Consider the following 144179-nt stretch of genomic DNA (forward strand, 5'->3'; position numbering starts at 1 on the left):
CTCTGGAAGTTTCATGCCGTTCGTATGCAATGTGGCAACACGATAATGACCCGTTTTCCCATTCCGAGGGATTTCTGTGCGACCCTAACAGCCCCGTGAAGCACAAGAGAGACATCCCCGCTAATTCCTAGTGTTTGACGGGGTATCTCCGTGAAAAATATTCGATTTTTTGAGTGCACATGCATTTCTGCTGCAAATGCCTCTGAAAGTTTCATGCGGTTCGTATGCAATGTGGCAACACGAAAATGACCCGTTTTACCATTCCGAGGGATATCTGTGCGACACTAACAGCCCCGTGACGCACAAGAGAGACATCCCCGCCAACTTATAGCGTTTGACGGGGTCTATCCGTGAAAAATATTAAATTTTTTGAGTGCACATGCATTTCTGCTGCAAATGCCTCTGGAAGTTTCATGCCGTTCGTATGCAATGTGGCAACACGAAAATGACCCGTTTTCCCATTCCGAGGGATTTCTGTGCGACCCTAACAGACCCGTGACCCAGAAGCGAGACATCCCCGCCAATTTCTAGCGTTTGACGGAGTCTATCCGTGAAAAATATTACATTTTTGAGTGCACATGCATTTCTGCTGCAAATGCCTCTGGAAGTTTCATGCCGTTCGTATGCAATGTGGCAACACGATAATGACCCGTTTTACCATTCCGAGGGATATCTGTGCGACACTAACAGCCCCGTGACGCACAAGAGAGACATCCCCGCCAACTTATAGCGTTTGACGGGGTCTATCCGTGAAAAATATTAAATTTTTTGAGTGCACATGCATTTCTGCTGCAAATGCCTCTGGAAGTTTCATGCCGTTCGTATGCAATGTGGCAACACGAAAATGACCCGTTTTCCCATTCCGAGGGATTTCTGTGCGACCCTAACAGACCCGTGACCCAGAAGCGAGACATCCCCGCCAATTTCTAGCGTTTGACGGGGTCTATCCGTGAAAAATATTACATTTTTGAGTGCACATGCATTTCTGCTGCAAATGCCTCTGGAAGTTTCATGCCGTTCGTATGCAATGTGGCAACACGATAATGACCCGTTTTCCCATTCCGAGGGATTTTTGTGCGACCCTAACAGCCCCGTGACCCACAAGAGAGACATCCCCGCCAATTTCTAGCGCTTGACGGGGTCTATCCGTGAAAAATATTCAATTTTTTTAGTGCACATGCATTTCTGCTGCAAATGCCTCTGGAAGTTTCATGCCGTTCGTATGCAATGTGTCAACATGAAAATGACCCGTTTTCCCATTCCGAGGGATTTCTGTGCGACCCTAACAGCCCCGTGAAGCACAAGAGAGACATCCCCGCTAATTCCTAGCGTTTGACGGGGTATCTCCATGAAAAATATTCAATTTTTTGAGTGCACATGCATTTCTGCTGCAAATGCCTCTGAAAGTTTCATGCAGTTCGTATGCAATGTGGCAACACGAAAATGACCCGTTTTACCATTCCGAGGGATATCTGTGTGACACTAACAGCCCCGTGACGCACAAGAGAGACATCCCCGCCAACTTCTAGCGTTTGACGGGGTCTATCCGTGAAACATATTACATTTTTGAGTGCACATGCATTTCTGCTGCAAATGCCTCTGAAAGTTTCATGCGGTTCGTATGCAATGTGGCAACACGAAAATGACCCGTTTTACCATTCCGAGGGATATCTGTGCGACACTAACAGCCCCGTGACGCACAAGAGAGACATCCCCGCCAACTTCTAGCGTTTGACAGGGTCTATCCGTGAAAAATATTACATTTTTTGAGTGCACATGCATTTCTGCTGCAAATGCCTCTAGAAGTTTCATGCCGTTCGTATGCAATGTGGCAACACGAAAATGACCCGTTTTCCCATTCCGAGGGATTTCTGTGCGACCCTAACAGACCCGTGACCCACAAGAGAGACATCCCCGCCAATTTCTAGCGTTTGACCGGGCTATCCGTGAAAAATATAAAAAAAAAATTAGTGCACATGCATTTCTGCTGCAAATGCCTCTGGAAGTTTCATGCCGCTCGTATGCAATGTGGCAACACGAAAATGACCCGTTTTCCCATTCCGAGTGATTTCTGTGCGACCCTAACAGCCCCGTGACCCACAAGAGAGACATCCCCGCCAATTTCTAGCGTTTGACGGGGTCTATCCGTGAAAAATATTAATTTTTTGAGTGCACATGCATTTCTGCTGCAAATGCCTCTGGAAGTTTCATGCGGTTCGTATGCAATGTGGCAACACGAAAATGACCCGTTTTCCCATTCCGAGGGATTTCTGTGCGACCCTAACAGCCCTGTGACCCACAAGAGAGTCATCCCCTCCAATTTCTAGCGTTTGACGGGGTCTATCCGTGAAAAATATTAAAACATTTTAGTGCACATGCATTTCTGCTGCAAATGCCTCTGGAAGTTTCATGCCGTTCGTATGCAATGTGGCAACACGAAAATGACCCGTTTTACCATTCCGAGGGATATCTGTGTGACACTAACAGCCCCGTGACGCACAAGAGAGACATCCCCGCCAACTTCTAGCGTTTGACGGGGTCTATCCGTGAAAAATATTACATTTTTGAGTGCACATGCATTTCTGCTGCAAATGCCTCTGAAAGTTTCATGCGGTTCGTATGCAATGTGGCAACACGAAAATGACCCGTTTTACCATTCCGAGGGATATCTGTGCGACACTAACAGCCCCGTGACGCACAAGAGAGACATCCCCGCCAACTTCTAGCGTTTGACAGGGTCTATCCGTGAAAAATATTACATTTTTTGAGTGCACATGCATTTCTGCTGCAAATGCCTCTAGAAGTTTCATGCCGTTCGTATGCAATGTGGCAACACGAAAATGACCCGTTTTCCCATTCCGAGGGATTTCTGTGCGACCCTAACAGACCCGTGACCCACAAGAGAGACATCCCCGCCAATTTCTAGCGTTTGACCGGGCTATCCGTGAAAAATATAAAAAAAAAATTAGTGCACATGCATTTCTGCTGCAAATGCCTCTGGAAGTTTCATGCCGCTCGTATGCAATGTGGCAACACGAAAATGACCCGTTTTCCCATTCCGAGTGATTTCTGTGCGACCCTAACAGCCCCGTGACCCACAAGAGAGACATCCCCGCCAATTTCTAGCGTTTGACGGGGTCTATCCGTGAAAAATATTAAATTTTTTGAGTGCACATGCATTTCTGCTGCAAATGCCTCTGGAAGTTTCATGCGGTTCGTATGCAATGTGGCAACACGAAAATGACCCGTTTTCCCATTCCGAGGGATTTCTGTGCGACCCTAACAGCCCTGTGACCCACAAGAGAGACATCCCCTCCAATTTCTAGCGTTTGACGGGGTCTATCCGTGAAAAATATTAAAACATTTTAGTGCACATGCATTTCTGCTGCAAATGCCTCTGGAAGTTTCATGCCGTTCGTATGCAATGTGGCAACACGAAAATGACCCGTTTTCCCATTCCGAGGGATTTCTGTGCGACACTAACATCCCCGTGACCCGCAAGAGAGACATCCCCGCCAATTTCTAGCGTTTGACGGGGTCTATCCGTGAAAAATATTCAATTTATTGAGTGCACATGCATTTCTGCTGCAAATGCCTCTTGAAGTTTCATGTCGTTCGTATGCAATGTGGCAACACGAAAATGACCCGTTTTCCCATTCCGAATGATTTCTGTGCGACCCTAACAGCCCCGTGACCCACAAGAGAGACATCCCCGCGAATTTCTAGCGTTTGACGGGGTCTATCCGTGAAAAATATTCAATTTTTTGAGTGCACATGCATTTCTCCTGCAAATGCCTCTGGAAGTTTCATGCCGTTCGTATGCAATGTGGCAACACGAAAATGACCCGTTTTCCCATTCCGAGTGATTTCTGTGCGATCCTAACAGCCCCGTGACCCACAAGAGAGACATCCCCGCCAACTTCTAGCGTTTGACGGGGTCTATCCGAGAAATATATTCAATTTTTTGAGTGCACATGCATTTCTGCTGCAAATGCCTCTGGAAGTTTCATGCCGTTCCTATGCAATGTGGCAACACGATAATGACCCGTTTTCCCATTCCGAGGGATTTCTGTGCGACCCTAACAGCCCCGTGACCCACAAGAGAGACATCCCCGCCAATTTCTAGCGCTTGACGGGGTCTATCCGTGAAAAATATTAAATTTTTTTAGTGCACATGCATTTCTGCTGCGAATGCCTCTGGAAGTTTCATGCCGTTCGTATGCAATGTGGCAACATGAAAATGACCCATTTTCCCATTCCGAGGGATTTCTGTGCGACCCTAACAGCCCCGTGAAGCACAAGAGAGACATCCCCGCTAATTCCTAGCGTTTGACGGGGTATCTCCGTGAAAAATATTCAATTTTTTGAGTGCACATGCATTTCTGCTGCAAATGCCTCTGAAAGTTTCATGCGGTTCGTATGCAATGTGGCAACACGAAAATGACCCGTTTTACCATTCCGAGGGATATCTGTGCGACACTAACAGCCCCGTGACGCACAAGAGAGACATCCCCGCCAACTTATAGCGTTTGACGGGGTCTATCCGTGAAAAATATAAAAAAATTTGAGTGCACATGCATTTCTGCTGCAAATGCCTCTGGAAGTTTCATGCCGTTCGTATGCAATGTGGCAACACGAAAATGACCCGTTTTCCCATTCCGAGGGATTTCTGTGCGACCCTAACAGACCCGTGACCCAGAAGCGAGACATCCCCGCCAATTTCTAGCGTTTGACGGGGTCTATCCGTGAAAAATATTACATTTTTGAGTGCACATGCATTTCTGCTGCAAATGCCTCTGGAAGTTTCATGCCTTTCGTATGCAATGTGGCAACACGATAATGACCCGTTTTCCCATTCCGAGGGATTTTTGTGCGACCCTCACAGCCCCGTGACCCACATGAGAGACATCCCCGCCAACTTATAGCGTTTGACGGGGTCTATCCGTGAAAAATATTAAATTTTTTGAGTGCACATGCATTTCTGCTGCAAATGCCTCTGGAAGTTTCATGCCGTTCGTATGCAATGTGGCAACACGAAAATGACCCGTTTTCCCATTCCGAGGGATTTCTGTGCGACCCTAACAGACCCGTGACCCAGAAGCGAGACATCCCCGCCAATTTCTAGCGTTTGACGGGGTCTATCCGTGAAAAATATTACATTTTTGAGTGCACATGCATTTCTGCTGCAAATGCCTCTGGAAGTTTCATGCCGTTCGTATGCAATGTGGCAACACGATAATGACCCGTTTTCCCATTCCGAGGGATTTTTGTGCGACCCTACCAGCCCCGTGACCCACAAGAGAGACATCCCCGCCAATTTCTAGCGCTTGACGGGGTCTATCCGTGAAAAATATTCAATTTTTTTAGTGCACATGCATTTCTGCTGCAAATGCCTCTGGAAGTTTCATGCCGTTCGTATGCAATGTGTCAACATGAAAATGACCCGTTTTCCCATTCCGAGGGATTTCTGTGCGACCCTAACAGCCCCGTGAAGCACAAGAGAGACATCCCCGCTAATTCCTAGCGTTTGACGGGGTATCTCCATGAAAAATATTCAATTTTTTGAGTGCACATGCATTTCTGCTGCAAATGCCTCTGAAAGTTTCATGCAGTTCGTATGCAATGTGGCAACACGAAAATGACCCGTTTTACCATTCCGAGGGATATCTGTGTGACACTAACAGCCCCGTGACGCACAAGAGAGACATCCCCGCCAACTTCTAGCGTTTGACGGGGTCTATCCGTGAAAAATATTACATTTTTGAGTGCACATGCATTTCTGCTGCAAATGCCTCTGAAAGTTTCATGCGGTTCGTATGCAATGTGGCAACACGAAAATGACCCGTTTTACCATTCCGAGGGATATCTGTGCGACACTAACAGCCCCGTGACGCACAAGAGAGACATCCCCGCCAACTTCTAGCGTTTGACAGGGTCTATCCGTGAAAAATATTACATTTTTTGAGTGCACATGCATTTCTGCTGCAAATGCCTCTAGAAGTTTCATGCCGTTCGTATGCAATGTGGCAACACGAAAATGACCCGTTTTCCCATTCCGAGGGATTTCTGTGCGACCCTAACAGACCCGTGACCCACAAGAGAGACATCCCCGCCAATTTCTAGCGTTTGACCGGGCTATCCGTGAAAAATATAAAAAAAAAATTAGTGAGCATGCATTTCTGCTGCAAATGCCTCTGGAAGTTTCATGCCGCTCGTATGCAATGTGGCAACACGAAAATGACCCGTTTTCCCATTCCGAGTGATTTCTGTGCGACCCTAACAGCCCCGTGACCCACAAGAGAGACATCCCCGCCAATTTCTAGCGTTTGACGGGGTCTATCCGTGAAAAATATTAAATTTTTTGAGTGCACATGCATTTCTGCTGCAAATGCCTCTGGAAGTTTCATGCGGTTCGTATGCAATGTGGCAACACGAAAATGACCCGTTTTCCCATTCCGAGGGATTTCTGTGCGACCCTAACAGCCCTGTGACCCACAAGAGAGACATCCCCTCCAATTTCTAGCGTTTGACGGGGTCTATCCGTGAAAAATATTAAAACATTTTAGTGCACATGCATTTCTGCTGCAAATGCCTCTGGAAGTTTCATGCCGTTCGTATGCAATGTGGCAACACGAAAATGACCCGTTTTCCCATTCCGAGGGATTTCTGTGCGACACTAACATCCCCGTGACCCGCAAGAGAGACATCCCCGCCAATTTCTAGCGTTTGACGGGGTCTATCCGTGAAAAATATTCAATTTATTGAGTGCACATGCATTTCTGCTGCAAATGCCTCTTGAAGTTTCATGTCGTTCGTATGCAATGTGGCAACACGAAAATGACCCGTTTTCCCATTCCGAATGATTTCTGTGCGACCCTAACAGCCCCGTGTCCCACAAGAGAGACATCCCCGCGAATTTCTAGCATTTGACGGGGTCTATCCGTGAAAAATATTCAATTTTTTGAGTGCACATGCATTTCTCCTGCAAATGCCTCTGGAAGTTTCATGCCGTTCGTATGCAATGTGGCAACACGAAAATGACCCGTTTTCCCATTCCGAGTGATTTCTGTGCGATCCTAACAACCCCGTGACCCACAAGAGAGACATCCCCGCCAACTTCTAGCGTTTGACGGGGTCTATCCGAGAAATATATTCAATTTTTTGAGTGCACATGCATTTCTGCTGCAAATGCCTCTGGAAGTTTCATGCCGTTCGTATGCAATGTGGCAACACGATAATGACCCGTTTTCCCATTCCGAGGGATTTCTGTGCGACCCTAACAGCCCTGTGACCCACAAGAGAGACATCCCCGCCAATTTCTAGCGCTTGACGGGGTCTATCCGTGAAAAATATTAAATTTTTTTAGTGCACATGCATTTCTGCTGCGAATGCCTCTGGAAGTTTCATGCCGTTCGTATGCAATGTGGCAACATGAAAATGACCCATTTTCCCATTCCGAGGGATTTCTGTGCGACCCTAACAGCCCCGTGAAGCACAAGAGAGACATCCCCGCTAATTCCTAGCGTTTGACGTGGTATCTCCGTGAAAAATATTCAATTTTTTGAGTGCACATGCATTTCTGCTGCAAATGCCTCTGAAAGTTTCATGCGGTTCGTATGCAATGTGGCAACACGAAAATGACCCGTTTTACCATTCCGAGGGATATCTGTGCGACACTAACAGCCCCGTGACGCACAAGAGAGACATCCCCGCCAACTTATAGCGTTTGACGGGGTCTATCCGTGAAAAATATAAAAAATTTTGAGTGCACATGCATTTCTGCTGCAAATGCCTCTGGAAGTTTCATGCCGTTCGTATGCAATGTGGCAACACGAAAATGACCCGTTTTCCCATTCCGAGGGATTTCTGTGCGACCCTAACAGACCCGTGACCCAGAAGCGAGACATCCCCGCCAATTTCTAGCGTTTGACGGGGTCTATCCGTGAAAAATATTACATTTTTGAGTGCACATGCATTTCTGCTGCAAATGCCTCTGGAAGTTTCATGCCTTTCGTATGCAATGTGGCAACACGATAATGACCCGTTTTCCCATTCCGAGGGATTTTTGTGCGACCCTAACAGCCCCGTGACCCACAAGAGAGACATCCCTGCCAATTTCTAGCGCTTGACGGGGTCTATCCGTGAAAAATATTCAATTTTTTTAGTGCACATGCATTTCTGCTGCAAATGCCTCTGGAAGTTTCATGCCGTTCGTATGCAATGTGGCAACATGAAAATGACCCGTTTTCCCATTCCGAGGGATTTCTGTGCGACCCTAACAGCCCCGTGAAGCACAAGAGAGACATCCCCGCTAATTCCTAGCGTTTGACGGGGTATCTCCGTGAAAAATATTCAATTTTTTGAGTGCACATGCATTTCTGCTGCAAATGCCTCTGAAAGTTTTATGCAGTTCGTATGCAATGTGGCAACACGAAAATGACCCGTTTTACCATTCCGAGGGATATCTGTGCGACACTAACAGCCCCGTGACGCACAAGAGAGACATCCCCGCCAACTTCTAGCGTTTGACGGGGTCTATCCGTGAAAAATATTACATTTTTGAGTGCACATACATTTCTGCTGCAAATGCCTCTGAAAGTTTCATGCGGTTCGTATGCAATGTGGCAACACGAAAATGACCCGTTTTACCATTCCGAGGGATATCTGTGCGACACTAACAGCCCCGTGACGCACAAGAGAGACATCCCCGCCAACTTCTAGCGTTTGACAGGGTCTATCCGTGAAAAATATTACATTTTTTGAGTGCACATGCATTTCTGCTGCAAATGCCTCTAGAAGTTTCATGCCGTTCGTATGCAATGTGGCAACACGAAAATGACCCGTTTTCCCATTCCGAGGGATTTCTGTGCGACCCTAACAGACCCGTGACCCACAAGAGAGACATCGCCGCCAATTTCTAGCGTTTGACCGGGCTATCCGTGAAAAATATAAAAAAAAAATTAGTGCACATGCATTTCTGCTGCAAATGCCTCTGGAAGTTTCATGCCGCTCGTATGCAATGTGGCAACACGAAAATGACCCGTTTTCCCATTCCGAGTGATTTCTGTGCGACCCTAACAGCCCCGTGACCCACAAGAGAGACATCCCCGCCAATTTCTAGCGTTTGACGGGGTCTATCCGTGAAAAATATTAATTTTTTTGAGTGCACATGCATTTCTGCTGCAAACGCCTCTGGAAGTTTCATGCGGTTCGTATGCAATGTGGCAACACGAAAATGACCCGTTTTCCCATTCCGAGGGATTTCTGTGCGACCCTAACAGCCCTGTGACCCACAAGAGAGACATCCCCTCCAATTTCTAGCGTTTGACGGGGTCTATCCGTGAAAAATATTAAAACATTTTAGTGCACATGCATTTCTGCTGCAAATGCCTCTGGAAGTTTCATGCTGTTCGTATGCAATGTGGCAACACGAAAATGACCCGTTTTCCCATTCCGAGGGATTTCTGTGCGACACTAACATCCCCGTGACCCGCAAGAGAGACATCCCCGCCAATTTCTAGCGTTTGACGGGGTCTATCCGTGAAAAATATTCAATTTATTGAGTGCACATGCATTTCTCCTGCAAATGCCTCTGGAAGTTTCATGCCGTTCGTATGCAATGTGGCAACACGAAAATGACCCGTTTTCCCATTCCGAGTGATTTCTGTGCGATCCTAACAGCCCCGTGACCCACAAGAGAGACATCCCCGCCAACTTCTAGCGTTTGACGGGGTCTATCCGAGAAATATATTCAATTTTTTGAGTGCACAAGCATTTCTGTTGCAAATGCCTCTGGAAGTTTCATGCGGTTCGTATGCAATATGGCAACACGAAAATGACCCGTTTTCCCATTCCGAGGGATTTCTGTGCGACCCTAACAGCCCCGTGACCCACAAGAGAGACATCCCCGCCAATTTCTAGCGTTTGACGGGGTCTATCCGTGAAAAATATTTAAAAAATGTAGTGCACATGCATTTCTGCTGCAAATGCCTCTGGAAGTTTCATGCCGTTTGTATGCAATGTAGCAACACGAAAATGATCCGTTTTCCCATTCCAAGGGATTTTTGTGCGACCCAAACAGCCCCGTGACCCACAACAGAGACATCCCCTCCAATTTCTAGCGTTTGACGGGGTCTATCCGTGAAAAATATTATTTTTTTTTAGTGCACATGCATTTCTGCTGCAAATGCTTCTGGAAGTTTCTTGCGGTTCGAATGCAATGTGGCAACACGAAAATGACCCGTTTTCCCATTCCGAGGGATTTCTGTGCGACCCTAACAGCCCCGTGACCCACAAGAGAGACATCCCCGCCAATTTCTATCGTTTGACGGGGTCTATCCGTGAAAAATATTCAATTTTTTGAGTGCACATGCATTTCTTCTGCAAATGCCTCTGGAAGTTTCATGCGGTTTGTATGCAATGTGGCAACACGAAAATGACCCGTTTTCCCATTCCGAGGGATTTCTGTGCGACACTAACAGCCCCGTGACGCACAAGAGAGACATCCCCGCCAATTTCTAGGGTTTGACGGGGTCTATCCATGAAAAATATTACATTTTTTGAGTGCACATGCATTTCTGCTGCAAATGCCTCTGGAAGTTTCATGCCGTTCGTATGCAATGTGGCAACACGAAAATGACCCGTTTTCCCATTCCGAGGGATTTCTGTTCGACCCTAACAGCCCCATGACCCAAAAGAGAGACATCCCCGCCAATTTCTAGCGTTTGACTGGGTCTATCCGTGAAAAATATACAAAAAATTTAGTGCACATGCATTTCTGCTGTAAAAGCCTCTGGAAGTTTCATGCCGTTCGTATGCAATGTGGCAACACGAAAATGACCCGTTTTCCCATTCCGAGTGATTTCTGTGCGACCCTAACAGCCCCGTGACCCACAAGAGAGACATCCCCATCAATTTCTAGTGTTTGACGGGGTCTATCCGTGAAAAATATTACATTTTTTGAGTGCACATGCATTTCTGCTGCAAATGCCTCTGGAAGTTTCATGCGGTTCGTATGCAATGTGGCAACACGAAAATGACCCATTTCTGTGCGACCCTAACAGCCCCATGACGCACAAGAGACACATACCCGCCAATTTCTATCGTTTGACGGGGTCTATCCGTGAAAAATATTCAATTTTTTGAGTGCACATGCATTTCTGCTGCAAATGCCTCTGGAAGTTTCATGCCATTCGTCTGCAATGTGGCAACACGAAAATGACCCGTTTTCCCATTCCGAGGGATTTCTGTGCGACCCTAACAGCCCCGTGACCCACAAGAGAGACATCCCCGCCAATTTCTAGCATTTGACGGGGTCTATACGTGAAAAATATTACATTTTTTGAGTGCACATGCATTTCTGCTGCAAATGCCTCTGGAAGTTTCATGCCGTTCGTATGCAATATGGCAACACAAAAATGACCCGTTTTCCCATTCCGAGTGATTTCTGTGCGACCCTAACAGCCCCGTGACCCACAAGAGAGACATCCCCGCCAATTTCTAGCGTTTGACGGGGTCTATCCGTGAAAAATATTACATTTTTTGAGTGCACATGCATTTCTGCTGCAAATGCCTCTGGAAGTTTCATGCGGTTCGTATGCAATTAGGCAACACGAAAATGACCCATTTCTGTGCGACCCTAACAGCCCCGTGATGCACAAGAGACACATACCCGCCAATTTCTATCGTTTGACGGGGTCTATCCGTGAAAAATATTCAATTTTTTGAGTGCACATGCATTTCTGCTGCAAATGCCTCTGGAAGTTTCATGCCATTCGTATGCAATGTGGCAACACGAAAATGACCCGTTTTCCCATTCCGAGGGATTTCTGTGCGACCCTAACAGCCCCGTGACCCACAAGAGAGACATCCCCGCCAATTTCTAGCATTTGACGGGGTCTATACGTGAAAAATATTACATTTTTTGAGTGCACATGCATTTCTGCTGCAAATGCCTCTGGAAGTTTCATGCGGTTCGTATGCAATGTGGCAACACGAAAATGACCCGTTTTCCCATTCCAAGGGATTTCTGTGCGACCCTAACAGCCCCGTGACCCACAAGAGAGACATCCCCTCCAATTTCTAGCGTTTGACGGGGTCTATCTGTGAAAAATATTAAAACATTTTAGTGCACATGCATTTCTGCTGCAAATGCCTCTGGAAGTTTCATGCCGTTCGTATGCAATGTGGCAACACGAAAATGACCCGTTTTCCCATTCCGAGGGATTTCTGTGCGACACTAACATCCCCGTGACCCACAAGAGAGACATCCCCGCCAATTTCTAGCGTTTGACGGGGTCTATCCGTGAAAAATATTCAATTTATTGAGTGCACATGCATTTCTGCTGCAAATGCCTCTTGAAGTTTCATGTCGTTCGTATGCAATGTGGCAACACGAAAATGACCCGTTTTCCCATTCCGAATGATTTCTGTGCGACCCTAACAGCCCCATGACCCACAAGAGAGACATCCCCGCGAATTTCTAGCGTTTGACGGGGTCTATCCGTGAAAAATATTCAATTTTTTGAGTGCACATGCATTTCTCCTGCAAATGCCTCTGGAAGTTTCATGCCGTTCGTATGCAATGTGGCAACACGAAAATGACCCGTTTTCCCATTCCGAGTGATTTCTGTGCGATCCTAACAGCCCCGTGACCCACAAGAGAGACATCCCCGCCAACTTCTAGCGTTTGACGGGGTCTATCCGAGAAATATATTCAATTTTTTGAGTGCACATGCATTTCTGTTGCAAATGCCTCTGGAAGTTTCATGCGGTTCGTATGCAATATGGCAACACGAAAATGACCCGTTTTCCCATTCCGAGGGATTTCTGTGCGACCCTAACAGCCCCGTGACCCACAAGAGAGACATCCCCGCCAATTTCTAGCGTTTGACGGGGTCTATCCGAGAAATATATTCAATTTTTTGAGTGCACATGCATTTCTGTTGCAAATGCCTCTGGAAGTATCATGCCGTTTGTATGCAATGTAGCAACACGAAAATGATCCGTTTTCCCATTCCAAGGGATTTTTGTGCGACCCTAACAGCCCCGTGACCCAAAACAGAGACATCCCCTCCAATTTCTAGCGTTTGACGGGGTCTATCCGTGAAAAATATTAATTTTTTAGTGCACATGCATTTCTGCTGCAAATGCTTCTGGAAGTTTCTTGCGGTTCGAATGCAATGTGGCAACACGAAAATGACCCGTTTTCCCATTCCGAGGGATTTCTGTGCGACCCTAACAGCCCCGTGACCCACAAGAGAGACATCCCCGCCAATTTCTATCGTTTGACGGGGTCTATCCGTGAAAAATATTCAATTGTTTGAGTGCACATGCATTTCTTCTGCAAATGCCTCTGGAAGTTTCATGCGGTTTGTATGCAATGTGGCAACACGAAAATGACCCGTTTTCCCATTCCGAGGGATTTCTGTGCGACACTAACAGCCCCGTGACGCACAAGAGAGACATCCCCGCCAATTTCTAGGGTTTGACGGGGTCTATCCGTGAAAAATATTACATTTTTTGAGTGCACATGCATTTCTGCTGCAAATGCCTCTGGAAGTTTCATGCCGTTCGTATGCAATGTGGCAACACGAAAATGACCCGTTTTCCCATTCCGAGGGATTTCTGTTCGACCCTAACAGCCCCATGACCCAAAAGAGAGACATCCCCGCCAATTTCTAGCGTTTGACTGGGTCTATCCGTGAAAAATATACAAAAAATTTAGTGCACATGCATTTCTGCTGTAAAAGCCTCTGGAAGTTTCATGCCGTTCGTATGCAATGTGGCAACACGAAAATGACCCGTTTTCCCATTCCGAGTGATTTCTGTGCGACCCTAACAGCCCCGTGACCCACAAGAGAGACATCCCCGCCAATTTCTAGCATTTGAAGCGGTCTATACGTGAAAAATATTACATTTTTTGAGTGCACATGCATTTCTGCTGCAAATGCCTCTGGAAGTTTCATGCCGTTCGTATGCAATGTGGCAACACGAAAATGACCCGTTTTCCCATTCCAAGGGATTTCTGTGCGACCCTAACAGCCCCGTGACCCACAAGAGAGACATCCCCTCCAATTTCTAGCGTTTGACGGGGTCTATCCGTGAAAAATATTAAAACATTTTAGTGCACATGCATTTCTGCTGCAAATGCCTCTGGAAGTTTCATGCCGTTCGTATGCAATGTGGCAACACGAAAATGACCCGTTTTCCCATTCCGAGGGATTTCTGTGCGACACTAACATCCCCGTGACCCACAAGAGAGACATCCCCGCGAATTTCTAGCGTTTGACGGGGTCTATCCGTGAAAAATATTCAATTTATTGAGTGCACATGCATTTCTCCTGCAAATGCCTCTGGAAGTTTCATGCCGTTCGTATGCAATGTGGCAACACGAAAATGACCCGTTTTCCCATTCCGAATGATTTCTGTGCGACCCTAACAGCCCCGTGACCCACAAGAGAGACATCCCCGTCAATTTCTAGTGTTTGACGGGGTCTATCCGTGAAAAATATTACATTTTTTGAGTGCACATGCATTTCTGCTGCAAATGCCTCTGGAAGTTTCATGAGGTTCGTATGCAATTAGGCAACACGAAAATGACCCATTTCTGTGCGACCCTAACAGCCCCGTGACGCACAAGAGACACATACCCGCCAATTTCTATCGTTTGACGGGGTCTATCCGTGAAAAATATTCAATTTTTTGAGTGCACATGCATTTCTGCTGCAAATGCCTCTGGAAGTTTCATGCCGTTCGTATGCAATGTGGCAACACGAAAATGACCCGTTTTCCCATTCCGAGGGATTTCTGTGCGACCCTAACAGCCCCGTGACCCACAAGAGAGACATCCCCGCCAATTTCTAGCATTTGAAGCGGTCTATACGTGAAAAATATTACATTTTTTGAGTGCACATGCATTTCTGCTGCAAATGCCTCTGGAAGTTTCATGCCGTTCGTATGCAATGTGGCAACACGAAAATGACCCGTTTTCCCATTCCAAGGGATTTCTGTGCGACCCTAACAGCCCCGTGACCCACAAGAGAGACATCCCCTCCAATTTCTAGCGTTTGACGGGGTCTATCCGTGAAAAATATTAAAACATTTTAGTGCACATGCATTTCTGCTGCAAATGCCTCTGGAAGTTTCATGCCGTTCGTATGCAATGTGGCAACACGAAAATGACCCGTTTTCCCATTCCGAGGGATTTCTGTGCGACACTAACATCCCCGTGACCCACAAGAGAGACATCCCCGCGAATTTCTAGCGTTTGACGGGGTCTATCCGTGAAAAATATTCAATTTTTTGAGTGCACATGCATTTCTCCTGCAAATGCCTCTGGAAGTTTCATGCCGTTCGTATGCAATGTGGCAACACGAAAATGACCCGTTTTCCCATTCCGAGTGATTTCTGTGCGATCCTAACAACCCCGTGACCCACAAGAGAGACATCCCCGCCAACTTCTAGCGTTTGACGGGGTCTATCCGAGAAATATATTCAATTTTTTGAGTGCACATGCATTTCTGCTGCAAATGCCTCTGGAAGTTTCATGCCGTTCGTATGCAATGTGGCAACACGATAATGACCCGTTTTCCCATTCCGAGGGATTTCTGTGCGACCCTAACAGCCCTGTGACCCACAAGAGAGACATCCCCGCCAATTTCTAGCGCTTGACGGGGTCTATCCGTGAAAAATATTAAATTTTTTTAGTGCACATGCATTTCTGCTGCGAATGCCTCTGGAAGTTTCATGCCGTTCGTATGCAATGTGGCAACATGAAAATGACCCATTTTCCCATTCCGAGGGATTTCTGTGCGACCCTAACAGCCCCGTGAAGCACAAGAGAGACATCCCCGCTAATTCCTAGCGTTTGACGGGGTATCTCCGTGAAAAATATTCAATTTTTTGAGTGCACATGCATTTCTGCTGCAAATGCCTCTGAAAGTTTCATGCGGTTCGTATGCAATGTGGCAACACGAAAATGACCCGTTTTACCATTCCGAGGGATATCTGTGCGACACTAACAGCCCCGTGACGCACAAGAGAGACATCCCCGCCAACTTATAGCGTTTGACGGGGTCTATCCGTGAAAAATATAAAAAATTTTGAGTGCACATGCATTTCTGCTGCAAATGCCTCTGGAAGTTTCATGCCGTTCGTATGCAATGTGGCAACACGAAAATGACCCGTTTTCCCATTCCGAGGGATTTCTGTGCGACCCTAACAGACCCGTGACCCAGAAGCGAGACATCCCCGCCAATTTCTAGCGTTTGACGGGGTCTATCCGTGAAAAATATTACATTTTTGAGTGCACATGCATTTCTGCTGCAAATGCCTCTGGAAGTTTCATGCCTTTCGTATGCAATGTGGCAACACGATAATGACCCGTTTTCCCATTCCGAGGGATTTTTGTGCGACCCTAACAGCCCCGTGACCCACAAGAGAGACATCCCTGCCAATTTCTAGCGCTTGACGGGGTCTATCCGTGAAAAATATTCAATTTTTTTAGTGCACATGCATTTCTGCTGCAAATGCCTCTGGAAGTTTCATGCCGTTCGTATGCAATGTGGCAACATGAAAATGACCCGTTTTCCCATTCCGAGGGATTTCTGTGCGACCCTAACAGCCCCGTGAAGCACAAGAGAGACATCCCCGCTAATTCCTAGCGTTTGACGGGGTATCTCCGTGAAAAATATTCAATTTTTTGAGTGCACATGCATTTCTGCTGCAAATGCCTCTGAAAGTTTTATGCAGTTCGTATGCAATGTGGCAACACGAAAATGACCCGTTTTACCATTCCGAGGGATATCTGTGCGACACTAACAGCCCCGTGACGCACAAGAGAGACATCCCCGCCAACTTCTAGCGTTTGACGGGGTCTATCCGTGAAAAATATTACATTTTTGAGTGCACATACATTTCTGCTGCAAATGCCTCTGAAAGTTTCATGCGGTTCGTATGCAATGTGGCAACACGAAAATGACCCGTTTTACCATTCCGAGGGATATCTGTGCGACACTAACAGCCCCGTGACGCACAAGAGAGACATCCCCGCCAACTTCTAGCGTTTGACAGGGTCTATCCGTGAAAAATATTACATTTTTTGAGTGCACATGCATTTCTGCTGCAAATGCCTCTAGAAGTTTCATGCCGTTCGTATGCAATGTGGCAACACGAAAATGACCCGTTTTCCCATTCCGAGGGATTTCTGTGCGACCCTAACAGACCCGTGACCCACAAGAGAGACATCGCCGCCAATTTCTAGCGTTTGACCGGGCTATCCGTGAAAAATATTAAAAAAAAATTAGTGCACATGCATTTCTGCTGCAAATGCCTCTGGAAGTTTCATGCCGCTCGTATGCAATGTGGCAACACGAAAATGACCCGTTTTCCCATTCCGAGTGATTTCTGTGCGACCCTAACAGCCCCGTGACCCACAAGAGAGACATCCCCGCCAATTTCTAGCGTTTGACGGGGTCTATCCGTGAAAAATATTAATTTTTTTGAGTGCACATGCATTTCTGCTGCAAACGCCTCTGGAAGTTTCATGCGGTTCGTATGCAATGTGGCAACACGAAAATGACCCGTTTTCCCATTCCGAGGGATTTCTGTGCGACCCTAACAGCCCTGTGACCCACAAGAGAGACATCCCCTCCAATTTCTAGCGTTTGACGGGGTCTATCCGTGAAAAATATTAAAACATTTTAGTGCACATGCATTTCTGCTGCAAATGCCTCTGGAAGTTTCATGCCGTTCGTATGCAATGTGGCAACACGAAAATGACCCGTTTTCCCATTCCGAGGGATTTCTGTGCGACACTAACATCCCCGTGACCCGCAAGAGAGACATCCCCGCCAATTTCTAGCGTTTGACGGGGTCTATCCGTGAAAAATATTCAATTTATTGAGTGCACATGCATTTCTCCTGCAAATGCCTCTGGAAGTTTCATGCCGTTCGTATGCAATGTGGCAACACGAAAATGACCCGTTTTCCCATTCCGAGTGATTTCTGTGCGATCCTAACAGCCCCGTGACCCACAAGAGAGACATCCCCGCCAACTTCTAGCGTTTGACGGGGTCTATCCGAGAAATATATTCAATTTTTTGAGTGCACAAGCATTTCTGTTGCAAATGCCTCTGGAAGTTTCATGCGGTTCGTATGCAATATGGCAACACGAAAATGACCCGTTTTCCCATTCCGAGGGATTTCTGTGCGACCCTAACAGCCCCGTGACCCACAAGAGAGACATCCCCGCCAATTTCTAGCGTTTGACGGGGTCTATCCGTGAAAAATATTTAAAAAATGTAGTGCACATGCATTTCTGCTGCAAATGCCTCTGGAAGTTTCATGCCGTTTGTATGCAATGTAGCAACACGAAAATGATCCGTTTTCCCATTCCAAGGGATTTTTGTGCGACCCAAACAGCCCCGTGACCCACAACAGAGACATCCCCTCCAATTTCTAGCGTTTGACGGGGTCTATCCGTGAAAAATATTATTTTTTTTTAGTGCACATGCATTTCTGCTGCAAATGCTTCTGGAAGTTTCTTGCGGTTCGAATGCAATGTGGCAACACGAAAATGACCCGTTTTCCCATTCCGAGGGATTTCTGTGCGACCCTAACAGCCCCGTGACCCACAAGAGAGACATCCCCGCCAATTTCTATCGTTTGACGGGGTCTATCCGTGAAAAATATTCAATTTTTTGAGTGCACATGCATTTCTTCTGCAAATGCCTCTGGAAGTTTCATGCGGTTTGTATGCAATGTGGCAACACGAAAATGACCCGTTTTCCCATTCCGAGGGATTTCTGTGCGACACTAACAGCCCCGTGACGCACAAGAGAGACATCCCCGCCAATTTCTAGGGTTTGACGGGGTCTATCCATGAAAAATATTACATTTTTTGAGTGCACATGCATTTCTGCTGCAAATGCCTCTGGAAGTTTCATGCCGTTCGTATGCAATGTGGCAACACGAAAATGACCCGTTTTCCCATTCCGAGGGATTTCTGTTCGACCCTAACAGCCCCATGACCCAAAAGAGAGACATCCCCGCCAATTTCTAGCGTTTGACTGGGTCTATCCGTGAAAAATATACAAAAAATTTAGTGCACATGCATTTCTGCTGTAAAAGCCTCTGGAAGTTTCATGCCGTTCGTATGCAATGTGGCAACACGAAAATGACCCGTTTTCCCATTCCGAGTGATTTCTGTGCGACCCTAACAGCCCCGTGACCCACAAGAGAGACATCCCCATCAATTTCTAGTGTTTGACGGGGTCTATCCGTGAAAAATATTACATTTTTTGAGTGCACATGCATTTCTGCTGCAAATGCCTCTGGAAGTTTCATGCGGTTCGTATGCAATGTGGCAACACGAAAATGACCCATTTCTGTGCGACCCTAACAGCCCCATGACGCACAAGAGACACATACCCGCCAATTTCTATCGTTTGACGGGGTCTATCCGTGAAAAATATTCAATTTTTTGAGTGCACATGCATTTCTGCTGCAAATGCCTCTGGAAGTTTCATGCCATTCGTCTGCAATGTGGCAACACGAAAATGACCCGTTTTCCCATTCCGAGGGATTTCTGTGCGACCCTAACAGCCCCGTGACCCACAAGAGAGACATCCCCGCCAATTTCTAGCATTTGACGGGGTCTATACGTGAAAAATATTACATTTTTTGAGTGCACATGCATTTCTGCTGCAAATGCCTCTGGAAGTTTCATGCCGTTCGTATGCAATATGGCAACACAAAAATGACCCGTTTTCCCATTCCGAGTGATTTCTGTGCGACCCTAACAGCCCCGTGACCCACAAGAGAGACATCCCCGCCAATTTCTAGCGTTTGACGGGGTCTATCCGTGAAAAATATTACATTTTTTGAGTGCACATGCATTTCTGCTGCAAATGCCTCTGGAAGTTTCATGCGGTTCGTATGCAATTAGGCAACACGAAAATGACCCATTTCTGTGCGACCCTAACAGCCCCGTGATGCACAAGAGACACATACCCGCCAATTTCTATCGTTTGACGGGGTCTATCCGTGAAAAATATTCAATTTTTTGAGTGCACATGCATTTCTGCTGCAAATGCCTCTGGAAGTTTCATGCCATTCGTATGCAATGTGGCAACACGAAAATGACCCGTTTTCCCATTCCGAGGGATTTCTGTGCGACCCTAACAGCCCCGTGACCCACAAGAGAGACATCCCCGCCAATTTCTAGCATTTGACGGGGTCTATACGTGAAAAATATTACATTTTTTGAGTGCACATGCATTTCTGCTGCAAATGCCTCTGGAAGTTTCATGCGGTTCGTATGCATTGTGGCAACACGAAAATGACCCGTTTTCCCATTCCAAGGGATTTCTGTGCGACCCTAACAGCCCCGTGACCCACAAGAGAGACATCCCCTCCAATTTCTAGCGTTTGACGGGGTCTATCCGTGAAAAATATTAAAACATTTTAGTGCACATGCATTTCTGCTGCAAATGCCTCTGGAAGTTTCATGCCGTTCGTATGCAATGTGGCAACACGAAAATGACCCGTTTTCCCATTCCGAGGGATTTCTGTGCGACACTAACATCCCCGTGACCCACAAGAGAGACATCCCCGCCAATTTCTAGCGTTTGACGGGGTCTATCCGTGAAAAATATTCAATTTATTGAGTGCACATGCATTTCTGCTGCAAATGCCTCTTGAAGTTTCATGTCGTTCGTATGCAATGTGGCAACACGAAAATGACCCGTTTTCCCATTCCGAATGATTTCTGTGCGACCCTAACAGCCCCATGACCCACAAGAGAGACATCCCCGCGAATTTCTAGCGTTTGACGGGGTCTATCCGTGAAAAATATTCAATTTTTTGAGTGCACATGCATTTCTCCTGCAAATGCCTCTGGAAGTTTCATGCCGTTCGTATGCAATGTGGCAACACGAAAATGACCCGTTTTCCCATTCCGAGTGATTTCTGTGCGATCCTAACAGCCCCGTGACCCACAAGAGAGACATCCCCGCCAACTTCTAGCGTTTGACGGGGTCTATCCGAGAAATATATTCAATTTTTTGAGTGCACATGCATTTCTGTTGCAAATGCCTCTGGAAGTTTCATGCGGTTCGTATGCAATATGGCAACACGAAAATGACCCGTTTTCCCATTCCGAGGGATTTCTGTGCGACCCTAACAGCCCCGTGACCCACAAGAGAGACATCCCCGCCAATTTCTAGCGTTTGACGGGGTCTATCCGAGAAATATATTCAATTTTTTGAGTGCACATGCATTTCTGTTGCAAATGCCTCTGGAAGTATCATGCCGTTTGTATGCAATGTAGCAACACGAAAATGATCCGTTTTCCCATTCCAAGGGATTTTTGTGCGACCCTAACAGCCCCGTGACCCAAAACAGAGACATCCCCTCCAATTTCTAGCGTTTGACGGGGTCTATCCGTGAAAAATATTAATTTTTTAGTGCACATGCATTTCTGCTGCAAATGCTTCTGGAAGTTTCTTGCGGTTCGAATGCAATGTGGCAACACGAAAATGACCCGTTTTCCCATTCCGAGGGATTTCTGTGCGACCCTAACAGCCCCGTGACCCACAAGAGAGACATCCCTGCCAATTTCTAGCGCTTGACGGGGTCTATCCGTGAAAAATATTCAATTTTTTTAGTGCACATGCATTTCTGCTGCAAATGCCTCTGGAAGTTTCATGCCGTTCGTATGCAATGTGGCAACATGAAAATGACCCGTTTTCCCATTCCGAGGGATTTCTGTGCGACCCTAACAGCCCCGTGAAGCACAAGAGAGACATCCCCGCTAATTCCTAGCGTTTGACGGGGTATCTCCGTGAAAAATATTCAATTTTTTGAGTGCACATGCATTTCTGCTGCAAATGCCTCTGAAAGTTTTATGCAGTTCGTATGCAATGTGGCAACACGAAAATGACCCGTTTTACCATTCCGAGGGATATCTGTGCGACACTAACAGCCCCGTGACGCACAAGAGAGACATCCCCGCCAACTTCTAGCGTTTGACGGGGTCTATCCGTGAAAAATATTACATTTTTGAGTGCACATACATTTCTGCTGCAAATGCCTCTGAAAGTTTCATGCGGTTCGTATGCAATGTGGCAACACAAAAATGACCCGTTTTACCATTCCGAGGGATATCTGTGCGACACTAACAGCCCCGTGACGCACAAGAGAGACATCCCCGCCAACTTCTAGCGTTTGACAGGGTCTATCCGTGAAAAATATTACATTTTTTGAGTGCACATGCATTTCTGCTGCAAATGCCTCTAGAAGTTTCATGCCGTTCGTATGCAATGTGGCAACACGAAAATGACCCGTTTTCCCATTCCGAGGGATTTCTGTGCGACCCTAACAGACCCGTGACCCACAAGAGAGACATCGCCGCCAATTTCTAGCGTTTGACCGGGCTATCCGTGAAAAATATTAAAAAAAAATTAGTGCACATGCATTTCTGCTGCAAATGCCTCTGGAAGTTTCATGCCGCTCGTATGCAATGTGGCAACACGAAAATGACCCGTTTTCCCATTCCGAGTGATTTCTGTGCGACCCTAACAGCCCCGTGACCCACAAGAGAGACATCCCCGCCAATTTCTAGCGTTTGACGGGGTCTATCCGTGAAAAATATTAATTTTTTTGAGTGCACATGCATTTCTGCTGCAAACGCCTCTGGAAGTTTCATGCGGTTCGTATGCAATGTGGCAACACGAAAATGACCCGTTTTCCCATTCCGAGGGATTTCTGTGCGACCCTAACAGCCCTGTGACCCACAAGAGAGACATCCCCTCCAATTTCTAGCGTTTGACGGGGTCTATCCGTGAAAAATATTAAAACATTTTAGTGCACATGCATTTCTGCTGCAAATGCCTCTGGAAGTTTCATGCCGTTCGTATGCAATGTGGCAACACGAAAATGACCCGTTTTCCCATTCCGAGGGATTTCTGTGCGACACTAACATCCCCGTGACCCGCAAGAGAGACATCCCCGCCAATTTCTAGCGTTTGACGGGGTCTATCCGTGAAAAATATTCAATTTATTGAGTGCACATGCATTTCTCCTGCAAATGCCTCTGGAAGTTTCATGCCGTTCGTATGCAATGTGGCAACACGAAAATGACCCGTTTTCCCATTCCGAGTGATTTCTGTGCGATCCTAACAGCCCCGTGACCCACAAGAGAGACATCCCCGCCAACTTCTAGCGTTTGACGGGGTCTATCCGAGAAATATATTCAATTTTTTGAGTGCACAAGCATTTCTGTTGCAAATGCCTCTGGAAGTTTCATGCGGTTCGTATGCAATATGGCAACACGAAAATGACCCGTTTTCCCATTCCGAGGGATTTCTGTGCGACCCTAACAGCCCCGTGACCCACAAGAGAGACATCCCCGCCAATTTCTAGCGTTTGACGGGGTCTATCCGTGAAAAATATTTAAAAAATGTAGTGCACATGCATTTCTGCTGCAAATGCCTCTGGATGTTTCATGCCGTTTGTATGCAATGTAGCAACACGAAAATGATCCGTTTTCCCATTCCAAGGGATTTTTGTGCGACCCAAACAGCCCCGTGACCCACAACAGAGACATCCCCTCCAATTTCTAGCGTTTGACGGGGTCTATCCGTGAAAAATATTATTTTTTTTTAGTGCACATGCATTTCTGCTGCAAATGCTTCTGGAAGTTTCTTGCGGTTCGAATGCAATGTGGCAACACGAAAATGACCCGTTTTCCCATTCCGAGGGATTTCTGTGCGACCCTAACAGCCCCGTGACCCACAAGAGAGACATCCCCGCCAATTTCTATCGTTTGACGGGGTCTATCCGTGAAAAATATTCAATTTTTTGAGTGCACATGCATTTCTTCTGCAAATGCCTCTGGAAGTTTCATGCGGTTTGTATGCAATGTGGCAACACGAAAATGACCCGTTTTCCCATTCCGAGGGATTTCTGTGCGACACTAACAGCCCCGTGACGCACAAGAGAGACATCCCCGCCAATTTCTAGGGTTTGACGGGGTCTATCCATGAAAAATATTACATTTTTTGAGTGCACATGCATTTCTGCTGCAAATGCCTCTGGAAGTTTCATGCCGTTCGTATGCAATGTGGCAACACGAAAATGACCCGTTTTCCCATTCCGAGGGATTTCTGTTCGACCCTAACAGCCCCATGACCCAAAAGAGAGACATCCCCGCCAATTTCTAGCGTTTGACTGGGTCTATCCGTGAAAAATATACAAAAAATTTAGTGCACATGCATTTCTGCTGTAAAAGCCTCTGGAAGTTTCATGCCGTTCGTATGCAATGTGGCAACACGAAAATGACCCGTTTTCCCATTCCGAGTGATTTCTGTGCGACCCTAACAGCCCCGTGACCCACAAGAGAGACATCCCCATCAATTTCTAGTGTTTGACGGGGTCTATCCGTGAAAAATATTACATTTTTTGAGTGCACATGCATTTCTGCTGCAAATGCCTCTGGAAGTTTCATGCGGTTCGTATGCAATGTGGCAACACGAAAATGACCCATTTCTGTGCGACCCTAACAGCCCCATGACGCACAAGAGACACATACCCGCCAATTTCTATCGTTTGACGGGGTCTATCCGTGAAAAATATTCAATTTTTTGAGTGCACATGCATTTCTGCTGCAAATGCCTCTGGAAGTTTCATGCCATTCGTCTGCAATGTGGCAACACGAAAATGACCCGTTTTCCCATTCCGAGGGATTTCTGTGCGACCCTAACAGCCCCGTGACCCACAAGAGAGACATCCCCGCCAATTTCTAGCATTTGACGGGGTCTATACGTGAAAAATATTACATTTTTTGAGTGCACATGCATTTCTGCTGCAAATGCCTCTGGAAGTTTCATGCCGTTCGTATGCAATATGGCAACACAAAAATGACCCGTTTTCCCATTCCGAGTGATTTCTGTGCGACCCTAACAGCCCCGTGACCCACAAGAGAGACATCCCCGCCAATTTCTAGCGTTTGACGGGGTCTATCCGTGAAAAATATTACATTTTTTGAGTGCACATGCATTTCTGCTGCAAATGCCTCTGGAAGTTTCATGCGGTTCGTATGCAATTAGGCAACACGAAAATGACCCATTTCTGTGCGACCCTAACAGCCCCGTGATGCACAAGAGACACATACCCGCCAATTTCTATCGTTTGACGGGGTCTATCCGTGAAAAATATTCAATTTTTTGAGTGCACATGCATTTCTGCTGCAAATGCCTCTGGAAGTTTCATGCCATTCGTATGCAATGTGGCAACACGAAAATGACCCGTTTTCCCATTCCGAGGGATTTCTGTGCGACCCTAACAGCCCCGTGACCCACAAGAGAGACATCCCCGCCAATTTCTAGCATTTGACGGGGTCTATACGTGAAAAATATTACATTTTTTGAGTGCACATGCATTTCTGCTGCAAATGCCTCTGGAAGTTTCATGCGGTTCGTATGCAATGTGGCAACACGAAAATGACCCGTTTTCCCATTCCAAGGGATTTCTGTGCGACCCTAACAGCCCCGTGACCCACAAGAGAGACATCCCCTCCAATTTCTAGCGTTTGACGGGGTCTATCCGTGAAAAATATTAAAACATTTTAGTGCACATGCATTTCTGCTGCAAATGCCTCTGGAAGTTTCATGCCGTTCGTATGCAATGTGGCAACACGAAAATGACCCGTTTTCCCATTCCGAGGGATTTCTGTGCGACACTAACATCCCCGTGACCCACAAGAGAGACATCCCCGCCAATTTCTAGCGTTTGACGGGGTCTATCCGTGAAAAATATTCAATTTATTGAGTGCACATGCATTTCTGCTGCAAATGCCTCTTGAAGTTTCATGTCGTTCGTATGCAATGTGGCAACACGAAAATGACCCGTTTTCCCATTCCGAATGATTTCTGTGCGACCCTAACAGCCCCATGACCCACAAGAGAGACATCCCCGCGAATTTCTAGCGTTTGACGGGGTCTATCCGTGAAAAATATTCAATTTTTTGAGTGCACATGCATTTCTCCTGCAAATGCCTCTGGAAGTTTCATGCCGTTCGTATGCAATGTGGCAACACGAAAATGACCCGTTTTCCCATTCCGAGTGATTTCTGTGCGATCCTAACAGCCCCGTGACCCACAAGAGAGACATCCCCGCCAACTTCTAGCGTTTGACGGGGTCTATCCGAGAAATATATTCAATTTTTTGAGTGCACATGCATTTCTGTTGCAAATGCCTCTGGAAGTTTCATGCGGTTCGTATGCAATATGGCAACACGAAAATGACCCGTTTTCCCATTCCGAGGGATTTCTGTGCGACCCTAACAGCCCCGTGACCCACAAGAGAGACATCCCCGCCAATTTCTAGCGTTTGACGGGGTCTATCCGAGAAATATATTCAATTTTTTGAGTGCACATGCATTTCTGTTGCAAATGCCTCTGGAAGTATCATGCCGTTTGTATGCAATGTAGCAACACGAAAATGATCCGTTTTCCCATTCCAAGGGATTTTTGTGCGACCCTAACAGCCCCGTGACCCAAAACAGAGACATCCCCTCCAATTTCTAGCGTTTGACGGGGTCTATCCGTGAAAAATATTAATTTTTTAGTGCACATGCATTTCTGCTGCAAATGCTTCTGGAAGTTTCTTGCGGTTCGAATGCAATGTGGCAACACGAAAATGACCCGTTTTCCCATTCCGAGGGATTTCTGTGCGACCCTAACAGCCCCGTGACCCACAAGAGAGACATCCCCGCCAATTTCTATCGTTTGACGGGGTCTATCCGTGAAAAATATTCAATTGTTTGAGTGCACATGCATTTCTTCTGCAAATGCCTCTGGAAGTTTCATGCGGTTTGTATGCAATGTGGCAACACGAAAATGACCCGTTTTCCCATTCCGAGGGATTTCTGTGCGACACTAACAGCCCCGTGACGCACAAGAGAGACATCCCCGCCAATTTCTAGGGTTTGACGGGGTCTATCCGTGAAAAATATTACATTTTTTGAGTGCACATGCATTTCTGCTGCAAATGCCTCTGGAAGTTTCATGCCGTTCGTATGCAATGTGGCAACACGAAAATGACCCGTTTTCCCATTCCGAGGGATTTCTGTTCGACCCTAACAGCCCCATGACCCAAAAGAGAGACATCCCCGCCAATTTCTAGCGTTTGACTGGGTCTATCCGTGAAAAATATACAAAAAATTTAGTGCACATGCATTTCTGCTGTAAAAGCCTCTGGAAGTTTCATGCCGTTCGTATGCAATGTGGCAACACGAAAATGACCCGTTTTCCCATTCCGAGTGATTTCTGTGCGACCCTAACAGCCCCGTGACCCACAAGAGAGACATCCCCGTCAATTTCTAGTGTTTGACGGGGTCTATCCGTGAAAAATATTACATTTTTTGAGTGCACATGCATTTCTGCTGCAAATGCCTCTGGAAGTTTCATGCGGTTCGTATGCAATTAGGCAACACGAAAATGACCCATTTCTGTGCGACCCTAACAGCCCCGTGACGCACAAGAGACACATACCCGCCAATTTCTATCGTTTGACGGGGTCTATCCGTGAAAAATATTCAATTTTTTGAGTGCACATGCATTTCTGCTGCAAATGCCTCTGGAAGTTTCATGCCGTTCGTATGCAATGTGGCAACACGAAAATGACCCGTTTTCCCATTCCGAGGGATTTCTGTGCGACCCTAACAGCCCCGTGACCCACAAGAGAGACATCCCCGCCAATTTCTAGCATTTGAAGCGGTCTATACGTGAAAAATATTACATTTTTTGAGTGCACATGCATTTCTGCTGCAAATGCCTCTGGAAGTTTCATGCCGTTCGTATGCAATGTGGCAACACGAAAATGACCCGTTTTCCCATTCCAAGGGATTTCTGTGCGACCCTAACAGCCCCGTGACCCACAAGAGAGACATCCCCTCCAATTTCTAGCGTTTGACGGGGTCTATCCGTGAAAAATATTAAAACATTTTAGTGCACATGCATTTCTGCTGCAAATGCCTCTGGAAGTTTCATGCCGTTCGTATGCAATGTGGCAACACGAAAATGACCCGTTTTCCCATTCCGAGGGATTTCTGTGCGACACTAACATCCCCGTGACCCACAAGAGAGACATCCCCGCGAATTTCTAGCGTTTGACGGGGTCTATCCGTGAAAAATATTCAATTTATTGAGTGCACATGCATTTCTCCTGCAAATGCCTCTGGAAGTTTCATGCCGTTCGTATGCAATGTGGCAACACGAAAATGACCCGTTTTCCCATTCCGAATGATTTCTGTGCGACCCTAACAGCCCCGTGACCCACAAGAGAGACATCCCCGTCAATTTCTAGTGTTTGACGGGGTCTATCCGTGAAAAATATTACATTTTTTGAGTGCACATGCATTTCTGCTGCAAATGCCTCTGGAAGTTTCATGAGGTTCGTATGCAATTAGGCAACACGAAAATGACCCATTTCTGTGCGACCCTAACAGCCCCGTGACGCACAAGAGACACATACCCGCCAATTTCTATCGTTTGACGGGGTCTATCCGTGAAAAATATTCAATTTTTTGAGTGCACATGCATTTCTGCTGCAAATGCCTCTGGAAGTTTCATGCCGTTCGTATGCAATGTGGCAACACGAAAATGACCCGTTTTCCCATTCCGAGGGATTTCTGTGCGACCCTAACAGCCCCGTGACCCACAAGAGAGACATCCCCGCCAATTTCTAGCATTTGAAGCGGTCTATACGTGAAAAATATTACATTTTTTGAGTGCACATGCATTTCTGCTGCAAATGCCTCTGGAAGTTTCATGCCGTTCGTATGCAATGTGGCAACACGAAAATGACCCGTTTTCCCATTCCAAGGGATTTCTGTGCGACCCTAACAGCCCCGTGACCCACAAGAGAGACATCCCCTCCAATTTCTAGCGTTTGACGGGGTCTATCCGTGAAAAATATTAAAACATTTTAGTGCACATGCATTTCTGCTGCAAATGCCTCTGGAAGTTTCATGCCGTTCGTATGCAATGTGGCAACACGAAAATGACCCGTTTTCCCATTCCGAGGGATTTCTGTGCGACACTAACATCCCCGTGACCCACAAGAGAGACATCCCCGCGAATTTCTAGCGTTTGACGGGGTCTATCCGTGAAAAATATTCAATTTTTTGAGTGCACATGCATTTCTCCTGCAAATGCCTCTGGAAGTTTCATGCCGTTCGTATGCAATGTGGCAACACGAAAATGACCCGTTTTCCCATTCCGAGTGATTTCTGTGCGACCCTAACAGCCCCGTGACCCACAAGAGAGACATCCCCGCCAATTTCTAGCATTTGAAGCGGTCTATACGTGAAAAATATTACATTTTTTGAGTGCACATGCATTTCTGCTGCAAATGCCTCTGGAAGTTTCATGCCGTTCGTATGCAATGTGGCAACACGAAAATGACCCGTTTTCCCATTCCAAGGGATTTCTGTGCGACCCTAACAGCCCCGTGACCCACAAGAGAGACATCCCCTCCAATTTCTAGCGTTTGACGGGGTCTATCCGTGAAAAATATTAAAACATTTTAGTGCACATGCATTTCTGCTGCAAATGCCTCTGGAAGTTTCATGCCGTTCGTATGCAATGTGGCAACACGAAAATGACCCGTTTTCCCATTCCGAGGGATTTCTGTGCGACACTAACATCCCCGTGACCCACAAGAGAGACATCCCCGCGAATTTCTAGCGTTTGACGGGGTCTATCCGTGAAAAATATTCAATTTATTGAGTGCACATGCATTTCTCCTGCAAATGCCTCTGGAAGTTTCATGCCGTTCGTATGCAATGTGGCAACACGAAAATGACCCGTTTTCCCATTCCGAATGATTTCTGTGCGACCCTAACAGCCCCGTGACCCACAAGAGAGACATCCCCGTCAATTTCTAGTGTTTGACGGGGTCTATCCGTGAAAAATATTACATTTTTTGAGTGCACATGCATTTCTGCTGCAAATGCCTCTGGAAGTTTCATGCGGTTCGTATGCAATTAGGCAACACGAAAATGACCCATTTCTGTGCGACCCTAACAGCCCCGTGACGCACAAGAGACACATACCCGCCAATTGCTATCGTTTGACGGGGTCTATCCGTGAAAAATATTCAATTTTTTGAGTGCACATGCATTTCTGCTGCAAATGCCTCTGGAAGTTTCATGCCGTTCGTATGCAATGTGGCAACACGAAAATGACCCGTTTTCCCATTCCGAGGGATTTCTGTGCGACCCTAACAGCCCCGTGACCCACAAGAGAGACATCCCCGCCAATTTCTAGCATTTGAAGCGGTCTATACGTGAAAAATATTACATTTTTTGAGTGCACATGCATTTCTGCTGCAAATGCCTCTGGAAGTTTCATGCCGTTCGTATGCAATGTGGCAACACGAAAATGACCCGTTTTCCCATTCCAAGGGATTTCTGTGCGACCCTAACAGCCCCGTGACCCACAAGAGAGACATCCCCTCCAATTTCTAGCGTTTGACGGGGTCTATCCGTGAAAAATATTAAAACATTTTAGTGCACATGCATTTCTGCTGCAAATGCCTCTGGAAGTTTCATGCCGTTCGTATGCAATGTGGCAACACGAAAATGACCCGTTTTCCCATTCCGAGGGATTTCTGTGCGACACTAACATCCCCGTGACCCACAAGAGAGACATCCCCGCGAATTTCTAGCGTTTGACGGGGTCTATCCGTGAAAAATATTCAATTTTTTGAGTGCACATGCATTTCTCCTGCAAATGCCTCTGGAAGTTTCATGCCGTTCGTATGCAATGTGGCAACACGAAAATGACCCGTTTTCCCATTCCGAGTGATTTCTGTGCGATCCTAACAGCCCCGTGACCCACAAGAGAGACATCCCCGCCAACTTCTAGCGTTTGACGGGGTCTATCCGAGAAATATATTCAATTTTTTGAGTGCACATGCATTTCTGTTGCAAATGCCTCTGGAAGTTTCATGCGGTTCGTATGCAATATGGCAACACGAAAATGACCCGTTTTCCCATTCCGAGGGATTTCTGTGCGACCCTAACAGCCCCGTGACCCACAAGAGAGACATCCCCGCCAATTTCTAGCGTTTGACGGGGTCTATCCGAGAAATATATTCAATTTTTTGAGTGCACATGCATTTCTGTTGCAAATGCCTCTGGAAGTTTCATGCCGTTTGTATGCAATGTAGCAACACGAAAATGATCCGTTTTCCCATTCCAAGGGATTTTTGTGCGACCCTAACAGCCCCGTGACCCAAAACAGAGACATCCCCTCCAATTTCTAGCGTTTGACGGGGTCTATCCGTGAAAAATATTATTTTTTTAGTGCACATGCATTTCTGCTGCAAATGCTTCTGGAAGTTTCTTGCGGTTCGAATGCAATGTGGCAACACGAAAATGACCCGTTTTCCCATTCCGAGGGATTTCTGTGCGACCCTAACAGCCCCGTGACCCACAAGAGAGACATCCCCGCCAATTTCTATCGTTTGACGGGGTCTATCCGTGAAAAATATTCAATTGTTTGAGTGCACATGCATTTCTTCTGCAAATGCCTCTGGAAGTTTCTTGCGGTTCGAATGCAATGTGGCAACACGAAAATGACCCGTTTTCCCATTCCGAGGGATTTCTGTGCGACCCTAACAGCCCCGTGACCCACAAGAGAGACATCCCCGCCAATTTCTATCGTTTGACGGGGTCTATCCGTGAAAAATATTCAATTGTTTGAGTGCACATGCATTTCTTCTGCAAATGCCTCTGGAAGTTTCATGCGGTTTGTATGCAATGTGGCAACACGAAAATGACCCGTTTTCCCATTCCGAGGGATTTCTGTGCGACACTAACAGCCCCGTGACGCACAAGAGAGACATCCCCGCCAATTTCTAGGGTTTGACGGGGTCTATCCGTGAAAAATATTACATTTTTTGAGTGCACATGCATTTCTGCTGCAAATGCCTCTGGAAGTTTCATGCCGTTCGTATGCAATGTGGCAACACGAAAATGACCCGTTTTCCCATTCCGAGGGATTTCTGTTCGACCCTAACAGCCCCATGACCCAAAAGAGAGACATCCCCGCCAATTTCTAGCGTTTGACTGGGTCTATCCGTGAAAAATATACAAAAAATTTAGTGCACATGCATTTCTGCTGTAAAAGCCTCTGGAAGTTTCATGCCGTTCGTATGCAATGTGGCAACACGAAAATGACCCGTTTTCCCATTCCGAGTGATTTCTGTGCGACCCTAACAGCCCCGTGACCCACAAGAGAGACATCCCCGTCAATTTCTAGTGTTTGACGGGGTCTATCCGTGAAAAATATTACATTTTTTGAGTGCACATGCATTTCTGCTGCAAATGCCTCTGGAAGTTTCATGCGGTTCGTATGCAATTAGGCAACACGAAAATGACCCATTTCTGTGCGACCCTAACAGCCCCGTGACGCACAAGAGACACATACCCGCCAATTTCTATCGTTTGACGGGGTCTATCCGTGAAAAATATTCAATTTTTTGAGTGCACATGCATTTCTGCTGCAAATGCCTCTGGAAGTTTCATGCCGTTCGTATGCAATGTGGCAACACGAAAATGACCCATTTTCCCATTCCGAGGGATTTCTGTGCGACCCTAACAGCCCCGTGACGCACAAGAGACACATACCCGCCAATTTCTATCGTTTGACGGGGTCTATCCGTGAAAAATATTCAATTTTTTGAGTGCACATGCATTTCTGCTGCAAATGCCTCTGGAAGTTTCATGCCGTTCGTATGCAATGTGGCAACACGAAAATGACCCGTTTTCCCATTCCGAGGGATTTCTGTGCGACCCTAACAGCCCCGTGACCCACAAGAGAGACATCCCCGCCAATTTCTATCGTTTGACGGGGTCTATCCGTGAAAAATATTCAATTGTTTGAGTGCACATGCATTTCTGCTGCAAATGCCTCTGGAAGTTTCATGCCGTTCGTATGCAATGTGGCAACACGAAAATGACCCGTTTTCCCATTCCGAGGGATTTCTGTGCGACCCTAACAGCCCCGTGACCCACAAGAGAGACATCCCCGCCAATTTCTATCGTTTGACGGGGTCTATCCGTGAAAAATATTCAATTGTTTGAGTGCACATGCATTTCTTCTGCAAATGCCTCTGGAAGTTTCATGCGGTTTGTATGCAATGTGGCAACACGAAAATGACCCGTTTTCCCATTCCGAGGGATTTCTGTGCGACACTAACAGCCCCGTGACGCACAAGAGAGACATCCCCGCCAATTTCTAGGGTTTGACGGGGTCTATCCGAGAAATATATTCAATTTTTTGAGTGCACATGCATTTCTGTTGCAAATGCCTCTGGAAGTTTCATGCCGTTTGTATGCAATGTAGCAACACGAAAATGATCCGTTTTCCCATTCCAAGGGATTTTTGTGCGACCCTAACAGCCCCGTGACCCAAAACAGAGACATCCCCTCCAATTTCTACCGTTTGACGGGGTCTATCCGTGAAAAATATTAATTTTTTTTAGTGCACATGCATTTCTGCTGCAAATGCTTCTGGAAGTTTCTTGCGGTTCGAATGCAATGTGGCAACACGAAAATGACCCGTTTTCCCATTCCGAGGGATTTCTGTGCGACCCTAACAGCCCCGTGACCCACAAGAGAGACATCCCCGCCAATTTCTAGCATTTGACGGGGTCTATCCGTGAAAAATATTACATTTTTTGAGTGCACATGCATTTCTGCTGCAAATGCCTCTGGAAGTTTCATGCGGTTTGTATGCAATGTGGCAACACGAAAATGACCCGTTTTCCCATTCCGAGGGATTTCTGTGCGACACTAACAGCCCCGTGACCCTCAAGAAAGACATCCCCGCCAATTTCTAGCGTATGACGGGGTCTATCCGTGAAAAATATAAAAATTTTGAGTGCAGATGCATTTCTGCTGCAAATGCCTCTGGAAGTTTCATGCGGTTCGTATGCAATGTGGCAACACGAAAATGACCCGTTTTCCCATTCCGAGGGATTTCTGTGCGACCCTAACAGCCCCATGACCCAAAAGAGAGACATCCCCACCAATTTCTAGCGTTTGACGGGGTCTATCCGTGAAAAATATACAAAAAATTTAGTGCACATGCATTTCTGCTGTAAAAGCCTCTGGAAGTTTCATGCCGTTCGTATGCAATGTGGCAACACGAAAATGACCCGTTTTCCCATTCCGAGTGATTTCTGTGCGACCCTAACAGCCCCGTGACCCACAAGAGAGACATCCCCGTCAATTTCTAGTGTTTGACGGGGTCTATCCGTGAAAAATATTACATTTTTTGAGTGCACATGCATTTCTGCTGCAAATGCCTCTGGAAGTTTCATGCGGTTCGTATGCAATTAGGCAACACGAAAATGACCCGTTTTCCCATTCCGAGGGATTTCTGTGCGACACTAACAGCCCCGTGACGCACAAGAGAGACATCCCCGCCAACTTCTAGCGTTTGACGGGGTCCTTCCGTGAAAAATATTCAATTTTTTGAGTGCACATGCATTTCTGCTGCAAATGCCTCTGGAAGTTTCATGCCGTTCGAATGCAATGTGGCAACACGAAAATGACCCGTTTTCCCATTCCGAGGGATTTCTGTGCGACCCTAACAGCCCTGTGTCCCACAAGAGAGACATCCCCGCCAATTTCTAGCGTTTGACGGGGTCTATCCGTGAAAATATATGAAAAAAAATTAGTGCACATGCATTTCTGCTGCAAATGCCTCTGGAAGTTTCATGCCGTTCGTATGCAATGTGGCAACACGAAAATTACCCGTTTTCCCATTCCGAGGGATTTCTGTGCGACCCTAACAGCCCTGTGACCCACAAGAGAGACATCCTCGCCAATTTCTAGCGTTTGACGGGGTCTATCCGTGAAAATATATGAAAAAAAATTAGTGCACATGCATTTCTGCTGCAAATGCCTCTGGAAGTTTCATGCCGTTCGTATACAATGTGGCAACATGAAAATGACCCGTTTTCCCATTCCGAGTGATTTCTGTGCGACCCTAACAGCCCCATGACCCACAAGAGAGACATCCCCGCCAATTTCTAGCGTTTGACAGGGTCTATCCGTGAAAAATATTAATTTTTTTGAGTGCACATGCATTTCTGCTGCAAATGCCTCTGGAAGTTTCATGCGGTTCGTATGCAATGTGGCAACACGAAAATGACCCGTTTTCCCATTCCGAGGGATTTCTGTGCAACCCTAACAGCCCTGTGACCCACAAGAGAGACATCCCCGCGAATTTCTATCATTTGACGGGGTCTATCCGTGAAAAATATTAAATTTTTTGAGTGCACATGCATTTCTGCTGCAAATGCCTCTGGAAGTTTCATGCCGTTCGTATGCAATGTGGCTACACGAAAATGACCCGTTTTCCCATTCCGAGGGATTTCTGTGCGACCCTAACAGCCCTGTGACCCACAAGAGAGACATCCCCGCGAATTTCTATCGTTTGACGGGGTCTATCCGTGAAAAATATTAAATTTTTTGAGTGCACATGCATTTCTGCTGCAAATGCCTCTGGAAGTTTCATGCCGTTCGTATGCAATGTGGCAAGACGAAAATGACCCGTTTTCCCATTCCGAGGGATTTTTGTGCGACGCTAACAGCCCCGTGACCCACAAGAGAGACATCCCCGCCAATTTCTAGCATTTGACGGGATCTATCCGTGAAAAATATTACATTTTTTTAGTGCACATGCATTTCTGCTGCAAATGCCTCTGGAAGTTTCATGCCGTTCGTATGCAATGTGGCAACACGATAATGACACGTTTTCCCATTCCGAGGGATTTCTGTGCGACCCTAACAGCCCGGTGACCCACAAGAGAGACATCCCCGCCAATTTCTAGCGTTTGACGGGGTCTATCCGTGAAAAATATTCAATTTTTTGAGTGCACATGCATTTCTGCTGCAAATGCCTCTGGAAGTTTCATGCGGTTCGTATGCAATGTGGCAACACGAAAATGACCCGTTTTCCCATTCCGAGGGATTTCTGTGCGACCCTAACAGCCCCGTGACCCACAAGAGAGACATCCCCGCCAATTTCTAGCATTTGACGGGGTCTATCCGTGAAAAATATTACATTTTTTGAGTGCACATGCATTTCTGCTGCAAATGCCTCTGGAAGTTTCATGCCGTTCGTATGCAATGTGGCAACACGAAAATGACCCGTTTTCCCATTCCGCGGGATTTCTGTGCGACACTAACAGCCCCGTGAAGCACAAGAGAGACATCCCCGCCAATTCCTAGCGTTTGACAAGGTATCTCCGTGAAAAATATTCAATTTTTTGAGTGCACATGCATTTCTGCTGCAAATGCCTCTGGAAGTTTCATGCGGTTCGTATGCAATGTGGCAACACGAAAATGACCCGTTTTCCCATTCCGAGGAATTCTGTGCGACCCTAACAGCCCCGTGACCCACAAGAGAGACATCCCCGCCAATTTCCAGCGTTTGACGGGGTCTATCCGTGACAAATATTACATTTTTTGAGTGCACATGCATTTCTGCTGCAAATGCCTCTGGAAGTTTCATGCCGTTCGTATGCAATGTGGCAACACGATAATGACACGTTTTCCCATTCCGAGGGATTTCTGTGTGACCCTAACAGCCCGGTGACCCACAAGAGAGACATCCCCGCCAATTTCTAGCGTTTGACGGGGTCTATCCGTGAAAAATATTCAATTTTTTGAGTGCACATGCATTTCTGCTGCAAATGCCTCTGGAAGTTTCATGCCGTTCGTATGCAATGTGGCAACACGAAAATGACCCGTTTTCCCATTCCGAGGGATTTCTGTGCGACCCTAACAGCCCCGTGAAGCACAAGAGAGACATCCCCGCCAATTCCCAGCGTTTGACAAGGTATCTCCGTGAAAAATATTCAATTTTTTGAGTGCACATGCATTTCTGCTGCAAATGCCTCTGGAAGTTTCATGCCGTTCATATGCAATGTGGCAACACGAAAATGACCCGTTTTCCCATTCCGAGGGATTTCTGTGCGACCCTAACAGCCCCGTGACCCAGAAGAGAGACATCCCCGCCAATTTCTAGCGTTTGACGGGGTCTATCCGTGATAAATATTACATTTTTTGAGTGCACATGCATTTCTGCTGCAAATGGCTCTGGAAGTTTCATGCCGTTCGTATGCAATGTGGCAACACGATAATGACACGTTTTCCCATTCCGAGGGATTTCTGTGCGACCCTAACAGCCCGGTGACCCACAAGAGAGACATCCCTGCCAATTTCTAGCGTTTGACGGGGTCTATCCGTGAAAAATATTCAATTTTTTGAGTGCACATGCATTTCTGCTGCAAATGCCTCTGGAAGTTTCATGCCGTTCGTATGCAATGTGGCAACACGAAAATGACCCGTTTTCCCATTCCGAGGGATTTCTGTGCGACCCTAACAGCCCCGTGAAGCACAAGAGAGACATCCCCGCCAATTCCTAGCGTTTGACAAGGTATCTCCGTGAAAAATATTCAATTTTTTGAGTGCACATGCATTTCTGCTGCAAATGCCTCTGGAAGTTTCATGCAGTTCGTATGCAATGTGGCAACACGAAAATGACCCGTTTTCCCATTCCGAGGGATTTCTGTGCGACCCTAACAGCCCCGTGACCCAGAAGAGAGACATCCCCGCCAATTTCTAGCGTTTGACGGGGTCTATCCGTGAAAAATATTACATTTTTTGAGTGCACATGCATTTCTGCTGCAAATGCCTCTGGAAGTTTCATGCCGTTCGTATGCAATGTGGCAACACGATAATGACACGTTTTCCCATTCCGAGGGATTTCTGTGCGACCCTAACAGCCCGGTGACCCACAAGAGAGACATCCCCGCCAATTTCTAGCGTTTGACGGGGTCTATCCGTGAAAAATATTAAATTTTTTAAGTGCACATGCATTTCTGCTGCAAATGCCTCTGGAAGTTTCATGCCGTTCGTATGCAATGTGGCAACACGAAAATGACCCGTTTTCCCATTCTGAGGGATTTCTGTGCGACCCTAACAGCCCCGTGAAGCACAAGAGAGACATCCCCGCCAATTCCTAGCGTTTGACAAGGTATCTCCGTGAAAAATATTCAATTTTTTGAGTGCACATGCATTTCTGCTGCAAATGCCTCTGGAAGTTTCATGCGGTTCGTATGCAATGTGGCAACACGAAAATGACCCGTTTTCCCATTCCGAGGGATTTCTGTGCGACCCTAACAGCCCCGTGACCCACAAGAGAGACATCCCCGCCAATTTCTAGCGTTTGACGGGGTCTATCCGTGAAAAATATTAAATTTTTTAAGTGCACATGCATTTCTGCTGCAAATGCCTCTGGAAGTTTCATGCCGTTCGTATGCAATGTGGCAACACGAAAATGACCCGTTTTCCCATTCTGAGGGATTTCTGTGCGACCCTAACAGCCCCGTGAAGCACAAGAGAGACATCCCCGCCAATTCCTAGCGTTTGACAAGGTATCTCCGTGAAAAATATTCAATTTTTTGAGTGCACATGCATTTCTGCTGCAAATGCCTCTGGAAGTTTCATGCGGTTCGTATGCAATGTGGCAACACGAAAATGACCCGTTTTCCCATTCCGAGGGATTTCTGTGCGACCCTAACAGCCCCGTGACCCACAAGAGAGACATCCCCGCCAATTTCTAGCGTTTGACGGGGTCTATCCGTGACAAATATTACATTTTTTGAGTGCACATGCATTTCTGCTGCAAATGCCTCTGGAAGTTTCATGCCGTTCGTATGCAATGTGGCAACACGATAATGACACGTTTTCCCATTCCGAGGGATTTCTGTGCGACCCTAACAGCCCGGTGACCCACAAGAGAGACATCCCCGCCAATTTCTAGCGTTTGACGGGGTCTATCCGTGAAAAATATTCAATTTTTTGAGTGCACATGCATTTCTGCTGCAAATGCCTCTGGAAGTTTCATGCCATTCGTATGCAATGTGGCAACACGAAAATGACCCGTTTTCCCATTCCGAGGGATTTCTGTGCGACCCTAACAGCCCCGTGAAGCACAAGAGAGACATCCCCGCCAATTCCTAGCGTTTGACAAGGTATCTCCGTGAAAAATATTCAATTTTTTGAGTGCACATGCATTTCTGCTGCAAATGCCTCTGGAAGTTTCATGCCGTTCGTATGCAATGTGGCAACACGAAAATGACCCGTTTTCCCATTCCGAGGGATTTCTGTGCGACCCTAACAGCCCCGTGACCCAGAAGAGAGACATCCCATCCAATTTCTAGCGTTTGACGGGGTCTATCCGTGAAAAATATTCAATTTTTTGAGTGCACATGCATTTCTGCTGCAAATGCCTCTGGAAGTTTCATGCCGTTCGTATGCAATGTGGCAACACGAAAATGACCCGTTTTCCCATTCCGAGGGATTTCTGTGCGACCCTAACAGCCCCGTGAAGCACAAGAGAGACATCCCCGCCAATTCCTAGCGTTTGACAAGGTATCTCCGTGAAAAATATTCAATTTTTTGAGTGCACATGCATTTCTGCTGCAAATGCCTCTGGAAGTTTCATGCGGTTCGTATGCAATGTGGCAACACGAAAATGACCCGTTTTCCCATTCCGAGGGATTTCTGTGCGACCCTAACAGCCCCGTGACCCAGAAGAGAGACATCCCCGCCAATTTCTAGCGTTTGACGGGGTCTATCCGTGAAAAATATTACATTTTTTGAGTGCACATGCATTTCTGCTGCAAATGCCTCTGGAAGTTTCATGCCGTTCGTATGCAATGTGGCAACACGATAATGACACGTTTTCCCATTCCGAGGGATTTCTGTGCGACCCTAACAGCCCGGTGACCCACAAGAGAGACATCCCCGCCAATTTCTAGCGTTTGACGGGGTCTATCCGTGAAAAATATTCAATTTTTTGAGTGCACATGCATTTCTGCTGCAAATGCCTCTGGAAGTTTCATGCCGTTCGTATGCAATGTGGCAACACGAAAATGACCCGTTTTCCCATTCCGAGGGATTTCTGTGCGACCCTAACAGCCCCGTGAAGCACAAGAGAGACATCCCCGCCAATTCCTAGCGTTTGACAAGGTATCTCCGTGAAAAATATTCAATTTTTTGAGTGCACATGCATTTCTGCTGCAAATGCCTCTGGAAGTTTCATGCGGTTCGTATGCAATGTGGCAACACGAAAATGACCCGTTTTCCCATTCCGAGGGATTTCTGTGCGACCCTAACAGCCCCGTGACCCACAAGAGAGACATCCCCGCCAATTTCTAGCGTTTGACGGGGTCTATCCGTGACAAATATTACATTTTTTGAGTGCACATGCATTTCTGCTGCAAATGCCTCTGGAAGTTTCATGCCGTTCGTATGCAATGTGGCAACACGATAATGACACATTTTCCCATTCCGAGGGATTTCTGTGCGACCCTAACAGCCCGGTAACCCACAAGAGAGACATCCCCGCCAATTTCTAGCGTTTGACGGGTCTATCCGTGAAAAATATTCAATTTTTTGAGTGCACATGCATTTCTGCTGCAAATGCCTCTGGAAGTTTCATGCCGTTCGTATGCAATGTGGCAACACGAAAATGACCCGTTTTCCCATTCCGAGGGATTTCTGTGCGACCCTAACAGCGCCGTGAAGAACAAGAGAGACATCCCCGCCAATTCCTAGCGTTTGACAAGGTATCTCCGTGAAAAATATTCAATTTTTTGAGTGCACATGCATTTCTGCTGCAAATGCCTCTGGAAGTTTCATGCGGTTCGTATGCAATGTGGCAACACGAAAATGACCCGTTTTCCCATTCCGAGGGATTTCTGTGCGACCCTAACAGCCCCGTGACCCACAAGAGAGACATCCCCGCCAATTTCTAGCGTTTGACGGGGTCTATCCGTGACAAATATTACATTTTTTGAGTGCACATGCATTTCTGCTGCAAATGCCTCTGGAAGTTTCATGCCGTTCGTATGCAATGTGGCAACACGATAATGACACGTTTTCCCATTCCGAGGGATTTCTGTGCGACCCTAACAGCCCGGTGACCCACAAGAGAGACATCCCCGCCAATTTCTAGCGTTTGACGGGGTCTATCCGTGAAAAATATTCAATTTTTTGAGTGCACATGCATTTCTGCTGCAAATGCCTCTGGAAGTTTCATGCCGTTCGTATGCAATGTGGCAACACGAAAATGACCCGTTTTCCCATTCCGAGGGATTTCTGTGCGACCCTAACAGCCCCGTGAAGCACAAGAGAGACATCCCCGCCAATTCCCAGCGTTTGACAAGGTATCTCCGTGAAAAATATTCAATTTTTTGAGTGCACATGCATTTCTGCTGCAAATGCCTCTGGAAGTTTCATGCCGTTCATATGCAATGTGGCAACACGAAAATGACCCGTTTTCCCATTCCGAGGGATTTCTGTGCGACCCTAACAGCCCCGTGACCCAGAAGAGAGACATCCCCGCCAATTTCTAGCGTTTGACGGGGTCTATCCGTGATAAATATTACATTTTTTGAGTGCACATGCATTTCTGCTGCAAATGGCTCTGGAAGTTTCATGCCGTTCGTATGCAATGTGGCAACACGATAATGACACGTTTTCCCATTCCGAGGGATTTCTGTGCGACCCTAACAGCCCGGTGACCCACAAGAGAGACATCCCTGCCAATTTCTAGCGTTTGACGGGGTCTATCCGTGAAAAATATTCAATTTTTTGAGTGCACATGCATTTCTGCTGCAAATGCCTCTGGAAGTTTCATGCCGTTCGTATGCAATGTGGCAACACGAAAATGACCCGTTTTCCCATTCCGAGGGATTTCTGTGCGACCCTAACAGCCCCGTGAAGCACAAGAGAGACATCCCCGCCAATTCATAGCGTTTGACAAGGTATCTCCGTGAAAAATATTCAATTTTTTGAGTGCACATGCATTTCTGCTGCAAATGCCTCTGGAAGTTTCATGCAGTTCGTATGCAATGTGGCAACACGAAAATGACCCGTTTTCCCATTCCGAGGGATTTCTGTGCGACCCTAACAGCCCCGTGACCCAGAAGAGAGATATCCCCGCCAATTTCTAGCGTTTGACGGGGTCTATCCGTGAAAAATATTACATTTTTTGAGTGCACATGCATTTCTGCTGCAAATGCCTCTGGAAGTTTCATGCCGTTCGTATGCAATGTGGCAACACGATAATGACACGTTTTCCCATTCCGAGGGATTTCTGTGCGACCCTAACAGCCCGGTGACCCACAAGAGAGACATCCCCGCCAATTTCTAGCGTTTGACGGGGTCTATCCGTGAAAAATATTAAATTTTTTAAGTGCACATGCATTTCTGCTGCAAATGCCTCTGGAAGTTTCATGCCGTTCGTATGCAATGTGGCAACACGAAAATGACCCGTTTTCCCATTCTGAGGGATTTCTGTGCGACCCTAACAGCCCCGTGAAGCACAAGAGAGACATCCCCGCCAATTCCTAGCGTTTGACAAGGTATCTCCGTGAAAAATATTCAATTTTTTGAGTGCACATGCATTTCTGCTGCAAATGCCTCTGGAAGTTTCATGCGGTTCGTATGCAATGTGGCAACACGAAAATGACCCGTTTTCCCATTCCGAGGGATTTCTGTGCGACCCTAACAGCCCCGTGACCCACAAGAGAGACATCCCCGCCAATTTCTAGCGTTTGACGGGGTCTATCCGTGACAAATATTACATTTTTTGAGTGCACATGCATTTCTGCTGCAAATGCCTCTGGAAGTTTCATGCCGTTCGTATGCAATGTGGCAACACGATAATGACACGTTTTCCCATTCCGAGGGATTTCTGTGCGACCCTAACAGCCCGGTGACCCACAAGAGAGACATCCCCGCCAATTTCTAGCGTTTGACGGGGTCTATCCGTGAAAAATATTCAATTTTTTGAGTGCACATGCATTTCTGCTGCAAATGCCTCTGGAAGTTTCATGCCATTCGTATGCAATGTGGCAACACGAAAATGACCCGTTTTCCCATTCCGAGGGATTTCTGTGCGACCCTAACAGCCCCGTGAAGCACAAGAGAGACATCCCCGCCAATTCCTAGCGTTTGACAAGGTATCTCCGTGAAAAATATTCAATTTTTTGAGTGCACATGCATTTCTGCTGCAAATGCCTCTGGAAGTTTCATGCCGTTCGTATGCAATGTGGCAACACGAAAATGACCCGTTTTCCCATTCCGAGGGATTTCTGTGCGACCCTAACAGCCCCGTGACCCAGAAGAGAGACATCCCATCCAATTTCTAGCGTTTGACGGGGTCTATCCGTGAAAAATATTACATTTTTTGAGTGCACATGCATTTCTGCTGCAAATGCCTCTGGAAGTTTCATGCCGTTCGTATGCAATGTGGCAACACGATAATGACACGTTTTCCCATTCCGAGGGATTTCTGTGCGACCCTAACAGCCCGGTGACCCACAAGAGAGACATCCCCGCCAATTTCTAGCGTTTGACGGGGTCTATCCGTGAAAAATATTCAATTTTTTGAGTGCACATGCATTTCTGCTGCAAATGCCTCTGGAAGTTTCATGCCGTTCGTATGCAATGTGGCAACACGAAAATGACCCGTTTTCCCATTCCGAGGGATTTCTGTGCGACCCTAACAGCCCCGTGAAGCACAAGAGAGACATCCCCGCCAATTCCTAGCGTTTGACAAGGTATCTCCGTGAAAAATATTCAATTTTTTGAGTGCACATGCATTTCTGCTGCAAATGCCTCTGGAAGTTTCATGCGGTTCGTATGCAATGTGGCAACACGAAAATGACCCGTTTTCCCATTCCGAGGGATTTCTGTGCGACCCTAACAGCCCCGTGACCCAGAAGAGAGACATCCCCGCCAATTTCTAGCGTTTGACGGGGTCTATCCGTGAAAAATATTACATTTTTTGAGTGCACATGCATTTCTGCTGCAAATGCCTCTGGAAGTTTCATGCCGTTCGTATGCAATGTGGCAACACGATAATGACACGTTTTCCCATTCCGAGGGATTTCTGTGCGACCCTAACAGCCCGGTGACCCACAAGAGAGACATCCCCGCCAATTTCTAGCGTTTGACGGGGTCTATCCGTGAAAAATATTCAATTTTTTGAGTGCACATGCATTTCTGCTGCAAATGCCTCTGGAAGTTTCATGCCGTTCGTATGCAATGTGGCAACACGAAAATGACCCGTTTTCCCATTCCGAGGGATTTCTGTGCGACCCTAACAGCCCCGTGAAGCACAAGAGAGACATCCCCACCAATTCCTAGCGTTTGACAAGGTATCTCCGTGAAAAATATTCAATTTTTTGAGTGCACATGCATTTCTGCTGCAAATGCCTCTGGAAGTTTCATGCGGTTCGTATGCAATGTGGCAACACGAAAATGACCCGTTTTCCCATTCCGAGGGATTTCTGTGCGACCCTAACAGCCCCGTGACCCACAAGAGAGACATCCCCGCCAATTTCTAGCGTTTGACGGGGTCTATCCGTGACAAATATTACATTTTTTGAGTGCACATGCATTTCTGCTGCAAATGCCTCTGGAAGTTTCATGCCGTTCGTATGCAATGTGGCAACACGATAATGACACATTTTCCCATTCCGAGGGATTTCTGTGCGACCCTAACAGCCCGGTAACCCACAAGAGAGACATCCCCGCCAATTTCTAGCGTTTGACGGGTCTATCCGTGAAAAATATTCAATTTTTTGAGTGCACATGCATTTCTGCTGCAAATGCCTCTGGAAGTTTCATGCCGTTCGTATGCAATGTGGCAACACGAAAATGACCCGTTTTCCCATTCCGAGGGATTTCTGTGCGACCCTAACAGCGCCGTGAAGAACAAGAGAGACATCCCCGCCAATTCCTAGCGTTTGACAAGGTATCTCCGTGAAAAATATTCAATTTTTTGAGTGCACATGCATTTCTGCTGCAAATGCCTCTGGAAGTTTCATGCGGTTCGTATGCAATGTGGCAACACGAAAATGACCCGTTTTCCCATTCCGAGGGATTTCTGTGCGACCCTAACAGCCCCGTGACCCACAAGAGAGACATCCCCGCCAATTTCTAGCGTTTGACGGGGTCTATCCGTGACAAATATTACATTTTTTGAGTGCACATGCATTTCTGCTGCAAATGCCTCTGGAAGTTTCATGCCGTTCGTATGCAATGTGGCAACACGATAATGACACGTTTTCCCATTCCGAGGGATTTCTGTGCGACCCTAACAGCCCGGTGACCCACAAGAGAGACATCCCCGCCAATTTCTAGCGTTTGACGGGGTCTATCGTGAAAAATATTACATTTTTTGAGTGCACATGCATTTCTGCTGCAAATGCCTCTGGAAGTTTCATGCCGTTCGTATGCAATGTGGCAACACGAAAATGACCCGTTTTCCCATTCCGAGGGATTTCTGTGCGACCCTAACAGCCCCGTGAAGCACAAGAGAGACATCCCCGCCAATTCCTAGCGTTTGACAAGGTATCTCCGAGAAAAATATTCAATTTTTTGAGTGCACATGCATTTCTGCTGCAAATGCCTCTGGAAGTTTCATGCGGTTCGTATGCAATGTGGCAACACGAAAATGACCCGTTTTCCCATTCCGAGGGATTTCTGTGCGACCCTAACAGCCCCGTGACCCAGAAGAGAGACATCTCCGCCAATTTCTAGCGTTTGACGGGGTCTATCCGTGAAAAATATTCAATTTTTTGAGTGCACATGCATTTCTGCTGCAAATGCCTCTGGAAGTTTCATGCGGTTCGTATGCAATGTGGCAACACGATAATGACACGTTTTCCCATTCCGAGGGATTTCTGTGCGACCCTAACAGCCCGGTGACCCACAAGAGAGACATCCACGCCAATTTCTAGCGTTTGACGGGGTCTATCCGTGAAAAATATTCAATTTTTTGAGTGCACATGCATTTCTGCTGCAAATGCCTCTGGAAGTTTCATGCCGTTCGTATGCAATGTGGCAACACGAAAATGACCCGTTTTCCCATTCCGAGGGATTTCTGTGCGACCCTAACAGCCCCGGGAAGCACAAGAGAGACATCCCCGCCAATTCCTAGCGTTTGACAAGGTATCTCCGTGAAAAATATTCAATTTTTTGAGTGCACATGCATTTCTGCTGCAAATGCCTCTGGAAGTTTCATGCGGTTCGTATGCAATGTGGCAACACGAAAATGACCCGTTTTCCCATTCCGAGGGATTTCTGTGCGACCCTAACAGCCCCGTGACCCACAAGAGAGACATCCCCGCCAATTTCTAGCGTTTGACGGGGTCTATCCGTGAAAAATATTCAATTTTTTGAGTGCACATGCATTTCTGCTGCAAATGCCTCTGGAAGTTTCATGCCGTTCGTATGCAATGTGGCAACACGAAAATGACCCGTTTTCCCATTCCGAGGGATTTCTGTGCGACCCTAACAGCCCCGTGAAGCACAAGAGAGACATCCCCGCCAATTCCTAGCGTTTGACAAGGTATCTCCGTGAAAAATATTCAATTTTTTGAGTGCACATGCATTTCTGCTGCAAATGCCTCTGGAAGTTTCATGCGGTTCGTATGCAATGTGGCAACACGAAAATGACCCGTTTTCCCATTCCGAGGGATTTCTGTGCGACCCTAACAGCCCGGTGACCCACAAGAGAGACATCCACGCCAATTTCTAGCGTTTGACGGGGTCTATCCGTGAAAAATATTCAATTTTTTGAGTGCACATGCATTTCTGCTGCAAATGCCTCTGGAAGTTTCATGCCGTTCGTATGCAATGTGGCAACACGAAAATGACCCGTTTTCCCATTCCGAGGGATTTCTGTGCGACCCTAACAGCCCCGGGAAGCACAAGAGAGACATCCCCGCCAATTCCTAGCGTTTGACAAGGTATCTCCGTGAAAAATATTCAATTTTTTGAGTGCACATGCATTTCTGCTGCAAATGCCTCTGGAAGTTTCATGCGGTTCGTATGCAATGTGGCAACACGAAAATGACCCGTTTTCCCATTCCGAGGGATTTCTGTGCGACCCTAACAGCCCCGTGACCCACAAGAGAGACATCCCCGCCAATTTCTAGCGTTTGACGGGGTCTATCCGTGAAAAATATTCAATTTTTTGAGTGCACATGCATTTCTGCTGCAAATGCCTCTGGAAGTTTCATGCCGTTCGTATGCAATGTGGCAACACGAAAATGACCCGTTTTCCCATTCCGAGGGATTTCTGTGCGACCCTAACAGCCCCGTGAAGCACAAGAGAGACATCCCCGCCAATTCCTAGCGTTTGACAAGGTATCTCCGTGAAAAATATTCAATTTTTTGAGTGCACATGCATTTCTGCTGCAAATGCCTCTGGAAGTTTCATGCGGTTCGTATGCAATGTGGCAACACGAAAATGACCCGTTTTCCCATTCCGAGGGATTTCTGTGCGACCCTAACAGCCCCGTGACCCAGAAGAGAGACATCCCCGCCAATTTCTAGCGTTTGACGGGGTCTATCCGTGAAAAATATTACATTTTTTGAGTGCACATGCATTTCTGCTGCAAATGCCTCTGGAAGTTTCATGCCGTTCGTATGCAATGTGGCAACACGAAAATGACCCGTTTTCCCATTCCGAGGGATTTCTGTGCGACCCTAACAGCCCCGGGAAGCACAAGAGAGACATCCCCGCCAATTCCTAGCGTTTGACAAGGTATCTCCGTGAAAAATATTCAATTTTTTGAGTGCACATGCATTTCTGCTGCAAATGCCTCTGGAAGTTTCATGCGGTTCGTATGCAATGTGGCAACACGAAAATGACCCGTTTTCCCATTCCGAGGGATTTCTGTGCGACCCTAACAGCCCCGTGACCCACAAGAGAGACATCCCCGCCAATTTCTAGCGTTTGACGGGGTCTATCCATGAAAAATATTCAATTTTTTGAGTGCACATGCATTTCTGCTGCAAATGCCTCTGGAAGTTTCATGCCGTTCGTATGCAATGTGGCAACACGAAAATGACCCGTTTTCCCATTCCGAGGGATTTCTGTGCGACCCTAACAGCCCCGTGACCCACAAGAGAGACATCCCCGCCAATTTCTAGCGTTTGACGGGGTCTATCCATGAAAAATATTCAATTTTTTGAGTGCACATGCATTTCTGCTGCAAATGCCTCTGGAAGTTTCATGCCGTTCGTATGCAATGTGGCAACACGAAAATGACCCGTTTTCCCATTCCGAGGGATTTCTGTGCGACCCTAACAGCCCCGTGAAGCACAAGAGAGACATCCCCGCCAATTCCTAGCGTTTGACAAGGTATCTTCGTGAAAAATATTCAATTTTTTGAGTGCACATGCATTTCTGCTGCAAATGCCTCTGGAAGTTTCATGCGGTTCGTATGCAATGTGGCAACACGAAAATGACCCGTTTTACCATTCCGAAGGATTTCTGTGCGACCCTAACAGCCCCGTGACCCACAAGAGAGACATCCCCGCCAATTTCTAGCATTTGACGGGGTCTATCCGTGAAAAATATTACATTTTTTGAGTGCACATGCATTTCTGCTGCAAATGCCTCTGGAAGTTTCATGCCGTTCGTATGCAATGTGGCAACACGAAAATGACCCGTTTTCCCATTCCGAGGGATTTCTGTGCGACCCTAACAGCCCCGTGACCCACAAGAGAGACATCCCCGCCAATTTCTAGCATTTGACGGGGTCTATCCGTGAAAAATATTACATTTTTTGAGTGCACATGCATTTCTGCTGCAAATGCCTCTGGAAGTTTCATGCCGTTCGTATGCAATGTGGCAACACGAAAATGACCCGTTTTCCCATTCCGAGGGATTTCTGTGCGACCCTAACAGCCCCGTGACCCACAAGAGAGACATCCCCGCCAATTTCTAGCATTTGAAGGGATCTATCCGTGAAAAATATTCAATTTTTTGAGTGCACATGCATTTCTGCTGCAAATGCCTCTGGAAGTTTCATGCCGTTCGTATGCAATGTGGCAACACGAAAATGACCCGTTTTCCCATTCCGAGGGATTTCTGTGCGACCCTAACAGCCCCGGGAAGCACAAGAGAGACATCCCCGCCAATTCCTAGCGTTTGACAAGGTATCTCCGTGAAAAATATTCAATTTTTTTAGTGCACATGCATTTCTGCTGCAAATGCCTCTGGAAGTTTCATGCGGTTCGTATGCAATGTGGCAACACGAAAATGACCCGTTTTCCCATTCCGAGGGATTTCTGTGCGACCCTAACAGCCCCGTGACCCACAAGAGAGACATCCCCGCCAATTTCTAGCGTTTGACGGGGTCTATCCATGAAAAATATTCAATTTTTTGAGTGCACATGCATTTCTGCTGCAAATGCCTCTGGAAGTTTCATGCCGTTCGTATGCAATGTGGCAACACGAAAATGACCCGTTTTCCCATTCCGAGGGATTTCTGTGCGACCCTAACAGCCCCGTGAAGCACAAGAGAGACATCCCCGCCAATTCCTAGCGTTTGACAAGGTATCTCCGTGAAAAATATTCAATTTTTTGAGTGCACATGCATTTCTGCTGCAAATGCCTCTGGAAGTTTCATGCGGTTCGTATGCAATGTGGCAACACGAAAATGACCCGTTTTCCCATTCCGAAGGATTTCTGTGCGACCCTAACAGCCCCGTGACCCACAAGAGAGACATCCCCGCCAATTTCTAGCATTTGACGGGGTCTATCCGTGAAAAATATTGCATTTTTTGAGTGCACATGCATTTCTGCTGCAAATGCCTCTGGAAGTTTCATGCCGTTCGTATGCAATGTGGCAATACGAAAATGACCCGTTTTCCCATTCCGAGGGATTTCTGTGCGACCCTAACAGCCCCGTGACCCACAAGAGAGACATCCCCGCCAATTTCTAGCATTTGACGGGGTCTATCCGTGAAAAATATTACATTTTTTGAGTGCACATGCATTTCTGCTGCAAATGCCTCTGGAAGTTTCATGCCGTTCGTATGCAATGTGGCAACACGATAATGACACGTTTTCCCATTCCGAGGGATTTCTGTGCGACCCTAACAGCCCGGTGACCCACAAGAGAGACATCCCCGCCAATTTCTAGCGTTTGACGGGGTCTATCCGTGAAAAATATTCAATTTTTTGAGTGCACATGCATTTCTGCTGCAAATGCCTCTGGAAGTTTCATGCGGTTCGTATGCAATGTGGCAACACGAAAATGACCCGTTTTCCCATTCCGAGGGATTTCTGTGCGACCCTAACAGCCCCGTTACCCACAAGAGAGACATCCCCGCCAATTTCTAGCGTTTGACGGGGTCTATCCGTGACAAATATTACATTTTTTGAGTGCACATGCATTTCTGCTGCAAATGCCTCTGGAAGTTTCATGCCGTTCGTATGCAATGTGGCAACACGAAAATGACCCGTTTTCCCATTCCGAGGGATTTCTGTGCGACCCTAACAGCCCCGTGACCCACAAGAGAGACATCCCCGCCAATTTCTAGCGTTTGACGGGGTCTATCCGTGAAAAATATTACATTTTTTGAGTGCACATGCATTTCTGCTGCAAATGCCTCTGGAAGTTTCATGCCGTTCGTATGCAATGTGGCAACACGATAATGACACGTTTTCCCATTCCGAGGGATTTCTGTGCGACCCTAACAGCCCGGTGACCCACAAGAGAGACATCCCCGCCAATTTCTAGCGTTTGACGGGGTCTATCCGTGAAAAATATTCAATTTTTTGAGTGCACATGCATTTCTGCTGCAAATGCCTCTGGAAGTTTCATGCCGTTCGTATGCAATGTGGCAACACGAAAATGACCCGTTTTCCCATTCCGAGGGATTTTTGTGCGACCCTAACAGCCCCGTGAAGCACAAGAGAGACATCCCCGCCAATTCCTAGCGTTTGACAAGGTATCTCCGTGAAAAATATTCAATTTTTTGAGTGCACATGCATTTCTGCTGCAAATGCCTCTGGAAGTTTCATGCGGTTCGTATGCAATGTGGCAACACGAAAATGACCCGTTTTCCCATTCCGAGGGATTTCTGTGCGACCCTAACAGCCCCGTGACCCAGAAGAGAGACATCCCCGCCAATTTCTAGCGTTTGACGGGGTCTATCCTTGAAAAATATTCAATTTTTTGAGTGCACATGCATTTCTGCTGCAAATGCCTCTGGAAGTTTCATGCCGTTCGTATGCAATGTGGCAACACGAAAATGACCCGTTTTCCCATTCCGAGGGATTTCTGTGCGACCCTAACAGCCCCGTGACCCACAAGAGAGACATCCCCGCCAATTTCTAGCGTTTGACGGGGTCTATCCGTGACAAATATTACATTTTTTGAGTGCACATGCATTTCTGCTGCAAATGCCTCTGGAAGTTTCATGCCGTTCGTATGCAATGTGGCAACACGAAAATGACCCGTTTTCCCATTCCGAGGGATTTCTGTGCGACCCTAACAGCCCCGTGACCCACAAGAGAGACATCCCCGCCAATTTCTAGTGTTTGACGGGGTCTATCCGTGACAAATATTACATTTTTTGAGTGCACATGCATTTCTGCTGCAAATGCCTCTGGAAGTTTCATGCTGTTCGTATGCAATGTGGCAACACGATAATGACACGTTTTCCCATTCCGAGGGATTTCTGTGCGACCCTAACAGCCCCGTGACCCACAAGAGAGACATCCCCGCCAATTTCTAGCGTTTGACGGGGTCTATCCGTGAAAAATATTACATTTTTTGAGTGCACATGCATTTCTGCTGCAAATGCCTCTGGAAGTTTCATGCCGTTCGTATGCAATGTGGCAACACGAAAATGACCCGTTTTCCCATTCCGAGGGATTTCTGTGCGACCCTAACAGCCCCGTGAAGCACAAGAGAGACATCCCCGCCAATTCCTAGCGTTTGACAAGGTATCTCCGTGAAAAATATTCAATTTTTTGAGTGCACATGCATTTCTGCTGCAAATGCCTCTGGAAGTTTCATGCGGTTCGTATGCAAAGTGGCAACACGAAAATGACCCGTTTTCCCATTCCGAGGGATTTCTGTGCGACCCTAACAGCCCCGTGACCCAGAAGAGAGACATCCCCGCCAATTTCTAGCGTTTGACGGGGTCTATCCGTGAAAAATATTCAATTTTTTGAGTGCACATGCATTTCTGCTGCAAATGCCTCTGGAAGTTTCATGCCGTTCGTATGCAATGTGGCAACACGAAAATGACCCGTTTTCCCATTCCGAGGGATTTCTGTGCGACCCTAACAGCCCCGTGAAGCACAAGAGAGACATCCCCGCCAATTCCTAGCGTTTGACAAGGTATCTCCGTGAAAAATATTCAATTTTTTGAGTGCACATGCATTTCTGCTGCAAATGCCTCTGGAAGTTTCATGCGGTTCGTATGCAATGTGGCAACACGAAAATGACCCGTTTTCCCATTCCGAGGGATTTCTGTGCGACCCTAACAGCCCCGTGACCCACAAGAGAGACATCCCCGCCAATTTCTAGCGTTTGACGGGGTCTATCCGTGACAAATATTACATTTTTTGAGTGCACATGCATTTCTGCTGCAAATGCCTCTGGAAGTTTCATGCCGTTCGTATGCAATGTGGCAACACGATAATGACACGTTTTCCCATTCCGAGGGATTTCTGTGCGACCCTAACAGCCCGGTGACCCACAAGAGAGACATCCCCGCCAATTTCTAGCGTTTGACGGGGTCTATCCGTGAAAAATATTAAATTTTTTGAGTGCACATGCATTTCTGCTGCAAATGCCTCTGGAAGTTTCATGCGGTTCGTATGCAATGTGGCAACACTAAAATGACCCGTTTTCCCATTCCGAGGGATTTCTGTGCGACCCTAACAGCCCCGTGACCCACAAGAGAGACATCCCCGCCAATTTCTAGCGTTTGACGGGGTCTATCCGTGACAAATATTACATTTTTTGAGTGCACATGCATTTCTGCTGCAAATGCCTCTGGAAGTTTCATGCTGTTCGTATGCAATGTGGCAACACGATAATGACACGTTTTCCCATTCCGAGGGATTTCTGTGCGACCCTAACAGCCCGGTGACCCACAAGAGAGACATCCCCGCCAATTTCTAGCGTTTGACGGGGTCTATCCGTGAAAAATATTCAATTTTTTGAGTGCACATGCATTTCTGATGCAAATGCCTCTGGAAGTTTCATGCCGTTCGTATGCAATGTGGCAACACGAAAATGACCCGTTTTCCCATTCCGAGGGATTTCTGTGCGACCCTAACAGCCCCGTGAAGCACAAGAGAGACATCCCCGCCAATTCCTAGCGTTTGACAAGGTATCTCCGTGAAAAATATTAAATTTTTTAAGTGCACATGCATTTCTGCTGCAAATGCCTCTGGAAGTTTCATGCGGTTCGTATGCAATGTGGCAACACGAAAATGACCCGTTTTACCATTCCGAGGGATTTCTGTGCGACACTAACAGCCCCGTGACGCACAAGAGAGACATCCCCGCCAACTTCTAGCGTTTGACGGGGTCTATCCGTGAAAAATATTACATTTTTTGGAGTGCACATGCATTTCTGCTGCAAATGCCTCTGGAAGTTTCATGCCGTTCGTATACAATGTGGCAACACGAAAATGACCCGTTTTCCCATTCCGAGGGATTTCTGTGCGACCCTAACAGCCCCGTGACCCACAAGAGAGACATCCCCGCCAATTTCTAGCGTTTGACGGGGTCTATCGTGAAAAATATTAAATTTTTTGAGTGCACATGCATTTCTGCTGCAAATGCCTCTGGAAGTTTCATGCAGTTCGTATGCAATGTGGCAACACGAAAATGTCCGTTTTCCCATTCCGAGGGATTTCTGTGCGACCCTAACAGCCCCGTGACCCACAAGAGAGACATCCCCTCCCATTTCTAGCGTTTGACAGGGTCTATCCGTGAAAAATATTACATTTTTTGAGTGCACATGCATTTCTGCTGCAAATGCCTCTGGAAGTGTCATGCCGTTCGTATGCAATGTGGCAACACGAAAATGACCCGTTTTCCCATTCCGAGGGATTTCTGTGCGACCCTAACAGCCCCGTGAAGCACAAGAGAGACATCCCCGCCAATTCCTAGCGTTTGACAAGGTATCTCCGTGAAAAATATTCAATTTTTTGAGTGCACATGCATTTCTGCTGCAAATGCCTCTGGAAGTTTCATGCGGTTCGTATGCAATGTGGCAACACGAAAATGACCCGTTTTCCCATTCCGAGGGATTTCTGTGCGACCCTAACAGCCCCGTGACCCACAAGAGAGACATCCCCGCCAATTTCTAGCGTTTGACGGGGTCTATCCGTGACAAATATTACATTTTTTGAGTGCACATGCATTTCTGCTGCAAATGCCTCTGGAAGTTTCATGCCGTTCGTATGCAATGTGGCAACACGATAATGACACGTTTTCCCATTCCGAGGGATTTCTGTGCGACCCTAACAGCCCGGTGACCCACAAGAGAGACATCCCCGCCAATTTCTAGCGTTTGACGGGGTCTATCCGTGAAAAATATTAAATTTTTTGAGTGCACATGCATTTCTGCTGCAAATGCCTCTGGAAGTTTCATGCGGTTCGTATGCAATGTGGCAACACTAAAATGACCCGTTTTCCCATTCCGAGGGATTTCTGTGCGACCCTAACAGCCCCGTGACCCACAAGAGAGACATCCCCGCCAATTTCTAGCGTTTGACGGGGTCTATCCGTGACAAATATTACATTTTTTGAGTGCACATGCATTTCTGCTGCAAATGCCTCTGGAAGTTTCATGCTGTTCGTATGCAATGTGGCAACACGATAATGACACGTTTTCCCATTCCGAGGGATTTCTGTGCGACCCTAACAGCCCGGTGACCCACAAGAGAGACATCCCCGCCAATTTCTAGCGTTTGACGGGGTCTATCCGTGAAAAATATTCAATTTTTTGAGTGCACATGCATTTCTGATGCAAATGCCTCTGGAAGTTTCATGCCGTTCGTATGCAATGTGGCAACACGAAAATGACCCGTTTTCCCATTCCGAGGGATTTCTGTGCGACCCTAACAGCCCCGTGAAGCACAAGAGAGACATCCCCGCCAATTCCTAGCGTTTGACAAGGTATCTCCGTGAAAAATATTAAATTTTTTAAGTGCACATGCATTTCTGCTGCAAATGCCTCTGGAAGTTTCATGCGGTTCGTATGCAATGTGGCAACACGAAAATGACCCGTTTTACCATTCCGAGGGATTTCTGTGCGACACTAACAGCCCCGTGACGCACAAGAGAGACATCCCCGCCAACTTCTAGCGTTTGACGGGGTCTATCCGTGAAAAATATTACATTTTTTGGAGTGCACATGCATTTCTGCTGCAAATGCCTCTGGAAGTTTCATGCCGTTCGTATACAATGTGGCAACACGAAAATGACCCGTTTTCCCATTCCGAGGGATTTCTGTGCGACCCTAACAGCCCCGTGACCCACAAGAGAGACATCCCCGCCAATTTCTAGCGTTTGACGGGGTCTATCGTGAAAAATATTAAATTTTTTGAGTGCACATGCATTTCTGCTGCAAATGCCTCTGGAAGTTTCATGCAGTTCGTATGCAATGTGGCAACACGAAAATGTCCGTTTTCCCATTCCGAGGGATTTCTGTGCGACCCTAACAGCCCCGTGACCCACAAGAGAGACATCCCCTCCCATTTCTAGCGTTTGACAGGGTCTATCCGTGAAAAATATTACATTTTTTGAGTGCACATGCATTTCTGCTGCAAATGCCTCTGGAAGTGTCATGCCGTTCGTATGCAATGTGGCAACACGAAAATGACCCGTTTTCCCATTCCGAGTGATTTCTGTGCGACCCTAACAGCCCCGTGACCCACAAGAGAGACATTCCCGCCAATTTCTAGCGTTTGACGGGGTCTATCGTGAAAAATATTAAATTTTTTGAGTGCACATGCATTTCTGCTGCAAATGCCTCTGGAAGTTTCATGCAGTTCGTATGCAATGTGGCAACACCAAAATGACCCGTTTTCCCATTCCGAGGGATTTCTGTGCGACCCTAACAGCCCCGTGACCCACAAGAGAGACATCCCCGCCAATTTCTAGCATTTGACGGGATCTATCCGTGAAAAATATTACATTTTTTGAGTGCACATGCATTTCTGCTGCAAATGCCTCTGGAAGTTTCATGCCCTTCGTATGCAATGTGGCAACACGAAAATGACCCGTTTTCCCATTCCGAGGGATTTCTGTGCGACCCTAACAGCCCCGTGAAGCACAAGAGAAACATCCCCGCCAATTCCTAGCGTTTGACGGGTATCTCCGTGAAAAATATTCAATTTTTTGAGTGCACATGCATTTCTGCTGCAAATGCCTCTGGAAGTTTCATGCCGTTCGTATGCAATGTGGCAACACGAAAATGACCCGTTTTCCCATTCCGAGGGATTTCTGTGCGACCCTAACAGCCCCGTGACCCACAAGAGAGACATCCCCGCCAATTTCTAGCGTTTGACGGGGTCTATCGTGAAAAATATTAAATTTTTTGAGTGCACATGCATTTCTGCTGCAAATGCCTCTGGAAGTTTCATGCAGTTCGTATGCAATGTGGCAACACGAAAATGACCCATTTTCCCATTCCGAGGGATTTCTGTGCGACCCTATCAGCCCCGTGAACCACAAGAGAGACATCCCCGCCAATTTCTAGCGTTTGACTGGGTCTATCCGTAAAAATATAAAAAAAAATAGTGCACATGCATTTCTGCTGCAAATGCCTCTGGAAGTTTCATGCCGTTCGTATGCAATGTGGCAACACGAAAATGACCCGTTTTCCCATTTGGAGTGATTTCTGTGCGACCCTAACAGGCCCGTGACGCACAAGAGAGACATCCCCGCCAACTTCTAGCGTTTGACTGGGTCTATCCGTGAAAAATATTACATTTTTTGAGTGCACATGCATTTCTGCTGCAAATGCCTCTGGAAGTTTCATGCCGTTCGTATGCAATGTGGCAACACGAAAATGACCCGTTTTCCCATTCCGAGGGATTTCTGTGCGACCCTAACAGCCCCGTGACCCACAAGAGAGACATCCCCGCCAATTTCTAGCGTTTGACGGGGTCTATCGTGAAAAATATTCAATTTTTTGAGTGCACATGCATTTCTGCTGCAAATGCCTCTGGAAGTTTCATGCCGTTCGTATGCAATGTGGCAACACGAAAATGACCCGTTTTCCCATTCCGAGTGATTTCTGTGTGACCCTAACAGCCCCGTGACCCACAAGAGAGACATCACCGCCAATTTCTAGCGTTTGACGGGTTCTATCCGTGAAAAATATTAAATTTTTTGAGTGCACATACATTTCTGCTGCAAATGCCTCTGGAAGTTTCATGCGGTTCGTATGCAATGTGGCAACACGAAAATGCCCCGTTTTCCCATTCCGAGGGATTTCTGTGCGACACTAACAGCCCCGTGACGCACAAGAGAGACATCCCCGCCAACTTCTAGCGTTTGACGGGGTCCATCCGTGAAAAATATTCAATTTTTTGAGTGCACATGCATTTTGCTGCAAATGCCTCTGGAAGTTTCATGCCGTTCGTATGCAATGTGGCAACACGAAAATGACCCGTTTTCCCATTCCGAGGGATTTCTGTGCGACCCTAACAGCCCTGTGACCCACAAGAGAGACATCCCCGCCAATTTCTAGCGTTTGACGGGGTCTATCCGTGAAAATATAAAAAAAAAAATTAGTGCACATGCATTTCTGCTGCAAATGCCTCTGGAAGTGTCATGCCGTTCGTATGCAATGTGGCAACACGAAAATGACCCGTTTTCCCATTCCGAGTGATTTCTGTGCGACCTTAACAGCCCCGTGACCCACAAGAGAGACATCCCCGCCAATTTCTAGCGTTTGACGGGGTCTATCCGTGAAAAATATTAAATTTTTTGAGTGCACATGCATTTCTGCTGCAAATGCCTCTGGAGGTTTCATGCCGTTCGTATGCAATGTGGCAACACGAAAATGACCCGTTTTCCCATTCCGAAGGATTTCTGTGTGACCCTAACAGCCCCGTGACCCACAAGAGAGACATCCCCGCCAATTTCTAGCATTTGACGGGATCTATCCGTGAAAAATATTACATTTTTTGAGTGCACATGCATTTATGCTGCAAATGCCTCTGGAAGTTTCATGCGGTTCGTATGCAATGTGGCAACACGAAAATGACCCGTTTTCCCATTCCGAGGGATTTCTGTGCAACCCTAACAGCCCCGTGACCCACAAGAGAGACATCCCCGCCAATTTCTAGCATTTGACGGGATCTATCCGTGAAAAATATTACATTTTTTGAGTGCACATGCATTTCTGCTGCAAATGCCTCTGGAAGTTTCATGCCCTTCGTATGCAATGTGGCAACACGAAAATGACCCGTTTTCCCATTCCGAGGGATTTCTGTGCGACCCTAACAGCCCCATGACCCAGAAGAGAGACATCCCCGCCAATTTCTAGCGTTTGACGGGGTCTATCCGTGAAAAATATTACATTTTTTGAGTGCACATGCATTTCTGCTGCAAATGCCTCTGGAAGTTTCATGCCGTTCGTATGCAATGTGGCAACACGAAAATGACCCGTTTTCCCATTCCGAGGGATTTCTGTGCGACCCTAACAGCCCCGTGAAGCACAAGAGAAACATCCCCGCCAATTCCTAGCGTTTGACGGGTATCTCCGTGAAAAATATTAAATTTTTTGAGTGCACATGCATTTCTGCTGCAAATGCCTCTGGAAGTTTCATGCCGTTCGTATGCAATGTGGCAACACGAAAATGACCCGTTTTCCCATTCCGAGGGATTTCTGTGCGACCCTAACAGCCCCGTGACCCACAAGAGAGACATCCCCGCCAATTTCTAGCGTTTGACGGGGTCTATCGTGAAAAATATTACATTTTTTGAGTGCACATGCATTTCTGCTGCAAATGCCTCTGGAAGTTTCATGCAGTTCGTATGCAATGTGGCAACACGAAAATGACCCGTTTTCCCATTCCGAGGGATTTCTGTGCGACCCTATCAGCCCCGTGAACCGCAAGAAAGACATCCCCGCCAATTTCTAGCGTTTGACGGGGTCTATCCGTGAAAAATATAAAAAAAAATAGTGCACATGCATTTCTGCTGCAAATGCCTCTGGAAGTTTCATGCCGTTCGTATGCAATGTGGCAACACGAAAATGACCCGTTTTCCCATTTGGAGTGATTTCTGTGCGACGCTAACAGACCCGTGACACACAAGAGAGACATCCCCGCCAACTTCTAGCGTTTGACTGGGTCTATCCGTGAAAAATATTACATTTTTTGAGTGCACATGCATTTCTGCTGCAAATGCCTCTGGAAGTTTCATGCCGTTCGTATGCAATGTGGCAACACGAAAATGACCCGTTTTCCCATTCCGAGGGATTTCTGTGCAACCCTAACAGCCCCGTGACCCACAAGAGAGACATCCCCGCCAATTTCTAGCGTTTGACGGGGTCTATCGTGAAAAATATTCAATTTTTTGAGTGCACATGCATTTCTGCTGCAAATGCCTCTGGAAGTTTCATGCCGTTCGTATGCAATGTGGCAACACGAAAATGACCCGTTTTCCCATTCCGAGTGATTTCTGCGTGACCCTAACAGCCCCGTGACCCACAAGAGAGACATCACCCCCAATTTCTAGCGTTTGACGGGGTCTATCCGTGAAAAATATTAAATTTTTTGAGTGCACATACATTTCTGCTGCAAATGCCTCTGGAAGTTTCATGCGGTTCGTATGCAATGTGGCAACACGAAAATGCCCCGTTTTCCCATTCCGAGGGATTTCTGTGCGACACTAACAGCCCCGTGACGCACAAGAGAGACATCCCCGCCAACTTCTAGCGTTTGACGGGGTCCATCCGTGAAAAATATTCAATTTTTTTAGTGCACATGCATTTCTGCTGCAAATGCCTCTGGAAGTTTCATGCCGTTCGTATGCAATGTGGCAACACGAAAATGACCCGTTTTCCCATTCCGAGGGATTTCTGTGCGACCCTAACAGCCATGTGACCCACAAGAGAGACATCCCCGCCAATTTCTAGCGTTTGACGGGGTCTATCCGTGAAAATATAAAAAAAAAAATTAGTGCACATGCATTTCTGCTGCAAATGCCTCTGGAAGTTTCATGCCGTTCGTATGCAATGTGGCAACACGAAAATGACCCGTTTTCCCATTCCGAGTGATTTCTGTGCGACCCTAACAGCCCCGTGACCCACAAGAGAGACATCCCCGCCAATTTCTAGCGTTTTACGGGGTCTATCCGTGAAAAATATTAAATTTTTTGAGTGCACATGCATTTCTGCTGCAAATGCCTCTGGAGGTTTCATGCCGTTCGTATGCAATGTGGCAACACGAAAATGACCCGTTTTCCCATTCCGAGGTATTTCTGTGCGACCCTAACAGCCCCGTGAAGCACAAGAGAAACATCCCCGCCAATTCCTAGCGTTTGACGGGTATCTCCGTGAAAAATATTCAATTTTTTGAGTGCACATACATTTCTGCTGCAAATGCCTCTGGAAGTTTCATGCGGTTCGTATGCAATGTGGCAACACGAAAATGACCCGTTTTCCCATTCCGAGGGATTTCTGTGCGACACTAACAGCCCCGTGACGCACAAGAGAGACATCCCCGCCAACTTCTAGCGTTTGACGGGGTCCATCCGTGAAAAATATTCAATTTTTTGAGTGCACATGCATTTCTGCTGCAAATGCCTCTGGAAGTTTCATGCCGTTCGTATGCAATGTGGCAACACGAAAATGACCCGTTTTCCCATTCCGAGGGATTTCTGTGCGACCCTAACAGCCCTGTGACCCACAAGAGAGACATCCCCGCCAATTTCTAGCGTTTGACGGGGTCTATCCGTGAAAAAAAAAAAAAAAAATTAGTGCACATGCATTTCTGCTGCAAATGCCTCTGGAAGTTTCATGCCGTTCGTATGCAATGTGGCAACACGAAAATGACCCGTTTTCCCATTCCGAGTGATTTATGTGCGACCATAACAGCCCCGTGACCCACAAGAGAGACATCCCCGCCAATTTCTAGCGTTTGACAGGGTCTATCCGTGAAAAATATTAAATTTTTTGAGTGCACATGCATTTCTGCTGCAAATGCCTCTGGAGGTTTCATGCCGTTCGTATGCAATGTGGCAACACGAAAATGACCCGTTTTCCCATTCCGAAGGATTTCTGTGCGACCCTAACAGCCCCGTGACCCACAAGAGAGACATCCCCGCCAATTTCTAGCATTTGACGGGATCTATCCGTGAAAAATATTACATTTTTTGAGTGCACATGCATTTCTGCTGCAAATGCCTCTGGAAGTTTCATGCCGTTCGTATGCAATGTGGCAACACGAAAATGACCCGTTTTCCCATTCCGAGGGATTTCTGTGCGACCCTAACAGCCCCATGACCCAGAAGAGAGACATCCCCGCCAATTTCTAGCGTTTGACGGGGTCTATCCGTGAAAAATATTACATTTTTTGAGTGCACATGCATTTCTGCTGCAAATGCCTCTGGAAGTTTCATGCCGTTCGTATGCAATGTGGCAACACGAAAATGACCCGTTTTCCCATTCCGAGGGATTTCTGTGCGACCCTAACAGCCCCGTGACCCACAAGAGAGACATCCCCGCCAATTTCTAGCGTTTGACGGGGTCTATCGTGAAAAATATTAAATTTTTTGAGTGCACATGCATTTCTGCTGCAAATGCCTGTGGAAGTTTCATGCAGTTCGTATGCAATGTGGCAACACGAAAATGACCCGTTTTCCCATTCCGAGGAATTTCTGTGCGACCCTAACAGCCCCGTGAACCACAAGAGAGACATCCCCGCCAATTTCTAGCGTTTGACGGGGCCTATCCGTGAAAAATATAAAAAAAAAATTGTGCACATGCATTTCTGCTGCAAATGCCTCTGGAAGTTTCATGCCGTTCGTATGCAATGTGGCAAAACGAAAATGACCCGTTTTCCCATTCCGAGGGATTTCTGTGCGACCCTAACAGCCCCGTGACCCACAAGAGAGACATCCCCGCCAATTTCTAGCGTTTGACGGTGTCTATCCGTGAAAAATATTAAATTTTTTGAGTGCACATGCATTTTGCTGCAAATGCCTCTGGAAGTTTCATGCCGTTCGTATGCAATGTGGCAACACGAAAATGACCCGTTTTCCCATTCCGAGGGATTTCTGTGCGACCCTAACAGCCCCATGACCCAGAAGAGAGACATCCCCGCCAATTTCTAGCGTTTGACGGGGTCTATCCGTGAAAAATATTACATTTTTTGAGTGCACATGCATTTCTGCTGCAAATGCCTCTGGAAGTTTCATGCCGTTCGTATGCAATGTGGCAACACGAAAATGACCCGTTTTCCCATTCCGAGGGATTTCTGTGCGACCCTAACAGCCCCGTGACCCACAAGAGAGACATCCCCGCCAATTTCTAGCGTTTGACGGGGTCTATCGTGAAAAATATTAAATTTTTTGAGTGCACATGCATTTCTGCTGCAAATGCCTGTGGAAGTTTCATGCAGTTCGTATGCAATGTGGCAACACGAAAATGACCCGTTTTCCCATTCCGAGGGATTTCTGTGCGACCCTAACAGCCCCGTGAACCACAAGAGAGACATCCCCGCCAATTTCTAGCGTTTGACGGGGCCTATCCGTGAAAAATATAAAAAAAAAATAGTGCACATGCATTTCTGCTGCAAATGCCTCTGGAAGTTTCATGCCGTTCGTATGCAATGTGGCAAAACGAAAATGACCCGTTTTCCCATTCCGAGGGATTTCTGTGCGACCCTAACAGCCCCGTGACCCACAAGAGAGACATCCCCGCCAATTTCTAGCGTTTGACGGTGTCTATCCGTGAAAAATATTAAATTTTTTGAGTGCACATGCATTTTGCTGCAAATGCCTCTGGAAGTTTCATGCGGTTCGTATGCAATGTGGCAACACGAAAATGACCCGTTTTCCCATTCCGAGGGATTTCTGTGCGACCCTAACAGCCCCGTGACCCACAAAAGAGACAACCCCGCCAATTTCTAGCGTTTGACGGGGTCTATCCGTTAAAAATATTAAAACATTTTAGTGCACATGCATTTCTGCTGCAAATGCCTCTGGAAGTTTCATGCCGTTCGTATGCAATGTGGCAACACGAAAATGACCCGTTTTCCCATTCCGAGGGATTTCTGTGCGACACTAATAGCCCCGTGACCCACAAGAGAGACATCCCCGCCAATTTCTAGCGTTTGACGGGGTCTATCCGTGAAAAATATTCAATTTTTTGAGTGCACATGCATTTCTGCTGCAAATGCCTCTGGAAGTTTCATGCCGTTCGTATGCAATGTGGCAACACGAAAATGACCCGTTTTCCCATTCCGAGGGATTTCTGTGCGACCCTAACAGCCCTGTGACCCACAAGAGAGACATCCCCGCCAATTTCTAGCGTTTGACGGGGTCTATCCGTGAAAATATAAAAAAAAAATTAGTGCACATGCATTTCTGCTGCAAATGCCTCTGGAAGTTTCATGCCGTTCGTATGCAATGTGGCAACACGAAAATGACCCGTTTTCCCATTCCGAGTGATTTATGTGCGACCATAACAGCCCCGTGACCCACAAGAGAGACATCCCCGCCAATTTCTAGCGTTTGACAGGGTCTATCCGTGAAAAATATTAAATTTTTTGAGTGCACATGCATTTCTGCTGCAAATGCCTCTGGAGGTTTCATGCCGTTCGTATGCAATGTGGCAACACGAAAATGACCCGTTTTCCCATTCCGAAGGATTTCTGTGCGACCCTAACAGCCCCGTGACCCACAAGAGAGACATCCCCGCCAATTTCTAGCATTTGACGGGATCTATCCGTGAAAAATATTACATTTTTTGAGTGCACATGCATTTCTGCTGCAAATGCCTCTGGAAGTTTCATGCCGTTCGTATGCAATGTGGCAACACGAAAATGACCCGTTTTCCCATTCCGAGGGATTTCTGTGCGACCCTAACAGCCCCATGACCCAGAAGAGAGACATCCCCGCCAATTTCTAGCGTTTGACGGGGTCTATCCGTGAAAAATATTACATTTTTTGAGTGCACATGCATTTCTGCTGCAAATGCCTCTGGAAGTTTTATGCCGTTCGTATGCAATGTGGCAACACGAAAATGACCCGTTTTCCCATTCCGAGGGATTTCTGTGCGACCCTAACAGCCCCGTGACCCACAAGAGAGACATCCCCGCCAATTTCTAGCGTTTGACGGGGTCTATCGTGAAAAATATTAAATTTTTTGAGTGCACATGCATTTCTGCTGCAAATGCCTGTGGAAGTTTCATGCAGTTCGTATGCAATGTGGCAACACGAAAATGACCCGTTTTCCCATTCCGAGGGATTTCTGTGCGACCCTAACAGCCCCGTGACCCACAAGAGAGACATCCCCACCAATTTCTAGCGTTTGACGGTGTCTATCCGTGAAAAATATTAAATTTTTTGAGTGCACATGCATTTTGCTGCAAATGCCTCTGGAAGTTTCATGCGGTTCGTATGCAATGTGGCAACACGAAAATGACCCGTTTTCCCATTCCGAGGGATTTCTGTGCGACCCTAACAGCCCCGTGACCCACAAAAGAGACAACCCCGCCAATTTCTAGCGTTTGACGGGGTCTATCCGTTAAAAATATTAAAACATTTTAGTGCACATGCATTTCTGCTGCAAATGCCTCTGGAAGTTTCATGCCGTTCGTATGCAATGTGGCAACACGAAAATGACCCGTTTTCCCATTCCGAGGGATTTCTGTGCGACACTAATAGCCCCGTGACCCACAAGAGAGACATCCCCGCCAATTTCTAGCGTTTGACGGGGTCTATCCGTGAAAAATATTCAATTTTTTGAGTGCACATGCATTTCTGCTGCAAATGCCTCTGGAAGTTTCATGCCGTTCGTATGCAATGTGGCAACACGAAAATGACCCGTTTTCCCATTCCGAGGGATTTCTGTGCGACCCTAACAGCCCTGTGACCCACAAGAGAGACATCCCCGCCAATTTCTAGCGTTTGACGGGGTCTATCCGTGAAAATATAAAAAAAAAATTAGTGCACATGCATTTCTGCTGCAAATGCCTCTGGAGGTTTCATGCCGTTCGTATGCAATGTGGCAACACGAAAATGACCCGTTTTCCCATTCCGAAGGATTTCTGTGCGACCCTAACAGCCCCGTGACCCACAAGAGAGACATCCCCGCCAATTTCTAGCATTTGACGGGATCTATCCGTGAAAAATATTACATTTTTTGAGTGCACATGCATTTCTGCTGCAAATGCCTCTGGAAGTTTCATGCCGTTCGTATGCAATGTGGCAACACGAAAATGACCCGTTTTCCCATTCCGAGGGATTTCTGTGCGACCCTAACAGCCCCATGACCCAGAAGAGAGACATCCCCTCCAATTTCTAGCGTTTGACGGGGTCTATCCGTGAAAAATATTACATTTTTTGAGTGCACATGCATTTCTGCTGCAAATGCCTCTGGAAGTTTCATGCCGTTCGTATGCAATGTGGCAACACGAAAATGACCCGTTTTCCCATTCCGAGTGATTTCTGTGCGACCCTAACAGCCCCGTGACCCACAAGAGAGACATCCCCGCCAATTTCTAGCGTTTGACGGGGTCTATCGTGAAAAATATTAAATTTTTTGAGTGCACATGCATTTCTGCTGCAAATGCCTGTGGAAGTTTCATGCAGTTCGTATGCAATGTGGCAACACGAAAATGACCCGTTTTCCCATTCCGAGGGATTTCTGTGCGACCCTAACAGCCCCATGACCCAGAAGAGAGACATCCCCGCCAATTTCTAGCGTTTGACGGTGTCTATCCGTGAAAAATATTAAATTTTTTGAGTGCACATGCATTTTGCTGCAAATGCCTCTGGAAGTTTCATGCGGTTCGTATGCAATGTGGCAACACGAAAATGACCCGTTTTCCCATTCTGAGGGATTTCTGTGCGACCCTAACAGCCCCGTGACCCACAAAAGAGACAACCCCGCCAATTTCTAGCGTTTGACGGGGTCTATCCGTTAAAAATATTAAAACATTTTAGTGCACATGCATTTCTGCTGCAAATGCCTCTGGAAGTTTCATGCGGTTCGTATGCAATGTGGCAACACGAAAATGACCCGTTTTCCCATTCCGAGGGATTTCTGTGCGACCCTAACAGCCCCGTGACCCACAAGAGAGACATCCCCGCCAATTTCTAGCGTTTGACGGGGTCTATCCGTGAAAAATATTAAAACATTTTAGTGCACATGCATTTCTGCTGCAAATGCCTCTGGAAGTTTCATGCCGTTCGTATGCAATGTGGCAACACGAAAATGACCCGTTTTCCCATTCCGAGGGATTTCTGTGCGACCCTAACAGCCCCGTGACCCACAAGAGAGACATCCCCGCCAATTTCTAGCATTTGACGGGGTCTATCCGTGAAAAATATTAAATTTTTTGAGTGCACATGCATTTTGCTGCAAATGCCTCTGGAAGTTTCATGCGGTTCGTATGCAATGTGGCAACACGAAAATGACCCGTTTTCCCATTCCGAGGGATTTCTGTGCGACCCTAACAGCCCCGTGACCCACAAAAGAGACATCCCCGCCAATTTCTAGCGTTTGACGGGGTCTATCCGTGAAAAATATTAAAACATTTTAGTGCACATGCATTTCTGCTGCAAATGCCTCTGGAAGTTTCATGCCGTTCGTATGCAATGTGGCAACACGAAAATGACCCGTTTTCCCATTCCGAGGGATTTCTGTGCGACACTAATAGCCCTGTGACCCACAAGAGAGACATCCCCGCCAATTTCTAGCGTTTGACGGGGTCTATCCGTGAAAAATATTCATTTTTTTGAGTGCACATGCATTTCTGCTGCAAATGCCTCTGGAAGTTTCATGCGGTTCGTATGCAATGTGGCAACACGAAAATTACTCGTTTTCCCATTCCGAGGGATTTCTGTGCGACCCTAACAGCCCCGTGACCCACAAGAGAGACATCCCCGCCAATTTCTAGCGTTTGACGGGGTCTATCCGTGAAAAATATTAAAACATTTTAGTGCACATGCATTTCTGCTGCAAATGCCTCTGGAAGTTTCATGCCGTTCGTATGCAATGTGGCAACACGAAAATGACCCGTTTTCCCATTCCGAGGGATTTCTGTGCGACCCTAACAGCCCCGTGACCCACAAGAGAGACATCCCCGCCAATTTCTAGCGTTTGACGGGGTCTATCCGTGAAAAATATTAAATTTTTTGAGTGCACATGCATTTTGCTGCAAATGCCTCTGGAAGTTTCATGCGGTTCGTATGCAATGTGGCAACACGAAAATGACCCGTTTTCCCATTCCGAGGGATTTCTGTGCGACCCTAACAGCCCCGTGACCCACAAAAGAGACATCCCCGCCAATTTCTAGCGTTTGACGGGGTCTATCCGTGAAAAATATTAAAACATTTTAGTGCACATGCATTTCTGCTGCAAATGCCTCTGGAAGTTTCATGCCGTTCGTATGCAATGTGGCAACAGGAAAATGACCCGTTTTCCCATTCCGAGGGATTTCTGTGCGACACTAATAGCCCCGTGACCCACAATAGAGACATCCCCGCCAATTTCTAGCGTTTGACGGGGTCTATCCGTGAAAAATATTCAATTTTTTGAGTGCACATGCATTTCTGCTGCAAATGCCTCTGGAAGTTTTATGCGGTTCGTATGCAATGTGGCAACACGAAAATGACCCGTTTTCCCATTCCGAGGGATTTCTGTGCGACACTAACAGCCACGTGACCCACAAGAGAGACATCCCCGCCAATTTCTAGCGTTTGACGGGGTCTATCCGTGAAAAATATTAAAACATTTTAGTGCACATGCATTTCTGCTGCAAATGCCTCTGGAAGTTTCATGCCGTTCGTATGCAATGTGGCAACACGAAAATGACCCGTTTTTCCATTCGGAGTTATTTCTGTGCGACCCTAACAGCCCCGTGACCCACAAGAGAGACATCCCCGCCAATTTCTAGCGTTTGACGGGGTCTATCCGTGAACAATATTAATTTTTTGAGTGCACATGCATTTTGCTGCAAATGCCTCTGGAAGTTTCATGTGGTTCGTATGCAATGTGGCAACACGAAAATGACCCGTTTTCCCATTCCGAGGGATTTCTGTGCGACCCTAACAGCCCCGTGACCCAGAAGAGAGACATCCCCGCCAATTTCTAGCGTTTGACGGGGTCTATCCGTGAAAAATATTAAAACATTTTAGTGCACATGCATTTCTGCTGCAAATGCCTCTGGAAGTTTCATGCCGTTCGTATGCAATGTGGCAACACGAAAATGACCCGTTTTCCTATTCCGAGGGATTTCTGTGCGACACTAACAGCCCCGTGACCCACAAGAGAGACATCCCCGCCAATTTCTAGCGTTTGACGTGGTCTATCCGTAAAAATATTTAAAAAATTTGAATGCACATGCATTTCTGCTGAAAATGCCTCTGGAAGTTTCATGCGGTTCGTATGCAATGTGGCAACACGAAAATGACCCGTTTTCCCATTCCGAGGGATTTCTGTGCGACCCTAACAGCATCGTGAAGCACAAGAGAGACATCCCCGCCAATTGCTAGCGTTTGACGGGGTCTATCCGTGAAAAATATTCAATTTTTTGAGTGCACATGCATTTCTGCTGCAAATGCCTCTGGAAGTTTCATGCGGTTCGTATGCAATGTGGCAACACGAAAATTACCCGTTTTCCCATTCCGAGGGATTTCTGTGCGACCCTAACAGCCCCGTGACCCACAAGAGAGACATCCCCGCCAATTTCTAGCGTTTGACGGGGTCTATCCGTGAAAAATATTGCATTTTTTGAGTGCACATGCATTTCTGCTGCAAATGCCTCTGGAAGTTTCATGCCGTTCCGTATGAAATGTGGCAACACGATAATGACCCGTTTTCCCATTCCGAGGGATTTCTGTGCGACCCTAACAGCCCCGTGACCCACAAGAGAGACATCCCCGCCAATTTCTAGCGTTTGACGGGGTCTATCCGTGAAAAATATTAAATTTTTTGAGTGCACATGCATTTTGCTGCAAATGCCTCTGGAAGTTTCATGCGGTTCGTATGCAATGTGGCAACACGAAAATGACCCGTTTTCCCATTCCGACGGATTTCTGTGCGACCCTAACAGCCCCGTGAAGCACAAGAGAGACATCCCCGCCAATTCCTAGCGTTTGACGGGGTATCTCCTTTAAAAATATTCAATTTTTTGAGTGCACGTGCATTTCTGCTGCAAATGCCTCTGGAAGTTTCATGCCGTTCGTATGCAATGTGGCAACACGAAAATGACCCGTTTTCCCATTCCGAGGGATTTCTGTGCGACACTAACAGCCCCGTGACCCACAAGAGAGACATCCCCGCCAATTTCTAGCGTTTGACGGGGTCTATCCGTGAAAAATATTAAATTTTTTGAGTGCACATGCATTTCTGCTGCAAATGCCTCTGGAAGTTTCATGCGGTTCGTATGCAATGTGGCAACACGAAAATGACCCGTTTTCCCATTCCGAGTGATTTCTGTGCGACCCTAACAGCCCCGTGACCCACAAGAGAGACATCCCCGCCAATTTCTAGCGTTTGACGGGGTCTATCCGTGAAAAATATTAAATTTTTTGAGTGCACATGCATTTCTGCTGCAAATGCCTCTGGAAGTTTCATGCGGTTCGTATGCAATGTGGCAACACGAAAATGACCCGTTTTCCCATTCCGAGTGATTTCTGTGCGACCCTAACAGCCCCGTGACCCACAAGAGAGACATCCCCGCCAATTTCTAGCGTTTGACGGGGTCTATCCGTGAAAAATATTAAAACATTTTAGTGCACATGCATTTCTGCTGCAAATGCCTCTGGAAGTTTCATGCCGTTCGTATGCAATGTGGCAACACGAAAATGACCCGTTTTCCCATTCCGACGGATTTCTGTGCGACACTAACAGCCCCGTGACCCACAAGAGAGACATCCCCGCCAATTTCTAGCGTTTGACGGGGTCTATCCGTGAAAAATATTCAATTTTTTGAGTGCACATGCATTTCTGCTGCAAATGCCTCTGGAAGTTTCATGCAGTTCGTATGCAATGTGGCAACACGAAAATGACCCGTTTTCCCATTCCGAGGAATTTCTGTGCGACCCTAACAGCCCCGTGACCCACAAGAGAGACATCCCCGCCAATTTCTAGCGTTTGACGTGGTCTATCCGTAAAAATATTTAAAAAATTTGAATGCACATGCATTTCTGCTGAAAATGCCTCTGGAAGTTTCATGCGGTTCGTATGCAATGTGGCAACACGAAAATGACCCGTTTTCCCATTCCGAGGGATTTCTGTGCGACCCTAACAGCCCCGTGAAGCACAAGAGAGACATCCCCGCCAATTGCTAGCGTTTGACGGGGTCTATCCGTGAAAAATATTCAATTTTTTGAGTGCACATGCATTTCTGCTGCAAATGCCTCTGGAAGTTTCATGCCGTTCGTATGCAATGTGGCAACACGAAAATGACCCGTTTTCCCATTCCGAGGAATTTCTGTGCGACACTAACAGCCCCGTGACCCACAAGAGAGACATCCCCGCCAATTTCTAGCGTTTGACGGGGTATATCCGTGAAAAATATTAAATTTTTTGAGTGCACATGCATTTCTGCTGCAAATGCCTCTGGATGTTTCATGCGGTTCGTATGCAATGTGGCAACACGAAAATGACCCGTTTTCCCATTCCGAGGGATTTCTGTGCGACCCTAACAGCCCCGTGACCCACAAGAGAGACATCCCCGCCAATTTCTAGCGTTTGACGGGGTCTATCCGTGAAAAATATTCAATTTTTTGAGTGCACATGCATTTCTGCTGCAAATGCCTCTGGAAGTTTCATGCCGTTCGTATGCAATGTGGCAACACGAAAATGACCCGATTTCCCATTCCGAGGGATTTCTGTGCGACCCTAACAGCCCCGTGACCCACAAGAGAGACATCCCCGCCAATTTCTAGCGTTTGACGGGGTCTATCCGTGAAAAATATTACATTTTTTGAGTGCACATGCATTTCTGCTGCAAATGCCTCTGGAAGTTTCATGCCGTTCCGTATGCAATGTGGCAACACGATAATGACCCGTTTTCCCATTCCGAGGGATTTCTGTGCGACCCTAACAGCCCCGTGACCCACAAGAGAGACATCCCCGCCAATTTCTAGCGTTTGACGGGGTCTATCCGTGAAAAATATTCAATTTATTGAGTGCACATGCATTTCTGCTGCAAATGCCTCTGGAAGTTTCATGCCGTTCGTATGCAATGTGGCAACACGAAAATGACCCGTTTTCCCATTCCGAGGGATTTCTGTGCGACCCTAACAGCCCCGTGAAGCACAAGAGAGACATCCCCGCCAATTCCTAGCGTTTGACGGGGTATCTCCTTGAAAAATATTCAATTTTTTGAGTGCACGTGCATTTCTGCTGCAAATGCCTCTGGAAGTTTCATGCAGTTCGTATGCAATGTGGCAACACGAAAATGACCCGTTTTACCATTCCGAGGGATTTCTGTGCGACACTAACAGCCCCGTGACGCACAAGAGAGACATCCCCGCCAACTTCTAGCGTTTGACGGGGTCTATCCGTGAAAAATATTACATTTTTTGAGTGCACATGCATTTCTGCTGCAAATGCCTCTGGAAGTTTCATGCCGTTCGTATGCAATGTGGCAACACGAAAATGACCCGTTTTCCCATTCCGAGGGATTTCTGTGCGACACTAACAGCCCCGTGACCCACAAGAGAGACATCCCCGCCAATTTCTAGCGTTTGACGGGGTCTATCCGTGAAAAATATAAAAAAATTTGAGTGCACATGCATTTCTGCTGCAAATGCCTCTGGAAGTTTCATGCGGTTCGTATGCAATGTGGCAACACGAAAATGACCCGTTTTCCCATTCCGAGAAATTTCTGTGCGACCCTAACAGCCCCGTGACCCACAAGAGAGACATCCCCGCCAATTTCTAGCGTTTGACGGGGTCTATCCGTGAAAAATATTAAAACATTTTAGTGCACATGCATTTCTGCTGCAAATGCCTCTGGAAGTTTCATGCCGTTCGTATGCAATGTGGCAACACGAGAATGACCCGTTTTCCCATTCCGAGGGATTTCTGTGCGACCCTAACAGCCCCGTGACCCACAAGAGAGACATCCCCTCGAATTTCTAGCGTTTGACGGGGTCTATCCGTGAAAAATATTCAATTTTTTGAGTGCACATGCATTTCTCCTGCAAATGCCTCTGGAAGTTTCATGCCGTTCGTATGCAATGTGGCAACACGAAAATGACCCGTTTTCCCATTCCGAGGGATTTCTGTGCGATCCTAACAGCCCCGTGACCCACAAGAGAGACATCCCCGCCAACTTCTAGCGTTTGACGGGGTCTATCCGAGAAATATATTCAATTTTTTGAGTGCACATGCATTTCTGCTGCAAATGCCTCTGGAGGTTTCATGCCGTTCGTATGCAATGTGGCAACACGAAAATGACCCGTTTTCCCATTCCGACGGATTTCTGTGCGACACTAACAGCCCCGTGACCCACAAGAGAGACATCCCCGCCAATTTCTAGCGTTTGACGGGGTCTATCCGTGAAAAATATTCAATTTTTTGAGTGCACATGCATTTCTGCTGCAAATGCCTCTGGAAGTTTCATGCGGTTCGTATGCAATGTGGCAACACGAAAATGACCCGTTTTCCCATTCCGAGGAATTTCTGTGCGACCCTAACAGCCCCGTGACCCACAAGAGAGACATCCCCGCCAATTTCTAGCGTTTGACGTGGTCTATCCGTAAAAATATTTAAAAAATTTGAATGCACATGCATTTCTGCTGAAAATGCCTCTGGAAGTTTCATGCGGTTCGTATGCAATGTGGCAACACGAAAATGACCCGTTTTCCCATTCCGAGGGATTTCTGTGCGACCCTAACAGCCCCGTGAAGCACAAGAGAGACATCCCCGCCAATTGCTAGCGTTTGACGGGGTCTATCCGTGAAAAATATTCAATTTTTTGAGTGCACATGCATTTCTGCTGCAAATGCCTCTGGAAGTTTCATGCCGTTCGTATGCAATGTGGCAACACGAAAATGACCCGTTTTCCCATTCCGAGGAATTTCTGTGCGACACTAACAGCCCCGTGACCCACAAGAGAGACATCCCCGCCAATTTCTAGCGTTTGACGGGGTATATCCGTGAAAAATATTAAATTTTTTGAGTGCACATGCATTTCTGCTGCAAATGCCTCTGGATGTTTCATGCGGTTCGTATGCAATGTGGCAACACGAAAATGACCCGTTTTCCCATTCCGAGGGATTTCTGTGCGACCCTAACAGCCCCGTGACCCACAAGAGAGACATCCCCGCCAATTTCTAGCGTTTGACGGGGTCTATCCGTGAAAAATATTCAATTTTTTGAGTGCACATGCATTTCTGCTGCAAATGCCTCTGGAAGTTTCATGCCGTTCGTATGCAATGTGGCAACACGAAAATGACCCGATTTCCCATTCCGAGGGATTTCTGTGCGACCCTAACAGCCCCGTGACCCACAAGAGAGACATCCCCGCCAATTTCTAGCGTTTGACGGGGTCTATCCGTGAAAAATATTACATTTTTTGAGTGCACATGCATTTCTGCTGCAAATGCCTCTGGAAGTTTCATGCCGTTCCGTATGCAATGTGGCAACACGATAATGACCCGTTTTCCCATTCCGAGGGATTTCTGTGCGACCCTAACAGCCCCGTGACCCACAAGAGAGACATCCCCGCCAATTTCTAGCGTTTGACGGGGTCTATCCGTGAAAAATATTCAATTTATTGAGTGCACATGCATTTCTGCTGCAAATGCCTCTGGAAGTTTCATGCCGTTCGTATGCAATGTGGCAACACGAAAATGACCCGTTTTCCCATTCCGAGGGATTTCTGTGCGACCCTAACAGCCCCGTGAAGCACAAGAGAGACATCCCCGCCAATTCCTAGCGTTTGACGGGGTATCTCCTTGAAAAATATTCAATTTTTTGAGTGCACGTGCATTTCTGCTGCAAATGCCTCTGGAAGTTTCATGCAGTTCGTATGCAATGTGGCAACACGAAAATGACCCGTTTTACCATTCCGAGGGATTTCTGTGCGACACTAACAGCCCCGTGACGCACAAGAGAGACATCCCCGCCAACTTCTAGCGTTTGACGGGGTCTATCCGTGAAAAATATTACATTTTTTGAGTGCACATGCATTTCTGCTGCAAATGCCTCTGGAAGTTTCATGCCGTTCGTATGCAATGTGGCAACACGAAAATGACCCGTTTTCCCATTCCGAGGGATTTCTGTGCGACACTAACAGCCCCGTGACCCACAAGAGAGACATCCCCGCCAATTTCTAGCGTTTGACGGGGTCTATCCGTGAAAAATATAAAAAAATTTGAGTGCACATGCATTTCTGCTGCAAATGCCTCTGGAAGTTTCATGCGGTTCGTATGCAATGTGGCAACACGAAAATGACCCGTTTTCCCATTCCGAGAAATTTCTGTGCGACCCTAACAGCCCCGTGACCCACAAGAGAGACATCCCCGCCAATTTCTAGCGTTTGACGGGGTCTATCCGTGAAAAATATTAAAACATTTTAGTGCACATGCATTTCTGCTGCAAATGCCTCTGGAAGTTTCATGCCGTTCGTATGCAATGTGGCAACACGAGAATGACCCGTTTTCCCATTCCGAGGGATTTCTGTGCGACCCTAACAGCCCCGTGACCCACAAGAGAGACATCCCCTCGAATTTCTAGCGTTTGACGGGGTCTATCCGTGAAAAATATTCAATTTTTTGAGTGCACATGCATTTCTCCTGCAAATGCCTCTGGAAGTTTCATGCCGTTCGTATGCAATGTGGCAACACGAAAATGACCCGTTTTCCCATTCCGAGGGATTTCTGTGCGATCCTAACAGCCCCGTGACCCACAAGAGAGACATCCCCGCCAACTTCTAGCGTTTGACGGGGTCTATCCGAGAAATATATTCAATTTTTTGAGTGCACATGCATTTCTGCTGCAAATGCCTCTGGAGGTTTCATGCCGTTCGTATGCAATGTGGCAACACGAAAATGACCCGTTTTCCCATTCCGACGGATTTCTGTGCGACACTAACAGCCCCGTGACCCACAAGAGAGACATCCCCGCCAATTTCTAGCGTTTGACGGGGTCTATCCGTGAAAAATATTCAATTTTTTGAGTGCACATGCATTTCTGCTGCAAATGCCTCTGGAAGTTTCATGCGGTTCGTATGCAATGTGGCAACACGAAAATGACCCGTTTTCCCATTCCGAGGAATTTCTGTGCGACCCTAACAGCCCCGTGACCCACAAGAGAGACATCCCCGCCAATTTCTAGCGTTTGACGTGGTCTATCCGTAAAAATATTTAAAAAATTTGAATGCACATGCATTTCTGCTGAAAATGCCTCTGGAAGTTTCATGCGGTTCGTATGCAATGTGGCAACACGAAAATGACCCGTTTTCCCATTCCGAGGGATTTCTGTGCGACCCTAACAGCCCCGTGAAGCACAAGAGAGACATCCCCGCCAATTGCTAGCGTTTGACGGGGTCTATCCGTGAAAAATATTCAATTTTTTGAGTGCACATGCATTTCTGCTGCAAATGCCTCTGGAAGTTTCATGCCGTTCGTATGCAATGTGGCAACACGAAAATGACCCGTTTTCCCATTCCGAGGAATTTCTGTGCGACACTAACAGCCCCGTGACCCACAAGAGAGACATCCCCGCCAATTTCTAGCGTTTGACGGGGTATATCCGTGAAAAATATTAAATTTTTTGAGTGCACATGCATTTCTGCTGCAAATGCCTCTGGATGTTTCATGCGGTTCGTATGCAATGTGGCAACACGAAAATGACCCGTTTTCCCATTCCGAGGGATTTCTGTGCGACCCTAACAGCCCCGTGACCCACAAGAGAGACATCCCCGCCAATTTCTAGCGTTTGACGGGGTCTATCCGTGAAAAATATTCAATTTTTTGAGTGCACATGCATTTCTGCTGCAAATGCCTCTGGAAGTTTCATGCCGTTCGTATGCAATGTGGCAACACGAAAATGACCCGATTTCCCATTCCGAGGGATTTCTGTGCGACCCTAACAGCCCCGTGACCCACAAGAGAGACATCCCCGCCAATTTCTAGCGTTTGACGGGGTCTATCCGTGAAAAATATTACATTTTTTGAGTGCACATGCATTTCTGCTGCAAATGCCTCTGGAAGTTTCATGCCGTTCCGTATGCAATGTGGCAACACGATAATGACCCGTTTTCCCATACCGAGGGATTTCTGTGCGACCCTAACAGCCCCGTGACCCACAAGAGAGACATCCCCGCCAATTTCTAGCGTTTGACGGGGTCTATCCGTGAAAAATATTCAATTTATTGAGTGCACATGCATTTCTGCTGCAAATGCCTCTGGAAGTTTCATGCCGTTCGTATGCAATGTGGCAACACGAAAATGACCCGTTTTCCCATTCCGAGGGATTTCTGTGCGACCCTAACAGCCCCGTGAAGCACAAGAGAGACATCCCCGCCAATTCCTAGCGTTTGACGGGGTATCTCCTTGAAAAATATTCAATTTTTTGAGTGCACGTGCATTTCTGCTGCAAATGCCTCTGGAAGTTTCATGCAGTTCGTATGCAATGTGGCAACACGAAAATGACCCGTTTTACCATTCCGAGGGATTTCTGTGCGACACTAACAGCCCCGTGACGCACAAGAGAGACATCCCCGCCAACTTCTAGCGTTTGACGGGGTCTATCCATGAAAAATATTACATTTTTTGAGTGCACATGCATTTCTGCTGCAAATGCCTCTGGAAGTTTCATGCCGTTCGTATGCAATGTGGCAACACGAAAATGACCCGTTTTCCCATTCCGAGGGATTTCTGTGCGACACTAACAGCCCCGTGACCCACAAGAGAGACATCCCCGCCAATTTCTAGCGTTTGACGGGGTCTATCCGTGAAAAATATAAAAAAATTTGAGTGCACATGCATTTCTGCTGCAAATGCCTCTGGAAGTTTCATGCGGTTCGTATGCAATGTGGCAACACGAAAATGACCCGTTTTCCCATTCCGAGAAATTTCTGTGCGACCCTAACAGCCCCGTGACCCACAAGAGAGACATCCCCGCCAATTTCTAGCATTTGACGGGGTCTATCCGTGAAAAATATTAAAACATTTTAGTGCACATGCATTTCTGCTGCAAATGCCTCTGGAAGTTTCATGCCGTTCGTATGCAATGTGGCAACACGAGAATGACCCGTTTTCCCATTCCGAGGGATTTCTGTGCGACCCTAACAGCCCCGTGACCCACAAGAGAGACATCCCCTCGAATTTCTAGCGTTTGACGGGGTCTATCCGTGAAAAATATTCAATTTTTTGAGTGCACATGCATTTCTCCTGCAAATGCCTCTGGAAGTTTCATGCCGTTCGTATGCAATGTGGCAACACGAAAATGACCCGTTTTCCCATTCCGAGGGATTTCTGTGCGATCCTAACAGCCCCGTGACCCACAAGAGAGACATCCCCGCCAACTTCTAGCGTTTGACGGGGTCTATCCGAGAAATATATTCAATTTTTTGAGTGCACATGCATTTCTGCTGCAAATGCCTCTGGAAGTTTCATGCGGTTCGTATGCAATGTGGCAACACGAAAATGACCCGTTTTCCCATTCCAAGGAATTTCTGTGCGACCCTAACAGCCCCGTGACCCACAAGAGAGACATCCCCGCCAATTTCTAGCGTTTGATGGGGTCTATCCGTAAAAATATAAAAAAAATTTGAATGCACATGCATTTCTGCTGAAAATGCCTCTGGAAGTTTCATGCGGTTCGTATGCAATGTGGCAACACGAAAATGACCCGTTTTCCCATTCCGAGGGATTTCTGTGCGACCCTAACAGCCCCGTGAAGCACAAGAGAGACATCCCCGCCAATTGCTAGCGTTTGACGGGGTCTATCCGTGAAAAATATTAAATTTTTTGAGTGCACATGCATTTCTGCTGCAAATGCCTCTGGAAGTTTCATTCCGTTCATATGCAATGTGGCAACACGAAAATGACCCGTTTTCCCATTCCGAGGGATTTCTGTGCGACCCTAACAGCCCCGTGACCCACAAGAGGGACATCCCCGCCAATTTCTAGCATTTGACGCGATCTATCCGTGAAAAATATTACATTTTTTGAGTGCACATGCATTTCTGCTGCAAATGCCTCTGGAAGTTTCATGCCGTTCGTATGCAATGTGGCAACACGAAAATGACCCGTTTTCCCATTCCGAGGGATTTCTGTGCGACCATAACAGCCCGTGACCCACAAGAGAGACATCCCCGCCAATTTCTAGCGTTTGACGGGGTCTATCCGTGAAAAATATTCAATTTTTTGAGTGCACATGCATTTCTGCTGCAAATGCCTCTGGAAGTTTCATGCCGTTCGTATGCAATGTGGCAACACGAAAATGACCCGTTTTCCCATTCCGAGGGATTTCTGTGCGACCCTAACAGCCCCGTGACCCACAAGAGGGACATCCCCGCCAATTTCTAGCATTTGACGCGATCTATCCGTGAAAAATATTACATTTTTTGAGTGCACATGCATTTCTGCTGCAAATGCCTCTGGAAGTTTCATGCCGTTCGTATGCAATGTGGCAACACGAAAATGACCCGTTTTCCCATTCCGAGGGATTTCTGTGCGACCCTAACAGCCCGTGACCCACAAGAGAGACATCCCCGCCAATTTCTAGCGTTTGACGGGGTCTATCCGTTAAAAATATTCAATTTTTTGAGTGCACATGCATTTCTGCTGCAAATGCCTCTGGAAGTTTCATGCCGTTCGTATGCAATGTGGCAACACGAAAATGACCCGTTTTCCCATTCCGAGGGATTTCTGTGCGACCCTAACAGCCCCGTGAAGCACAAGAGAGACATCCCCGCCAATTCCTAGCGTTTGACGGGGTATCTCCTTGAAAAATATTCAATTTTTTGAGTGCACGTGCATTTCTGCTGCAAATGCCTCTGGAAGTTTCATGCCGTTCGTATGCAATGTGGCAACACGAAAATGACCCGTTTTCCCATTTTGAGGGATTTCTGTGCGACACTAACAGCCCCGTGACCCACAAGAGAGACATCCCCACCAATTTCTAGCGTTTGACGGGGTCTATCCGTGAAAAATATTACATTTTTTGAGTGCACATGCATTTCTGCTGCAAATGCCTCTGGAAGTTTCATGCCGTTCGTATGCAATGTGGCAACACGAAAATGACCCGTTTTCCCATTTTGAGGGATTTCTGTGCGACACTAACAGCCCCGTGACCCACAAGAGAGACATCCCCACCAATTTCTAGCGTTTGACGGGGTCTACGTGAAAAATATAAAAAAATTTGAGTGCACATGCATTTCTGCTGCAAATGCCTCTGGAAGTTTCATGCGGTTCGTATGCAATGTGGCAACACGAAAATGACCCGTTTTCCCATTCCGAGAAATTTCTGTGCGACCCTAACAGCCCCGTGACCCACAAGAGAGACATCCCCGCCAATTTCTAGCATTTGACGGGGTCTATCCGTGAAAAATATTAAAACATTTTAGTGCACATGCATTTCTGCTGCAAATGCCTCTGGAAGTTTCATGCCGTTCGTATGCAATGTGGCAACACGAGAATGACCCGTTTTCCCATTCCGAGGGATTTCTGTGCGACCCTAACAGCCCCGTGACCCACAAGAGAGACATCCCCTCGAATTTCTAGCGTTTGACGGGGTCTATCCGTGAAAAATATTCAATTTTTTGAGTGCACATGCATTTCTCCTGCAAATGCCTCTGGAAGTTTCATGCCGTTCGTATGCAATGTGGCAACACGAAAATGACCCGTTTTCCCATTCCGAGGGATTTCTGTGCGATCCTAACAGCCCCGTGACCCACAAGAGAGACATCCCCGCCAACTTCTAGCGTTTGACGGGGTCTATCCGAGAAATATATTCAATTTTTTGAGTGCACATGCATTTCTGCTGCAAATGCCTCTGGAAGTTTCATGCGGTTCGTATGCAATGTGGCAACACGAAAATGACCCGTTTTCCCATTCCGATGAATTTCTGTGCGACCCTAACAGCCCCGTGACCCACAAGAGAGACATCCCCGCCAATTTCTAGCGTTTGACGGGGTCTATCCGTAAAAATATAAAAAAAAAATTGAATGCACATGCATTTCTGCTGAAAATGCCTCTGGAAGTTTCATGCGGTTCGTATGCAATGTGGCAACACGAAAATGACCCGTTTTCCCATTCCGAGAAATTTCTGTGCGACCCTAACAGCCCCGTGACCCACAAGAGAGACATCCCCGCCAATTTCTAGCATTTGACGGGGTCTATCCGTGAAAAATATTAAAACATTTTAGTGCACATGCATTTCTGCTGCAAATGCCTCTGGAAGTTTCATGCCGTTCGTATGCAATGTGGCAACACGAGAATGACCCGTTTTCCCATTCCGAGGGATTTCTGTACGACCCTAACAGCCCCGTGACCCACAAGAGAGACATCCCCTCGAATTTCTAGCGTTTGACGGGGTCTATCCGTGAAAAATATTCAATTTTTTGAGTGCACATGCATTTCTCCTGCAAATGCCTCTGGAAGTTTCATGCCGTTCGTATGCAATGTGGCAACACGAAAATGACCCGTTTTCCCATTCCGAGGGATTTCTGTGCGATCCTAACAGCCCCGTGACCCACAAGAGAGACATCCCCGCCAACTTCTAGCGTTTGACGGGGTCTATCCGAGAAATATATTCAATTTTTTGAGTGCACATGCATTTCTGCTGCAAATGCCTCTGGAAGTTTCATGCGGTTCGTATGCAATGTGGCAACACGAAAATGACCCGTTTTCCCATTCCGATGAATTTCTGTGCGACCCTAACAGCCCCGTGACCCACAAGAGAGACATCCCCGCCAATTTCTAGCGTTTGACGGGGTCTATCCGTAAAAATATAAAAAAAAAATTGAATGCACATGCATTTCTGCTGAAAATGCCTCTGGAAGTTTCATGCGGTTCGTATGCAATGTGGCAACACGAAAATGACCCGTTTTCCCATTCCGAGAAATTTCTGTGCGACCCTAACAGCACCGTGACCCACAAGAGAGACATCCCCGCCAATTTCTAGCGTTTGACGGGGTCTATCCGTGAAAAATATTAAAACATTTTAGTGCACATGCATTTCTGCTGCAAATGCCTCTGGAAGTTTCATGCCGTTCGTATGCAATGTGGCAACACGAGAATGACCCGTTTTCCCATTCCGAGGGATTTCTGTGCGACCCTAACAGCCCCGTGACCCACAAGAGAGACATCCCCTCGAATTTCTAGCGTTTGACGGGGTCTATCCGTGAAAAATATTCAATTTTTTGAGTGCACATGCATTTCTCCTGCAAATGCCTCTGGAAGTTTCATGCCGTTCGTATGCAATGTGGCAACACGAAAATGACCCGTTTTCCCATTCCGAGGGATTTCTGTGCGATCCTAACAGCCCCGTGACCCACAAGAGAGACATCCCCGCCAACTTCTAGCGTTTGACGGGGTCTATCCGAGAAATATATTCAATTTTTTGAGTGCACATGCATTTCTGCTGCAAATGCCTCTGGAAGTTTCATGCGGTTCGTATGCAATGTGGCAACACGAAAATGACCCGTTTTCCCATTCCGAGGAATTTCTGTGCGACCCTAACAGCCCCGTGACCCACAAGAGAGACATCCCCGCCAATTTCTAGCGTTTGACGGGGTCTATCCGTAAAAATATAAAAAAAATTTGAATGCACATGCATTTCTGCTGAAAATGCCTCTGGAAGTTTCATGCGGTTCGTATGCAATGTGGCAACACGAAAATGACCCGTTTTCCCATTCCGAGGGATTTCTGTGCGACCCTAACAGCCCCGTGAAGCACAAGAGAGACATCCCCGCCAATTGCTAGCGTTTGACGGGGTCTATCCGTGAAAAATATTCAATTTTTTGAGTGCACATGCATTTCTGCTGCAAATGCCTCTGGAAGTTTCATTCCGTTCGTATGCAATGTGGCAACACGAAAATGACCCGTTTTCCCATTCCGAGGGATTTCTGTGCGACCCTAACAGCCCCGTGACCCACAAGAGAGACATCCCCACCAATTTCTAGCGTTTGACGGGGTCTACGTGAAAAATATAAAAAAATTTGAGTGCACATGCATTTCTGCTGCAAATGCCTCTGGAAGTTTCATGCGGTTCGTATGCAATGTGGCAACACGAAAATGACCCGTTTTCCCATTCCGAGAAATTTCTGTGCGACCCTAACAGCCCCGTGACCCACAAGAGAGACATCCCCGCCAATTTCTAGCATTTGACGGGGTCTATCCGTGAAAAATATTAAAACATTTTAGTGCACATGCATTTCTGCTGCAAATGCCTCTGGAAGTTTCATGCCGTTCGTATGCAATGTGGCAACACGAGAATGACCCGTTTTCCCATTCCGAGGGATTTCTGTGCGACCCTAACAGCCCCGTGACCCACAAGAGAGACATCCCCTCGAATTTCTAGCGTTTGACGGGGTCTATCCGTGAAAAATATTCAATTTTTTGAGTGCACATGCATTTCTCCTGCAAATGCCTCTGGAAGTTTCATGCCGTTCGTATGCAATGTGGCAACACGAAAATGACCCGTTTTCCCATTCCGATGAATTTCTGTGCGACCCTAACAGCCCCGTGACCCACAAGAGAGACATCCCCGCCAATTTCTAGCGTTTGACGGGGTCTATCCGTAAAAATATAAAAAAAAAATTGAATGCACATGCATTTCTGCTGAAAATGCCTCTGGAAGTTTCATGCGGTTCGTATGCAATGTGGCAACACGAAAATGACCCGTTTTCCCATTCCGAGAAATTTCTGTGCGACCCTAACAGCCCCGTGACCCACAAGAGAGACATCCCCGCCAATTTCTAGCATTTGACGGGGTCTATCCGTGAAAAATATTAAAACATTTTAGTGCACATGCATTTCTGCTGCAAATGCCTCTGGAAGTTTCATGCCATTCGTATGCAATGTGGCAACACGAGAATGACCCGTTTTCCCATTCCGAGGGATTTCTGTGCGACCCTAACAGCCCCGTGACCCACAAGAGAGACATCTCCTCGAATTTCTAGCGTTTGACGGGGTCTATCCGTGAAAAATATTCAATTTTTTGAGTGCACATGCATTTCTCCTGCAAATGCCTCTGGAAGTTTCATGCCGTTCGTATGCAATGTGGCAACACGAAAATGACCCGTTTTCCCATTCCGAGGGATTTCTGTGCGATCCTAACAGCCCCGTGACCCACAAGAGAGACATCCCCGCCAACTTCTAGCGTTTGACGGGGTCTATCCGAGAAATATATTCAATTTTTTGAGTGCACATGCATTTCTGCTGCAAATGCCTCTGGAAGTTTCATGCGGTTCGTATGCAATGTGGCAACACGAAAATGACCCGTTTTCCCATTCCGATGAATTTCTGTGCGACCCTAACAGCCCCGTGACCCACAAGAGAGACATCCCCGCCAATTTCTAGCGTTTGACGGGGTCTATCCGTAAAAATATAAAAAAAAAATTGAATGCACATGCATTTCTGCTGAAAATGCCTCTGGAAGTTTCATGCGGTTCATATGTAATGTGGCAACACGAAAATGACCCGTTTTCCCATTCCGAGAAATTTCTGTGCGACCCTAACAGCACCGTGACCCACAAGAGAGACATCCCCGCCAATTTCTAGCGTTTGACGGGATCTATCCGTGAAAAATATTAAAACATTTTAGTGCACATGCATTTCTGCTGCAAATGCCTCTGGAAGTTTCATGCCGTTCGTATGCAATGTGGCAACACGAGAATGACCCGTTTTCCCATTCCGAGGGATTTCTGTGCGACCCTAACAGCCCCGTGACCCACAAGAGAGACATCCCCTCGAATTTCTAGCGTTTGACGGGGTCTATCCGTGAAAAATATTCAATTTTTTGAGTGCACATGCATTTCTCCTGCAAATGCCTCTGGAAGTTTCATGCCGTTCGTATGCAATGTGGCAACACGAAAATGACCCGTTTTCCCATTCAGAGGGATTTCTGTGCGATCCTAACAGCCCCGTGACCCACAAGAGAGACATCCCCGCCAACTTCTAGCGTTTGACGGGGTCTATCCGAGAAATATATTCAATTTTTTGAGTGCACATGCATTTCTGCTGCAAATGCCTCTGGAAGTTTCATGCGGTTCGTATGCAATGTGGCAACACGAAAATGACCCGTTTTCCCATTCCGAGGAATTTCTGTGCGACCCTAACAGCCCCGTGACCCACAAGAGAGACATCCCCGCCAATTTCTAGCGTTTGACGGGGTCTATCCGTAAAAATATAAAAAAAATTTGAATGCACATGCATTTCTGCTGAAAATGCCTCTGGAAGTTTCATGCGGTTCGTATGCAATGTGGCAACAGGAAAATGACCCGTTTTCCCATTCCGAGGGATTTCTGTGCGACCCTAACAGCCCCGTGAAGCACAAGAGAGACATCCCCGCCAATTGCTAGCGTTTGACGGGGTCTATCCGTGAAAAATATTCAATTTTTTGAGTGCACATGCATTTCTGCTGCAAATGCCTCTGGAAGTTTCATTCCGTTCGTATGCAATGTGGCAACACGAAAATGACCCGTTTTCCCATTCCGAAGGATTTCTGTGCGACCCTAACAGCCCCGTGACCCACAAGAGGGACATCCCCGCCAATTTCTAGCATTTGACGGGATCTATCCGCGAAAAATATTAAAATTTTTGAGTGCACATGCATTTCTGCTGCAAATGCCTCTGGAAGTTTCATGCCGTTCGTATGCAATGTGGCAACACGAAAATGACCCGTTTTCCCATTCCGAGGGATTTCTGTGCGACCCTAACAGCCCCGTGAAGCAGAAGAGAGACATCCCCGCCAATTCCTAGCGTTTGACGGGGTATCTCCTTGAAAATATTCAATTTTTTGAGTGCACGTGCAGTTCTGCTGCAAATGCCTCTGGAAGTTTCATGCAGTTCGTATGCAATGTGGCAACACGAAAATGACCCGTTTTACCATTCCGAGGGATTTCTGTGCGACACTAACAGCCCCGTGACGCACAAGAGAGACATCCCCGCCAACTTCTAGCGTTTGACGGGGTCTATCCGTGAAAAATATTACATTTTTTGAGTGCACATGCATTTCTGCTGCAAATGCCTCTGGAAGTTTCATGCGGTTCGTATGCAATGTGGCAACACGAAAATGACCCGTTTTCCCATTCCGAGGGATTTCTGTGCGACACTAACAGCCCCGTGACCCACAAGAGAGACATCCCCGCCAATTTCTAGCGTTTGACGGGGTCTATCCGTGAAAAATATAAAAAAATTTGAGTGCACATGCATTTCTGCTGCAAATGCCTCTGGAAGTTTCATGCGGTTCGTATGCAATGTGGCAACATGAAAATGACCCGTTTTCCCATTCCAAGAAATTTCTGTGCGACCCTAACAGCCCCGTGACCCACAAGAGAGACATCCCCGCCAATTTCTAGCGTTTGACGGGGTCTATCCGTGAAAAATATTAAAACATTTTAGTGCACATGCATTTCTGCTGCAAATGCCTCTGGAAGTTTCATGCCATTCGTATGCAATGTGGCAACACGAGAATGACCCGTTTTCCCATTCCGAGGGATTTCTGTGCGACCCTAACAGCCCCGTGACCCACAAGAGAGACATCCCCTCGAATTTCTAGCGTTTGACGGGGTCTATCCGTGAAAAATATTCTATTTTTTGAGTGCACATGCATTTCTCCTGCAAATGCCTCTGGAAGTTTCATGCCGTTCGTATGCAATGTGGCAACACAAAAATGACCCGTTTTCCCATTCCGAGGGATTTCTGTGCGATCCTAACAGCCCCGTGACCCACAAGAGAGACATGCCCGCCAACTTCTAGCGTTTGACGGGGTCTATCCGAGAAATATATTCAATTTTTTGAGTGCACATGCATTTCTGCTGCAAATGCCTCTGGAAGTTTCATGCGGTTCGTATGCAATGTGGCAACACGAAAATGACCCGTTTTCCCATTCCGAGGAATTTCTGTGGGACCCTAACAGCCCCGTGACCCACAAGAGAGACATCCCCGCCAATTTCTAGCGTTTGACGGGGTCTATCCGTAAAAATATGAAAAAAATTTGAATGCACATGCATTTCTGCTGAAAATGCCTCTGGAAGTTTCATGCGATTCGTATGCAATGTGGCAACACGAAAATGACCCGTTTTCCCATTCCGAGGGATTTCTGTGCGACCCTAACAGCCCCGTGAAGCACAAGAGAGACATCCCCGCCAATTGCTAGCGTTTGACGGGGTCTATCCGTGAAAAATATTCAATTTTTTGAGTGCACATGCATTTCTGCTGCAAATGCCTCTGGAAGTTTCATTCCGTTCGTATGCAATGTGGCAACACGAAAATGACCCGTTTTCCCATTCCGAGGGATTTCTGTGCGACCCTAACAGCCCCGTGAAGCAGAAGAGAGACATCCCCGCCAATTCCTAGCGTTTGACGGGGTATCTCCTTGAAAATATTCAATTTTTTGAGTGCACGTGCAGTTCTGCTGCAAATGCCTCTGGAAGTTTCATGCAGTTCGTATGCAATGTGGCAACACGAAAATGACCCGTTTTACCATTCCGAGGGATTTCTGTGCGACACTAACAGCCCCGTGACGCACAAGAGAGACATCCCCGCCAACTTCTAGCGTTTGACGGGGTCTATCCGTGAAAAATATTACATTTTTTGAGTGCACATGCATTTCTGCTGCAAATGCCTCTGGAAGTTTCATGCGGTTCGTATGCAATGTGGCAACACGAAAATGACCCGTTTTCCCATTCCGAGGGATTTCTGTGCGACACTAACAGCCCCGTGACCCACAAGAGAGACATCCCCGCCAATTTCTAGCGTTTGACGGGGTCTATCCGTGAAAAATATAAAAAAATTTGAGTGCACATGCATTTCTGCTGCAAATGCCTCTGGAAGTTTCATGCGGTTCGTATGCAATGTGGCAACATGAAAATGACCCGTTTTCCCATTCCAAGAAATTTCTGTGCGACCCTAACAGCCCCGTGACCCACAAGAGAGACATCCCCGCCAATTTCTAGCGTTTGACGGGGTCTATCCGTGAAAAATATTAAAACATTTTAGTGCACATGCATTTCTGCTGCAAATGCCTCTGGAAGTTTCATGCCATTCGTATGCAATGTGGCAACACGAGAATGACCCGTTTTCCCATTCCGAGGGATTTCTGTGCGACCCTAACAGCCCCGTGACCCACAAGAGAGACATCCCCTCGAATTTCTAGCGTTTGACGGGGTCTATCCGTGAAAAATATTCTATTTTTTGAGTGCACATGCATTTCTCCTGCAAATGCCTCTGGAAGTTTCATGCCGTTCGTATGCAATGTGGCAACACAAAAATGACCCGTTTTCCCATTCCGAGGGATTTCTGTGCGATCCTAACAGCCCCGTGACCCACAAGAGAGACATGCCCGCCAACTTCTAGCGTTTGACGGGGTCTATCCGAGAAATATATTCAATTTTTTGAGTGCACATGCATTTCTGCTGCAAATGCCTCTGGAAGTTTCATGCGGTTCGTATGCAATGTGGCAACACGAAAATGACCCGTTTTCCCATTCCGAGGAATTTCTGTGGGACCCTAACAGCCCCGTGACCCACAAGAGAGACATCCCCGCCAATTTCTAGCGTTTGACGGGGTCTATCCGTAAAAATATGAAAAAAATTTGAATGCACATGCATTTCTGCTGAAAATGCCTCTGGAAGTTTCATGCGATTCGTATGCAATGTGGCAACACGAAAATGACCCGTTTTCCCATTCCGAGGGATTTCTGTGCGACCCTAACAGCCCCGTGAAGCACAAGAGAGACATCCCCGCCAATTGCTAGCGTTTGACGGGGTCTATCCGTGAAAAATATTCAATTTTTTGAGTGCACATGCATTTCTGCTGCAAATGCCTCTGGAAGTTTCATTCCGTTCGTATGCAATGTGGCAACACGAAAATGACCCGTTTTCCCATTCCGAGGGATTTCTGTGCGACCCTAACAGCCCCGTGACCCACAAGAGGGACATCCCCGCCAATTTCTAGCATTTGACGGGATCTATCCGTGAAAAATATTAAAAATTTTTAGTGCACATGCATTTCTGCTGCAAATGCCTCTGGAAGTTTCATGCGGTTCGTATGCAATGTGGCAACACGAAAATGACCCGTTTTCCCATTCCGAGAAATTTCTGTGCGACCCTAACAGCCCCGTGACCCACAAGAGAGACATCCCCGCCAATTTCTAGCGTTTGACGGGGTCTATCCGTAAAAATATAAAAAAAATTTGAATGCACATGCATTTCTGCTGAAAATGCCTCTGGAAGTTTCATGCGGTTCGTATGCAATGTGGCAACACGAAAATGACCCGTTTTCCCATTCCGAGGGATTACTGTGCGATCCTAACAGCCCCGTGACCCACAAGAGAGACATCCCCGCCAACTTCTAGCGTTTGACGGGGTCTATCCGAGAAATATATTCAATTTTTTGAGTGCACATGCATTTCTGCTGCAAATGCCTCTGGAAGTTTCATGCGGTTCGTATGCAATGTGGCAACACGAAAATGACCCGTTTTCCCATTCCGAGGAATTTCTGTGCGACCCTAACAGCCCTGTGACCCACAAGAGAGACATCCCCGCCAATTTCTAGCATTTGACGGGGTCTATCCGTAAAAATATGAAAAAAATTTGAATGCACATGCATTTCTGCTGAAAATGCCTCTGGAAGTTTCATGCGATTCGTATGCAATGTGGCAACACGAAAATGACCCGTTTTCCCATTCCGAGGGATTTCTGTGCGACCCTAACAGCCCCGTGAAGCACAAGAGAGACATCCCCGCCAATTGCTAGCGTTTGACGGGGTCTATCCGTGAAAAATATTCAATTTTTTGAGTGCACATGCATTTCTGCTGCAAATGCCTCTGGAAGTTTCATTCCGTTCGTATGCAATGTGGCAACACGAAAATGACCCGTTTTCCCATTCCGAGGGATTTCTGTGCGACCCTAACAGCCCCGTGACCCACAAGAGGGACATCCCCGCCAATTTCTAGCATTTGACGGGATCTATCCGTGAAAAATATTAAAATTTTTGAGTGCACATGCATTTCTGCTGCAAATGCCTCTGGAAGTTTCATGCGGTTCGTATGCAATGTGGCAACACGAAAATGACCCGTTTTCCCATTCCGAGAAATTTCTGTGCGACCCTAACAGCCCCGTGACCCACAAGAGAGACATCCCCGCCAATTTCTAGCGTTTGACGGGGTCTATCCGTGAAAAATATTAAAACATTTTAGTGCACATGCATTTCTGCTGCAAATGCCTCTGGAAGTTTCATGCCGTTCGTATGCAATGTGGGAACACGAGAATGACCCGTTTTCCCATTCCGAGGGATTTCTGTGCGACCCTAACAGCCCTGTGACCCACAAGAGAGACATCCCCTCGAATTTCTAGCGTTTGACGGGGTCTATCCGTGAAAAATATTCAATTTTTTGAGTGCACATGCATTTCTCCTGCAAATGCCTCTGGAAGTTTCATGCCGTTCGTATGCAATATGGCAACACGAAAATGACCCGTTTTCCCATTCCGAGGGATTTCTGTGCAATCCTAACAGCCCCGTGACCCACAAGAGAGACATCCCCGCCAACTTCTAGCGTTTGACGGGGTCTATCCGAGAAATATATTCAATTTTTTGAGTGCACATGCATTTCTGCTGCAAATGCCTCTGGAAGTTTCATGCGGTTCGTATGCAATGTGGCAACACGAAAATGACCCGTTTTCCCATTCCGAGGAATTTCTGTGCGACCCTAACAGCCCCGTGACCCACAAGAGAGACATCCCCGCCAATTTCTAGCGTTTGACGGGGTCTATCCGTAAAAATATAAAAAAAAATTGAATGCACATGCATTTCTGCTGAAAATGCCTCTGGAAGTTTCATGCGGTTCGTATGCAATGTGGCAACACGAAAATGACCCGTTTTCCCATTCCGATAAATTTCTGTGCGACCCTAACAGCACCGTGACCCACAAGAGAGACATCCCCGCCAATTTCTAGCATTTGACGGGGTCTATCCGTGAAAAATATTAAAACATTTTAGTGCACATGCATTTCTGCTGCAAATGCCTCTGGAAGTTTCATGCCGTTCGTATGCAATGTGGCAACACGAGAATGACCCGTTTTCCCATTCCGAGGGATTTCTGTGCGACCCTAACAGCCCCGTGACCCACAAGAGAGACATCCCCTCGAATTTCTAGCGTTTGACGGGGTCTATCCGTGAAAAATATTCTATTTTTTGAGTGCACATGCATTTCTCCTGCAAATGCCTCTGGAAGTTTCATGCCGTTCGTATGCAATGTGGCAACACGAAAATGACCCGTTTCGCATTCCGAGGGATTTCTGTGCGATCCTAACAGCCCCGTGACCCACAAGAGAGACATCCCCGCCAACTTCTAGCGTTTGACGGGGTCTATCCGAGAAATATATTCAATTTTTTGAGTGCACATGCATTTCTGCTGCAAATGCCTCTGGAAGTTTCATGCGGTTCGTATGCAATGTGGCAACACGAAAATGACCCGTTTTCACATTCCGAGGAATTTCTGTGCGACCCTAACAGCCCCGTGACCCACAAGAGAGACATCCCCGCCAATTTCTAGCGTTTGACGGGGTCTATCCGTAAAAATATAAAAAAAATTTGAATGCACATGCATTTCTGCTGAAAATGCCTCTGGAAGTTTCATTCCGTTCGTATGCAATGTGGCAACACGAAAATGACCCGTTTTCCCATTCCGAGGGATTTCTGTGCGACCCTAACAGCCCCGTGACCCACAAGAGGGACATCCCCGCCAATTTCTAGCATTTGACGGGATCTATCCGTGAAAAATATTAAAATTTTTGAGTGCACATGCATTTTTGCTGCAAATGCCTCTGGAAGTTTCATGCCGTTCGTATGCAATGTGGCAACACGAAAATGACCCGTTTTCCCATTCCGAGGGATTTCTGTGCGACCCTAACAGCCCCGTGAAGCACAAGAGAGACATCTCCGCCAATTCCTAGCGTTTGACGGGGTATCTCCTTGAAAAATATTCAATTTTTTGAGTGCACGTGCATTTCTGCTGCAAATGCCTCTGGAAGTTTCATGCAGTTCGTATGCAATGTGGCAACACGAAAATGACGCGTTTTACCATTCCGAGGGATTTCTGTGCGACACTAACATCCCCGTGACGCACAAGAGAGACATCCCCGCCAACTTCTAGCGTTTTACGGGGTCTATCCGTGAAAAATATTACATTTTTTGAGTGCACATGCATTTCTGCTGCAAATGCCTCTGGAAGTTTCATGCGGTTCGTATGCAATGTGGCAACACGAAAATGACCCGTTTTCCCATTCCGATAAATTTCTGTGCGACCCTAACAGCACCGTGACCCACAAGAGAGACATCCCCGCCAATTTCTAGCATTTGACGGGGTCTATCCGTGAAAAATATTAAAACATTTTAGTGCACATGCATTTCTGCTGCAAATGCCTCTGGAAGTTTCATGCCGTTCGTATGCAATGTGGCAACACGAGAATGACCCGTTTTCCCATTCCGAGGGATTTCTGTGCGACCCTAACAGCCCCGTGACCCACAAGATAGACATCCCCTCGAATTTCTAGCGTTTGACGGGGTCTATCCGTGAAAAATATTCAATTTTTTGAGTGCACATGCATTTCTCCTGCAAATGCCTCTGGAAGTTTCATGCCGTTCGTATGCAATGTGGCAACACGAAAATGACCCGTTTCTCATTCCGAGGGATTTCTGTGCGATCCTAACAGCCCCGTGACCCACAAGAGAGACATCCCCGCCAACTTCTAGCGTTTTACGGGTCTATCCGTGAAAAATATTACATTTTTTGAGTGCACATGCATTTCTGCTGCAAATGCCTCTGGAAGTTTCATGCGGTTCGTATGCAATGTGGCAACACGAAAATGACCCGTTTTCCCATTCCGATAAATTTCTGTGCGACCCTAACAGCACCGTGACCCATAAGAGAGACATCCCCGCCAATTTCTAGCATTTGACGGGGTCTATCCGTGAAAAATATTAAAACATTTTAGTGCACATGCATTTCTGCTGCAAATGCCTCTGGAAGTTTCATGCCGTTCGTATGCAATGTGGCAACACGAGAATGACCCGTTTTCCCATTCCGAGGGATTTCTGTGCGACCCTAACAGCCCCGTGACCCACAAGAGAGACATCCCCTCGAATTTCTAGCGTTTGACGGGGTCTATCCGTGAAAAATATTCAATTTTTTGAGTGCACATGCATTTCTCCTGCAAATGCCTCTGGAAGTTTCATGCCGTTCGTATGCAATGTGGCAACACGAAAATGACCCGTTTCGCATTCCGAGGGATTTCTGTGCGATCCTAACAGCCCCGTGACCCACAAGAGAGACATCCCCGCCAACTTCTAGCGTTTGACGCGGTCTATCCGAGAAATATATTCAATTTTTTGAGTGCACATGCATTTCTGCTGCAAATGCCTCTGGAAGTTTCATGCGGTTCGTATGCAATGTGGCAACACGAAAATGACCCGTTTTCCCATTCCGAGGAATTTCTGTGCGACCCTAACAGCCCCGTGACCCACAAGAGAGACATCCCCGCCAATTTCTAGCGTTTGACGGGGTCTATCCGTAAAAATATAAAAAAAATTTGAATGCACATGCATTTCTGCTGCAAATGCTTCTGGAAGTTTCATGCGGTTCGTATGCAATGTGGCAACACGAAAATGACCCGTTTTCCCATTCCGAGGAATTTCTGTGCGACCCTAACAGCCCCGTGACCCACAAGAGGGACATCCCCGCCAATTTCTAGCATTTGACGGGATCTATCCGTGAAAAATATTAAAATTTTTGAGTGCACATGCATTTCTGCTGCAAATGCCTCTGGAAGTTTCATGCCGTTCGTATGCAATGTGGCAACACGAAAATGACCCGTTTTCCCATTCCGAGGGATGTCTGTGCGACCCTAACAGCCCCGTGAAGCACAAGAGAGACATCTCCGCCAATTCCTAGCGTTTGACGGGGTATCTCCTTGAAAAATATTCAATTTTTTGAGTGCACGTGCATTTCTGCTGCAAATGCCTCTGGAAGTTTCATGCAGTTCGTATGCAATGTGGCAACACGAAAATGACGCGTTTTACCATTCCGAGGGATTTCTGTGCGACACTAACAGCCCCGTGACGCACAAGAGAGACATCCCCGCCAACTTCTAGCGTTTTACGGGGTCTATCCGTGAAAAATATTACATTTTTTGAGTGCACATGCATTTCTGCTGCAAATGCCTCTGGAAGTTTCATGCGGTTCGTATGCAATGTGGCAACACGAAAATGGCCCGTTTTCCCATTCCGATAAATTTCTGTGCGACCCTAACAGCACCGTGACCCACAAGAGAGACATCCCCGCCAATTTCTAGCATTTGACGGGGTCTATCCGTGAAAAATATTAAAACATTTTAGTGCACATGCATTTCTGCTGCAAATGCCTCTGGAAGTTTCATGCCGTTCGTATGCAATGTGGCAACACGAGAATGACCCGTTTTCCCATTCCGAGGGATTTCTGTGCGACCCTAACAGCCCCGTGACCCACAAGAGAGACATCCCCTCGAATTTCTAGCGTTTGACGGGGTCTATCCGTGAAAAATATTCAATTTTTTGAGTGCACATGCATTTCTCCTGCAAATGCCTCTGGAAGTTTCATGCCGTTCGTATGCAATGTGGCAACACGAAAATGACCCGTTTCGCATTCCGAGGGATTTCTGTGCGATCCTAACAGCCCCGTGACCCACAAGAGAGACATCCCCGCCAACTTCTAGCGTTTGACGGGGTCTATCCGAGAAATATATTCAATTTTTTGAGTGCACATGCATTTCTGCTGCAAATGCCTCTGGAAGTTTCATGCGGTTCGTATGCAATGTGGCAACACGAAAATGACCCGTTTTCCCATTCCGAGGAATTTCTGTGCGACCCTAACAGCCCCGTGACCCACAAGAGAGACATCCCCGCCAATTTCTAGCGTTTGACGGGGTCTATCCGTAAAAATATAAAAAAAATTTGAATGCACATGCATTTCTGCTGAAAATGCCTCTGGAAGTTTCATTCCGTTCGTATGCAATGTGGCAACACGAAAATGACCCGTTTTCCCATTCCGAGGGATTTCTGTGCGACCCTAACAGCCCCGTGACCCACAAGAGGGACATCCCCGCCAATTTCTAGCATTTGACGGGATCTATCCGTGAAAAATATTACATTTTTTGAGTGCACATGCATTTCTGCTGCAAATGCCTCTGGAAGTTTCATGCGGTTCGTATGCAATGTGGCAACACGAAAATGACCCGTTTTCCCATTCCGATAAATTTCTGTGCGACCCTAACAGCACCGTGACCCACAAGAGAGACATCCCCGCCAATTTCTAGCATTTGACGGGGTCTATCCGTGAAAAATATTAAAACATTTTAGTGCACATGCATTTCTGCTGCAAATGCCTCTGGAAGTTTCATGCCGTTCGTATGCAATGTGGCAACACGAGAATGACCCGTTTTCCCATTCCGAGGGATTTCTGTGCGACCCTAACAGCCCCGTGACCCACAAGAGAGACATCCCCTCGAATTTCTAGCGTTTGACGGGGTCTATCCGTGAAAAATATTCAATTTTTTGAGTGCACATGCATTTCTCCTGCAAATGCCTCTGGAAGTTTCATGCCGTTCGTATGCAATGTGGCAACACGAAAATGACCCGTTTCGCATTCCGAGGGATTTCTGTGCGATCCTAACAGCCCCGTGACCCACAAGAGAGACATCCCCGCCAACTTCTAGCGTTTGACGGGGTCTATCCGAGAAATATATTCAATTTTTTGAGTGCACATGCATTTCTGCTGCAAATGCCTCTGGAAGTTTCATGCGGTTCGTATGCAATGTGGCAACACGAAAATGACCCGTTTTCCCATTCCGAGGAATTTCTGTGCGACCCTAACAGCCCCGTGACCCACAAGAGAGACATCCCCGCCAATTTCTAGCGTTTGACGGGGTCTATCCGTAAAAATATAAAAAAAATTTGAATGCACATGCATTTCTGCTGCAAATGCCTCTGGAAGTTTCATGCGGTTCGTATGCAATGTGGCAACACGAAAATGACCCGTTTTCCCATTCCGAGGAATTTCTGTGCGACCCTAACAGCCCCGTGACCCACAAGAGGGACATCCCCGCCAATTTTTTAGCATTTGACGGGATCTATCCGTGAAAAATATTAAAATTTTTGAGTGCACATGCATTTCTGCTGCAAATGCCTCTGGAAGTTTCATGCCGTTCGTATGCAATGTGGCAACACGAAAATGACCCGTTTTCCCATTCCGAGGGATTTCTGTGCGACCCTAACAGCCCCGTGAAGCACAAGAGAGACATCTCCGCCAATTCCTAGCGTTTGACGGGGTATCTCCTTGAAAAATATTCAATTTTTTGAGTGCACGTGCATTTCTGCTGCAAATGCCTCTGGAAGTTTCATGCAGTTCGTATGCAATGTGGCAACACGAAAATGACGCGTTTTACCATTCCGAGGGATTTCTGTGCGACACTAACAGCCCCGTGACGCACAAGAGAGACATCCCCGCCAACTTCTAGCGTTTTACGGGGTCTATCCGTGAAAAATATTACATTTTTTGAGTGCACATGCATTTCTGCTGCAAATGCCTCTGGAAGTTTCATGCGGTTCGTATGCAATGTGGCAACACGAAAATGACCCGTTTTCCCATTCCGATAAATTTCTGTGCGACCCTAACAGCACCGTGACCCACAAGAGAGACATCCCCGCCAATTTCTAGCATTTGACGGGGTCTATCCGTGAAAAATATTAAAACATTTTAGTGCACATGCATTTCTGCTGCAAATGCCTCTGGAAGTTTCATGCCGTTCGTATGCAATGTGGCAACACGAGAATGACCCGTTTTCCCATTCCGAGGGATTTCTGTGCGACCCTAACAGCCCCGTGACCCACAAGAGAGACATCCCCTCGAATTTCTAGCGTTTGACGGGGTCTATCCGTGAAAAATATTCAATTTTTTGAGTGCACATGCATTTCTCCTGCAAATGCCTCTGGAAGTTTCATGCCGTTCGTATGCAATGTGGCAACACGAAAATGACCCGTTTCGCATTCCGAGGGATTTCTGTGCGATCCTAACAGCCCCGTGACCCACAAGAGAGACATCCCCGCCAACTTCTAGCGTTTGACGGGGTCTATCCGAGAAATATATTAAATTTTTTGAGTGTACATGCATTTCTGCTGCAAATGCCTCTGGAAGTTTCATGCGGTTCGTATGCAATGTGGCAACACGAAAATGACCCGTTTTCCCATTCCGAGGAATTTCTGTGCGACCCTAACAGCCCCGTGACCCACAAGAGAGACATCCCCGCCAATTTCTAGCGTTTGACGGGGTCTATCCGTAAAAATATAAAAAAAAATTTGAATGCACATGCATTTCTGCTGAAAATGCCTCTGGAAGTTTCATTCCGTTCGTATGCAATGTGGCAACACGAAAATGACCCGTTTTCCCATTCCGAGGGATTTCTGTGCGACCCTAACAGCCCCGTGACCCACAAGAGGGACATCCCCGCCAATTTCTAGCATTTGACGGGATCTATCCGTGAAAAATATTAAAATTTTTGAGTGCACATGCATTTCTGCTGCAAATGCCTCTGGAAGTTTCATGCCGTTCGTATGCAATGTGGCAACACGAAAACGACCCGTTTTCCCATTCCGAGGGATTTCTGTGCGACCCTAACAGCCCCGTGAAGCACAAGAGAGACATCTCCGCCAATTCCTAGCGTTTGACGGGGTATCTCCTTGAAAAATATTCAATTTTTTGAGTGCACATGCATTTCTGCTGCAAATGCCTCTGGAAGTTTCATGCGGTTCGTATGCAATGTGGCAACACGAAAATGACCCGTTTTCCCATTCCGAGGAATTTCTGTGCGACCCTAACAGCCCCGTGACCCACAAGAGAGACATCCCCGCCAATTTCTAGCGTTTGACGGGGTCTATCCGTAAAAATATAAAAAAAATTTGAATGCACATGCATTTCTGCTGCAAATGCCTCTGGAAGTTTCATGCCGTTCGTATGCAATGTGGCAACACGAAAATGACCCGTTTTCCCATTCCGAGGGATTTCTGTGCGACCCTAACAGCCCCGTGAAGCACAAGAGAGACATCTCCGCCAATTCCTAGCGTTTGACGGGGTATCTCCTTGAAAAATATTCAATTTTTTGAGTGCACGTGCATTTCTGCTGCAAATGCCTCTGGAAGTTTCATGCAGTTCGTATGCAATGTGGCAACACGAAAATGACGCGTTTTACCATTCCGAGGGATTTCTGTGCGATCCTAACAGCCCCGTGACCCACAAGAGAGACATCCCCGCCAACTTCTAGCGTTTTACGGGGTCTATCCGTGAAAAATATTACATTTTTTGAGTGCACATGCATTTCTGCTGCAAATGCCTCTGGAAGTTTCATGCGGTTCGTATGCAATGTGGCAACACGAAAATGACCCGTTTTCCCATTCCGATAAATTTCTGTGCGACCCTAACAGCACCGTGACCCACAAGAGAGACATCCCCGCCAATTTCTAGCATTTGACGGGGTCTATCCGTGAAAAATATTAAAACATTTTAGTGCACATGCATTTCTGCTGCAAATGCCTCTGGAAGTTTCATGCCGTTCGTATGCAATGTGGCAACACGAGAATGACCCGTTTTCCCATTCCGAGGGATTTCTGTGCGACCCTAACAGCCCCGTGACCCACAAGAGAGACATCCCCTCGAATTTCTAGCGTTTGACGGGGTCTATCCGTGAAAAATATTCAATTTTTTGAGTGCACATGCATTTCTCCTGCAAATGCCTCTGGAAGTTTCATGCCGTTCGTATGCAATGTGGCAACACGAAAATGACCCGTTTCGCATTCCGAGGGATTTCTGTGCGATCCTAACAGCCCCGTGACCCACAAGAGAGACATCCCCGCCAACTTCTAGCGTTTGACGGGGTCTATCCGAGAAATATATTCAATTTTTTGAGTGCACATGCATTTCTGCTGCAAATGCCTCTGGAAGTTTCATGCGGTTCGTATGCAATGTGGCAACACGAAAATGACCCGTTTTCCCATTCCGAGGAATTTCTGTGCGACCCTAACAGCCCCGTGACCCACAAGAGAGACATCCCCGCCAATTTCTAGCATTTGACGGGGTCTATCCGTAAAAATATAAAAAAAATTTGAATGCACATGCATTTCTGCTGAAAATGCCTCTGGAAGTTTCATTCCGTTCGTATGCAATGTGGCAACACGAAAATGACCCGTTTTCCCATTCCGAGGGATTTCTGTGCGACCCTAACAGCCCCGTGACCCACAAGAGGGACATCCCCGCCAATTTCTAGCATTTGACGGGATCTATCCGTGAAAAATATTAAAATTTTTGAGTGCACATGCATTTCTGCTGCAAATGCCTCTGGAAGTTTCATGCCGTTCGTATGCAATGTGGCAACACGAAAATGACCCGTTTTCCCATTCCGAGGGATTTCTGTGCGACCCTAACAGCCCCGTGAAGCACAAGAGAGACATCTCCGCCAATTCCTAGCGTTTGACGGGGTATCTCCTTGAAAAATATTCAATTTTTTGAGTGCACGTGCATTTCTGCTGCAAATGCCTCTGGAAGTTTCATGCGGTTCGTATGCAATGTGGCAACACGAAAATGACCCGTTTTCCCATTCCGAGGAATTTCTGTGCGACCCTAACAGCCCCGTGACCCACAAGAGAGACATCTCCGCCAATTTCTAGCGTTTGACGGGGTCTATCCGTAAAAATATAAAAAAAATTTTAATGCACATGCATTTCTGCTGCAAATGCCTCTGGAAGTTTCATGCCGTTCATATGCAATGTGGCAACACGAAAATGACCCGTTTTCCCATTCCGAGGGATTTCTGTGCGACCCTAACAGCCCCGTGAAGCACAAGAGAGACATCTCCGCCAATTCCTAGCGTTTGACGGGGTATCTCCTTGAAAAATATTCAATTTTTTGAGTGCACGTGCATTTCTGCTGCAAATGCCTCTGGAAGTTTCATGCAGTTCGTATGCAATGTGGCAACACGAAAATGACGCGTTTTACCATTCCGAGGGATTTCTGTGCGACACTAACAGCCCCGTGATGCACAAGAGAGACATCCCCGCCAACTTCTAGCGTTTTACGGGGTCTATCCGTGAAAAATATTACATTTTTTGAGTGCACATGCATTTCTGCTGCAAATGCCTCTGGAAGTTTCATGCGGTTCGTATGCAATGTGGCAACACGAAAATGACCCGTTTTCCCATTCCGATAAATTTCTGTGCGACCCTAACAGCACCGTGACCCACAAGAGAGACATCCCCGCCAATTTCTAGCATTTGACGGGGTCTATCCGTGAAAAATATTAAAACATTTTAGTGCACATGCATTTCTGCTGCAAATGCCTCTGGAAGTTTCATGCCGTTCGTATGCAATGTGGCAACACGAGAATGACCCGTTTTCCCATTCCGAGGGATTTCTGTGCGACCCTAACAGCCCCGTGACCCACAAGAGAGACATCCCCTCGAATTTCTAGCGTTTGACGGGGTCTATCCGTGAAAAATATTCAATTTTTTGAGTGCACATGCATTTCTCCTGCAAATGCCTCTGGAAGTTTCATGCCGTTCGTATGCAATGTGGCAACACGAAAATGACCCGTTTCGCATTCCGAGGGATTTCTGTGCGATCCTAACAGCCCCGTGACCCACAAGAGAGACATCCCCGCCAACTTCTAGCGTTTGACGGGGTCTATCCGAGAAATATATTCAATTTTTTGAGTGCACATGCATTTCTGCTGCAAATGCCTCTGGAAGTTTCATGCGGTTCGTATGCATTGTGGCAACACGAAAATGACCCGTTTTCCCATTCCGAGGAATTTCTGTGCGACCCTAACAGCCCCGTGACCCACAAGAGAGACATCCCCGCCAATTTCTAGCGTTTGACGGGGTCTATCCGTAAAAATATAAAAAAAATTTGAATGCACATGCATTTCTGCTGAAAATGCCTCTGGAAGTTTCATTCCGTTCGTATGCAATGTGGCAACACGAAAATGACCCGTTTTCCCATTCCGAGGGATTTCTGTGCGACCCTAACAGCCCCGTGACCCACAAGAGGGACATCCCCGCCAATTTCTAGCATTTGACGGGATCTATCCGTGAAAAATATTAAAATTTTTGAGTGCACATGCATTTCTGCTGCAAATGCCTCTGGAAGTTTCATGCCGTTCGTATGCAATGTGGCAACACGAAAATGACCCGTTTTCCCATTCCGAGGGATTTCTGTGCGACCCTAACAGCCCCGTGAAGCACAAGAGAGACATCTCCGCCAATTCCTAGCGTTTGACGGGGTATCTCCTTGAAAAATATTCAATTTTTTGAGTGCACATGCATTTCTGCTGCAAATGCCTCTGGAAGTTTCATGCAGTTCGTATGCAATGTGGCAACACGAAAATGACGCGTTTTACCATTCCGAGGGATTTCTGTGCGACACTAACAGCCCCGTGACGCACAAGAGAGACATCCCCGCCAACTTCTAGCGTTTTACGGGGTCTATCCGTGAAAAATATTACATTTTTTGAGTGCACATGCATTTCTGCTGCAAATGCCTCTGGAAGTTTCATGCGGTTCGTATGCAATGTGGCAACACGAAAATGACCCGTTTTCCCATTCCGAGGGATTTCTGTGCGACACTAACAGCCCCGTGACCCACAAGAGAGACATCCCCGCCAATTTCTAGCGTTTGACGGGGTCTATCCGTGAAAAATATAAAAAAAATTGAGTGCACATGCATTTCTGCTGCAAATGCCTCTGGAAGTTTCATGCGGTTCGTATGCAATGTGGCAACACGAAAATGACCCGTTTTCCCATTCCAAGAAATTTCTGTGCGACCCTAACAGCCCCGTGACCCACAAGAGAGACATCCCCGCCAATTTCTAGCGTTTGACGGGGTCTATCCGTAAAAATATAAAAAAAATTTGAATGCACATGCATTTCTGCTGAAAATGCCTCTGGAAGTTTCATTCCGTTCGTATGCAATGTGGCAACACGAAAATGACCCGTTTTCCCATTCCGAGGGATTTCTGTGCGACCCTAACAGCCCCGTGACCCACAAGAGGGACATCCCCGCCAATTTCTAGCATTTGACGGGATCTATCCGTGAAAAATATTAAAATTTTTGAGTGCACATGCATTTCTGCTGCAAATGCCTCTGGAAGTTTCATGCCGTTCGTATGCAATGTGGCAACACGAAAATGACCCGTTTTCCCATTCCGAGGGATTTCTGTGCGACCCTAACAGCCCCGTGAAGCACAAGAGAGACATCTCCGCCAATTCCTAGCGTTTGACGGGGTATCTCCTTGAAAAATATTCAATTTTTTGAGTGCACATGCATTTCTGCTGCAAATGCCTCTGGAAGTTTCATGCAGTTCGTATGCAATGTGGCAACACGAAAATGACGCGTTTTACCATTCCGAGGGATTTCTGTGCGACACTAACAGCCCCGTGACGCACAAGAGAGACATCCCCGCCAACTTCTAGCGTTTTACGGGGTCTATCCGTGAAAAATATTACATTTTTTGAGTGCACATGCATTTCTGCTGCAAATGCCTCTGGAAGTTTCATGCGGTTCGTATGCAATGTGGCAACACGAAAATGACCCGTTTTCCCATTCCGAGGGATTTCTGTGCGACACTAACAGCCCCGTGACCCACAAGAGAGACATCCCCGCCAATTTCTAGCGTTTGACGGGGTCTATCCGTGAAAAATATAAAAAAAATTGAGTGCACATGCATTTCTGCTGCAAATGCCTCTGGAAGTTTCATGCGGTTCGTATGCAATGTGGCAACACGAAAATGACCCGTTTTCCCATTCCAAGAAATTTCTGTGCGACCCTAACAGCCCCGTGACCCACAAGAGAGACATCCCCGCCAATTTCTAGCGTTTGACGGGGTCTATCCGTGAAAAATATTAAAACATTTTAGTGCACATGCATTTCTGCTGCAAATGCCTCTGGAAGTTTCATGCCGTTCGTATGGAATGTAGCAACACGAGAATGACCCGTTTTCCCATTCCGAGGGATTTCTGTGCGACCCTAACAGCCCCGTGACCCACAAGAGAGACATCCCCTCGAATTTCTAGCGTTTGACGGGGTCTATCCGTGAAAAATATTCTATTTTTTGAGTGCACATGCATTTCTCCTGCAAATGCCTCTGGAAGTTTCATGCCGTTCGTATGCAATGTGGCAACACGAAAATGACCCGTTTTCCCATTCCGAGGGATTTCTGTGCGATCCTAACAGCCCCGTGACCCACAAGAGAGACATCCCCGCCAACTTCTAGCGTTTGACGGGGTCTATCCGAGAAATATATTAAATTTTTTGAGTGCACATGCATTTCTGCTGCAAATGCCTCTGGAAGTTTCATGCGGTTCGTATGCAATGTGGCAACACGAAAATGACCCGTTTTCCCATTCCGAGGAATTTCTGTGCGACCCTAACAGCCCCGTGACCCACAAGAGAGACATCCCCGCCAATTTCTAGCGTTTGACGGGGTCTATCCGTAAAAATATAAAAAAAATTTGAATGCACATGCATTTCTGCTGAAAATGCCTCTGGAAGTTTCATGCGGTTCGTATGCAATGTGGCAACACGAAAATTACCCGTTTTCCCATTCCGAGGGATTTCTGTGCGACCCTAACAGCCCCGTGAAGCACAAGAGAGACATCCCCGCCAATTGCTAGCGTTTGACGGGGTCTATCCGTGAAAAATATTCAATTTTTTGAGTGCACATGCATTTCTGCTGCAAATGCCTCTGGAAGTTTCATTACGTTCGTATGCAATGTGGCAACACGAAAATGACCCGTTTTCCCATTCCGAGGGATTTCTGTGCGACCCTAACAGCCCCGTGAAGCACAAGAGAGACATCCCCGCCAATTGCTAGCGTTTGACGGGGTCTATCCGTGAAAAATATTCAATTTTTTGAGTGCACATGCATTTCTGCTGCAAATGCCTCTGGAAGTTTCATTACGTTCGTATGCAATGTGGCAACACGAAAATGACCCGTTTTCCCATTCCGAGGGATTTCTGTGCGACCCTAACAGCCCCGTGACCCACAAGAGGGACATCCCCGCCAATTTCTAGCATTTGACGGGATCTATCCGTAAAAAATATTAAAATTTTTGAGTGCACATGCATTTCTGCTGCAAATGCCTCTGGAAGTTTCATGCGGTTCGTATGCAATGTGGCAACACGAAAATGACCCGTTTTCCCATTCCGAGAAATTTCTGTGCGACCCTAACAGCCCCGTGACCCACAAGAGAGACATCCCCGCCAATTTCTAGCGTTTGACGGGGTCTATCCGTGAAAAATATTAAAACATTTTAGTGCACATGCATTTCTGCTGCAAATGCCTCTGGAAGTTTCATGCCGTTCGTATGCAATGTGGCAACACGAGAATGACCCGTTTTCCCATTCCGAGGGATTTCTGTGCGACCCTAACAGCCCCGTGACCCACAAGAGAGACATCCCCTCGAATTTCTAGCGTTTGACGGGGTCTATCCGTGAAAAATATTCAATTTTTTGAGTGCACATGCATTTCTCCTGCAAATGCCTCTGGAAGTTTCATGCCGTTCGTATGCAATATGGCAACACAAAAATGACCCGTTTTCCCATTCCGAGGGATTTCTGTGCAATCCTAACAGCCCCGTGACCCACAAGAGAGACATCCCCGCCAACTTCTAGCATTTGACGGGGTCTATCCGAGAAATATATTAAATTTTTTGAGTGCACATGCATTTCTGCTGCAAATGCCTCTGGAAGTTTCATTACGTTCGTATGCAATGTGGCAACACGAAAATGACCCGTTTTCCCATTCCGAGGGATTTCTGTGCGACCCTAACAGCCCCGTGAAGCACAAGAGAGACATCCCCTCCAATTGCTAGCGTTTGACGGGGTCTATCCGTGAAAAATATTCAATTTTTTGAGTGCACATGCATTTCTGCTGCAAATGCCTCTGGAAGTTTCATGCGGTTCGTATGCAATGTGGCAACACGAAAATGACCCGTTTTCCCATTCCGAGGGATTTCTGTGCGACACTAACAGCCCCGTGACCCACAAGAGAGACATCCCCGCCAATTTCTAGCGTTTGACGGGGTCTATCCGTGAAAAATATAAAAAAAATTGAGTGCACATGCATTTCTGCTGCAAATGCCTCTGGAAGTTTCATGCGGTTCGTATGCAATGTGGCAACACGAAAATGACCCGTTTTCCCATTCCAAGAAATTTCTGTGCGACCCTAACAGCCCCGTGACCCACAAGAGAGACATCCCCGCCAATTTCTAGCGTTTGACGGGGTCTATCCGTAAAAATATAAAAAAAATTTGAATGCACATGCATTTCTGCTGAAAATGCCTCTGGAAGTTTCATTCCGTTCGTATGCAATGTGGCAACACGAAAATGACCCGTTTTCCCATTCCGAGGGATTTCTGTGCGACCCTAACAGCCCCGTGACCCACAAGAGGGACATCCCCGCCAATTTCTAGCATTTGACGGGATCTATCCGTGAAAAATATTAAAATTTTTGAGTGCACATGCATTTCTGCTGCAAATGCCTCTGGAAGTTTCATGCCGTTCGTATGCAATGTGGCAACACGAAAATGACCCGTTTTCCCATTCCGAGGGATTTCTGTGCGACCCTAACAGCCCCGTGAAGCACAAGAGAGACATCTCCGCCAATTCCTAGCGTTTGACGGGGTATCTCCTTGAAAAATATTCAATTTTTTGAGTGCACATGCATTTCTGCTGCAAATGCCTCTGGAAGTTTCATGCAGTTCGTATGCAATGTGGCAACACGAAAATGACGCGTTTTACCATTCCGAGGGATTTCTGTGCGACACTAACAGCCCCGTGACGCACAAGAGAGACATCCCCGCCAACTTCTAGCGTTTTACGGGGTCTATCCGTGAAAAATATTACATTTTTTGAGTGCACATGCATTTCTGCTGCAAATGCCTCTGGAAGTTTCATGCGGTTCGTATGCAATGTGGCAACACGAAAATGACCCGTTTTCCCATTCCGAGGGATTTCTGTGCGACACTAACAGCCCCGTGACCCACAAGAGAGACATCCCCGCCAATTTCTAGCGTTTGACGGGGTCTATCCGTGAAAAATATAAAAAAAATTGAGTGCACATGCATTTCTGCTGCAAATGCCTCTGGAAGTTTCATGCGGTTCGTATGCAATGTGGCAACACGAAAATGACCCGTTTTCCCATTCCAAGAAATTTCTGTGCGACCCTAACAGCCCCGTGACCCACAAGAGAGACATCCCCGCCAATTTCTAGCGTTTGACGGGGTCTATCCGTGAAAAATATTAAAACATTTTAGTGCACATGCATTTCTGCTGCAAATGCCTCTGGAAGTTTCATGCCGTTCGTATGGAATGTAGCAACAAGAGAATGACCCGTTTTCCCATTCCGAGGGATTTCTGTGCGACCCTAACAGCCCCGTGACCCACAAGAGAGACATCCCCTCGAATTTCTAGCGTTTGACGGGGTCTATCCGTGAAAAATATTCTATTTTTTGAGTGCACATGCATTTCTCCTGCAAATGCCTCTGGAAGTTTCATGCCGTTCGTATGCAATGTGGCAACACGAAAATGACCCGTTTTCCCATTCCGAGGGATTTCTGTGCGATCCTAACAGCCCCGTGACCCACAAGAGAGACATCCCCGCCAACTTCTAGCGTTTGACGGGGTCTATCCGAGAAATATATTAAATTTTTTGAGTGCACATGCATTTCTGCTGCAAATGCCTCTGGAAGTTTCATGCGGTTCGTATGCAATGTGGCAACACGAAAATGACCCGTTTTCCCATTCCGAGGAATTTCTGTGCGACCCTAACAGCCCCGTGACCCACAAGAGAGACATCCCCGCCAATTTCTAGCGTTTGACGGGGTCTATCCGTAAAAATATAAAAAAAATTTGAATGCACATGCATTTCTGCTGAAAATGCCTCTGGAAGTTTCATGCGGTTCGTATGCAATGTGGCAACACGAAAATTACCCGTTTTCCCATTCCGAGGGATTTCTGTGCGACCCTAACAGCCCCGTGAAGCACAAGAGAGACATCCCCGCCAATTGCTAGCGTTTGACGGGGTCTATCCGTGAAAAATATTCAATTTTTTGAGTGCACATGCATTTCTGCTGCAAATGCCTCTGGAAGTTTCATTACGTTCGTATGCAATGTGGCAACACGAAAATTACCCGTTTTCCCATTCCGAGGGATTTCTGTGCGACCCTAACAGCCCCGTGAAGCACAAGAGAGACATCCCCGCCAATTGCTAGCGTTTGACGGGGTCTATCCGTGAAAAATATTCAATTTTTTGAGTGCACATGCATTTCTGCTGCAAATGCCTCTGGAAGTTTCATTACGTTCGTATGCAATGTGGCAACACGAAAATGACCCGTTTTCCCATTCCGAGGGATTTCTGTGCGACCCTAACAGCCCCGTGACCCACAAGAGGGACATCCCCGCCAATTTCTAGCATTTGACGGGATCTATCCGTAAAAAATATTAAAATTTTTGAGTGCACATGCATTTCTGCTGCAAATGCCTCTGGAAGTTTCATGCGGTTCGTATGCAATGTGGCAACACGAAAATGACCCGTTTTCCCATTCCGAGAAATTTCTGTGCGACCCTAACAGCCCCGTGACCCACAAGAGAGACATCCCCGCCAATTTCTAGCGTTTGACGGGGTCTATCCGTGAAAAATATTAAAACATTTTAGTGCACATGCATTTCTGCTGCAAATGCCTCTGGAAGTTTCATGCCGTTCGTATGCAATGTGGCAACACGAGAATGACCCGTTTTCCCATTCCGAGGGATTTCTGTGCGACCCTAACAGCCCCGTGACCCACAAGAGAGACATCCCCTCGAATTTCTAGCGTTTGACGGGGTCTATCCGTGAAAAATATTCAATTTTTTGAGTGCACATGCATTTCTCCTGCAAATGCCTCTGGAAGTTTCATGCCGTTCGTATGCAATATGGCAACACAAAAATGACCCGTTTTCCCATTCCGAGGGATTTCTGTGCAATCCTAACAGCCCCGTGACCCACAAGAGAGACATCCCCGCCAACTTCTAGCATTTGACGGGGTCTATCCGAGAAATATATTAAATTTTTTGAGTGCACATGCATTTCTGCTGCAAATGCCTCTGGAAGTTTCATTACGTTCGTATGCAATGTGGCAACACGAAAATGACCCGTTTTCCCATTCCGAGGGATTTCTGTGCGACCCTAACAGCCCCGTGAAGCACAAGAGAGACATCCCCGCCAATTGCTAGCGTTTGACGGGGTCTATCCGTGAAAAATATTCAATTTTTTGAGTGCACATGCATTTCTGCTGCAAATGCCTCTGGAAGTTTCATTACGTTCGTATGCAATGTGGCAACACGAAAATGACCCGTTTTCCCATTCCGAGGGATTTCTGTGCGACCCTAACAGCCCCGTGACCCACAAGAGGGACATCCCCGCCAATTTCTAGCATTTGACGGGATCTATCCGTAAAAAATATTAAAATTTTTGAGTGCACATGCATTTCTGCTGCAAATGCCTCTGGAAGTTTCATGCGGTTCGTATGCAATGTGGCAACACGAAAATGACCCGTTTTCCCATTCCGAGAAATTTCTGTGCGACCCTAACAGCCCCGTGACCCACAAGAGAGACATCCCCGCCAATTTCTAGCGTTTGACGGGGTCTATCCGTGAAAAATATTAAAACATTTTAGTGCACATGCATTTCTGCTGCAAATGCCTCTGGAAGTTTCATGCCGTTCGTATGCAATGTGGCAACACGAGAATGACCCGTTTTCCCATTCCGAGGGATTTCTGTGCGACCCTAACAGCCCCGTGACCCACAAGAGAGACATCCCCTCGAATTTCTAGCGTTTGACGGGGTCTATCCGAGAAATATATTAAATTTTTTGAGTGCACATGCATTTCTGCTGCAAATGCCTCTGGAAGTTTCATTACGTTCGTATGCAATGTGGCAACACGAAAATGACCCGTTTTCCCATTCCGAGGGATTTCTGTGCGACCCTAACAGCCCCGTGAAGCACAAGAGAGACATCCCCGCCAATTGCTAGCGTTTGACGGGGTCTATCCGTGAAAAATATTCAATTTTTTGAGTGCACATGCATTTCTGCTGCAAATGCCTCTGGAAGTTTCATTACGTTCGTATGCAATGTGGCAACACGAAAATGACCCGTTTTCCCATTCCGAGGGATTTCTGTGCGACCCTAACAGCCCCGTGACCCACAAGAGGGACATCCCCGCCAATTTCTAGCATTTGACGGGATCTATCCGTAAAAAATATTAAAATTTTTGAGTGCACATGCATTTCTGCTGCAAATGCCTCTGGAAGTTTCATGCGGTTCGTATGCAATGTGGCAACACGAAAATGACCCGTTTTCCCATTCCGAGAAATTTCTGTGCGACCCTAACAGCCCCGTGACCCACAAGAGAGACATCCCCGCCAATTTCTAGCGTTTGACGGGGTCTATCCGTGAAAAATATTAAAACATTTTAGTGCACATGCATTTCTGCTGCAAATGCCTCTGGAAGTTTCATGCCGTTCGTATGCAATGTGGCAACACGAGAATGACCCGTTTTCCCATTCCGAGGGATTTCTGTGCGACCCTAACAGCCCCGTGACCCACAAGAGAGACATCCCCTCGAATTTCTAGCGTTTGACGGGGTCTATCCGTGAAAAATATTCAATTTTTTGAGTGCACATGCATTTCTCCTGCAAATGCCTCTGGAAGTTTCATGCCGTTCGTATGCAATATGGCAACACAAAAATGACCCGTTTTCCCATTCCGAGGGATTTCTGTGCAATCCTAACAGCCCCGTGACCCACAAGAGAGACATCCCCGCCAACTTCTAGCATTTGACGGGGTCTATCCGAGAAATATATTAAATTTTTTGAGTGCACATGCATTTCTGCTGCAAATGCCTCTGGAAGTTTCATTACGTTCGTATGCAATGTGGCAACACGAAAATGACCCGTTTTCCCATTCCGAGGGATTTCTGTGCGACCCTAACAGCCCCGTGAAGCACAAGAGAGACATCCCCTCCAATTGCTAGCGTTTGACGGGGTCTATCCGTGAAAAATATTCAATTTTTTGAGTGCACATGCATTTCTGCTGCAAATGCCTCTGGAAGTTTCATGCGGTTCGTATGCAATGTGGCAACACGAAAATGACCCGTTTTCCCATTCCGAGGGATTTCTGTGCGACACTAACAGCCCCGTGACCCACAAGAGAGACATCCCCGCCAATTTCTAGCGTTTGACGGGGTCTATCCGTGAAAAATATAAAAAAAATTGAGTGCACATGCATTTCTGCTGCAAATGCCTCTGGAAGTTTCATGCGGTTCGTATGCAATGTGGCAACACGAAAATGACCCGTTTTCCCATTCCAAGAAATTTCTGTGCGACCCTAACAGCCCCGTGACCCACAAGAGAGACATCCCCGCCAATTTCTAGCGTTTGACGGGGTCTATCCGTAAAAATATAAAAAAAATTTGAATGCACATGCATTTCTGCTGAAAATGCCTCTGGAAGTTTCATTCCGTTCGTATGCAATGTGGCAACACGAAAATGACCCGTTTTCCCATTCCGAGGGATTTCTGTGCGACCCTAACAGCCCCGTGACCCACAAGAGGGACATCCCCGCCAATTTCTAGCATTTGACGGGATCTATCCGTGAAAAATATTAAAATTTTTGAGTGCACATGCATTTCTGCTGCAAATGCCTCTGGAAGTTTCATGCCGTTCGTATGCAATGTGGCAACACGAAAATGACCCGTTTTCCCATTCCGAGGGATTTCTGTGCGACCCTAACAGCCCCGTGAAGCACAAGAGAGACATCTCCGCCAATTCCTAGCGTTTGACGGGGTATCTCCTTGAAAAATATTCAATTTTTTGAGTGCACATGCATTTCTGCTGCAAATGCCTCTGGAAGTTTCATGCAGTTCGTATGCAATGTGGCAACACGAAAATGACGCGTTTTACCATTCCGAGGGATTTCTGTGCGACACTAACAGCCCCGTGACGCACAAGAGAGACATCCCCGCCAACTTCTAGCGTTTTACGGGGTCTATCCGTGAAAAATATTACATTTTTTGAGTGCACATGCATTTCTGCTGCAAATGCCTCTGGAAGTTTCATGCGGTTCGTATGCAATGTGGCAACACGAAAATGACCCGTTTTCCCATTCCGAGGGATTTCTGTGCGACACTAACAGCCCCGTGACCCACAAGAGAGACATCCCCGCCAATTTCTAGCGTTTGACGGGGTCTATCCGTGAAAAATATAAAAAAAATTGAGTGCACATGCATTTCTGCTGCAAATGCCTCTGGAAGTTTCATGCGGTTCGTATGCAATGTGGCAACACGAAAATGACCCGTTTTCCCATTCCAAGAAATTTCTGTGCGACCCTAACAGCCCCGTGACCCACAAGAGAGACATCCCCGCCAATTTCTAGCGTTTGACGGGGTCTATCCGTGAAAAATATTAAAACATTTTAGTGCACATGCATTTCTGCTGCAAATGCCTCTGGAAGTTTCATGCCGTTCGTATGGAATGTAGCAACACGAGAATGACCCGTTTTCCCATTCCGAGGGATTTCTGTGCGACCCTAACAGCCCCGTGACCCACAAGAGAGACATCCCCTCGAATTTCTAGCGTTTGACGGGGTCTATCCGTGAAAAATATTCTATTTTTTGAGTGCACATGCATTTCTCCTGCAAATGCCTCTGGAAGTTTCATGCCGTTCGTATGCAATGTGGCAACACGAAAATGACCCGTTTTCCCATTCCGAGGGATTTCTGTGCGATCCTAACAGCCCCGTGACCCACAAGAGAGACATCCCCGCCAACTTCTAGCGTTTGACGGGGTCTATCCGAGAAATATATTAAATTTTTTGAGTGCACATGCATTTCTGCTGCAAATGCCTCTGGAAGTTTCATGCGGTTCGTATGCAATGTGGCAACACGAAAATGACCCGTTTTCCCATTCCGAGGAATTTCTGTGCGACCCTAACAGCCCCGTGACCCACAAGAGAGACATCCCCGCCAATTTCTAGCGTTTGACGGGGTCTATCCGTAAAAATATAAAAAAAATTTGAATGCACATGCATTTCTGCTGAAAATGCCTCTGGAAGTTTCATGCGGTTCGTATGCAATGTGGCAACACGAAAATTACCCGTTTTCCCATTCCGAGGGATTTCTGTGCGACCCTAACAGCCCCGTGAAGCACAAGAGAGACATCCCCGCCAATTGCTAGCGTTTGACGGGGTCTATCCGTGAAAAATATTCAATTTTTTGAGTGCACATGCATTTCTGCTGCAAATGCCTCTGGAAGTTTCATTACGTTCGTATGCAATGTGGCAACACGAAAATGACCCGTTTTCCCATTCCGAGGGATTTCTGTGAGACCCTAACAGCCCCGTGAAGCACAAGAGAGACATCCCCGCCAATTGCTAGCGTTTGACGGGGTCTATCCGTGAAAAATATTCAATTTTTTGAGTGCACATGCATTTCTGCTGCAAATGCCTCTGGAAGTTTCATTACGTTCGTATGCAATGTGGCAACACGAAAATGACCCGTTTTCCCATTCCGAGGGATTTCTGTGCGACCCTAACAGCCCCGTGACCCACAAGAGGGACATCCCCGCCAATTTCTAGCATTTGACGGGATCTATCCGTAAAAAATATTAAAATTTTTGAGTGCACATGCATTTCTGCTGCAAATGCCTCTGGAAGTTTCATGCGGTTCGTATGCAATGTGGCAACACGAAAATGACCCGTTTTCCCATTCCGAGAAATTTCTGTGCGACCCTAACAGCCCCGTGACCCACAAGAGAGACATCCCCGCCAATTTCTAGCGTTTGACGGGGTCTATCCGTGAAAAATATTAAAACATTTTAGTGCACATGCATTTCTGCTGCAAATGCCTCTGGAAGTTTCATGCCGTTCGTATGCAATGTGGCAACACGAGAATGACCCGTTTTCCCATTCCGAGGGATTTCTGTGCGACCCTAACAGCCCCGTGACCCACAAGAGAGACATCCCCTCGAATTTCTAGCGTTTGACGGGGTCTATCCGTGAAAAATATTCAATTTTTTGAGTGCACATGCATTTCTCCTGCAAATGCCTCTGGAAGTTTCATGCCGTTCGTATGCAATATGGCAACACAAAAATGACCCGTTTTCCCATTCCGAGGGATTTCTGTGCAATCCTAACAGCCCCGTGACCCACAAGAGAGACATCCCCGCCAACTTCTAGCATTTGACGGGGTCTATCCGAGAAATATATTAAATTTTTTGAGTGCACATGCATTTCTGCTGCAAATGCCTCTGGAAGTTTCATTACGTTCGTATGCAATGTGGCAACACGAAAATGACCCGTTTTCCCATTCCGAGGGATTTCTGTGCGACCCTAACAGCCCCGTGAAGCACAAGAGAGACATCCCCGCCAATTGCTAGCGTTTGACGGGGTCTATCCGTGAAAAATATTCAATTTTTTGAGTGCACATGCATTTCTGCTGCAAATGCCTCTGGAAGTTTCATTACGTTCGTATGCAATGTGGCAACACGAAAATGACCCGTTTTCCCATTCCGAGGGATTTCTGTGCGACCCTAACAGCCCCGTGACCCACAAGAGGGACATCCCCGCCAATTTCTAGCATTTGACGGGATCTATCCGTAAAAAATATTAAAATTTTTGAGTGCACATGCATTTCTGCTGCAAATGCCTCTGGAAGTTTCATGCGGTTCGTATGCAATGTGGCAACACGAAAATGACCCGTTTTCCCATTCCGAGAAATTTCTGTGCGACCCTAACAGCCCCGTGACCCACAAGAGAGACATCCCCGCCAATTTCTAGCGTTTGACGGGGTCTATCCGTGAAAAATATTAAAACATTTTAGTGCACATGCATTTCTGCTGCAAATGCCTCTGGAAGTTTCATGCCGTTCGTATGCAATGTGGCAACACGAGAATGACCCGTTTTCCCATTCCGAGGGATTTCTGTGCGACCCTAACAGCTCCGTGACCCACAAGAGAGACATCCCCTCGAATTTCTAGCGTTTGACGGGGTCTATCCGTGAAAAATATTCAATTTTTTGAGTGCACATGCATTTCTTCTGCAAATGCCTCTGGAAGTTTCATGCCGTTCGTATGCAATATGGCAACACGAAAATGACCCGTTTTCCCATTCCGAGGGATTTCTGTGCAATCCTAACAGCCCCGTGACCCACAAGAGAGACATCCCCGCCAACTTCTAGCATTTGACGGGGTCTATCCGAGAAATATATTAAATTTTTTGAGTGCACATGCATTTCTGCTGCAAATGCCTCTGGAAGTTTCATGCGGTTCGTATGCAATGTGGCAACACGAAAATGACCCGTTTTCCCATTCCGAGGAATTTCTGTGCGACCCTAACAGCCCCGTGACCCACAAGAGAGACATCCCCGCCAATTTCTAGCGTTTGACGGGGTCTATCCGTAAAATTATAAAAAAAAAATTGAATGCACATGCATTTCTGCTGAAAATGCCTCTGGAAGTTTCATGCGGTTCGTATGCAATGTGGCAACACGAAAATGACCCGTTTTCCCATTCCGATAAATTTCTGTGCGACCCTAACAGCCCCGTGACCCACAAGAGAGACATCCCCGCCAACTTCTAGCATTTGACGGGGTCTATCCGAGAAATATATTAAATTTTTTGAGTGCACATGCATTTCTGCTGCAAATGCCTCTGGAAGTTTCATTACGTTCGTATGCAATGTGGCAACACGAAAATGACCCGTTTTCCCATTCCGAGGGATTTCTGTGCGACCCTAACAGCCCCGTGAAGCACAAGAGAGACATCTCCGCCAATTGCTAGCGTTTGACGGGGTCTATCCGTGAAAAATATTCAATTTTTTGAGTGCACATGCATTTCTGCTGCAAATGCCTCTGGAAGTTTCATTACGTTCGTATGCAATGTGGCAACACGAAAATGACCCGTTTTCCCATTCCGAGGGATTTCTGTGCGACCCTAACAGCCCCGTGACCCACAAGAGGGACATCCCCGCCAATTTCTAGCATTTGACGGGATCTATCCGTAAAAAATATTAAAATTTTTGAGTGCACATGCATTTCTGCTGCAAATGCCTCTGGAAGTTTCATGCGGTTCGTATGCAATGTGGCAACACGAAAATGACCCGTTTTCCCATTCCGAGAAATTTCTGTGCGACCCTAACAGCCCCGTGACCCACAAGAGAGACATCCCCGCCAATTTCTAGCGTTTGACGGGGTCTATCCGTGAAAAATATTAAAAAATTTGAGTGCACATGCATTTCTGCTGCAAATGCCTCTGGAAGTTTCATGCGGTTCGTATGCAATGTGGCAACACGAAAATGACCCGTTTTCCCATTCCAAGAAATTTCTGTGCGACCCTAACAGCCCCGTGACCCACAAGAGAGACATCCCCGCCAATTTCTAGCGTTTGACGGTGTCTATCCGTGAAAAATATTAAAACATTTTAGTGCACATGCATTTCTGCTGCAAATGCCTCTGGAAGTTTCATGCCGTTCGTATGGAATGTAGCAACACGAGAATGACCCGTTTTCCCATTCCGAGGGATTTCTGTGCGACCCTAACAGCCCCGTGACCCACAAGAGAGACATCCCCTCGAATTTCTAGCGTTTGACGGGGTTTATCCGTGAAAAATATTCTATTTTTTGAGTGCACATGCATTTCTCCTGCAAATGCCTCTGGAAGTTTCATGCCGTTCGTATACAATGTGGCAACACGAAAATGACCCGTTTTCCCATTCCGAGGGATTTCTGTGCGATCCTAACAGCCCCGTGACCCACAAGAGAGACATCCCCGCCAACTTCTAGCGTTTGACGGGGTCTATCCGAGAAATATATTAAATTTTTTGAGTGCACATGCATTTCTGCTGCAAATGCCTCTGGAAGTTTCATGCGGTTCGTATGCAATGTGGCAACACGAAAATGACCCGTTTTCCCATTCCGAGGAATTTCTGTGCGACCCTAACAGCCCCGTGACCCACAAGAGAGACATCCCCGCCAATTTCTAGCGTTTGACGGGGTCTATCCGTAAAAATATAAAAAAAATTTGAATGCACATGCATTTCTGCTGAAAATGCCTCTGGAAGTTTCATGCGGTTCGTATGCAATGTGGCAACACGAAAATGACCCGTTTTCCCATTCCGAGGGATTTCTGTGCGACCCTAACAGCCCCGTGAAGCACAAGAGAGACATCCCCGCCAATTGCTAGCGTTTGACGGGGTCTATCCGTGAAAAATATTCAATTTTTTGAGTGCACATGCATTTCTGCTGCAAATGCCTCTGGAAGTTTCATTACGTTCGTATGCAATGTGGCAACACGAAAATGACCCGTTTTACCATTCGGAGGGATTTCTGTGCGACCCTAACAGCCCCGTGAAGCACAAGAGAGACATCCCCGCCAATTGCTAGCGTTTGACGGGGTCTATCCGTGAAAAATATTCAATTTTTTGAGTGCACATGCATTTCTGCTGCAAATGCCTCTGGAAGTTTCATTACGTTCGTATGCAATGTGGCAACACGAAAATGACCCGTTTTCCCATTCCGAGGGATTTCTGTGCGACCCTAACAGCCCCGTGACCCACAAGAGGGACATCCCCGCCATTTTCTAGCATTTGACGGGATCTATCCGTAAAAAATATTAAAATTTTTGAGTGCACATGCATTTCTGCTGCAAATGCCTCTGGAAGTTTCATGCGGTTCGTATGCAATGTGGCAACACGAAAATGACCCGTTTTCCCATTCCGAGAAATTTCTGTGCGACCCTAACAGCCCCGTGACCCACAAGAGAGACATCCCCGCCAATTTCTAGCGTTTGACGGGGTCTATCCGTGAAAAATATTAAAACATTTTAGTGCACATGCATTTCTGCTGCAAATGCCTCTGGAAGTTTCATGCCGTTCGTATGCAATGTGGCAACACGAGAATGACCCGTTTTCCCATTCCGAGGGATTTCTGTGCGACCCTAACAGCCCCGTGACCCACAAGAGAGACATCCCCTCGAATTTCCAGCGTTTGACGGGGTCTATCCGTGAAAAATATTCAATTTTTTGAGTGCACATGCATTTCTCCTGCAAATGCCTCTGGAAGTTTCATGCCGTTCGTATGCAATATGGCAACACAAAAATGACCCGTTTTCCCATTCCGAGGGATTTCTGTGCAATCCTAACAGCCCCGTGACCCACAAGAGAGACATCCCCGCCAACTTCTAGCATTTGACGGGGTCTATCCGAGAAATATATTAAATTTTTTGAGTGCACATGCATTTCTGCTGCAAATGCCTCTGGAAGTTTCATTACGTTCGTATGCAATGTGGCAACACGAAAATGACCCGTTTTCCCATTCCGAGGGATTTCTGTGCGACCCTAACAGCCCCGTGAAGCACAAGAGAGACATCCCCGCCAATTGCTAGCGTTTGACGGGGTCTATCCGTGAAAAATATCCAATTTTTTGAGTGCACATGCATTTCTGCTGCAAATGCCTCTGGAAGTTTCATTACGTTCGTATGCAATGTGGCAACACGAAAATGACCCGTTTTCCCATTCCGAGGGATTTCTGTGCGACCCTAACAGCCCCGTGACCCACAAGAGGGACATCCCCGCCAATTTCTAGCATTTGACGGGATCTATCCGTAAAAAATATTAAAATTTTTGAGTGCACATGCATTTCTGCTGCAAATGCCTCTGGAAGTTTCATGCGGTTCGTATGCAATGTGGCAACACGAAAATGACCCGTTTTCCCATTCCGAGAAATTTCTGTGCGACCCTAACAGCCCCGTGACCCACAAGAGAGACATCCCCGCCAATTTCTAGCGTTTGACGGGGTCTATCCGTGAAAAATATTAAAACATTTTAGTGCACATGCATTTCTGCTGCAAATGCCTCTGGAAGTTTCATGCCGTTCGTATGCAATGTGGCAACACGAGAATGACCCGTTTTCCCATTCCGAGGGATTTCTGTGCGACCCTAACAGCTCCGTGACCCACAAGAGAGACATCCCCGCCAACTTCTAGCATTTGACGGGGTCTATCCGAGAAATATATTAAATTTTTTGAGTGCACATGCATTTCTGCTGCAAATGCCTCTGGAAGTTTCATGCGGTTCGTATGCAATGTGGCAACACGAAAATGACCCGTTTTCCCATTCCGAGGAATTTCTGTGCGACCCTAACAGCCCCGTGACCCACAAGAGAGACATCCCCGCCAATTTCTAGCGTTTGACGGGGTCTATCCGTAAAATTATAAAAAAAAAATTGAATGCACATGCATTTCTGCTGAAAATGCCTCTGGAAGATTCATGCGGTTCGTATGCAATGTGGCAACACGAAAATGACCCGTTTTCCCATTCCGATAAATTTCTGTGCGACCCTAACAGCCCCGTGACCCACAAGAGAGACATCCCCGCCAACTTCTAGCATTTGACGGGGTCTATCCGAGAAATATATTAAATTTTTTGAGTGCACATGCATTTCTGCTGCAAATGCCTCTGGAAGTTTCATTACGTTCGTATGCAATGTGGCAACACGAAAATGACCCGTTTTCCCATTCCGAGGGATTTCTGTGCGACCCTAACAGCCCCGTGAAGCACAAGAGAGACATCCCCGCCAATTGCTAGCGTTTGACGGGGTCTATCCGTGAAAAATATTCAATTTTTTGAGTGCACATGCATTTCTGCTGCAAATGCCTCTGGAAGTTTCATTACGTTCGTATGCAATGTGGCAACACGAAAATGACCCGTTTTCCCATTCCGAGGGATTTCTGTGCGACCCTAACAGCCCCGTGACCCACAAGAGGGACATCCCCGCCAATTTCTAGCATTTGACGGGATCTATCCGTAAAAAATATTAAAATTTTTGAGTGCACATGCATTTCTGCTGCAAATGCCTCTGGAAGTTTCATGCGGTTCGTATGCAATGTGGCAACACGAAAATGACCCGTTTTCCCATTCCGAGAAATTTCTGTGCGACCCTAACAGCCCCGTGACCCACAAGAGAGACATCCCCGCCAATTTCTAGCGTTTGACGGGGTCTATCCGTGAAAAATATTAAAACATTTTAGTGCACATGCATTTGTGCTGCAAATGCCTCTGGAAGTTTCATGCCGTTCGTATGCAATGTGGCAACACGAGAATGACCCGTTTTCCCATTCCGAGGGATTTCTGTGCGACCCTAACAGCTCCGTGACCCACAAGAGAGACATCCCCTCGAATTTCTAGCGTTTGACGGGGTCTATCCGTGAAAAATATTCAATTTTTTGAGTGCACATGCATTTCTTCTGCAAATGCCTCTGGAAGTTTCATGCCGTTCGTATGCAATATGGCAACACGAAAATGACCCGTTTTCCCATTCCGAGGGATTTCTGTGCAATCCTAACAGCCCCGTGACCCACAAGAGAGACATCCCCGCCAACTTCTAGCATTTGACGGGGTCTATCCGAGAAATATATTAAATTTTTTGAGTGCACATGCATTTCTGCTGCAAATGCCTCTGGAAGTTTCATGCGGTTCGTATGCAATGTGGCAACACGAAAATGACCCGTTTTCCCATTCCGAGGAATTTCTGTGCGACCCTAACAGCCCCGTGACCCACAAGAGAGACATCCCCGCCAATTTCTAGCGTTTGACGGGGTCTATCCGTAAAATTATAAAAAAAAAATTGAATGCACATGCATTTCTGCTGAAAATGCCTCTGGAAGTTTCATGCGGTTCGTATGCAATGTGGCAACACGAAAATGACCCGTTTTCCCATTCCGATAAATTTCTGTGCGACCCTAACAGCACCGTGACCCACAAGAGAGACATCCCCGCCAATTTCTAGCGTTTGACGGGGTCTATCCGTGAAAAATATTAAAACATTTTAGTGCACATGCATTTCTGCTGCAAATGCCTCTGGAAGTTTCATGCCGTTCGTATGCAATGTGGCAACACGAGAATGACCCGTTTTCCCATTCCGAGGGATTTCTGTGCGACCCTAACAGCCCCGTGACCCACAAGAGAGACATCCCCTCGAATTTCTAGCGTTTGACGGGGTCTATCCGTGAAAAATATTCAATTTTTTGAGTGCACATGCATTTCTCCTGCAAATGCCTCTGGAAGTTTCATGCCGTTCGTATGCAATGTGGCAACACGAAAATGACCCGTTTTCCCATTCCGAGGGATTTCTGTGCGATCCTAACAGCCCCGTGACCCACAAGAGAGACATCCCCGCCAACTTCTAGCGTTTGACGGGGTCTATCCGAGAAATATATTCAATTTTTTGAGTGCACATGCATTTCTGCTGCAAATGCCTCTGGAAGTTTCATGCGTTTCGTATGCAATGTGGCAACACGAAAATGACCCGTTTTCCCATTCCGAGGAATTTCTGTGCGACCCTAACAGCCCCGTGACCCACAAGAGAGACATCCCCGCCAATTTCTAGCGTTTGACGGGGTCTATCCGTAAAAATATGAAAAAAATTTGAATGCACATGCATTTCTGCTGAAAATGCCTCTGGAAGTTTCATGCGGTTCGTATGCAATGTGGCAACACGAAAATGACCCGTTTTCCCATTCCGAGGGATTTCTGTGCGATCCTAACAGCCCCGTGACCCACAAGAGAGACATCCCCGCCAACTTCTAGCGTTTGACGGGGTCTATCCGTGAAAAATATTAAAACATTTTAGTGCACATGCATTTCTGCTGCAAATGCCTCTGGAAGTTTCATGCCGTTCGTATGCAATGTGGCAACACGAGAATGACCCGTTTTCCCATTCCGAGGGATTTCTGTGCGACCCTAACAACCCCGTGACCCACAAGAGAGACATCCCCTCGAATTTCTAGCGTTTGACGGGGTCTATCCGTGAAAAATATTCAATTTTTTGAGTGCACATGCATTTCTCCTGCAAATGCCTCTGGAAGTTTCATGCCGTTCGTATGCAATGTGGCAACACGAAAATGACCCGTTTTCCCATTCCGAGGGATTTCTGTGCGATCCTAACAGCCCCGTGACCCACAAGAGAGACATCCCCGCCAACTTCTAGCGTTTGACGGGGTCTATCCGAGAAATATATTAAATTTTTTGAGTGCACATGCATTTCTGCTGCAAATGCCTCTGGAAGTTTCATGCGGTTCGTATGCAATGTGGCAACACGAAAATGACCCGTTTTCCCATTCCGAGGAATTTCTGTGCGACCCTAACAGCCCCGTGACCCACAAGAGAGACATCCCCGCCAATTTCTAGCGTTTGACGGGGTCTATCCGTAAAAATATAAAAAAAAATTTGAATGCACATGCATTTCTGCTGAAAATGCCTCTGGAAGTTTCATGCGGTTCGTATGCAATGTGGCAACACGAAAATGACCCGTTTTCCCATTCCGAGGGATTTCTGTGCGACCCTAACAGCCCCGTGAAGCACAAGAGAGACATACCCGCCAATTGCTAGCGTTTGACGGGGTCTATCCGTGAAAAATATTCAATTTTTTGAGTGCACATGCATTTCTGCTGCAAATGCCTCTGGAAGTTTCATTCCGTTCGTATGCAATGTGGCAACACGAAAATGACCCGTTTTCCCATTCCGAGGGATTTCTGTGCGACCCTAACAGCCCCGTGACCCACAAGAGGGACATCCCCGCCAATTTCTAGCATTTGACGGGATCTATCCGTGAAAAATATTAAAATTTTTGAGTGCACATGCATTTCTGCTGCAAATGCCTCTGGAAGTTTCATGCCGTTCGTATGCAATGTGGCAACACGAAAATGACCCGTTTTCCCATTCCGAGGGATTTCTGTGCGACCCTAACAGCCCCGTGAAGCACAAGAGAGACATCCCCGCCAATTCCTAGCGTTTGACGGGGTATCTCCTTGAAAAATATTCAATTTTTTGAGTGCACGTGCATTTCTGCTGCAAATGCCTCTGGAAGTTTCATGCAGTTCGTATGCAATGTGGCAACACGAAATGACCCGTTTTACCATTCCGAGGGATTTCTGTGCGACACTAACAGCCCCGTGACGCACAAGAGAGACATCCCCGCCAATTTCTAGCGTTTGACGGGGTCTATCCGTGAAAAATATTACATTTTTTGAGTGCACATGCATTTCTGCTACAAATGCCTCTGGAAGTTTCATGCGGTTCGTATGCAATGTGGCAACACGAAAATGACCCGTTTTCCCATCCCGAGGGATTTCTGTGCGACACTAACAGCCCCGTGACCCACAAGAGAGACATCCCCGCCAATTTCTAGCGTTTGACGGGGTCTATCCGTGAAAAATATAAAAAAATTTGAGTGCACATGCATTTCTGCTCCAAATGCCTCTGGAAGTTTCATGCGGTTCGTATGCAATGTGGCAACACGAAAATGACCCGTTTTCCCATTCCGAGAAATTTCTGTGCGACCCTAACAGCCCCGTGACCCACAAGAGAGACATCCCCGCCAATTTCTAGCGTTTGACGGGGTCTATCCGTGAAAAATATTCAATTTTTTGAGTGCACATGCATTTCTCCTGCAAATGCCTCTGGAAGTTTCATGCCGTTCGTATGCAATGTGGCAACACGAAAATGACCCGTTTTCCCATTCCGAGGGATTTCTGTGCGATCCTAACAGCCCCGTGACCCACAAGAGAGACATCCCCGCCAACTTCTAGCGTTTGACGGGGTCTATCCGAGAAATATATTCAATTTTTTGAATGCACATGCATTTCTGCTGCAAATGCCTCTGGAAGTTTCATGCGGTTCGTATGCAATGTGGCAACACGAAAATGACCCGTTTTCCCATTCCGAGGAATTTCTGTGCGACCCTAACAGCCCCGTGACCCACAAGAGAGACATCCCCGCCAATTTCTAGCGTTTGACGGGGTCTATCCATAAAAATATAAAAAAAAATTGAATGCACATGCATTTCTGCTGAAAATGCCTCTGGAAGTTTCATGAGGTTCATATGCAATGTGGCAACACGAAAATGACCCGTTTTCCCATTCCGAGGGATTTCTGTGCGACCCTAACAGCCCCGTGACCCACAAGAGAGACATCCCCGCCAATTTCTAGCGTTTGACGGGGTCTATCCATAAAAATATAAAAAAAAATTGAATGCACATGCATTTCTGCTGAAAATGCCTCTGGAAGTTTCATGAGGTTCATATGCAATGTGGCAACACGAAAATGACCCGTTTTCCCATTCCGAGGGATTTCTGTGCGACCCTAACAGCCCCGTGAAGCACAAGAGATACATCCCCGCCAATTGCTAGCGTTTGACGGGGTCTATCCGTGAAAAATATTCAATTTTTTGAGTGCACATGCATTTCTGCTGCAAATGCCTTTGGAAGTTTCATTCCGTTCGTATGCAATGTGGCAACACGAAAATGACCCGTTTTCCCATTCCGAGGGATTTCTGTGCGACCCTAACAGCCCCGTGACCCAGAAGAGAGACATCCCCGCCAATTTCTAGCGTTTGACGGGGTCTATCCGTGAAAAATATTACATTTTTTGAGTGCACATGCATTTCTGCTGCAAATGCCTCTGGAAGTTTCATGCCGTTCGTATGCAATGTGGCAACACGATAATGAACCGTTTTCCCATTCCGAGGGATTTCTGTGCGACCCTAACAGCCCCGTGACCCACAAGAGAGACATCCCCGCCAATTTCTAGCGTTTGACGGGGTCTATCCGTAAAATATTCAATTTTTTGAGTGCACATGCATTTCTGCTGCAAATGCCTCTGAAAGTTTCATGCCGTTCATATGCAATGTGGCAACACGAAAATAACCCGTTTTCCCATTCCGAGGGATTTCTGTGCGACCCTAACAGCCCCGTGAAGCACAAGAGAGACATCCCCGCCAATTCCTAGCGTTTGACGGGGTATCTCCGTGAAAAATATTCAATTTTTTGAGTGCACGTGCATTTCTGCTGCAAATGCCTCTGGAAGTTTCATGCAGTTCGTATGCAATGTGGCAACACGAAAATGACCCGTTTTACCATTGCGAGGGATTTCTGTGCGACACTAACAGCCAGGTGACGCACAAGAGAGACATCCCCGCCAACTTCTAGCGTTTGACGGGGTCTATCCGTGGAAAATATTACATTTTTTGAGTGCACATGCATTTCTGCTGCTAATGCCTCTGGAAGTTTCATGCCGTTCGTATGCAATGTGGCAACACGAAAATGACCCGTTTTCCCATTCCGAAGGATTTCTGTGTGACCCTAACAGCCCCGTGACCCACAAGAGAGACATCCCCGCCAATTTCTAGCGTTTGACGGGGTCTATCCGTGAAAAATATAAAAAAAAATTAGTGCACATGCATTTCTGCTGCAAATGCCTCTGGAAGTTTCATGCCGTTCGTATGCAATGTGGCAACACGAAAATGACCCGTTTTCCCATTCCGAGGGATTTCTGTGCGACCCTAACAGCCCCGTGAAGCACAAGAGAGACATCCCCGCCAATTCCTAGCGTTTGACGGGGTATCTCCTTGAAAAATATTCAATTTTTTGAGTGCACGTGCATTTCTGCTGCAAATGCCTCTGGAAGTTTCATGCAGTTCGTATGCAATGTGGCAACACGAAATGACCCGTTTTACCATTCCGAGGGATTTCTGTGCGACACTAACAGCCCCGTGACCCACAAGAGAGACATCCCCGCCAACTTCTAGCGTTTGACGGGGTCTATCCGAGAAATATATTAAATTTTTTGAGTGCACATGCATTTCTGCTGCAAATGCCTCTGGAAGTTTCATGCAGTTCGTATGCAATGTGGCAACACGAAAATGACCCGTTTTCCCATTCCGAGAAATTTCTGTGCGACCCTAACAGCACCGTGACCCACAAGAGAGACATCCCCGCCAATTTCTAGCGTTTGACGGGGTCTATCCGTGAAAAATATTCAATTTTTTGAGTGCACATGCATTTCTCCTGCAAATGCCTCTGGAAGTTTCATGCCGTTCGTATGCAATGTGGCAACACGAAAATGACCCGTTTTCCCATTCCGAGGGATTTCTGTGCGATCCTAACAGCCCCGTGACCCACAAGAGAGACATCCCCGCCAACTTCTAGCGTTTGACGGGGTCTATCCGAGAAATATATTCAATTTTTTGAATGCACATGCATTTCTGCTGCAAATGCCTCTGGAAGTTTCATGCGGTTCGTATGCAATGTGGCAACACGAAAATGACCCGTTTTCCCATTCCGAGGAATTTCTGTGCGACCCTAACAGCCCCGTGACCCACAAGAGAGACATCCCCGCCAATTTCTAGCGTTTGACGGGGTCTATCCATAAAAATATAAAAAAAAATTGAATGCACATGCATTTCTGCTGAAAATGCCTCTGGAAGTTTCATGAGGTTCATATGCAATGTGGCAACACGAAAATGACCCGTTTTCCCATTCCGAGGGATTTCTGTGCGACCCTAACAGCCCCGTGAAGCACAAGAGATACATCCCCGCCAATTGCTAGCGTTTGACGGGGTATATCCGTGAAAAATATTCAATTTTTTGAGTGCACATGCATTTCTGCTGCAAATGCCTTTGGAAGTTTCATTCCGTTCGTATGCAATGTGGCAACACGAAAATGACCCGTTTTCCCATTCCGAGGGATTTCTGTGCGACCCTAACAGCCCCGTGACCCAGAAGAGAGACATCCCCGCCAATTTCTAGCGTTTGACGGGGTCTATCCGTGAAAAATATTACATTTTTTGAGTGCACATGCATTTCTGCTGCAAATGCCTCTGGAAGTTTCATGCCGTTCGTATGCAATGTGGCAACACGATAATGAACCGTTTTCCCATTCCGAGGGATTTCTGTGCGACCCTAACAGCCCCGTGACCCACAAGAGAGACATCCCCGCCAATTTCTAGCGTTTGACGGGGTCTATCCGTAAAATATTCAATTTTTTGAGTGCACATGCATTTCTGCTGCAAATGCCTCTGAAAGTTTCATGCCGTTCATATGCAATGTGGCAACACGAAAATAACCCGTTTTCCCATTCCGAGGGATTTCTGTGCGACCCTAACAGCCCCGTGAAGCACAAGAGAGACATCCCCGCCAATTCCTAGCGTTTGACGGGGTATCTCCGTGAAAAATATTCAATTTTTTGAGTGCACGTGCATTTCTGCTGCAAATGCCTCTGGAAGTTTCATGCAGTTCGTATGCAATGTGGCAACACGAAAATGACCCGTTTTACCATTCCGAGGGATTTCTGTGCGACACTAACAGCCCCGTGACGCACAAGAGAGACATCCCCGCCAACTTCTAGCGTTTGACGGGGTCTATCCGTGGAAAATATTACATTTTTTGAGTGCACATGCATTTCTGCTGCTAATGCCTCTGGAAGTTTCATGCCGTTCGTATGCAATGTGGCAACACGAAAATGACCCGTTTTCCCATTCCGAAGGATTTCTGTGTGACCCTAACAGCCCCGTGACCCACAAGAGAGACATCCCCGCCAATTTCTAGCGTTTGACGGGGTCTATCCGTGAAAAATATAAAAAAAAATTAGTGCACATGCATTTCTGCTGCAAATGCCTCTGGAAGTTTCATGCCGTTCGTATGCAATGTGGCAACACGAAAATGACCCGTTTTCCCATTCCGAGGGATTTCTGTGCGACCCTAACAGCCCCGTGAAGCACAAGAGAGACATCCCCGCCAATTCCTAGCGTTTGACGGGGTATCTCCTTGAAAAATATTCAATTTTTTGAGTGCACGTGCATTTCTGCTGCAAATGCCTCTGGAAGTTTCATGCAGTTCGTATGCAATGTGGCAACACGAAATGACCCGTTTTACCATTCCGAGGGATTTCTGTGCGACACTAACAGCCCCGTGACCCACAAGAGAGACATCCCCGCCAACTTCTAGCGTTTGACGGGGTCTATCCGAGAAATATATTAAATTTTTTGAGTGCACATGCATTTCTGCTGCAAATGCCTCTGGAAGTTTCATGCAGTTCGTATGCAATGTGGCAACACGAAAATGACCCGTTTTCCCATTCCGAGAAATTTCTGTGCGACCCTAACAGCACCGTGACCCACAAGAGAGACATCCCCGCCAATTTCTAGCGTTTGACGGGGTCTATCCGTGAAAAATATTCAATTTTTTGAGTGCACATGCATTTCTCCTGCAAATGCCTCTGGAAGTTTCATGCCGTTCGTATGCAATGTGGCAACACGAAAATGACCCGTTTTCCCATTCCGAGGGATTTCTGTGCGATCCTAACAGCCCCGTGACCCACAAGAGAGACATCCCCGCCAACTTCTAGCGTTTGACGGGGTCTATCCGAGAAATATATTCAATTTTTTGAATGCACATGCATTTCTGCTGCAAATGCCTCTGGAAGTTTCATGCGGTTCGTATGCAATGTGGCAACACGAAAATGACCCGTTTTCCCATTCCGAGGAATTTCTGTGCGACCCTAACAGCCCCGTGACCCACAAGAGAGACATCCCCGCCAATTTCTAGCGTTTGACGGGGTCTATCCATAAAAATATAAAAAAAAATTGAATGCACATGCATTTCTGCTGAAAATGCCTCTGGAAGTTTCATGAGGTTCATATGCAATGTGGCAACACGAAAATGACCCGTTTTCCCATTCCGAGGGATTTCTGTGCGACCCTAACAGCCCCGTGAAGCACAAGAGATACATCCCCGCCAATTGCTAGCGTTTGACGGGGTATATCCGTGAAAAATATTCAATTTTTTGAGTGCACATGCATTTCTGCTGCAAATGCCTTTGGAAGTTTCATTCCGTTCGTATGCAATGTGGCAACACGAAAATGACCCGTTTTCCCATTCCGAGGGATTTCTGTGCGACCCTAACAGCCCCGTGACCCAGAAGAGAGACATCCCCGCCAATTTCTAGCGTTTGACGGGGTCTATCCGTGAAAAATATTACATTTTTTGAGTGCACATGCATTTCTGCTGCAAATGCCTCTGGAAGTTTCATGCCGTTCGTATGCAATGTGGCAACACGATAATGAACCGTTTTCCCATTCCGAGGGATTTCTGTGCGACCCTAACAGCCCCGTGACCCACAAGAGAGACATCCCCGCCAATTTCTAGCGTTTGACGGGGTCTATCCGTAAAATATTCAATTTTTTGAGTGCACATGCATTTCTGCTGCAAATGCCTCTGAAAGTTTCATGCCGTTCATATGCAATGTGGCAACACGAAAATAACCCGTTTTCCCATTCCGAGGGATTTCTGTGCGACCCTAACAGCCCCGTGAAGCACAAGAGAGACATCCCCGCCAATTCCTAGCGTTTGACGGGGTATCTCCGTGAAAAATATTCAATTTTTTGAGTGCACGTGCATTTCTGCTGCAAATGCCTCTGGAAGTTTCATGCAGTTCGTATGCAATGTGGCAACACGAAAATGACCCGTTTTACCATTCCGAGGGATTTCTGTGCGACACTAACAGCCCCGTGACGCACAAGAGAGACATCCCCGCCAACTTCTAGCGTTTGACGGGGTCTATCCGTGGAAAATATTACATTTTTTGAGTGCACATGCATTTCTGCTGCTAATGCCTCTGGAAGTTTCATGCCGTTCGTATGCAATGTGGCAACACGAAAATGACCCGTTTTCCCATTCCGAAGGATTTCTGTGTGACCCTAACAGCCCCGTGACCCACAAGAGAGACATCCCCGCCAATTTCTAGCGTTTGACGGGGTCTATCCGTGAAAAATATAAAAAAAAATTAGTGCACATGCATTTCTGCTGCAAATGCCTCTGGAAGTTTCATGCCGTTCGTATGCAATGTGGCAACACGAAAATGACCCGTTTTCCCATTCCGAGGGATTTCTGTGCGACCCTAACAGCCCCGTGAAGCACAAGAGAGACATCCCCGCCAATTCCTAGCGTTTGACGGGGTATCTCCTTGAAAAATATTCAATTTTTTGAGTGCACGTGCATTTCTGCTGCAAATGCCTCTGGAAGTTTCATGCAGTTCGTATGCAATGTGGCAACACGAAATGACCCGTTTTACCATTCCGAGGGACTTCTGTGCGACACTAACAGCCCCGTGACCCACAAGAGAGACATCCCCGCCAACTTCTAGCGTTTGACGGGGTCTATCCGAGAAATATATTAAATTTTTTGAGTGCACATGCATTTCTGCTGCAAATGCCTCTGGAAGTTTCATGCAGTTCGTATGCAATGTGGCAACACGAAAATGACCCGTTTTCCCATTCCGAGAAATTTCTGTGCGACCCTAACAGCACCGTGACCCACAAGAGAGACATCCCCGCCAATTTCTAGCGTTTGACGGGGTCTATCCGTGAAAAATATTCAATTTTTTGAGTGCACATGCATTTCTCCTGCAAATGCCTCTGGAAGTTTCATGCCGTTCGTATGCAATGTGGCAACACGAAAATGACCCGTTTTCCCATTCCGAGGGATTTCTGTGCGATCCTAACAGCCCCGTGACCCACAAGAGAGACATCCCCGCCAACTTCTAGCGTTTGACGGGGTCTATCCGAGAAATATATTCAATTTTTTGAATGCACATGCATTTCTGCTGCAAATGCCTCTGGAAGTTTCATGCGGTTCGTATGCAATGTGGCAACACGAAAATGACCCGTTTTCCCATTCCGAGGAATTTCTGTGCGACCCTAACAGCCCCGTGACCCACAAGAGAGACATCCCCGCCAATTTCTAGCGTTTGACGGGGTCTATCCATAAAAATATAAAAAAAAATTGAATGCACATGCATTTCTGCTGAAAATGCCTCTGGAAGTTTCATGAGGTTCATATGCAATGTGGCAACACGAAAATGACCCGTTTTCCCATTCCGAGGGATTTCTGTGCGACCCTAACAGCCCCGTGAAGCACAAGAGATACATCCCCGCCAATTGCTAGCGTTTGACGGGGTCTATCCGTGAAAAATATTCAATTTTTTGAGTGCACATGCATTTCTGCTGCAAATGCCTTTGGAAGTTTCATTCCGTTCGTATGCAATGTGGCAACACGAAAATGACCCGTTTTCCCATTCCGAGGGATTTCTGTGCGACCCTAACAGCCCCGTGACCCAGAAGAGAGACATCCCCGCCAATTTCTAGCGTTTGACGGGGTCTATCCGTGAAAAATATTACATTTTTTGAGTGCACATGCATTTCTGCTGCAAATGCCTCTGGAAGTTTCATGCCGTTCGTATGCAATGTGGCAACACGATAATGAACCGTTTTCCCATTCCGAGGGATTTCTGTGCGACCCTAACAGCCCCGTGACCCACAAGAGAGACATCCCCGCCAATTTCTAGCGTTTGACGGGGTCTATCCGTAAAATATTCAATTTTTTGAGTGCACATGCATTTCTGCTGCAAATGCCTCTGAAAGTTTCATGCCGTTCATATGCAATGTGGCAACACGAAAATAACCCGTTTTCCCATTCCGAGGGATTTCTGTGCGACCCTAACAGCCCCGTGAAGCACAAGAGAGACATCCCCGCCAATTCCTAGCGTTTGACGGGGTATCTCCGTGAAAAATATTCAATTTTTTGAGTGCACGTGCATTTCTGCTGCAAATGCCTCTGGAAGTTTCATGCAGTTCGTATGCAATGTGGCAACACGAAAATGACCCGTTTTACCATTCCGAGGGATTTCTGTGCGACACTAACAGCCCCGTGACGCACAAGAGAGACATCCCCGCCAACTTCTAGCGTTTGACGGGGTCTATCCGTGGAAAATATTACATTTTTTGAGTGCACATGCATTTCTGCTGCTAATGCCTCTGGAAGTTTCATGCCGTTCGTATGCAATGTGGCAACACGAAAATGACCCGTTTTCCCATTCCGAAGGATTTCTGTGTGACCCTAACAGCCCCTTGACCCACAAGAGAGACATCCCCGCCAATTTCTAGCGTTTGACGGGGTCTATCCGTGAAAAATATAAAAAAAAATTAGTGCACATGCATTTCTGCTGCAAATGCCTCTGGAAGTTTCATGCCGTTCGTATGCAATGTGGCAACACGAAAATGACCCGTTTTCCCATTCCGAGGGATTTCTGTGCGACCCTAACAGCCCCGTGAAGCACAAGAGAGACATCCCCGCCAATTCCTAGCGTTTGACGGGGTATCTCCTTGAAAAATATTCAATTTTTTGAGTGCACGTGCATTTCTGCTGCAAATGCCTCTGGAAGTTTCATGCAGTTCGTATGCAATGTGGCAACACGAAATGACCCGTTTTACCATTCCGAGGGATTTCTGTGTGACACTAACAGCCCCGTGACCCACAAGAGAGACATCCCCGCCAACTTCTAGCGTTTGACGGGGTCTATCCGAGAAATATATTAAATTTTTTGAGTGCACATGCATTTCTGCTGCAAATGCCTCTGGAAGTTTCATGCAGTTCGTATGCAATGTGGCAACACGAAAATGACCCGTTTTCCCATTCCGAGAAATTTCTGTGCGACCCTAACAGCACCGTGACCCACAAGAGAGACATCCCCGCCAATTTCTAGCGTTTGACGGGGTCTATCCGTGAAAAATATTAAAACATTTTAGTGCACATGCATTTCTGCTGCAAATGCCTCTGGAAGTTTCATGCCGTTCGTATGCAATGTGGCAACACGAGAATGACCCGTTTTCCCATTCCGAGGGATTTCTGTGCGACCCTAACAACCCCCTGACCCACAAGAGAGACATCCCCTCGAATTTCTAGCGTTTGACGGGGTCTATCCGTGAAAAATATTCAATTTTTTGAGTGCACATGCATTTCTCCTGCAAATGCCTCTGGAAGTTTCATGCCGTTCGTATGCAATGTGGCAACACGAAAATGACCCGTTTTCCCATTCCGAGGGATTTCTGTGCGATCCTAACAGCCCCGTGACCCACAAGAGAGACATCCCCGCCAACTTCTAGCGTTTGACGGGGTCTATCCGAGAAATATATTAAAATTTTTGAGTGCACATGCATTTCTGCTGCAAATGCCTCTGGAAGTTTCATGCGGTTCGTATGCAATGTGGCAACACGAAAATGACCCGTTTTCCCATTCCGAGGAATTTCTGTGCGACCCTAACAGCCCCGTGACCCACAAGAGAGACATCCCCGCCAATTTCTAGCGTTTGACGGGGTCTATCCGTAAAAATATAAAAAAAATTTGAATGCACATGCATTTCTGCTGAAAATGCCTCTGGAAGTTTCATGCGGTTCGTATGCAATGTGGCAACACGAAAATGACCCGTTTTCCCATTCCGAGGGATTTCTGTGCGACCCTAACAGCCCCGTGAAGCACAAGAGAGACATCCCCGCCAATTGCTAGCGTTTGACGGGGTCTATCCGTGAAAAATATTCAATTTTTTGAGTGCACATGCATTTCTGCTGCAAATGCCTCTGGAAGTTTCATTCCGTTCGTATGCAATGTGGCAACACGAAAATGACCCGTTTTCCCATTCCGAGGGATTTCTGTGCGATCCTAACAGCCCCGTGACCCACAAGAGAGACATCCCCGCCAACTTCTAGCGTTTGACGGGGTCTATCCGAGAAATATATTAAATTTTTTGAGTGCACATGCATTTCTGCTGCAAATGCCTCTGGAAGTTTCATGCGGTTCGTATGCAATGTGGCAACACGAAAATGACCCGTTTTCCCATTCCGAGGAATTTCTGTGCGACCCTAACAGCCCCGTGACCCACAAGAGAGACATCCCCGCCAATTTCTAGCGTTTGACGGGGTCTATCCGTAAAAATATAAAAAAAAATTGAATGCACATGCATTTCTGCTGAAAATGCCTCTGGAAGTTTCATGCGGTTCGTATGCAATGTGGCAACACGAAAATGACCCATTTTCCCATTCCGAGGGATTTCTGTGCGACCCTAACAGCCCCGTGAAGCACAAGAGAGACATACCCGCCAATTGCTAGCGTTTGACGGGGTCTATCCGTGAAAAATATTCAATTTTTTGAGTGCACATGCATTTCTGCTGCAAATGCCTCTGGAAGTTTCATTCCGTTCGTATGCAATGTGGCAACACGAAAATGACCCGTTTTCCCATTCCGAGGGATTTCTGTGCGACCCTAACAGCCCCGTGACCCACAAGAGGGACATCCCCGCCAATTTCTAGCATTTGACGGGATCTATCCGTGAAAAATATTAAAATTTTTGAGTGCACATGCATTTCTGCTGCAAATGCCTCTGGAAGTTTCATGCCGTTCGTATGCAATGTGGCAACACGAAAATGACCCGTTTTCCCATTCCGAGGGATTTCTGTGCGACCCTAACAGCCCCGTGAAGCACAAGAGAGACATCCCCGCCAATTCCTAGCGTTTGACGGGGTATCTCCTTGAAAAATATTCAATTTTTTGAGTGCACGTGCATTTCTGCTGCAAATGCCTCTGGAAGTTTCATGCAGTTCGTATGCAATGTGGCAACACGAAATGACCCGTTTTACCATTCCGAGGGATTTCTGTGCGACACTAACAGCCCCGTGACGCACAAGAGAGACATCCCCGCCAATTTCTAGCGTTTGACGGGGTCTATCCGTGAAAAATATTACATTTTTTGAGTGCACATGCATTTCTGCTGCAAATGCCTCTGGAAGTTTCATGCGGTTCGTATGCAATGTGGCAACACGAAAATGACCCGTTTTCCCATCCCGAGGGATTTCTGTGCGACACTAACAGCCCCGTGACCCACAAGAGAGACATCCCCGCCAATTTCTAGCGTTTGACGGGGTCTATCCGTGAAAAATATAAAAAAATTTGAGTGCACATGCATTTCTGCTCCAAATGCCTCTGGAAGTTTCATGCGGTTCGTATGCAATGTGGCAACACGAAAATGACCCGTTTTCCCATTCCGAGAAATTTCTGTGCGACCCTAACAGCCCCGTGACCCACAAGAGAGACATCCCCGCCAACTTCTAGCGTTTGACGGGGTCTATCCGAGAAATATATTCAATTTTTTGAGTGCACATGCATTTCTGCTGCAAATGCCTCTGGAAGTTTCATGCGGTTCGTATGCAATGTGGCAACACGAAAATGACCCGTTTTCCCATTCCGAGGAATTTCTGTGCGACCCTAACAGCCCCGTGACCCACAAGAGAGACATCCCCGCCAATTTCTAGCGTTTGACGGGGTCTATCCATAAAAATATAAAAAAAATTTGAATGCACATGCATTTCTGCTGAAAATGCCTCTGGAAGTTTCATGAGGTTCGTATGCAATGTGGCAACACGAAAATGACCCGTTTTCCCATTCCGAGGGATTTCTGTGCGACCCTAACAGCCCCGTGAAGCACAAGAGATACATCCCCGCCAATTGCTAGCGTTTGACGGGGTCTATCCGTGAAAAATATTCAATTTTTTGAGTGCACATGCATTTCTGCTGCAAATGCCTCTGGAAGTTTCATTCCGTTCGTATGCAATGTGGCAACACGAAAATGACCCGTTTTCCCATTCCGAGGGATTTCTGTGCGACCCTAACAGCCCCGTGACCCAGAAGAGAGACATCCCCGCCAATTTCTAGCGTTTGACGGGGTCTATCCGTGAAAAATATTACATTTTTTGAGTGCACATGCATTTCTGCTGCAAATGCCTCTGGAAGTTTCATGCCGTTCGTATGCAATGTGGCAACACGATAATGAACCGTTTTCCCATTCCGAGGGATTTCTGTGCGACCCTAACAGCCCCGTGACCCACAAGAGAGACATCCCCGCCAATTTCTAGCGTTTGACGGGGTCTATCCGTAAAATATTCAATTTTTTGAGTGCACATGCATTTCTGCTGCAAATGCCTCTGAAAGTTTCATGCCGTTCATATGCAATGTGGCAACACGAAAATAACCCGTTTTCCCATTCCGAGGGATTTCTGTGCGACCCTAACAGCCCCGTGAAGCACAAGAGAGACATCCCCGCCAATTCCTAGCGTTTGACGGGGTATCTCCGTGAAAAATATTCAATTTTTTGAGTGCACGTGCATTTCTGCTGCAAATGCCTCTGGAAGTTTCATGCAGTTCGTATGCAATGTGGCAACACGAAAATGACCCGTTTTACCATTCCGAGGGATTTCTGTGCGACACTAACAGCCCCGTGACGCACAAGAGAGACATCCCCGCCAACTTCTAGCGTTTGACGGGGTCTATCCGTGGAAAATATTACATTTTTTGAGTGCACATGCATTTCTGCTGCTAATGCCTCTGGAAATTTCATGCCGTTCGTATGCAATGTGGCAACACGAAAATGACCCGTTTTCCCATTCCGAAGGATTTCTGTGTGACCCTAACAGCCCCGTGACCCACAAGAGAGACATCCCTGCCAATTTCTAGCGTTTGACGGGGTCTATCGTGAAAAATATTAAATTTTTTGAGTGCACATGCATTTCTGCTGCAAATGCCTCTGGAAGTTTCATGCAGTTCGTATGCAATGTGGCAAAACGAAAATGACCCGTTTTCCCATTCCGAGGGATTTCTGTGCGACCCTAACAGCCCCGTGACCCACAAGAGAGACATCCCCGCCAATTTCTAGCGTTTGACGGGGTCTATCCGTGAAAAATATAAAAAAAAATTAGTGCACATGCATTTCTGCTGCAAATGCCTCTGGAAGTTTCATGCCGTTCGTATGCAATGTGGCAACATGAAAATGACCCGTTTTCCCATTCCGAGTGATTTCTGTGCGACCCTAACAGCCCCGTGACCCACAAGAGAGACATCCCCGCCAATTTCTAGCGTTTGACGGGGTCTATCCGTGAAAAATATTAAATTTTTTGAGTGCACATGCATTTCTGCTGCAAATGCCTCTGGAAGTTTCATGCGGTTCGTATGCAATGTGGCAACACGAAAATGACCCGTTTTCCCATTCCGAGGGATTTCTGTGTGACCCTAACAGCCCCGTGACCCACAAGAGAGACATCCCCGCCAATTTCTAGCGTTTGACGGGGTCTATCCGTGAAAAATATTAAAACATTTAGGTGCACATGCATTTCTGCTGCAAATGCCTCTGGAAGTTTCATGCCGTTCGTATGCAATGTGGCAACACGAAAATGACCCGTTTTCCCATTCCGAGGGATTTCTGTGCGACACTAACAGCCCCGTGACCCACAAGAGAGACATCCCCGCCAATTTCTAGCGTTTGACGGGGTCTATCCGTGAAAAATATTAAATTTTTTGAGTGCACATGCATTTCTGCTGCAAATGCCTCTGGAAGTTTCATGCCGTTCGTATGCAATGTGGCAACACGAAAATGACCCGTTTTCCCATTCCGAGGGATTTCTGTGCGACACTAACAGCCCCGTGACCCACAAGAGAGACATCCCCGCCAATTTCTAGCGTTTGACGGGGTCTATCCGTGAAAAATATTCAATTTTTTGAGTGCACATGCATTTCTGCTGCAAATGCCTCTGGAAGTTTCATGTCGTTCGTATGCAATGTGGCAACACGAAAATGACCCGTTTTCCAAATTCCGAGGGATTTCTGTGCGACCCTAACAGCCCCGTGACCCACAAGAGAGACATCCCCGCCAATTTCTAGCGTTTGACGGGGTCTATCCGTGAAAAATATTCAATTTTTTGAGTGCACATGCATTTCTCCTGCAAATGCCTCTGGAAGTTTCATGCCGTTCGTATGCAATGTGGCAACACGAAAATGACCCGTTTTCCCATTCCGAGGGATTTCTGTGCGATCCTAACAGCCCCGTGACCCACAAGAGAGACATCCCCGCCAACTTCTAGCGTTTGACGGGGTCTATCCGAGAAATATATTCAATTTTTTGAGTGCACATGCATTTCTGCTGCAAATGCCTCTGGAAGTTTCATGCGGTTCGTATGCAATGTGGCAACACGAAAATGACCCGTTTTCCCATTCCGAGGAATTTCTGTGCGACCCTAACAGCCCCGTGACCCACAAGAGAGACATCCCCGCCAATTTCTAGCGTTTGACGGGGTCTATCCATAAAAATATAAAAAAAATTTGAATGCACATGCATTTCTGCTGAAAATGCCTCTGGAAGTTTCATGAGGTTCGTATGCAATGTGGCAACACGAAAATGACCCGTTTTCCCATTCCGAGGGATTTCTGTGCGACCCTAACAGCCCCGTGAAGCACAAGAGAGACATCCCCGCCAATTGCTAGCGTTTGACGGGGTCTATTCGTGAAAAATATTCAATTTTTTGAGTGCACATGCATTTCTGCTGCAAATGCCTCTGGAAGTTTCATTCCGTTCGTATGCAATGTGGCAACACGAAAATGACCCGTTTTCCCATTCCGAGGGATTTCTGTGCGACCCTAACAGCCCCGTGACCCAGAAGAGAGACATCCCCGCCAATTTCTAGCGTTTGACGGGGTCTATCCGTGAAAAATATTACATTTTTTGAGTGCACATGCATTTCTGCTGCAAATGCCTCTGGAAGTTTCATGCCGTTCGTATGCAATGTGGCAACACGATAATGAACCGTTTTCCCATTCCGAGGGATTTCTGTGCGACCCTAACAGCCCCGTGACCCACAAGAGAGACATCCCCGCCAATTTCTAGCGTTTGACGGGGTCTATCCGTAAAATATTCAATTTTTTGAGTGCACATGCATTTCTGCTGCAAATGCCTCTGAAAGTTTCATGCGGTTCGTATGCAATGTGGCAACACGAAAATGACCCGTTTTCCCATTCCGAGGGATTTCTGTGCGACCCTAACAGCCCCGTGAAGCACAAGAGAGACATCCCCGCCAATTCCTAGCGTTTGACGGGGTATCTCCGTGAAAAATATTCAATTTTTTGAGTGCACGTGCATTTCTGCTGCAAATGCCTCTGGAAGTTTCATGCAGTTCGTATGCAATGTGGCAACACGAAAATGACCCGTTTTACCATTCCGAGGGATTTCTGTGCGACACTAACAGCCCCGTGACGCACAAGAGAGACATCCCCGCCAACTTCTAGCGTTTGACGGGGTCTATCCGTGAAAAATATTACATTTTTTGAGTGCACATGCATTTCTGCTGTAAATGCCTCTGGAAGTTTCATGCAGTTCGTATGCAATGTGGCACAACGAAAATGACCCGTTTTCCCATTCCGAGGGATTTCTGTGCGACCCTAACAGCCCCGTGACCCACAAGAGAGACATCCCCGCCAATTTCTAGCGTTTGACGGGGTCTATCCGTGAAAAATATAAAAAAAAATTAGTGCACATGCATTTCTGCTGCAAATGCCTCTGGAAGTTTCATGCCGTTCGTATGCAATGTGGCAACACGAAAATGACCCGTTTTCCCATTCTGAGGGATTTCTGTGCCATCCTAACAGCCCCGTGACCCACAAGAGAGACATCCCCGCCAACTTCTAGCGTTTGACGGGGTCTATCCGTGAAAAATATTAATTTTTTAGTGCACATGCATTTCTGCTGCAAATGCCTCTGGAAGTTTCATGCCGTTCGTATGCAATGTGGAAACACGAAAATGACCCGTTTTCCCATTCCGAGGAATGTCTGTGCGACACTAACAGCCCCGTGACCCACAAGAGAGACATCCCCGCCAATTTCTAGCGTTTGACGGGGTCTATCCGTTAAATAATATTAAATTTTTTGAGTGCACATGCATTTCTGCTGCATATGCCTCTGGAAGTTTCATGCGGTTCGTATGCAATGTGGCAACACGAAAATGACCCGTTTTCCCATTCCGAGGAATTTCTGTGCGACCCTAACAGCCCCGTGACCCACAAGAGAGACATCCCCGCCAATTTCTAGCGTTTGACGGGGTCTATCCGTGAAAAATATTTAAAAATTTTAGTGCACATGCATTTCTGCTGCAAATGCCTCTGGAAGTTTCATGCCGTTCGTATGCAATGTGGCAACACGAAAATGACCCGTTTTCCCATTCCGAGGAATTTCTGTGCCACACTAACAGCCCCGTGACCCACAAGAGAGACATCCCCGCCAATTTCTAGCGTTTGACGGGGTCTATCCGTAAAAATATTCAACTTTTTTGAGTGCACATGCATTTCTGCTGCAAATGCCTCTGGAAGTTTCATGCCGTTCGTATGCAATGTGGCAACACGAAAATGACCCGTTTTCCCATTCTGAGGGATTTCTGTGCCATCCTAACAGCCCCGTGACCCACAAGAGAGACATCCCCGCCAACTTCTAGCGTTTGACGGGGTCTATCCGTGAAAAATATTAATTTTTTAGTGCACATGCATTTCTGCTGCAAATGCCTCTGGAAGTTTCATGCCGTTCGTATGCAATGTGGAAACACGAAAATGACCCGTTTTCCCATTCTGAGGGATTTCTGTGCGATCCAAACAGCCCCGTGACCCACAAGAGAGACATCCCCGCCAATTTCTAGCGTTTGACGGGGTCTATCCGTGAAAATATTCAATTTTTTGAGTGCACATGCATTTCTGCTGCAAATGCCTCTGGAAGTTTCATGCCGTTCGCATGCAATGTGGCAACACGAAAATGACCCGTTTTCCCATTCTGAGGGATTTCTGTGCGATCCAAACAGCCCCGTGACCCACAAGAGAGACATCCCCGCCAACTTCTAGCGTTTGACGGGGTCTATCCGTGAAAAATATAAATTTTTTAGTGCACATGCATTTCTGCTGCAAATGCCTCTGGAAGTTTCATGCCGTTCGTATGCAATGTGGCAACACGAAAATGACCCGTTTTCCCATTCCGAGGGATTTCTGTGCGACCCTAACAGCCCCGTGACCCACAAGAGAGACATCCCCGCCAATTTCTAGCCTTTGACGGGGTCTATCCGTGATAAATATTAAATTTTTTGAATGCACATGCATTTCTGCTGCAAATGCCTCTGGAAGTTTCATGCCGTTCGTATGCAATGTGGCAACACGAAAATGACCCGTTTTCCCATTCCGAGGAATTTCTGTGCCACACTAACAGCCCCGTGACCCACAAGAGAGACATCCCCGCCAATTTCTAGCGTTTGACGGGGTCTATCGGTGAAAATATTCAACTTTTTTGAGTGCACATGCATTTCTGCTGCAAATGCCTCTGGAAGTTTCATGCCGTTCGTATGCAATGTGGCAACACGAAAATGACCCGTTTTCCCATTCTGAGGGATTTCTGTGCCATCCTAACAGCCCCGTGACCCACAAGAGAGACATCCCCGCCAACTTCTAGCGTTTGACGGGGTCTATCCGTGAAAAATATTAATTTTTTAGTGCACATGCATTTCTGCTGCAAATGCCTCTGGAAGTTTCATGCCGTTCGTATGCAATGTGGAAACACGAAAATGACCCGTTTTCCCATTCCGAGGAATTTCTGTGCGACACTAACAGCCCCGTGACCCACAAGAGAGACATCCCCGCCAATTTCTAGCGTTTGACGGGGTCTATCCGTTAAATAATATTAAATTTTTTGAGTGCACATGCATTTCTGCTGCAAATGCCTCTGGAAGTTTCATGCGGTTCGTATGCAATGTGGCAACACGAAAATGACCCGTTTTCCCATTCCGAGGAATTTCTGTGCGACCCTAACAGCCCCGTGACCCACAAGAGAGACATCCCCGCCAATTTCTAGCGTTTGACGGGGTCTATCCGTGAAAAATATTTAAAAATTTTAGTGCACATGCATTTCTGCTGCAAATGCCTCTGGAAGTTTCATGCCGTTCGTATGCAATGTGGCAACACGAAAATGACCCGTTTTCCCATTCCGAGGAATTTCTGTGCCACACTAACAGCCCCGTGACCCACAAGAGAGACATCCCCGCCAATTTCTAGCGTTTGACGGGGTCTATCCGTGAAAATATTCAACTTTTTTGAGTGCACATGCATTTCTGCTGCAAATGCCTCTGGAAGTTTCATGCCGTTCGTATGCAATGTGGCAACACGAAACTGACCCGTTTTCCCATTCTGAGGGATTTCTGTGCCATCCTAACAGCCCCGTGACCCACAAGAGAGACATCCCCGCCAACTTCTAGCGTTTGACGGGGTCTATCCGTGAAAAATATTAATTTTTTAGTGCACATGCATTTCTGCTGCAAATGCCTCTGGAAGTTTCATGCCGTTCGTATGCAATGTGGAAACACGAAAATGACCCGTTTTCCCATTCTGAGGGATTTCTGTGCGATCCAAACAGCCCCGTGACCCACAAGAGAGACATCCCCGCCAATTTCTAGCGTTTGACGGGGTCTATCCGTGAAAATATTCAATTTTTTGAGTGCACATGCATTTCTGCTGCAAATGCCTCTGGAAGTTTCATGCCGTTCGCATGCAATGTGGCAACACGAAAATGACCCGTTTTCCCATTCTGAGGGATTTCTGTGCGATCCAAACAGCCCCGTGACCCACAAGAGAGACATCCCCGCCAACTTCTAGCGTTTGACGGGGTCTATCCGTGAAAAATATAAATTTTTTAGTGCACATGCATTTCTGCTGCAAATGCCTCTGGAAGTTTCATGCCGTTCGTATGCAATGTGGCAACACGAAAATTACCCGTTTTCCCATTCCGAGGGATTTCTGTGCGACCCTAACAGCCCCGTGACCCACAAGAGAGACATCCCCGCCAATTTCTAGCCTTTGACGGGGTCTATCCGTGATAAATATTAAATTTTTTGAATGCACATGCATTTCTGCTGCAAATGCCTCTGGAAGTTTCATGCCGTTCGTATGCAATGTGGCAACACGAAAATGACCCGTTTTCCCATTCCGAGGGATTTCTGTGTGACCCTAACAGCCCCGTGACCCACAAGAGAGACATCCCCGCCAATTTCCAGCGTTTGACGGGGTCTATACGTGAAAAATATCAATTTGTTTGAGTGCACATGCATTTCTGCTGCAAATGCCTCTGGAAGTTTCATGCCGTTCGTATGCAATGTGGCAACACGAAAATGACCCGTTTTCCCATTCCGAGGGATTTCTGTGCGACACTAACAGCCCCATGACCCACAAGAGAGACATCCCCGCCAATTTATAGCGTTTGACAGGGTCTATCCGTGAAATATATTAAATTTTTTGAGTGCACATGCATTTCTGCTGCAAATGCCTCTGGAAGTTTCATGCGGTTCGTATGCAATGTGGCAACACGAAAATGACCCGTTTTCCCATTCTGAGGAATTTCTGTGCGATCCTAACAGCCCCGTGACCCACAAGAGAGACATCCCCGCCAATTTCCAGCGTTTGACGGGGTCTATCCATGAAAAATATTCAATTTTTTGAGTGCACATGCATTTCTCCTGCAAATGCCTCTGGAAGTTGCATGCCGTTCGTATGCAATGTGGCAACACGAAAATGACCCGTTTTCCCATTCCGATGGATTTCTGTGCGATCCTAACAGCCCCGTGACCCACAAGAGAGACATCCCCGCCAACTTCTAGCGTTTGACGGGGTCTATACGATAAATATATTCAATATTTTGAGTGCACATGCATTTCTGCTGCAAATGCCTCTGGAAGTTTCATGCGGTTCGTATGCAATGTGGCAACACGAAAATGACCCGTTTTCCCATTCCGAGGAATTTCTGTGCCACACTAACAGCCCCGTGACCCACAAGAGAGACATCCCCGCCAATTTCTAGCGTTTGACGGGGTCTATCGGTGAAAATATTCAACTTTTTTGAGTGCACATGCATTTCTGCTGCAAATGCCTCTGGAAGTTTCATGCCGTTCGTATGCAATGTGGCAACACGAAAATGACCCGTTTTCCCATTCTGAGGGATTTCTGTGCCATCCTAACAGCCCCGTGACCCACAAGAGAGACATCCCCGCCAACTTCTAGCGTTTGACGGGGTCTATCCGTGAAAAATATTAATTTTTTAGTGCACATGCATTTCTGCTGCAAATGCCTCTGGAAGTTTCATGCCGTTCGTATGCAATGTGGAAACACGAAAATGACCCGTTTTCCCATTCCGAGGAATTTCTGTGCGACACTAACAGCCCCGTGACCCACAAGAGAGACATCCCCGCCAATTTCTAGCGTTTGACGGGGTCTATCCGTTAAATAATATTAAATTTTTTGAGTGCACATGCATTTCTGCTGCAAATGCCTCTGGAAGTTTCATGCGGTTCGTATGCAATGTGGCAACACGAAAATGACCCGTTTTCCCATTCCGAGGAATTTCTGTGCGACCCTAACAGCCCCGTGACCCACAAGAGAGACATCCCCGCCAATTTCTAGCGTTTGACGGGGTCTATCCGTGAAAAATATTTAAAAATTTTAGTGCACATGCATTTCTGCTGCAAATGCCTCTGGAAGTTTCATGCCGTTCGTATGCAATGTGGCAACACGAAAATGACCCGTTTTCCCATTCCGAGGAATTTCTGTGCCACACTAACAGCCCCGTGACCCACAAGAGAGACATCCCCGCCAATTTCTAGCGTTTGACGGGGTCTATCCGTGAAAATATTCAACTTTTTTGAGTGCACATGCATTTCTGCTGCAAATGCCTCTGGAAGTTTCATGCCGTTCGTATGCAATGTGGCAACACGAAACTGACCCGTTTTCCCATTCTGAGGGATTTCTGTGCCATCCTAACAGCCCCGTGACCCACAAGAGAGACATCCCCGCCAACTTCTAGCGTTTGACGGGGTCTATCCGTGAAAAATATTAATTTTTTAGTGCACATGCATTTCTGCTGCAAATGCCTCTGGAAGTTTCATGCCGTTCGTATGCAATGTGGAAACACGAAAATGACCCGTTTTCCCATTCTGAGGGATTTCTGTGCGATCCAAACAGCCCCGTGACCCACAAGAGAGACATCCCCGCCAATTTCTAGCGTTTGACGGGGTCTATCCGTGAAAATATTCAATTTTTTGAGTGCACATGCATTTCTGCTGCAAATGCCTCTGGAAGTTTCATGCCGTTCGCATGCAATGTGGCAACACGAAAATGACCCGTTTTCCCATTCTGAGGGATTTCTGTGCGATCCAAACAGCCCCGTGACCCACAAGAGAGACATCCCCGCCAACTTCTAGCGTTTGACGGGGTCTATCCGTGAAAAATATAAATTTTTTAGTGCACATGCATTTCTGCTGCAAATGCCTCTGGAAGTTTCATGCCGTTCGTATGCAATGTGGCAACACGAAAATTACCCGTTTTCCCATTCCGAGGGATTTCTGTGCGACCCTAACAGCCCCGTGACCCACAAGAGAGACATCCCCGCCAATTTCTAGCCTTTGACGGGGTCTATCCGTGATAAATATTAAATTTTTTGAATGCACATGCATTTCTGCTGCAAATGCCTCTGGAAGTTTCATGCCGTTCGTATGCAATGTGGCAACACGAAAATGACCCGTTTTCCCATTCCGAGGGATTTCTGTGTGACCCTAACAGCCCCGTGACCCACAAGAGAGACATCCCCGCCAATTTCCAGCGTTTGACGGGGTCTATACGTGAAAAATATCAATTTGTTTGAGTGCACATGCATTTCTGCTGCAAATGCCTCTGGAAGTTTCATGCCGTTCGTATGCAATGTGGCAACACGAAAATGACCCGTTTTCCCATTCCGAGGGATTTCTGTGCGACACTAACAGCCCCATGACCCACAAGAGAGACATCCCCGCCAATTTATAGCGTTTGACAGGGTCTATCCGTGAAATATATTAAATTTTTTGAGTGCACATGCATTTCTGCTGCAAATGCCTCTGGAAGTTTCATGCGGTTCGTATGCAATGTGGCAACACGAAAATGACCCGTTTTCCCATTCTGAGGAATTTCTGTGCGATCCTAACAGCCCCGTGACCCACAAGAGAGACATCCCCGCCAATTTCCAGCGTTTGACGGGGTCTATCCATGAAAAATATTCAATTTTTTGAGTGCACATGCATTTCTCCTGCAAATGCCTCTGGAAGTTGCATGCCGTTCGTATGCAATGTGGCAACACGAAAATGACCCGTTTTCCCATTCC

The sequence above is a fragment of the Petromyzon marinus genome, chromosome 56 (assembly GCF_048934315.1).
Source record: "Petromyzon marinus isolate PM22_M1 ecotype Great Lakes invasive population chromosome 56, UKy_Petmar_22M1.pri1.0, whole genome shotgun sequence".
Lineage (NCBI taxonomy): Eukaryota > Metazoa > Chordata > Hyperoartia > Petromyzontiformes > Petromyzontidae > Petromyzon > Petromyzon marinus.